The sequence below is a fragment of the Diospyros lotus genome, chromosome 10 (assembly GCF_014633365.1).
Source record: "Diospyros lotus cultivar Yz01 chromosome 10, ASM1463336v1, whole genome shotgun sequence".
NCBI classification, from domain to species: Eukaryota; Viridiplantae; Streptophyta; class Magnoliopsida; order Ericales; family Ebenaceae; genus Diospyros; species Diospyros lotus.
Genome location: NC_068347.1, coordinates 15,678,161 through 15,822,339, shown reverse-complemented (window position 1 = coordinate 15,822,339; position 144,179 = coordinate 15,678,161). Strand labels below are relative to the sequence as shown.

Here is a 144,179-nt window from a genome sequence, read left to right as displayed (position 1 = left end):
ATTGCCTTCAATACAAAAAGTTGAAAAAGAACAAAAAGAAGAAGTCATTAGCTAGATTGAATGAAAAAGACTCCATCTCCCCCGATTCAAGTTAACAAGAAGAAGCTGCAAACTTTTGCCTTATGGCACGAGAAGAAAATGAGGTAACCTCATGTTCATCTAATAGTAATTCTCTTTCATTTAACTCTTTGCAAGATGAATACAATTTACTATTAGACACATATAACAAGGTCCTAACCAAAAACAAAGTTCTGAAAAATGTCTCAATAATCAAAGAAAAAGAATGTAGTGATCTTAAGATTGCTTATGATGACCTAGAGCAAATTATTGAACAAAATGATAAAGAAAGTACAAATTTAAAGATCAAACTTTCAGAATTAGAAAAGAAAAACAATGACTTATTAGATTCATTTGAAAAATTATTAAAAGGAAGGAAGAAGCTAGAAATGATTTTGGGAAATTAAAAACCATTTGGAGATAAAAGAGGTATTGGATATATAAATGATGTACCATTTACCTCAATAACTAAGTTTGTTAAAGAAAAAGCTTTGAACAAACCCCATTCATTTAGAAAACATGTTATTCAACATAATCAGTGTCTTTATAGAAAAACAAGTTTAACTTGTTATTATTTAAACAAGAAAGGACACCATATCAAATAATTTTTTTATAAAAAAAATGCTTATAGATTAAATTTGAATTAGGCCAAGAAATGACCGGAAATCATCTCAATGGCCCTTAAACCCTAGGGTTCAGGGACCTTCAAGGCGCCCGAACCCCAGGGTTCAGGGGGCCATGAAAAGGTATGGTCGTCATGCCCGATTCCCAAAATATGTGTGTGTGTGTATATATATATATGTTTATGTATATATGTCTATGTATGCGGGCATTGCATGTGTGTGTATTTATGTATATAGGCTAAAGTCATATATAACCCCCTCACCTTTTTCTCATTTAACCACTTAGCCCCCTCAACTTAAGGAATGACCTATTAGGTACCTCAACTTTTAATTAAGGACCTCTTAAACACTCAAAATCACCGATCTACCTGTGTGCAATACACGCACTCATTTCTATCACAAAAGAAAAACCCCTTTTCCTAAACACCCAAACAGAACACTTGCCTTGGTGTTTCTCTTGCTCGCGCTCGCTGTTTCTCTCTCTCGCGCTCGCTGTGGCTCTCACGCTCGCCGTCGATCTTGCCCACGCCGTTGATCTCGCCCACGCCATCGAGCACGCTGTCTCCGTCCAGATCTCGGTATCTATCCTAGTTTGTGCGTCGAGATCTTCTTGTCTCCGTGTGTCTCGATCTCGGTCTCTCCGTCGCTGTGGGTCTCGATCTCAGTCTCTCCGTCGCTGTGGGTCGCGATCTCGATCTCTCCGTCGATACCCTTGTGTTATCGTTGATGTCGGTCTCTTCATCGGTATCTCGCGTTGGATCTCGCTCTCGGTCTCGCTCTTGATGTCGCCTTCGATATCTCGCCGTCGTCGATCTCGCTGTCGCTCTGTAGGTGGTGGTTGCTGGGTCTCTCCGGTGAGGTGCCTTGCGACATTTCACTATCACCATCGCCGATCTCGCTGTCGCTCTCGCTTTCGCCGTCGCTGGCTATCTCCGATGAGGTGCCTTTGTGTTTCAATTTGCTGCAAAATGGGCTAACATTTACTACTTGTCTATATGAATGTTAGGGTTCATTTTGTTGATGTTCACTGTGGTGTATGTAAATTTGCTTGGAAATGAATTTTAGGGGTTCATTTTGGAAATGAAAATATGAATTTTGTTGATGTTCACTGTAGGTTCAATCTGTTGATGAATTTTAGGGGTTTATTTTGGAAATTAAAATGTTTTTGGAATTGAATAGATTCTATTGAATTTGATGTTGGTTCGAAATTGAATTTATTTTTGTTTATTATATTGTTTAGGAAATTTGATTTGCACATGGCTGAAAAAGTTGTGATGTTAAGGTGGAATCATGGGGGAAATTTTGTAATTGATAATGGGGTAAGGAGTATGTTGGGGGCATTCAAACTGAAGACATTGTTGATCCAGATTTGTTGTCATTTATTGAATTAAATACACGTGTCAAGGAGTTGGGTTACACCAATCACGTGGCCATTTACTATAGATGGGTAAAAGATGTTGATGTCCCGCATTACACTTTAATTGAAGGAGATCAAGATGTGCTTAGTTTTTGTGAATTGGGAACGGTGATATAGTGGATGTGTTTGTTCAGCATATAGATAGTGAGGTTAACCCTTTAAGAAATGAGGGAAGTGGGGTGGGAGATTTTGAATTGCAGGATTTGGGGGAAAGCACTGATGATAGTAGTACTGACACTAGTGGGAGCAATAGTGAGGAAAGTATTGACCCACCAGAAGAAGATGTTGGTGGACAATTTATATTTACTAATGTTGATGATGAGGTTAGAATAGCAAGAGAAAGGTTGAGGAATGACAGAAAGAGTGTTCGTTCTACACAAGAAGGGGAACTATCATTAGGGGAAGTGGGTAATGATGTGGGGTTTCATGGGGAACTTGTTATGTCTGGTACATCTCAAGGTGTTGTTGGGGGTGATGAGCCTTTTGAGAATAGCTCTGATCCTGATAGCAAGGGGGGCACTGACGAAGAATATGAGGATGAGGTTGAGGTTACTCAAGGAAGAGGACACAAACATAGAAATTTTCGCTATGATCCAAACTCAGAATTTCCATACTGGGAGTTGGGTATGATATTTAAGAGTGTAGATGAGTTCAGAGAGGCTATGTCCAAGTATGCTGTGGCAAGGGGAGTAAAGCTAACCATTAGACCTAATGAGAGGAAAAGGGTCAGGGTGAAGTGTAAGGAAGGATGCCCATGGTTGTTATTTGGTAGTTTAGATAGAAAATCAAACAACTTCATTATCAAGACTTATTACCCTATACACAAGTGCTATAAAAGCAATAGGAATAGGTTATGCAATTCAAAGTTTATTGCTAGGCATTTCAGGGAGAGGATTTTGTCTCAACCTGAGATAAAGATTAGAGAAATACAACAACTCTGTAGAGAGTCTTTGAATATGTTTGTGGGAAAAATAGTGTGTAGAAGAGCAAAGAATAAGGTGATTGCAAGTATGACAAGTGACTACAGAGTTGAATATGGTAGGCTACATGACTATGCAGATGAAATTAGGAGATCCAATCCTGGTACGACATGTTTTGTTAAAGTAAAAAGGGATGAAGATGGCGTGCAACAGTTCAAGACATTTTATGTTTGTTTTGATGCTATTAAGAAAGGATATAAGGCTGGGTGTAGACCGATTTTGGGTTTCGATGGATGCTTTCTCAAGGGTCCATGTAAGGGTCAACTTTTATGTTGTGTATCAAAGGATGGTAATAATCAAATGTATCCAGTAGCGTGGGGGGTTGTGGATATAGAAAATAAGAAAAACTGGAAGTGGTTTATCTCTACGGTTAAGATGGACCTTGGTATGGAAACAGGTGCTGGTTGGACAGTGGTCACGGATATGCAAAAGGGTTTGGATTCTGCTATTGTTGACGAGTTGCCTAATGTAGAGCATAGAATGTGTGCTAGACACATATGGTCGAACTGGGCTAAGAAGTGGAGAGGTGAGGACAAGAGGAAGAAATTTTGGGAGGTTGCACGAGCACCGTTTGAGCAGTTGACAAATGAAAAATTAAATGAAATGAATAAGCTCGGACAAGGGATAGTTGATGACCTATTGTATTATAATCATAATACATGGTGCAGGGCATTCTTTAGAACAGATTGTCAGTGTGATACATTGGAGAATAACATGACTGAGGCTTTCAATGGTTGGATTCTTAATGCTAGAATGAAGTCAATTCATACAATGTTAGAAGAAATCAGGGTACAGGTGATGGAAAGGATTGCAACCATGAGACAATTCACAGAAACATGGATATCAGATATTTCACCTCATGCAATGCAGAAGTTGGAGGCGAACAAGATCTTAGCAATGAAGTGTCACATTCGGTGGAATGGAGACAATGGGTTTGAGGTGTTGGAAGGGGAGTATGGACAGAATGTAGATCTTAAGAACATGACATGTACTTGCAGGAGCTGGATGCTGAAAGGGATACCTTGCCAACATGCTGTATGTGCTTTGTTTCATAGACAACTAAATCCTGAAGACTACATTGCAAAGTGGTATCGAAAGGAGACTTACCTGAAGGCATATAGCTTTTTTTTAGAACCAGTGAGAGGAATTAAATTGTGGCCAGATTCACAAAATCCAACTATTCAACCACCTCAAGTTAGAAAACAACCAGGTAGACCAAGGCTTAAGAGAAAGAAAGATAAAGAAGAATCCCAACGTAAAATTGGTAAATATCTCAAAACGGGTTTGACAATGAGGTGCTCCAACTGCAAGCAATTTGGCCATAATAAGAAGGGGTGCAAGGCAAGTTCAAGTAATCATGAGGTAAAGTTTTGATTAACAAATTTAATTGAAATCTAATTACATTTATCTATCATTTATTGTCTTTATTTATCTATCATTTATTGTCTTTATTTTACATATCTATGTACATCAGTCAAGAAACATGAGTACTGTCAATCAATGCAATACAAGTTCAACTGGGGTGGGACATGGAATTGATGGTGCTAAAAGGTCGTATGCAGCACCAACAGTATCTTCGCAAGCCAAGCGACAAAATGTGATGAGCGGAATGGGAGTCTTGTACAACAAAGTTACTGGGGTCATGACATATCAGGTATATTATTTACGTATGTCAAATACATTATTATTTGCAAATTTTTGTAATTCTTCTATTTTATTGAATTTTGTACTTGTTTGTTACAGTCATTAAATACCACCCCCAGACTCATACATGACCCAAGGAAGATAAAGAGTTCAGCAATCGTCACAGGGGATCTTGGCTTTAAACCACCTGGGCTGAAATGAAAAGGAAAGAATGCAATAACAACCAATCAACTTCAACAGCAAAAAGGTTAACAAATTGTGAAGATGACGGCAACAAACTGGAGTTCAATAGCAAAATTAATTTTGTTTTAATGTAAATATTTGTTTAATTTGCTTCAATTTTACTTCCAATCTTGGTACTGAAGCAACAAAATTAATTTTGTTTTAATGCAAATATTTGTTTAATGCAACAGGGGATTGATTTTTGATTATGAATGGATTAATTTGCTTTAATTTTACTTTCAATTCTGGTACTTCCAATCTTGGCTTTATCACAGGATGAATGAATATTTGATTATGAATTAATGTAATAGGGTATTAATTTTTTTTTATTATATAATCTAATATGAATAAGTTGATCTTCACGTTTATAATATAACAGGGGATTGATTTTGCACTTGACTTTAAAGGATATAACACTTATATTTTTTAAATATTGGCATTAAAAAAATTAAAATTATAGTAAATTGTAAGAAAATAATAAGTAAAAAATAAGAAATATAAAATTATAATGAGTAGCAAGAAAATTACAGCAAACCAAGCAAATAGTCAGAATTTAAACTAAATTTGAACTATAAGAAAATCACAACAAAGAGAGCAATTAGTAATAGTTTAAATTAAATTTAAACTATCAGTTTTTACTTCACGCGCAAACAATAGGAGTTTACTTCACGCGTGAGTTGACTGGACTGTGAGGGGGCTGATGGGTCTTAAATTAGAAGTTAGAGTGTTTAAGAGGCCCTTAATTAAAAGTTTAGGGATCTAATAGGTCCCTCCTCAAGTTGAAGGGGCTAAGTGGTTAAATGAGAAAAGGTGAGGGACTTATATATGACTTTAGCCATGTATATATGTTTGTGTATAAGGAGATGTGTGTATATGTGTCTCTGTGATTGTGTGTGTGTATATATGTGTTTGTGTATGCGTTCTTTTATTTTTTTATTTTCATTCGTTTTTTTGAATTTGATGTTATTTTTCGCATCGTCTTTGATGTAAATGGACAGTCGCATATGTTTGGCGGACAGTTCATTGAAGAAGAAAATGGCTAAGGATAAAAATTGAGTTTTCAAAAGATGGTATTTTAGGTATATTAAAATGTAGCTATGAAAAGCAAAAGAGGGGATGCAAATAGAATATTTTTAAAATTTTCCTTCATTTTGATCGTAAAAGACTATTCTACCCTTGGCATAAATAAAAAAATTCCATCTGTCCAAAACCCTAACCCAAAACCCTTGTTGTCCAAAACCCTGACCCAAAATCACATTGGAACAATCGGTTTCTCAGCTCCTTTATCCTCCCTCGCAGCATCTCCTGTCCGTCACTCCGGCGTCCCTCGTCCGTCACTCATCTCCGTTGTCCGTCGTCTGTCGTTGCTGACCCAGATCGAGAAGGTGCTGTTGCTGCTGTTTCCTGCCTCCCTCGTCCGTCGCCGCCGTTTCATTTTCCTCTCTCCATTTGTTCTGTCATCTCCGGCGTCACAGTGTCCCCACTCCGGCTTCACGTCTCCAGCGTCACAACATCACATCATCTCTGTCTTCTTTGGAGTTGCTGCTGCTCGCCGACGTCGCAGCATTGCCGCTCCGGCGTCGCTGCTGCGGCCATTCATCAGCTATTCAGATATGAGTGGTATGTGATTTTTGCTGTATTTTGTTCCTATTAACATATTTTTTTGGTGATATTTTGTTGTTAGATTTGTTGTTTTGTTAAAGAGCTTACAAAACCTCTTCATCTGTGCTGTCTGCACCGCCGTAGCAATACTATGCTTAAAAACATTAATCTTTACGTCCATTTATGTGGAATTCACATTCTGGGGGCTCTTAAAACTCTTCATCTGTCATCTGGGTTTTGTTTCTGGAGATCCCAGGAGATATTTTGTTAATTTCTGATTCATTCTTTGTTTATGCGTATACTGGGATTGTTTTTCTGTATTCTTTTAGTGCCGTAACTTCATTTAGACGTTAGTTCTTTTGCTTCTTTGTTTGGAAATGTGGATTTTGCATCCCTGTGAATATTGGTTGTTGATAGGGAAGATAAAATTTGGGTTTTCAAATTAGACTGTTGGGGTTAAATGAATTTAGTAGTTTAGGTCTAGAACCTAAACTGAGCTACAGTTTGTGGTGTTTCAGTTGGTTTATTAAGAAGTTGTGAACTGCTATTTGTGTAATGATAGATGTTACAATTTTGTATGTACGTATATAAAAAAAAATCAGACTGTGATTCACTATCATTAAGTTACTAACCCCAACCTGGGTTACTTCTACATGTATTTTTGCGCCCAGTCCTTGAAATTTAACATTGTCTTTATTTACCCTCCTTTTACATGGATTTTCATTGTTAAATTCATGCTTTATGTTTTTCTGTTTTTCCTGAAACCTTGTATTGTCTTAAGCTATTTTTGCTTCAGTTTCTTGTTTAGGGGTAATGTTGTTGGAAGGGGGATTAGTAGATGTCAAAAGTAGCCAGAAAAATTGATCTCATTCCTCCTTGTAGGGTTACAAGATTATATACAGTTGATAAAGGAGACCTTTCTAATCTAGCTTCTACTGAAATTAAGAAAGATTTATGATCTCTCAGGTAAAGGAGTAGAAAGGAAATACAAATTATTGCATTGTTTAAATATTCTTAATGTATGTTGTGTTTGAGTGATTAGGTATGTCAAGCATTCCCGGAGGTGAGTAGGCCTAGTCTATCGGGTGGAGAAAACTCAAGGCAAATGGTGGAGTCTTGTTGATATGTTTGCCTCGAGTTATACTAGAAGATCAGTGAAGACAGTGGCTTATGTCGGCTAGGGTGTAGATAGGCAGTTAGAAATAATACCTAAATGTTATTAGTATATGTTTGGGGTTAAAACTGTAATTATCTAATCTCAGTCGAGTTATATTGGGATGTCTGCCCACTGTTATAAATAGAGGTCAAGGGGTAGCTGAGTAGAAGAGAGTTTTCATTTTCTGTTGTAACGAGTACTGTTCGTTCTGAGAGAAAGGCTAGTGTTTGAGAGATAGCTTTGTAATCTTGGGGAGCGAAGGCTTGATGTACTCGGGAATAGAAGGAAGGGAACTAAGCTATGTACTGATTGTTCATACTAAATAAAGAAAGTTGCTCGAGGGGGTGTTTGACTGCTGGATGTAGGGTTGCAATACTTGCTATCCGAACCAGGATAAAATCGGTTTCTTGTGGTTTGATTTTCTGATTTATCTCTTGAATTGTGAATTCTTTACTTTCTATTTCCATTATATATATATTTTTGTTAATCCAAGAGTGTGGGAAGAGTATATGTGAGAGATTAAATCATCTAAATTAACCTAAACCAGTAAGTCTAAATCAACACGTCCATGGCTTACTTTTGTAACTGCTTCCACTGCACAACTCTTCTTCCTAAACTTGATCAACTCAATTGCAGCTTCCTGAGAGGCGCCTACCATCCGTTTCAATAACCTAGATCCAGTTGCTTGGAAATCACTTTAGTATCAATCTGATCTGAAATCGTCTCCTGAATTGATTGACACTAAGATCTGAGATGACTGAGTTTGTCATTGAATTGTCTTCGAATGTAGCTAGGATTAGGATTGATTGCTCTGGATCAATCAACAATCACCGATGGCCTGCATGAAGATCAACAATCCTCTAGTTTTGCTTCCAATTCGCTATAGATTCAATATCGCTCAAACTCTAATTGCGATTGCTGTGATTCAACAATCACCCTTAGACCTGCTTCCATCTCGAGCCTTCCTTCTCGTCGGAATCTCAATTGCGATCGCTATGATTCAACAATCGCCCCCTATGACTATCAGTTTGGTTTCAGTCGAGAATTGCTTGCTCTGCTTTGCCTTCAAAGGATTAGCTATTTTGCTTGAAATCGTGCCAAGAAGCGTTAGCCAATGGATTATAGTGACCAAACCTAACTCCTTTTGCGGAAATCACAATCGATGATGGATTGGCTCTGATACCAAATGTCACGGCCTAGGGTTTGGATGGGAAATTGGAAGAATCCGAGGGATAATTAGACATAAATGGAGGGAAAAATCAGAAGAAATGAAGGAGAAATCAGCAGAAAGCGGAGTGTTCAGATGAAACAGAGAGGGTGAGAGAATTTGAGAGGGAAACAAAGTCAATTATCATTCATCAATGCCTTGTTTTCTCCTACTTTAGCCTATTCATAGGCTATCTAACTGAAAGGTACAAGTAAAGTAGCAATGTACAACACCTAACAAATACATGTATTCTAGTATTACTAATATGCCCTTGGGGTTGTGACCCTTAGTTCTATGGGATGTAATGTGCATAAAGTTAAGGTACATTTAGGGTTTGAACCTTTATGTCAAGACCCTAGGGCTATAATAGATAGTAATTTCAGCTTGATGCAATTATTGCATTGTATTTTTTCTATTACAACTTGTAATCTTTTCAATTTACAATTACAACTGAAAGCAACTTGTAACTGAAAGCTAGAAGGCCTATAAATAGGCCACTACAAGGAGGATGAGAGGTTATGATGTGAAATAACATTCTCTCTAATTCTCTCTATCTTTCTCTCTGTTTTCTCCCTCATCTTTCCCTCTCTCTCTATTCTTCCTGATTTCTCTCTCTCTCTCTCTCTCTTTCTCTCTCACAATTTCTTCCTAATTACTCATAAACCCTAAGTCAGGTCTAGGAACTTGACATTTGGTATCAGAGTAATCGATTCTCAGTTACTGAATTTAGATCTAGGCAATTTTTGGAGGCAGTTTCAGAGGCGAGCAGTAGAGATGGCCGAAGGAACTCGCTCGAAGCAGTTGGAGGTGAGCTTGGAGACAATGGAACTAGGCTCAAGGCAGACTCAAGAGTAGGTGAGTCGCTACCGAGAGGATAATTTTGCAACAAGAGAAATTGTGCAGACCGTAGAAAGAAGTGTGTAGACATTAGAAAGAGGAGTTGAGGAAGAATTTGCCAACTTTGGCCAAAGGTTGGATGGACTTTTGAGAATGTTTTCTAAAATACCTTAGGCTAGCCTTCCAGTGGATTTTTCTCTAAGATCCACTTCAGAATCGATCCTTATAAGAGTAGGCATCCTTTCTCATACTTCTACCTCACAAGAAGATGAGGAACGACTTGAATTGGATTAGGTAGTCTAGGTAAGAGGATCTTATCAAACTCACCAACACACACCGATGCCAAGGCTGGAAATTCCTATTTTTGAAGGTGTTAAACCATGATGGTGGATTAGGAGGTTGTCACGGCACACCCGTGAAGGCAACTATTCCTAGCTCGGATTGAATTAGGAGTGGGTTTCGACCAACATAAAAACAGAATAGAGCAAGAGAGGGAGAGAACTAGAATGAAGAATGAGAGAGAGAGTTAGGAGCAATGGAGGAGAATCAATTATGATATTATCATTCGATACCTCTTTCTCCAGCAAGCTAGAAATATATATAACACTCAGGGGGGGGGGGGCTGCTACAGCAGATCCCTCCCCCATGTAGTTATAACCGCTTCTTTGTCCTATTCTGATTCCCCTCCACGTGGGGAATCTTCTAGCTAATATCACTAGGGAAATTACAATAGGAAAATAACAAAATTACAGAAAAATGGAAATGACAATAGTAAGCAAAAAATAAACCAAGATTTTAACTATAAGATGTATCAGTCCTAGGTCCCCTTTCGTGACAATTCCCCCGTCCTTAGACCTTTCTTGTCCTCAAGAAATGTTGAGGAGACTGGCAGCTTTGGGGAATCGTGTGAGCAGGCTAGGCAGGTACGCCCAAGTATCACTTCCTGCTGCACCACCCTGCCATTTCACCAATACTTGAATGAGTGGAACCCCTTGATTGTGAATTACCCGCCTATCCAAAATAGCTTCTGATTCTTCCAGGCTGTCCTCTCCCTCAGAGATAGTGGGCATCGCGGGGTTCACTTTCTCAGTCCCTACTGTTGCCTTTAACAGGGAGACATGGAAAGCTGGGTGGATTCGAGTCCCCTCTGGAAGCTGTAGTCAGTAGGCCACCTTTCCTATCCTTTCCAATATGGCAAAAGGCCCAAAATATCTAAGGGCAAGCTTTGAGACCCGCTTTTTAGTAATAGCCTTTAAGTGGTGCTTCCTCAACCTTAGGTAGACCTTTTCCCCAACCTCAAATTCCCTGTCACTTTTCTTCTTATCTGCAACTTGCTTCATCCTATTCTGAGCCGTAGCAAATTCTTGTTTGAGCTGCTGCAATACCTCCCTTCTCTGTTGCAAATACTCTTCTACTGAGGCTGCAGTGGAATGTTCTCCTAAAGTTGGTAGTAAGGGAGGCTTATAACCGAAGAGAGCCTCAAAGGAGACACCTTTAAGGAAGAGTGTTGGCTGGAATTGTACCACCATTGGGCTAAAGATAGCCATCTATGCCAACTCTTGAGTTGCAAGATGCAGATGCATCTCAAATAATTCTCCAAACCTTGGTTTACCCTCTCGGTGTTGCCATCCGTCTGAGGATGATAGGCTGAAGACATGTTTAGCTTAACACCCAATGCCTTCATAAGTTCCTTCCATAGGGCGCTTGTAAAAACCTTGTCTCGGTCGGAGATAATAGCAGTAGGAACCCCATGCAAGGCTGCCACCTGATTCATGAAAATTCTAGCCACCTCTTGGGCTGTATAAAGATGGGTCAACCCTATAAAATGAGCAAATTTCGTGAATCGATCAACCACCAGCATGATACTATTTTTTCCCTTAGACCTGGGCAGCCCTTCGACGAAATCCATAGAGATACTAGACCAAGCTTGCTCGGGCACCAACAGTGGCTGTAGAAGCCCCAGGTAGGCCACATTCTCAACCTTGCACCTCCTGCAAATGTCACAGGCCAACATAAACCTTCTTACCTCAGCTCTTAACCTGGGCCAATGGAAGAGTTGTTTCACCCGTAGGTAAGTATTTTGGATGCCGGAGTGCCCTCCCAAGGGAGATTCATGTAGTGACTGCAGAATTTTCTTCTTGAGGTCTTCTTTATTCCCAATGACAATCCTACCTTGGTGCTTCAACATTCCATCCACCAATGTATATCCTTCAACTCCTTTAGATCCTATGGCCAGCTTTTCCAGCAACTCCCTCATTGCTGTATCCCCTTCATAGCTTTCGATCACCTGTTGACACCATTCAGGGATAACAGTAGTTATGGCTGCCACACTTCCCTCCTCATGACACCTTGACAATGCATCAGCAACCACATTTTCTTTCCCCTTCCGGTATTGTATCAAGTAGTCTAATCCCATCAATTTGGCCATGCCCTTCCTTTGCAATTGTGTTTGTAGTTTCTGTTGTAGTAAAAACTTCAAACTCTCGTGGTCCGTTTTGATTATAAACCTCCCCGCTTCCAAGTAATGTCTCCATTTGTCAAAAGCCATCAGTACCTCAATGAACTCCTTCTCATATATGCTCAGCCCCACATGTTTTGGGCCCAACGCTTGGCTCAAAAACGCTAAGGGCCTCACTTTCTTGCACTAGGACTGCCCCCACCACCCATTCCACACGCGTCAGTCTCCAAGATAAAGGGCTTACTAAAATCAGGTAGCCCCAATACTGGCACTCTGCTCATGGCCTTCTTAAGCTCCTCAAAAGCCCTCTCTGCTTCTGGTCCCCAGCTAAAATTCCCCCTTTTCAGCAGTTCCGTTAGTGGTTTGCTGAGGATCCCATAATTTTTAACAAACCGTCAGTAATACCCAATTAGGCCTAGGAACCCCCTCAAGGATCTCACAGACTGAGGCCTTGGCCAGGACACCATTGCCTCCACCTTCTTTGGGTCTGTATTGACCCCTCCCTTAGATATAATGTGCCCTAAATATTCCACTTGCCCTTGACCAAATGCACATTTAGATTTTTTAATGAAAAGTTGGTTAGACTTGAGGACATCCAAGGTGATTTTGAGGTGAATTAGGTGCTGGCTAAGGGAAGGGCTATAGACTAATATGTCATCAAAGAACACAAGGATAAATTTCCGAAGATAGGGCTCAAATATCCGATTCATTAGGGACTGAAAGGTGGCCAGGGCGTTGGTAAGCCCAAATGGCATTACTAAGAACTCAAAGTGTCCGTGGTGGGTCCTAAAGGCTATCTTAAATACATCTTCCGGTCTCATCCTAATTTGATGATACCCTGAACGCAAATCAAGCTTTGAAAAGATTTGGTTGTGGTGAAGTTCATCTAGGAGGTCTTCCACCAAGGGTATATGAAATTTGTCTTTAATGGTTATGGCATTAAGTTGGCGATAGTTCACACAAAATCACAATGACCCATTCTTCTTTTTGACTAATAGGACGGGCGAAGCACAGGGGCTTTGGCTGGGCCTGATAAGGAACTGTTGAAGCATTTCCCTAACCATTTTCTCTATTTCAATCTTTTGGAGAGGTGGGTACCGATAGGATCTTAAATTAATGGGTTCGGTATTGGGCTTTAGGTGAATGGTATGGTCATACGGTCTGGTGGGGGGTAGGGAATTAGGTTCCATGCACAGGTCCTCATAATCTGCCAACAATTCATTAATGCAATTTAAGTGATTTACCTGGTCAGAGAGCTCCCCAGTTGAGTTGATCGTCAGGTAGGCCTTCTCGTGCCCCCCTGGAAATTCCTCCGAAGTTATGATGGAAAATAGTTTGGCCAGTTGACTCCATTTCCCCTCGAGCACCTTCTGCAACCTTCTTCCTATTATCATTTTGCATGTTCCAGCTTCCTTGCCTCCTGTCAGTATCATTCTCCTTCCTTCCTTTTCAAATGACACCTCCATTCGGTTAAAATCAAAACTGATTGGGTTTACTCCCTTCATCCAATCCACCCCGATCACTACATCACATCCCCCAGTTGTAACAATCTGAGGTCTGCCTCGAACCGTTCGCCTTGCATCTCCCAGCAAAACCCATTGCAAGCTGATGTACTCATCACTTGTTGGCCATTGGCCACGATCACACTCAAATGGGGTGTTCTCGTGAACTGACACCCCAACTTCTTGGCCATGCCTTCGTCTAAAAAGCTGTGGGTACTCCAACTGTCAATTAAGACCATCAGGCCTTTCCCTCTAACTCGTCCTTTTACCTTCATTATTTTACTGTTGGGTACCCCCTTCAAGGCATGGATGGATATCTCCCCATTATCCTCCTTGGCCTCTTCCTCCTCTTCTTCCTCCGTTACTGCTTGTTCAGGCTCCTCATTACCTTCCAGCAACAGTATCTGTCTCTTACACTGATGGCCTACATGGTATTTTTCTCCACACCGAAAGCACAATCCCACCAGCCTTCTCTGCTCCCTTAGTTGTTCTCCAAAAGAAGTCGGGTTGGGGCCTGCCACCCCTCTTACCCCACTACTTCCTCTCATCTGATCCCGGTTGGAGTGTCTTCCAGCAGCATTAGATGGCCCTCCCACAACGCTCCTCGTTTGCTGCCTCTGCTTCCTTATTAAGGCTTCCACCACTAACTCCTGCAGCCTAGCATTTTCGGAGGCTTGCTCAACCGATTGGGGCCTCAATACCTTCACCATTGGTCTGAGCTCATCATTAAGGCCACTTAAATAACTTGACACAAAATAGGCCTCTGAGAGGTGAGGATTATGTTGGATCATGAAAGATCTCAATTCCTCAAAGCGCTTATGGTAGCTCTCCACACTTTCAGTTTGCCTCAGTTTGTTAAACTCCTCCACAATGTCCTCCATACTTCTTTCCCCGAACCTCTCGCACACCCTCTCAGAGAATTCCCCCCAAGTGTAGGTCCTTCCCTGCCTAAGGCTTCCTTGATACCAGGCATCCACTGTCTCATTGAAATGGATTGTAGCTAGGGGTACTCTCTGCCCTTCAGGGATGCCATACCACTCAAACATCCTTTCGCACTTCCTCAGCCACCACTGAGGATTAATTCCCTCAAAGGTGGGAATATCCATCCGAGGCATCGGAAATCCTGAGTGATGATTTACAGGCCTGTCCTGAGCCCTGTCCATCAACCCAGCCAGCTCCTCTTCTGGGTCCGCTTCAATCTCCGAGGTTTTGCGTTTCCCGTTAGTTTCATTCCTCTGTAGGATTGGTTCTGTGTGCTCTCGAAGTGGAAAATCAGGAGACAGCCTTACTCGGTTCTGGCAAGCGAACATAACCATGAACTGTTGCATTTGAGCACTTAGTTCGTCTCGCACTCGTGCGATGGTCCCTTCTAGCCTTCACTCCAATCCATCCATGGAGCTCTCCACTGGTCTGTCCAATGCCATGATAGCCTCGTGGCTACGGGTAGCTCCTAACCCCAGCTGGTCGATCCGATTTTGACAATCGGTCATGGCTGAGCTGGTCTGCTGCAGTTGTGATTCCAAATTCTTCATACGAGTCTCTTCTTCCATTACCGACTTCCTTCTCAATCGGCCAAGGAAAGGTAGCTCTGATACCAAATTGTCACGGCACACTCGTGAAGGTAACTACTCCTAGCTTGGATTGAATTAGGAGTGGGTTTCGACCAACATAAAAATAGAACAGAGCAAGGGAGGGAGAAAACTAGAATGAAGAATGAGAGAGAGAGTTAGGAGCAATGGAGGAGAATCAATTCTGATATTATCATTCGATGCCTCTTTTCTCCAGGAAGCTGGAAATATATATAACACTCGCCGGGGGGGGGGGCACCAACAGATCCCTCCTCCATGCGGTTATAACCGCTTCTTTGTCCTATTTTGATTCCCCTCCACGTGGGGAATCTTCCAGCTAATATCACTAGGGAAATTACAACAGGAAAATAACAAAATTACAGAAAAATGGAATTGACAATAGTAAACAAAAAATAAACCAAGATTTTAACTATAAGATGTATCAGTCCTAGGTCCCCTTCCATGACATAGGTGTAAAAGATTCTTCCAATATTATAATGTAATGGAGTGCTAGAAAGTTAACCTAGCAGCAGCATATCTCAATGATATGGCTGATGCCTGGTATCAAGGATGGAGTAGGATGAGATTTGAACTGAATTGGAATGAATTGGTAGAGGATTTTTGTAATAGGATCAATGGCTGATGTGATAGAGGAGTTCAATAAGCTGAAGCTGGAAGGCTTAGTGATAGGTTATTGTCATGACCCAATGACATAGTAGTAATTAGATAATAGATCAATTTCTTTAGTTGTATTGTAACAGCCTCCAGCTGTATTGATTTGAATAATCGGCAGCCCTATTGGTGCCAAACCTAGTGACCAGATTAATATATAAGATTGATCCAATCTGATTCAAAAACAACCATATTATTGAATGAAATCTGATTTTCACTCTCAATTTCTCTCTCTTTCTCTCAGTTCTCCCTAATCTCCCCCTCTCTGTTTCTGTTCTTCCTTAATTCCCTCCTATTTCTTCTGATCTATCTTCCTCAATTCCTTCCTATTATCTCTTAAATCCTACGTTAAACCCTAGGAACATGACAATTATGAACTCAAATTTGAAGAGTTTCAATCATTGTTGCTTATTTCTCTTCCATCATTAAATGAGCCTTATTTTGTGTCAAGTTCTATTAGTGGTTTAAATGAAGAATTGAGACCTACGGTGAAAATGATGCAGCCTGCAACTGTTAAGCAGGCTGTTGAGAAAGCCAGATTACAAGAATTGGCATTGGAAGCAATCTTTTGGAAACATACAGTTCAATCTGAAAGCTATCCTTTGATCAGCCAGCAGCCTGGAGGAAATCTTAGGACTGCCAATCCAGGGAAAATAATTTTCATTGTTTGTGCCTAAAAAAGTATAAACCTGCTATGAATCTTTTATTGTATTTGGTTGCTGCATGTTTCGTAGGCATGAGGTGGATGAAAAATCTGAAGAAATGCTGCATGTTTTCTTTGTTCTTTGTTTTCTCAGAGGAGGCATTTGCCTTGATGTTGGTCCTGCTCACTCCAACTCTCTTGCATTGTGCTTAGCAAGCTTTACAGTGAGTTACTCTTCCCAAATTATATGGAATGCCTTTTTTTCACTTTATCTTTTTCCATTCTTCTAGAGGACAGGACTGTGTTATTATGCTCGTGTTTTCCTCCTAATGTACTTTTGCATCTGGGCTGCTCATGTTCATGAGAAATGGTTATCAATGCATATGCTAACTGACATAACAGGATACATATTTATGAATGCTGCCAATGAAGATAATTTCCTTATTAGAGTTATTTATATGCATGCATGCAGACAACAAGCAGAAGAAATCACACTTACGCACTTGTGAGATAGTTCGTGCCCGCAGATGATAGGAAATAAAGTTCTTTTATTCATTTATGGTCATGTATCTGGCTCAAATGCTTCAGATTCCTGGATTTATTTGTATTTACCAATGTAAGCTCGCTAGTAGTTGAAGTTCTTCTTTAGTTTGTTGTGCCCCTTTTCTGCCGATCCTATTTTCAAATCTGGAAAGCATCTCTTTTATCTTACCATGGACTACATTTTAACGTATGTTTTTTTCTTGGGCAGTGAAAATTTTGCATTCTACTGCCACCTTGTCCAGCTGTTTGTCACATCTCAAGGGCTCAAAATACCATAAAGTAGATTGTCCTGCTTTTAATTATAGAAACAGAAGAAGATACAGCGGCCAGATATTTTCACAATCAATAAGTAAATCTCTTGCTGCTAATAGTCAAATTTACAGTTCTTCTGGCTGTGTGCCCGAAAGTGTATGTCCTGAAACTTATTCTGTTCTTCAATCAAGTGGTCTTCAGCACTGGTTCAAAAACTGGCAAGAACTTAGGAAACATAAGCTGACAGCAAGCATTTTTGGTGGTGCTATTGGATTTTGGCCTCAACGAAGAGTCCAGCTCTGGTTGGAGAAGCTTGGGGTAATTGACCCATTTACTGGTAACCTGGCTACTTGTTGGAGCAACATCAAAGAAGAGGAAGCACTTGAAAGGTACAAGCTAATAACAGGAAATAGTGTATTATTTCCTGAATTTCAGGTCTCTGGAAAGAAGAACCCACATGATGACTGGCTTGCAGCTTCGCCAGATGGGGTTGTTGAGAAGCTTGTTTATGGTTTGCCTTCACGAGGAGTTCTGGAAATAAAGTGCCCATTTTTTGGTGGTGATATGAGCAAGGCTTTCCCTTGGTCACGAGTCCCCCTTTATTGTATTCCACAAGCTCAAGGTTTGATGGAAATTATGGATCGAGATTGGATGGATTTCTATGTTTGGACTCCTAAAGGAAGCAGTTTATTTAGGTTATATCGAGATGTAGAATATTGGGATGTCCTGAAAATAGCACTATCTGACTTTTGGTGGAAGCATGTGCAGCCGGCGAGGGAGTTGTGTAGTAAATCTGTGATCACAGATCCTTTGACTCAATTAAGATCACTAAGACCAGCACCCAGGCACGAACTGTGTAGTTTTCTTTTAGATGAAAGTAAACGTCTCGCTGATCGCTCGAAGTTGTTGATGCGTGAAATTCATGGCAAGTTGCTGAACTGATGCACATTAGCCATTTCACCAATCTGGTTCAGATGGTATGTACAGAGTGATTGCTATGGAGAAATGAAGACCTCAAGTTTTTGGATTCTATACTTTCTGATCCAAGGCAAATTAAACCATTCCCTTGGTAACTTGGATAAGTACCGATGGATCTGTAAATAGTTTGTTTAGCCGGATCAAGTTGGTTTCTACTATTTGAAATATAAAATATTCTTTTAGCTGAGATGAGTTCCTTCCCCTTAAGCATTGGTTTGTCAGGTAATGAGGCTTCTCTCAAAGGCAGATGGGGAAGGACAATACTAGACTTCCTTAAGGAGAATGGCCAGTCTCCAGAATGTTAGCTTGTTACTGGAAATCTGAAAGTATGGTAAGAGTTGAAAGAAAGCACACAAAAGTCCTTGTGAGCTTCTGTTTTCCAGTTTTTCTATACTTCCATATGAAGAAGTTATCATGTATGCTTGTGTCAATTGTCAAATGTAGATTGCACACAGAGATGGAAAATGGGATAGGGATGAGGTCTGCTGCCAAAAATACTCTTCGGCCCTCTCACCAATGGCCAGTCTCAGATCTCCCAAGTTTTTCATAGCTTCCACCTCCACTCTGGCTCCAAGTGAGTTTTCTCAGATTCTAATTTGGATTTTTGGATATTTTCACTCTTGGTGCTTTTCTCCTGCTATTCCTTGATCTGGGTTTGTGATTTTTTTGCCTCTGAATTGGCTTTGTGATGGTTCAATAAGTAACCTCTTGTTGCTATTTTGATGTACTCTTCATAGTGGAAATGGGTTTTCTTGCCAAGCTTTTTGGTACTTTCAGGGTGGATTGGTATATCTTGGGAGTCTGATTCATTGTTTTAGGAACTATAGGAAACATGTAAAACTTATTGCTACAAATGATAATAATTGTCAATGCACAAATCTGAAAAAGCATCATATGTATTCGGCATTTGGAATTGTGTGTTTAGTTTTCTTTATTCAAATGGGAGTTTCATGAACGGTTTTTTTAATTGGATGGTTCAATCCGTGAATGCAATCTTTTGCTGCTGATATTTTCTCATTATTACTTTTTTCTTTCTATTTTTTTCTCGACTTTGGGTTCTTGTTTTTTTTTTTTTTTTTTTGTGTGGGGCATTTTAGTGAGTTGAATAGGGAGGGCTTTGCTTTTGTTTCTTTCTGAGTTGTTAAGGTTTGTTGTATGTAGTCTTCGGGGTTGTGTGCTTGTCTTTTTCAGGTAGATGGAGTGTGGACTAAGAGAATTTTACAGCTATTCATTAGATTAATTGGGACAGTCATGGTTTCCTTTTTAATTAGAACTCTGTTCTCATTTGTTGAGAGGTTTGAAACTATGGGCTGTTTGCTTTGGCTCGACTGAACTGTTGAATCATTTATTATTAGTCACTTCCCATTTGAGCATGCCATTTGGATGCTCGATTCATCCACTTCTTCATGCATTCAAGAGCATTAAAGCCCTGTTTGGATAATTCTTATAATGTAAATTATTTTTTCTTTTATAAATTCTTTGGCCCCACCTCATAGGATTAATGCTTGATATGTTGTTTTCATGAATTCATGTCGAATTTCATTTACTCTTTCAAAATTCATTATTTTGGATTTTACACTGTGATCTATTATGGAGTATATAATATACACAATACCTGATTGCACCACTGCTTCTAGTTGTAGTGTTTCATTGTTATTATTTTGGAGTTTTTTCTTTTGTGTGTGTGTGTGATATATGATACCAGCAAAGTGATAAAACGAAACAGCTAAAATACATTTCATTTCCTTGAATGTATCACCTTGATCTGTCAAATTTTGGCAACTTCAAAAAAAGGATTTTTTTTTTAATTTTATTTTTCCCTTTCTTCAAACTTGTCCAAATCCTTTCGTTTTTTTTATATAATTCTGATTGGTTAATTGATTCTTGTAACATAATATCTGAGTTGGTGAACCTGACCATAGGTTTTGAACATCCATCTTTCCTCACCCAGAAGTAAAAAATAAATAAATAAATAACAGAAGTAAAGAAGATATCCAGAACTATATTAGTTATTTTTCCTAGTTATATGTGGTCTTTAACCCTTTCACGAAATTCGCAGCTTTACTTTATGTTCGTAAGGACTAATTATGCTTTCTTAATCTTGGTTTTGCAGTTAAAAAAGTAGCAAGCTAATGTTGAGTATACCCTTCAACGCTGACTTGTCTGTCTCCATAGCATATTCTGTGGTGACCATGCATTTCAATCTTCTTTCTCTAAGTTGTTTGTCCAATTGATTTTATGATGTGAACGGTAAAGATATAAAGGTAAGGGTTAATTTCAAGTCTTAAGTCAATTACTCGTTTAAGGACTAAACAATTTTAAAAAGAACTTGAGTTATTTATTGGGAATACTTCAACCTATTTAGAAGAGCTAGAATTCAAAGTGAATGAATTAAAGTCCAAATTAATCACATTGCTCGTTTTCTTGAAAGCCCAAGATTAGAATGCAACCTAGGCATTTCATGTGTTGTAGCCAGAAAATTACGACAATAGAATTTGTAGGGAGGGAAAGTTGAAGTCGAGACAGAGCAAGGTTGACAGCTGGCAAGAGTTTACTGGTGGAGATAGGCGTTGGGTAGCTTCGGTTCTTGATGCATTGATCGGGGTCGTAGGTGGATCTCTTGGGGGCATCTTCGGTATCGCTTGGAATTGGCCTTCCTATGTGTTCGGGACATATCTGCACTCATAGGCACAAGTTAGAAGGCACGCGGGGATTCCTCACCCGCATATGCCCTTCGATGCTTAAGTCAGTACCAATAAGGGAGAAGAGTAATAGACAACACTATTATTGAACATAAGATGGTCGTACCTTACCCGATTAGAGAGGGTTGATCACGGTACTATCACAGGGTGTTGGGACATACCTGCATGTTAGTAGCATTCAGACAGGCTTAAGAGGAATCCCTCCCGGACAGTCTAGGGGGTTCTCTGGGAGAAGGTGGGTCTCATGGCGGGCTGTCGAAGTAGGGTCTCGGCCCCTAAGGGACCTGCATGAGCGCAGCTCCGGGCTTAATGAGAGATGCGTCAAGGTGAACCTCACTTGACCATTGTTCCCTTAGAGAACACGTCGTATTTCCCAAACACCAACATGCTATATCACATCCTATAGGGATATCACATGCGAAACCATATACACATTATATATATCCTCTAACATTATATACATTGTCTCGTGACTATGTCCCTGGCCAAAGCCGCATGCCCACATATACATATATACACGTGTACTTTACACATTACATATCAACCTTAACTTATTATATAATCCCATCCCACTCTATAAAACCACATCTTTGGCCATCACGTGAGCATATACATACTATACATACATATATATATACACATTATAGTTCCATGGGAGAAACAGAGAGGGAGAGAGAGAGAGAGAGAAGCCTCTCGGGAAGTCTTCTTCCGGAAAGAAGCTGGCTGCCGCTGAGAGCTCTCAGGAAGAAGCCTTCCTGAGAGAAGCCATTGCCACCGGGGGAGGGGGGGCTCTTGCCTCGCCGAGAGAAGCTTTCGCCACAGACCGCCTTGTCGAGAGCCACCGAGAAGGCTGCGGCCATGATCGAGGGCTTGTTGCATAGAGAGGAGCTTTCGAGAGGGAAAGAGCTGTAGCGGTGAGGGTCTTATCGAAAGAGAACCTCGCCATGGTTACCGAGAGCCAGACTGCTCTCCGAGGGGAGCCGCCGAGGGGTGCTGCTCTCTCTGAGAGAGAAAGCACAATCGCCGAAAGAGAACAACTCCTCTCTGAGAGGGAGAAAGTTGATTATGTCAAGAGAAAGAGAGAGACAAAGAGCTTTTGGGAATGCTGCTGGGGTCCTGCTGGCTACCAAGGGACGATGCCCTCTCCAAGAGAAAACATGGCCGCCTCTTGAAGAGAAAGAAAAAATCTCTCCGAGAGGGAAGAAGCCTCTCCGAGAGAGGAAGATTTCTCTCGGAGAAGGAAAAATGAGAGAAATAGAGAGGGAGAGAGAGAGAGCGCACGCATAGGAGGGAGACGATGAACAATCCTCCCTCCCCACCTTTTTGACCCTTTGACCTTGCTATTTATAAGGGGAGACTTTCCTTTTTTGCCTTATAACACTTTTACCTCCCAAGCCTTGCCTAATCACACTTTTAACTATTATTAATGATTCTTTGGTTGTTTTCTTACGGTTTCTTCTTGGGAAATGCATCATGGCTCGGGACCACTTTTGAAGTTCGCTCGCCTAGGCCAAATGACCAAAATACCCCTAGGCGACTAATGATCGAAATATCCCTAGGTGGACGCTAGGGAATTCTATGGCACAACAATACCACGATTAAGCCCAAGTAGTCAATCTATATGCTAGGCCCAAGTCTTTCTAACAAGCCCAAGTCTCTTAATTGATGTGATATATGATGTCACCCTTCATTTGTCCTTTATATTTGAGGGTGTTTTGTCTTTTATATATCATTGTGTTTCATCATCATGATTTGCTTTGTCAAAAGTGATATGATGATGTTTTTCTACTTTATGTTTTTGGTGTGTTTCATCATCATTAGTCCTATTTTGTTGAAAGAGGCAATGGTGTTGTCTATTTTTTTTTTTTTTTTCATTATTATCCTAAACCATCCGAGTTTCGCCCGACTAATTTCTAAAGCGGGTGACCTTCCCCCCGGATGCACCCCCAAATAAATCCGAATGCAGACACAGCCTATACACACTCGGAGTGAACTTTCAGGAAGCGACTGCCCTTCCCATGGATCTCCCTTTACGACATGTTGTCTATCTTTAATTGTTGTAATTTGTTAACGAGACTAGTATTTATATTTGTAATTTTGTAATATTTTAGTATAAATATTTTTATAAAAAAAGTGTAAAGAATATTTTTACCCTAATTCTTATTTAAGCAATTCATTTGTTTTAGACGAATTTATTTAATTCTCATCACTTTTCTTTTTTCTATCTTAGAGTGTAGTGAAACAAAATTTGTATTTTTTTGTTTGTGATAAAAAAAATTATTAAACAAGGAATGCAAGTATTTTTTTTTGTATTTTGAGCGCATCATTTTATTTGCAATTCCTTACCCTTACCATGTTGGTTATGTTTTGACTAAGATTCTTGCCATGGTTTTTTCTTTTCCGTAGGAGCTCAGTCTCTAGTCCCTGTTAAAATTTGGAATGTTCACCTTATTTTTGTGCCATCAGTAGTACTCTGAAGTGTCAAATGTAATCTGTTTGGTTATTTGAGTAGAGATTTCTGTGAGATCATCCTCAGTTTTGGCTAATCTCTAATCTCTTGGTGGATTTTATGCTAAGAATTGTGAAAAAGAGCACTCCAGCGCATCCAACTTCTTGTTTCATCCAATTAATCTGTCAAGCTTCAATTTTATGGGTCACACTCTCACATTTTTTTTTGCTTAATTGATGCAAACTCTACGAAAGAAAGCGAGACTCGAAGCTCAAAATGGTTCTTTTGCCAAGAATCTTTTTAAAACAGATTGTAATAAGAAAAATAAAAGAATCTTGACCCGTTATCTATAAAGAGATAAAAATGTTGAAGGTATAAAAATGTTAGGGTAGACGCCACACTCAAGATAGAAGAGAAGAATTGTAAGTGATAAGTTAAGAATGAGCACCATTAGATGAAATCTTGATAAGTTTGGAATAGTTCAATGAAAAATTCAAAAGAAAACTCTCATTGTTAGTATTGTTCATAGTGAATTCCCCATTAGGTTATATTGGCTTATATAGCCACAAACAAAGTAGGAAAAAAAATAAGATAAAAGGAAGTGGTTTAACATTTTATCAATCAATCAATCATCAATTTGTGCAATCAATCAATTAGCCACCCACCAATCGTGACAATCAATCAGTCATCAATTGTGATAAATTTGATAATGTCTTGTTTATTTTTTTTTTTTTTGGTAAGATCTCTTCAAATTACATTAAAAAGCTTGGATAACATTAACAAAACATGGCTCTTGAATACTCAATTCAGGTAAATTATAGTCTCATGAACAAGGGTCTAAATTTAAGGTGTGTTCAATTAGTCCATTTAATGCTTCTTTCAATTTCTTGGTTCTTGAACTTGTCATTGGATCTTTATGGATAGATCTTGTGAGGCAACTTGATTCCCATCATTAATGTTACAAAGTAAAAAGAAATAAGGGGCAGGTGGTATTTTTCTGTTTGTTGTTGCTTTTGCTTAGTCTTATCTCATGTATCAATTAAATTAATGAATTGCTGGTGAGGAAGGAAATTAGAGGAAAAGAAAAGATGTAGTGGCTTCCTTTCCTAGCGGATCACATGCCCTTTAGGAATTGCGATGAGGGAGGAAGAAAGATGCCTTCTTATTTGGCCATTTTAATCTTGAAAAATTTCTTTCTTCAATGTGCATCGCTATAAAATAAAGAAGATGCTGATGCTTTATTTACACCAATTAAAAATAAATGCTATATCGTAGTGGTAGAAAATTCTGTCATTGAATTAAGGTATTCAGCTTGTTCCTCAGGCTTGGTTAAGGGAATTCCTTGGAGCCATAGCAAAAATTGAGTTTTACTTAAGGTGTTGTCATTGCTTATGGATATCCAAACAAGGGTTTCCAATATTTGGCGCCTAGAATGCTTCCACGCAGACGCAGACCAGTCAGGCAGGCTTAAGCCCAAGCACTTGGGTTTGGGTGTGTCTAGTTTTTTTAACTATTCTTAGGGTTTATATTTTATTATTTATTATTATTATTTTTTTTTACTATTTAGTATTTATATTTATTGATTCAACTTCAAATTTGACAATAATTAAAAAGGCTACTACTTCAATGCTCCAATTGAATTCGAACTTGATGAAGAGGGAGTGGGAGATGACGTGAAAGAAATGGATATTGGAGATAATGTTTGTAATGATGAAAATATGAAAATGTTTGATCTTTATGATGAGGATTTTTAGATTATTTAAAATGTATAATTAATTAATCTTAATTAAGATTTAAAACCTATAAATTATTTAAAATTTAATTTAAGTTGACTAAAGACTTTTAAATTGCATCTTTTTGTATTTTTTATTGTTCTTTTCATTATATATATATATATATATATGCCAACAATAGGTTTTATAATTTCTTACAATATTTTTAACTTTTATGGTGCTTATATGCAAGCTATTGAAATATGATGGATTGTGTTTTACTAAAATTTACTGGTATTTAATTTATTTTAATATTTAATTTGTTGTAATATTTTTTTTAGTTAGTATATATTGAATTTTTTAATTTTCTCTATAACTTACTTGGGAATATGTTATTAAGAGTTATGATATATTTTATACTTTATTCTTTAACTAGAATATATATATATATATAGTTAGTTAGTATGCTCTTAGTTCTACCAGGTGTGCACTTTACCTTGCGCCTTAGGTTCCAACACCCTTTTGCACTTTAGTACGCCTTAGGCCTTTAACAACACTGGTCGATCCTACATAATGGGATAAAGACTTGATATATTGTTGTTATCCATCTCCAAAGTTTGATCATCAAGTAGATGAGCTTCAAGCTATGATTCCTTTGCTATATATTGTTGCAAACCACATATGCTTTATTATCATTGTTCTTAAATGGTTATTGTTTTGAACAGGAGATAAAATGTAATACCCCGTAGTACATCGTGTTGAAAAAAAATAGGATTTTTAATAATTTTGAAGGCCCTTGAGTGGGTCGAAGAGCCCAAAAGTTGGTTTCGAGAAAATAATTAATAAAATTGTCGAAGTGACGATAGGGAATGTCCTGAGACTTGGATGTTTAGAGAATAGGGTATGAGATTGGCGATCGTCTCGAGGCGAGACTAATGACGCTAAAAGTAATAGAATTAGGAATAGTTTTTGAAATAGTTTCTGTATAAGTTCGAATTGTTGACTGAACCGAATGGTCGTAAGGGATCTCGGGGAAGTTGAGGGAACTCTAAGGGTGGTCCGATTTTGTGTATTAGTCAACCCTGAAGTGTTTTCGGGCAGAGAAAAGGTCTTTTGTGGGCATAGGGATGAAATCGAATCGATTATTAATTTTTGAGAAATCAAGATTTTGTGGGACTTGATGATAATTAATTAAAGCATTAGAGGGTCCAAGTGCAATTAATAGATCCTCAAGTGAAATTATCAAAAAATTTATTTGGAATTAATGAGAAATTGTGGGGTTAATGTGATATATATATATATATGTAAATGGATTGGGGCAAGTCTTAATAGTGGCCTTTTCTTTGAAATCAAAATGAAAGAGAAAGAAGAGGTCTTAGGAGAGAGTAGGGCAGAGGCGTGAGAGAGAGAGGAGGAGCTTGGGTTGTTAGTGGCCGGCACTAGTCAGATACGCTAATGAGCAGCGGCCAACGGTGGAGGCGGAAGGTCGATCGGCCATGGTAGCTGTGGCGGTGACTCTGGAGACTACTGTGGCCAACGATGAAGTAGAGCAGAGAAGCTACGACGGGAGGCGGCCGACGGGGTCATAATGAGTAGCGACTGAGGCAATGGCAGGCGATGGTTGTAGCAACGTTAGCAGCGGCGGGTGGTGGAGGCCGTCGCCAGCGGATGCGATGCGATCGGCGGCAATCGGTGCTGGCAGCAACGATGGCCGGCGGAGCCAGGCAGAGGTGGGTGGTCAGCGATTGGTGCGCACTGTGTGCGTGCGCGGAAGGTTGAAGAAGAAGGTGGAAGAAGAAAAAAGAAAAGGAAAAAAAAAGAAAAGAAAAAGAAGAAAATAAAAGAAATAAGGAAAAATATGGGAAAAGGAGAAAAATAAAGGGAAAATGCCGAAAAATTTTAGAAAAATTGGGGAAAACAAATTTGAAAATTATTTTGAGACTTAAGGAGCGTACCAGAGGCTCGAACATGGAATCTGGGCACAAGGTGGCAACCAATGAGGCAACGCTGGTGTGGGCGTTTTGCCAGATTTTTCCTCCAAATTGGTTAAGTTAAATTAAATAATTCTTTTCAAGTTATTTTCATTATGTGGGATAATGTAGAATAAGTATTGGTTGGTTTAAACCATTGGTTGAGGTTATTTGGAAATTATTGTCGGGTGGGCTTTTGCAAGGTATGGCAAAAGCATAGGCCCTTGTTTAATTTCTGATGGAATTGGATTTTTCTGTGATATCATCTAGGTTCTACCAAGGAGGCGGTGATCCTAGAAGAGTTCGGAGTTCAACCTAGTGTTCTTACTCTTGGGAGAAAAGGTTTCGAGCTAGGTAAAGGATGGCCCCAATGGTGGGCAGCCTTGCGAATGTCTTGTAAAATCAATAAATATATGTTGTGTGCAGTTGCATGTTGTGCATATTTTATAGGTGGTCTAGTGGAGTCATATGGCCATGAGAGAGACTAGATGCATGCTAGGGGTAAAATAGGAGGTTATTGCCTCGAACATGTGGGTTCGAAGGGCAATGATACCTTGTCAGTCATGCATTCTTATTTGTCATTGCATCTTATATATTATCTTGTTTACATTTGTTACAGGTATTCCCCGCTCTATTCCTTATGGGCTGGACTTAATTTAGTCGGTCGGCGCAATCGCACAAGGTCCAGTAGGCCTCGAGCTGAGCTCGTTGAAGCTAGCTCACACATTGTTGGAGCCTAAGCTCATATGGCGGGGCCAAGCAAGCTCTCGGTAATGCCTCTAACTCACCAACTACGTTTCAAGCGAGCTCCCAACTACACTTCGAGCGAGCTCCTAGCGACTCTTTTAGCTCGTCGACCTAGCTAATCAACTTGTATAACGAAAAGGTCATACATCAGAGAATAGTAGTAGGCTAGGGGCAGGCCCAACCTGGCCCCAGTCTCTCGGCCCATCTGTTTGGCTCATGTCAGTCCCATCCTGGCCCTTTGCAACAACATCATTACAGCCGAGTCTGGATTTTCGCACGTTCACCTTAGATCTCATCCTCATTAATGACGGATCCCATCCACATTAATGAAGGTTCCGTTGACACCTTGTTGTTGCATGGACGTTCCCCCTGGTGCCAAGTATTCTATCCCATCTCCTGCAGACGTACTACATATGCAGGGGGATATCTCTTCCTATATATCAACCAGCTCTTTTGAGAGCCATGGGATGTTTTTTCGTCAGCCCACTTACGAATATCTTGCACTTACTTACTCGCTCACTAACTTGGGCGTCGAAGTATCTTGCAGGGACGGGCCGGCGGGTCAACAAATCGAACCAGATATCCCATTTTCTCTCTCTCGAATCCACCACACCAGTGTGGGCCAACGAATCACCGTCGACCAATTCCGAGCGTCGATATTTTGGCGCTAGAAGGAGGGCCCGCTCTAGTCAATATCAATGTCGAAAATGAGAAATACAACAGGTTCGAAGTAATGGTCAACCGACCTGTGAACCATGCTAACTGTCTGTCGAAAATTTCACAAATTGGGGGAGTTGTGGCGTTCGTTTCCATGCTTCATTCGGCTGGATCTATCCCTGGAGTCCCCACATGGTGTTCTTATCTGCCTGTGGCTCCTACCCCTGGTGTAGAAGTGACGCAGACCTGGCAACAACGTCAAGAAACATTGGAGAACACTGTCATGCAGCTCGTTAACGCGGTTAAGGCGTTGGCCCAAACACAAGTCCAGACAGCATAGGCGTAAGCGGGGGCTTCTCGACCTCCAGGTGGAAGGCCTCTACCAAAGGAAAGAGGAGCCGGAGGGGATACGCGACGAGCTGGATCGGTTCGCTCCTCTAACCTATGCTCTCAAAGGACGGAAGAACGGCAACGCCACGATGAGGAGCCAGAGGTGCACCTCGCCAAACAAAGGGCCGATGCGAGCCCTTGTAGAGATCGCTATGAAGGCGTTCATGAAGGAAGTCGACAACATGGGAATTCCTCGGTCGGGGTCAGCATTAGTCACGCCGCCCACCGCTACCCCCTTGATTGTGAGAATAAGGGGCGACCTCCTCCGTGAGATCACCACTCCTTGGAGCAAGACACCGCATGGGAAAAACAACCCCCTATCGGGCGGTCTGTGAACCAGGACCCTATAGTGGGGGAACTACTGCTAAGGATCCAACAGCTAGAGGCGAGACATGGGGCACATAACTGGAGGGAAGTCCATGAAGAGAGGATCCCATTTTCCAAAGAAATCAAGCTAAAACCTCTTCCCCGCAGATTTAAGGTCCCCAGTATCCCTCAGTACAATGGGGATAGCGACCCATACGACCACCTGGACGCCTTCAATATCCAGATGGACCTGCAAACTTTTAGCTCATTAGTAAAATGCCGAGCTTTCCCTGCAACCTTGGGAGACATACCTAGGGCATGGCTAAGAAGGCTCCACCCCCGCAGTATTTGCAGTTGGAAGGAGTGCCAGAAGAAATTCATAGACCAGTATAGGTCGCTCCGAAGGCAGCTCACCCCAATATGCCACCTTGCTACGGTGTTCCAACGGTCTAGCAAATCTTTGAAAGATTATATAGAAAGGTTCAGGCGCGAAGTAAATAATGTGGAAAACCCTTCTGACGAGAGTTTCTTGACTGCGATCTCCGCCAGGTTTCGAAAGGATGGGAAGCTCCATGAGAGCATTTACAAGTCCTTAGTAAGGGACCTCAACGAATTTTATGAGCGAGTTGCAAAGGAACTCCGATGGGAGGAAATTTTCGACTTGAAAAAATCAAGCGACCAGAAAAAAAGGGGGAGAGCACACCGGCTAAAATAAGAAGAGAGGTGATGAAGACACCCGCAAAGAAGGTCGCGGACGGAGCCCCAACAATCAGATTGCCAAGAAAGCAAGATATGGGCAGGGAGTGGAACGACCTGCACGCCAAGGTTGATATGAAAGTTATAATATCTTGTCTGAGTCCCAGGACATGATCGTTGTCACAGAACGCAACAAGGAAGACTTTGGAAAGCCTAACCCTCTAAGGACTCCCGATAAATACAGAAGCAAGAGTAGGTTCTATGCCTATCACAATGAGGCAGGGCACACCACCTCTGAGTGTTGGGCGCTAAAGGACGCGATCGAAGAACTAATCAAGAGGGGTCGCCTGCGTGACTATATGGTGTGTCCAAGAGATCAACAGTCTATACAACCAGCCCAACCAAGTCCTCACTGCGCTCTCGAGCCAAACCAAACACCTATGGTGAGAACCATCTTTACCATTCACGGAGGGCCTTATATTGCAGGGACTGCTAATAGATCACACGAACGGTACGTTCAAGAAGCCGGTCACCTTCTGCTCGTTGGGGATGGCAGCCAAGAATGACCCTCCAAGAAAGCCAAAATGGCTTCAGATGAAATTTCTTTCACCAAGAATGATTCTAGAGACATGTACTGGCCGCACAATGATGCCCTCGTGGTCCGAGCTCGGATTGGTAAAATGGAGGTGCGAAGGGTCATGATGGACACGGGTAGCTCAATAAATGTCATGTATAGGGGATGTTTTGACCAGATGGGACTAGGGTCAGACTAGCTGGTAGCCTCTCCAGAGTCGCTATATGGGTTCACTGGCGACGCAATAATCCCAAGATGACGTATAAGACTCCCGCTAACAGTTGGGGACTCAGACCTCCAGGTTACAACAACGACGGATTTCCTTATCATTGATGGTCCCTCCGTGTACAACGTCGTCATGGGGAGACCTGCCATGAACGACCTGGACCTAGTTGTCTCAACCAAGGCCCTGGCCATTAAGTTTCCAACCCCAAAAGGGATTGGATGTGTTTGGGGCGAGCAGTATTCGGCAAGACGCTGCTATGAGGAGGCACTGAAAATAGGGCTCAAAGGAAAAAAAAAATGAATATGGTCTCTAGAGAGGAAGCCCGAGTCATTAGTAGCCGGGGAGTCAGCCACGATTTGGACCCGCGCGACATCGATTGCGGTTGAGCTGTCAGCGCGGCAGACGAACTGGAAGATGTTGTAGTCAGTAACCACGATATTGAAAGGCGCCTCCAGGTGGGCAAAAGTCTCTCCCTCGAGGTAAAGTCCCAATTGTCTGATTCCTTAAAGCAAATTTGGTTGTGTTCGTATGGAACGACGAGGATATGGTGGGGATAAACCCAAATATAATGCAGCATCGACTCAATATCAATCCCAACCATAAACCGATTCGTCAGAAGAGGAGACCCATGACGGCTGAACGTTATACGGCCTTGAAAAAAAAGGTAGACAAGTTTTTGGCCAGCGGATTTATCAGGGAAGCCCATTACCCGACTTGGGTGGCGAACCCGATCCTCGTAAAGAAGAAGAATGGAAAGTGGAGGACCTGCGTCGACTTCATAGACCTGAATAAAGCTTACCCGAAAGACAGTTTCCCTCTGCCCAAAATTAACCAGGTCGTGGATGCAACGACTGGTCACCAGCTTCTAAACTTCATGGATGCCTATTCGGGGTACAATCAGATCCCTATGAACCCCGACGAGGAAGAGAATACATCATTTATGACGGATCGGGGGCTATACTGCTACAAGGTGATGCCCTTTGGACTAAGGAATGCAGGAGCGATGTACTAGCGGCTAGTCAACATGATGTTCAGAGATCTGATCAGAAAAACCATAGAGGTATATGTTGATGATATGCTGGTAAAATTTAAACAAATCGCCAACCACATCAGCGACCTAGAAGAAGCATTACAGGTTCTGAGAAAGTACCAGATGAAATTGAATCTGCTCAAATGCTCATTCGGCGTGGCTTCTGGAATGTTTTTGGAGTTCATGGTGAACGAAAGGGGGATCGAGGCCAATCCCGAGAAAATTTGAGCTTTACTAAACATGCGGTCGCCCACCAAGACTAAGGAAGTGCAAAGCCTTAATGGCCAGATCGCTGCCTTCAGCAGAGGAGTGTGAGAACGCTTTCCAGCAGCTGAAGGAATATATAGAACGGGCTCCCCTCATGTCAAAGCCAAAGGAAATGAAGGAATTAACTGTCTACCTGGGAGTGTCTAAATATGCTATTAGTGTCGCACTAGTGCGAGAAGAAGATCGGGTACAGTATCCAGTATACTATGTGAGCTACAGACTACTCGATGCCGAAACAAAGTACTCCCCCATAGAGAAGCTCGTCTTTTCCTTGGTGGTCGTGTCTAGAAAGCTGCGCCTCTATTTCCAAGCTTATCAGATTGACGTGCTGACTAAACATTCACTAAAGCAAATGTTACAGAAGCCTGACTCATCCGGCCGTCTACTCTAGTGGGTTATTGAGCTCGCCCAATTCAACATAGAGTACAAGCCAATGACGGCCATAAAATGACAAGTACTGGCGGACTTCATCGCAGAATTCACATGACCGGTGGAGGAGCCCGCCCCCTCAGTCTCTCCAATCTGGGAGTTATTCGTTGATGGTTCTTCCAGCGAGCATGGGTCCGGAGCTAGCGTACTCTTAATAAGCCCGGAAAGACATAAGATTCCTTATGCACTGACGTTCGGGTTCAAAGCGACCAACAATGAAGCCGAGTACGAAGCACTGCTGGCTGGTCTACGCTTGGCAAGAGAAGTCAAGTCAGAGCGATTAACAATTTTTAGTGACTCCCAGCTCGTAGTCTGTCAGATACAAGAGGAGTATCAAGCAAAAGGCCCAAAGATGGTAGCGTACCTCCAAAAAGTCCAGGAATTATTTCGCCTCTTCGAGGAGTGCAAAGTGAATCAAGTCCTGCGGAGCCAGAACTCTCACGCTGATGTCCTAGTTCACTTGGCGTCAGTAGGTGATGCAGACTCATTAGGGGCCATCCCCATAGAGTTTATAGCAACACCAAGCACGGAGGGGAAAACTAAGACGTTGACAATTGAGCTAAGGCCAGATTCATGGATGAGGCCCATCGTTGACTACTTGTAAGAAGGAAAGTTGCCAAGTGACAAGCTAGAAGCATGGCGTACTCGAGCTCGGGCGGCCAGATATTGTATTTACGATGATATGTTGTACAAGCAAGGGTTCTCAGTCCAATTACTTAGATGTATCGATGAGCCTGATTGTCAAGTGGTTCTCACTGAAATCCATGCCGGCCACTGCGGCAATCATGCTAGGGGAGTATCCTTGGCTCGGAAGGCATTTTGCTAGGGTTTCTATTGGCCTACCATGAAGCGAGACGCCATAGACCTGGTGAGGAAGTGCGACGCATGTCAAAGGTTTATAAAAGTGCCATGAGCTCCCCCCGCCTACCTTCAACAAAGGAGCAGCCCTTGGCCTTTCGTCATATAGGGCATCGACCTGATCAAGCCACTTCTAATAGGTCGCGGCGGGTGTAAGCATGCTATTGTGGCTGTAGATTACTTCACCAAGTGGGCAGAGGCGAAAGAGCTCGCATAGATATCTACCGCAAAGGGAGAAAAGTTCGTATGGAACAACATCATTTGCAGGTTCGGAGTCCTTCAACAGATAGTCATGGACAACGAAACCCAGTTTACCAGCGAGTAGTTTGTCCAATTTTGCGAGTCACTAGGGATCAAGAAGAGTTTCACAGCCGTGGACCACCCACAAGCCAACAATCAAGTCGAAGCTGTCAACAAAATAATCGAGCAAATATTAAAAACTAGGTTGGAAGCCAAAAATTGAGCTTAGGTGGATGAACTACAAACTATGCTCTGGGCCTACCGAACTATAGCTCGTACAACCACAGGAGAGACCCCATTCTCTATGGTATATGGGTCTGAGGCGATGATCTTGGCAGAAAACGAAGTAACCAGTCAGCGAAGAGTCACCTTCGACCCAGAGAACAACGACTGGCTACTGGCCGTGAATCTCGATCTACTTGAAGAAGAAAGAAAGGTAGCTCGCTTGAGAATGGCGACCTACCAACAGCGCGTGGCGCGATACTATAATCGAAGGGTTCGTGTCCGATACTATAAGGTCGATGACCTCGTGCTGCGCCTTGTTCTCCCCGAAGCTCGTAAGAGCAGCAAGAGGACATTAGGCTCAAGCTAGAAAGGCCCCTATACTGTAAAGGAAAGCCTCGGCAATGGAGCATATCACTTAGCCGATGTGGATGGAGCACCTCTCCCACGAGCTTGGAATGCGGAATATCTGAGACCGTATTTTCAATAAGCAAACATTTTCTCTTTCTCATATTTTTAGCTATCAATTGACGTCTCGCCTTTGTTAATTTTGCTTTATTAAATCGAGTAGCAAATTCTGTTTGAACAATATTAATGTGTCTTTCATCTTTGCTAAATCTTTTTACACCCACACTTTGGTTGTTAAGAATAAGAGGTAGAAAATAATCTGGGGGTTGGAAGGCTATGGTTTGCGAGCCAGGGCCCATTCAACTTGGCCAGCGTGCCATGGTTTGTGACTTATCTGAGCATTCATCTTAGTTTTTGTCCTAGGTCGTGGTTGGCAAACTAGAGCCCATTCATCCTGATCGTAGTGTCACGGTTTGGCACTGAATAAGTCACCACCCCTAAAAAAAAAAAAAAAAAACTTCTTCTGAGTCATGGTTCACCAGCTGAGATCCTATTTTCTTAACAAAAGTCATGGACCGTGACCTACATGACTGTTCATCTTGACCTTGCTAAAGCCTTTAAAAATCATGGTACGTTAGCTGGGATCAAGTTATGATCTACCTGGGCGTATACCTTGACGGCGAAAGGTTAATTAAGTTCAGATCATCAAGCTACCGTATGTTAGCTTAGATTTGATCGCATGATCATGACCTATTGGGCATACGATTTGAATTAATGAAATCTTACTTGAATCTTACCCAAAGTTAATTAGTTTTGAGACTTATCAGTTGTGAGCTAAGGGTGTTCTTGAATTAACTGAATTTAAGTTCATCTTTGTGTTTGACGTTCAGCTTGCAGCAAAGAATGAAGAAGCAAACAAACTCAATTGTGTAAGAAAAGATGTGTTGCCTTCCAAATCCTAGTACAAGGATAAAAAAAAAAAAAATCCTAATGGCCTGGAGACGTCGAGCTTGAAGCAGCCACATCTTGAGGAGCTGGATTGCCGGCGTCTTCAGCAGAGAGGTCGACTACAACCTGACCGGGTTCAGGCTCGGCAGCGACAACTCTGGAGCTTGTGGCATCGGAGGCATATTTCTTCATCGCCTCCTCGCCGAAGTACGAGAAGTCGAGATCTGGATGTGCTTTCCACAAAGTGAAGAGAAACGCATCGCAGATGTCGAACTCGACCTCCTCGCGCTCTTTCGAGACCCGAACCTCGACGTCAACCTTCAGCTGCTCTATCTCTTTTTCTGCCGCTTCGGCCCACTACCTAGCCTGCTCCAAGTCTCTCCTCGTATTGCTGCCAGCTCAGCCTCAGCCTTATTTAGCTTCGAAGTAGCTTGGGAACAGGCCGAGTCGAGCATCTGCTTCTGGCGATACAGCTCGTCTTCAATCTCCTTCTTGGCTTGCTCGGCCTCCCTTACTCGATCCTCCAAGCCTTCGACCTGGTTCCGGTACTTTTTGGACTCGTTAGTCACAAAGGCCAAACTCTCCTCTAGTTTTTTCTTGTCTCGCCTTAGCACTTCAACGGTAGCCTCGATTTTCTCTTTTTCCTTAACGACTCGAGCTCTTTCTTCTTTCTTCTTGAAGATGCCTAGGGAAGCCTGCAAGGCCTGAGGGGTTAATACATTTAAAAGAAATAGAGTAAGAAGTACGAGAGCGGGTAAAGGACCTTACCAGAAGACTGTGACGAGCGACATAGTCATTGAGTGTCTCCCCCGATACTTCCCTCCTATCAAGGTTCTTGGCATAATTACCAAGAACCCTATCCATATTATCAAGGAAAGACACGAAGTACATCCCATCGGCCACAACCTCAGATGCACTCAGAGCGGTTTTCCTTTTACTCCCAGTAGCCTTCTCGTGAGCTACTGACTTCCCATGACCAGTAGTAGCTATGGCCACCCCCCGCTGCAATGAGGTACCCGCCTGAACCGGGTTTGATGAAGCTGTAGCAGTTGGCGTGAGATCAGGACCAAGCAAAGTGATGAGGTCACGACTCGAACCGGTCGCCTCAGTATGAGCTCCCACCTTTTGAACTTTTGCAGGAAAGGACGCACGAACAACCTTTGGCACGACTGGGATCGCAGAAGAGCTGGATCGTTCGACCTGGAGCTTCATCGCTTCCGGTAATGTTGGTAAGGCCGCAACGATAACTTCTCCATGAACACTGCTCTCCCTAACTAGGCTCCCGTTAAAGTTGACCTCGTTGAACACTGACCTTATCTCCCTCTGGCCACGAACTCCAATGTCGCTCTTCCTGATTTCCTTGATATCGAATGGAGGAGCAAGCTGGTAATCGCAGAGCAGAGAATCGCAGAACTCGCAATCGTCCTCGTCAGTGTTCGCTTCGGAAGCTGTTTGAAGATCTTGCGCCTCAGAAATGGTCAGCTCGGGTTGCCCACCAGCGACGTCTGCAAAAATGGGAAAGGCCCATAAGTAAAAGTTATAACGAATAGATTGTTACTGCGAGTGCGGACCGGAAAACTACTTACTCGGCACGAGAACGAAGATGAAGTTTTTAAGGTTTTGAAGGGAAGAGCAGGAAAGATAGAAGCACTAGGACTTATAGTCCCCTACATTGGACTTGCCCTTGGCTTTCCCTCGCTGCAACACTTTCTTGCAATCTGAGAAGCGAGCTGTCATATAGTACAACCCGTCTTTGGTGCCTTTGAAAGAGTAAAGGTACCTCAGTATCCTAGGGGTTGGAAGAGGAAGTCTAATTCTTTTCGAAAAGGAGGGCAAGGGAGGTTATCTAGGCGGTATGAGTTTGGGGTTAGTTGGAAAGGAGCGAGTTTAAGGTCGTTCAAAATATCTATGAGGTAGGGTTGGAGTGGAAACCTAAAACCAAATTCTATGTGTTTAGGGCTAATGGCAATGAACCCCGCAAGCAGGAAGGCTACGTGGTCACCAGAAGAATGGACCATCAGATGAGTGCCATAGGGGAGGCGGTACGTGGAAGCGCATGACATCAGCCCGCCAACGGTCAGCCTAGAAGGGTAACGCTCGAAGATCTCGTGAGTTGCATGCTCCTCGGCAGCTCACTGGGTAAGTACGGGGGTGGTATGCTGAGGAACTCTCTCAGCAACCTCCGAATCAGATAAGGCCACGTTTTGAGCATTCCGCTGCGACACTGTTCCCCTGTGTTCCGAAGAGCTAGAATTGTTGTCGTCCTCTACCCTGTGGTTGCGGCGCTTTTGATCTAAAGTAGACATCTACGAAAAAAAAGAAAGAGAAAAGACGAATCAGAACGCTGAACCAAAGCCCCTAGTAACGCCTCCTACCTATCAGATTGCGCGCTTTGCAACATGGTACAACTCGAAATAAAAGGGGTTTAGGCTTTTTAAGCTTATTAAACCTCCTGAAATAAATAAAAGCTAGTCCTATGAGACACACAGCCATCGCCAAGTGACGGGGCGTGGAGACAAAATAGATGGGAAGAATTGGAACATAGACGAAATAGATTAAAGAAACGCGAGGAACTTACAGTTCTTGAATCGGTAGTTGCAAAAGTCAAGGAAGGGAACCAGTTGAGAAGCGAGGGCGAAGAAACTTCGGAATCGACGACAATGGAGTCTTAGAGTCAAGAGGAAAGAGGTTGCAGGAGCAAGGAGTATTTTTGAAATAATGCAGTAAAGAGGGAGGAAGGTAAACCCCTCTCCCTTTTATAGTTCAGGGCACTCCACCATTGGATGGAGAGATTAACAAGTTGCCCTAATTCCAATGGCGGTGCACGAAAGCGTGGGGCCCACGGACATGATGATTGAGCGGTTATGGAAAATGTGTACATTAAATGCGCCGCAAACAAGACGTGCTACATGAAACGGCGTGATATGAAACGATTGAGCGGGAAGCTAAAAGGTGTACTAACAGCTAGAATGATTGACACGTGTCAGCTCCCAGTCCGAAGATCGCACTGCGAGCTGGGCGGCTTAATGTTACAGGTATTCCCCGAACTACTCCTTATGGGCTGGACTTAATTTAGTGGGTCGGCCCAATCGCACAAGGTCCAGTAGGCCTGGAGCTGAGCTCGTTGAAGCGAGCGCACACATTGTTGGAGCCCAAGCTCATATGGCGGGGCCAAGCAAGCTCCCGGTAATGTCTCTAACTCATCAACTACGTTTCGAGCGAGCTCCCAACTACGCTTCGAGCGACTCTTACAACTCATCGGCCTAGCTAATCAACTTGTATAACGAAAAGGTCATACATCAGAGAATAGTAGTAGGTTAAGGGCAGGCCCAACCTGGCCCCAATCTCTCGGCCTATCTGTTTAGCCCATGTCAGTCATATCCTGGCCCTTTGCAACAACATCATTACAGTCGCGTCTGGGTTTCCGCGCGTTCACCTTAGATCTCATCCACATTAATGACGGATCCCATCCACATTAATGAATGTTCCGTCAGCACCTTGCTGCTGCATGGACGTTCCCGCTGGCACCAGGTATTATGTCCCATCTCCTGCAGACGTACTACACATGCAGGGGGACATCTCTTCCTATATATCAGCCAGCTCTTTTGAGAGCCATGGGATGCTTTTTCGTCAACCCACTTACGAATATCTTGCACTTGCTTACTCGCTCACTAACTTGGGCATCGGAGTACCTTGCAGGGATGGGCCAGTGGGTCGACAACATTCATTTGCACCCTTACTGAGTTTTTATAACTCGTGAGGTTTTATTTCGTGTTGTAGATGTTGTGAGTCTAAATGCAAGCAAAGATGATGTCGAGAGGATGATGTGGTGACTAGCGTTGTTGTCAGACTTTTGTATGATGTATTTATTCCTGTATGTATTCATGTGTATTGAATGTATATGTTGTTGGGCTCTAGATGGTATCTTGTTGGTTGTAATCAGCATAGTATATTGGTGATTGTGCAGATTTCTTGTTGTATGTGGTTTGGTTTGGTTTGGTGGAGCCTAGTTTTCAGATTATGTAAGGATCGAGAATGAATTTTCCATAAATCCACAGTACTCAGCAGATTGAATATGTTATTTTTGTGCCTGGGTCATCTTTAGCTTGTTGTGAGGTGAGCTAAAGAAAGGTAAAATTCACTTGGGTTTCGGATTTCATTTCGCTATAATTTCTTTAATTATTTTGGGACCAAAACCTCGAGTGGAGCAAAGAGAAAGATGAAACTTAGTCCCTACTTAGGGCGTTTCTTGTTGAAACATAGTCTATCTCTTCAGTTGTTGGCTTGGTGTGTGAGTAATTCGGTTGATTATTCATAAGTGACACCCGTAGGTGGGAGTGGGGCGTCATGCAAAAAGTGTTGAATATTTTATTCATATATTAGGTATATATATATATATATATAGCTCTATAAGCACAACTCCGGAGAACAAATAACTATGTACAAGGTTAAGCATGTACAATAATATAAAGCTAACACCCCCCTCAAGCAGGCGCATATACATCATATGTGCCTAGCTTGATATAAATGTAGTTAAGTTGTTGACTTTGTTTGTAAGAGGATCAACTAGCTAGTCATTAGAGCCAACAAATGAGTTAGTAATTTCTCTAGAAATCAAGTTCTATCTCACAAAGTGATACTCTTATCTCTATGTGTAGAGATTTTGAGCAACTTCAATCATTAGTCAACTAATTATTCTATTTCATAGTTTATGAGTTCCCTTCTTTTGTAGTTAATTTATTTCCTAATTTGAGTAGAGAGAATAAATCACTCTCATAGCTTAGAAAAAATGTTTCAAGGTTAAATAGTCAATTGCTTTTCAAGCTTGGAAAAACTGTCAACTACTTTCTCAAATTTCAAAACAAACTGTTGACAATTTCTATTTGGGAAATCACTAACGGCTAGTTTTTTTGCAGATTGATCCTTTGCCATTTCGATCTCCAAGAGCTAAAAATCTACAAGGGCATTCAAGGCAAAAAATACTAGTCATTTTGAAGATCAAAAAGCTATTGAAAGAATAGACTTGCACATTTTAAAGATCATATCTTCAAATTACTTTTAAGCTTCATTGTTTCAATCTTTTCTCATTCAAGACTTACTCTTATTCTATAAAATTATTATAGTCTTGTTGTAACAAGATTTTGTGGTGAGATTTTTATGTTAAGATTTGTATTTCTTATTCTTCTTTGTGAGAGTTTCCTAGCGTGAAGTGTTAGCAGGCTAGTGGGATAGCTAGTCGTCGTATTGAACAGTTTACCATCCGTTTTTTGTTTAGTAAATTTGAAAATCTCTAGTTAGACGCTAGAGTAGTGAATATAGGTTAGGAATGATCGAACCACTATAAATCTTTATGTCTTATTTACTTTTTTCAAGCATTATACGACACTTCTATTGAAAAATTTGTTTGCATAAAATCATATGTTTATTATCTCAAAAATATTTTGAAGATCATTCAAAATTTTATTCACCTCTCTTTGGTGGTGTGTGGTGCATACATATCAAAGTTAAAACCTAATATATTAAACACTAATTAAGCTCATTGGGCTTTGGCTTTGGCATCAAAATTGCAACATGCTTGGGATAGGGGGGAGGTGTTGTCTCGCACTTGTAATGTTGGAGACTAGAAGTGGTCCGCATATGCGATTTTGAAAGCTTAACGTGGATGGTGCTTGTTTGGAAAATTCATGACCAGAAGCAGTAGCAAGGGGCTTAGTTCATGATTAGATAGGATGTTGGTGATGGGTTCTTCTATAAATAGTAGTGGATGGTCTGTACTTTGTGGAAAGGGTTGCTGCTTTGTTGGAACAAGGGCATGTCTTCGCTGGGGATCAATTCTAATTCAATTGCCACGATGTGTTTTATCTTCTTTAGAGGCATCCTTGCATTATCATCTATATGCTAAGTTACTTGGTGATATTTAGGCTTTGTTTCGACGACCTTGGCCCATGTTCAATCTCTCATGTAGTTCAAGAAACTGATTCTGTCGATGATTATTTGGCACACTTATTTTTGTTCCTTGGGTTTTATTTCCTAGAGAGTGCCCTCCTAGTTGAGATTTTAGTTTTGCTTGTAGCTAGGCTTCGTTTGGCTGTGCAATTTGACTGCTTATAAATTGGTATGGTAGTTTTAAGCTACCTAGTTTATTTATTATAAGTGTTTGACTTTAACAAAGAGCATTCAAGCTATATAACTTAAATGTTCATACATCAGCTTTTTACAAAAGCTTTCACTCATCAGCTTTTGAAAAAAATTATTACTAAATAAACTGAGTTGACCGAGTAAATGACCATTTTATCCTCAATTTTTTCAACAATTTCTAGCCATTGCCATTCTTCTCCAACACTTTGTCTCTCGCCTATTGTTGTCGCCCCAGTTTTTCCAGTCATTGTTGTCGCCCTCGCTGTCCACCATCGTTCCTAGCTTTTTCGGCAGTCGCTGTCGACCTCACCATTCGCCATCGCCCCAACTTTTCTAGTCATCGCCCGTTGCCCCCATCATCCGCCATCACCCTCATTTCCTCTGTCGCCCCTACTGTTAGTTGTCGTCCCCATTATCTGCCCTCACCATCCGTCCATCTCTTCTTGTCACTGTCTCTGTATATATATATAATAGTAATTTTAACATATATATACATTTATATAAAGTAATTTATAATTAATTTTATTAAAAATAAATATTTATGTATTTTTGTATTATTTAATAGCATATTTATTTTCGTTTTTTTTTATTATATTTTGATAGTTTATCAGTTATTTCAAACTAAACACATAACTATTAACTAATAGTTTAAAAGTACATTTAGTCAAATATGTTATGAAAAGGTCTAAAAAAAAGGCTTAGTCAAACTAATTCCTAATCATATCTCGATCGCATTTCTAATTGTTTGTTTGTCTTTTTTTATTTCTTAAGTACCTAAAAAAAGAAAATAGTAGAAATAAACGCGTAACCTATTAGTTGTGTTGTTCTTTTAAGAATTACGAAAAAGTTTACAAGTTTTTATATGTTTTTACGAAAAAGAATTAGAAATAAGCCCCCTCCCCATTTCAATTCTTAATTTGGGAGCTGATACAACTTATTTCTTTCGTAATCAATGAGAGTTACTTAAAAGAAAAAAAAAAATCAATAGAAGTCAATGCACTAACCACACATGCAAATACAACATTAATATTAGTACAGTCACTGTTGAACTTATAAGCGGCCTTATAGTGTATAAATGGAAATTCTATTTGCAGCCACTTTTTGACTCTTTGCAATCATTAAAAAATTATTTTTATTCTTTTATTTTTTACGATAGTTTAATAACTCTTTGCAGCGAATGTTTTCCAAAAATATCCTCTTTCACACAGTCATAGCCATTAACACACATTCATCTCTATAACACATCTTCAAATCTCAACAATTTTAGTTTACAAATACAAGCTCACAAGATAAATTTACAAAATCAAAAACACATATATACACATATACAATGTAGACATACAAATATATATATATACACACACGCACACATACTCGCCGACAGCGACCATACCCGCCAGCGGGGGCCATGAAGGCCGCCCCCAAACCCTAGGGTTCGAGGGCTTCAAGGCGCCCCAAACCCTATGGTTCGAGGGCCATGAAAAGGGTCACCGTCAACGGATATGGCCGTCATGGCCACTCCACTGTGTGTATATATATAAATATATGTATATGTGCATATATATATATATGTATCTACGTGTGTATTTATATATTTATTTATTTGTATATCTATGTGTGTACGCAGGAATGTGTATATGTGTATATATGTGGCTGTGGCTATGTGATTATGTATGTATATATGTGTTTATTTGTGTATGTATTTTTTTTTTTAATTATTTTTTATTTTTTGTCGCATCGTTTCTGATGTGAATGGCTAACTATGACTGGCAAGTAGTTAATTGATAATTGAAGGAGAAAATGGCTGCAATAGTAGGGGTAAATACGATTTTTTAAAAGATGATATTTTAGATATATTAAAAAAGTGACTGTGAAGAGAAAAATGAGAGGCTGCGAATAAAATTTTCTAGTGTATAAATCACTCAAGCAGTTGATGAACAGTTAAATACAACTCAAATTTGAGATCTTGAGTTCTGACTCTAGAGTTTATGCTACCTGAGCAAGCAACCACTTGAGTCATCATTTTATACTTAAGTTTTACATTAAAAAAAATAATAAATTAAACATCAATTAATAGTTTATTATCTAATTCGTCGTTTAGTATTTCTAGAAATTTTTGGCTCTTGGTAATTTGTGAGATAGAAACAAAAAGTGACTTTAATAAGAATTTTCAAAAAATTATAACCTTTTTACTTATATGTAGAAAAAAAAGAAAATAAATTATTAATTTTAAAATGAGGGTACCAAACAAAAAACAAAGATAATTATTTTTTTGAGTTTATTCATATTACATTAACTCTTTAAATTTTTTAATAAACATATAAAATTTTCAACTTAACTAATTGAATTTTTAATTTACCAATATGTATTAAATTATGAGGTTAAGCAGTTGTTGGGATGAATCGATCCGACCTAGAAATCCTTTTTTTTTTTTTAGGAGATAAAGTCTCCGACATGTCTTAGCACTATCTATCATCGTCCCTAAATCGAAATCTTGAAATTCACATAGTTTGTTTGAGAACTTGGCAATACAATTGTGATTATCAATAAGTTTACACATTGATAACAGTTTATAGTCAAAGTTAGGAACCATTGATGTTTTGCTTTTGATATTGTTTTGATGATAAAAAATAATTATATTTTTATAATAAAAATATTTTCTCTCTTGATGCTCTTAAATTATTTTATAAGTTCTTTGTTATTTTGTAATTGTATGTAAGAAAAGCATTTAGGCTGTAAAGCATTTCAAATCGTACTTTCCCTTTCTATTTATACCTTTCTCGGGGATTCATCCTATATTTTTCTAATAAAATTATTTCAGTAAATAGTAGAATCGTGGATAGGGAACTTGTAATACCCCATATTTGTATGAGGTTGTCACATAATTTTAATAAGTTTAGAATACCGAAAAATTGAATTGATAGTAATTATAAGTATCGAATCAACTGCAGGGAATGTCTCGGAGTAAAATTGTTTAAGGAAAATGATATGGTCTCGATGAGCGTTCCGAAATAAGATTTATGGTATCGAAAGAAATTGCATCGGGAACGATTTTCAGTACAACTAAAATACAGCTGTCATTTAGGTTGTAAAATCGAATTGTTGTAGGAGACTCCCGAAAAATCAACGAAACCCTAAGGGGGCTTCGATTTTTCGTAATAAGCAACCCTTCAGTGGTTTCGAGATAAAACAATAGCTCAGTGAGATACTAGGACGAAATCGTCCAAATCGAGTAACTTTAAAGTTATTAATTTTACGTTTTCGGTATTATAATGTCAATTAATTCAATATTTGAGGATATTATTTCAATTAGAGAATTATTCTAATGAATTTATAATAAAATTTGAGGTTTAAATGTATAAATTTGTTGTTAATATAATATAATATATATAGCATTATATATATATTTATATGTAAGTACGTAGCAAGTGCCTCTGCAAATCTTCATACCTTGATAACTTTAAACCCATGCCCTGCAACCTTTACCCATGTTCTACAAATCAGCCACGTAGCTGCAAGATTTGGAGAAACTTGCACGCAATAAGGAATGGGTCGAGTGATGGCCAAAGTAGTGGAGTGGGTGGTGTGTTTGCTTATAAATAGATAGGGAAGAAGCAGAGGGAGCTTGCGATAGAGAGAGAAATGGCCAAGAGAGAGAGAGCTGGGGCAGAGAGCTTGGGGGAGGCCGAGAGATGCGAGAGAGAGAGAGTTCGAGCTTGGGCTGGGCAAGAAAGAGAGATCAAGAGAAAGGGAGGGAGGCGCGGCCATGGTAGCTCGAGCGCAAGCTTCCAGCAAGCTCGAGCTGGGTGGGGCGGTCGGCAACAGCCAAGTCGATGACCCAACAAGGTGCAACGGCGACCTTCGTGCTCGGTGGAGGCTCGAAAAGTGGCCAAAAGAAGCGAAGCCGTGGCCATGGCAACGATGGCCGCGAGCTCCAGCAGGTCGTTGTGATGCAGGGTTGGTCGCGGTGGTTCGTGAGACGGTGGCTGCTGGTGCAGCGCGGTCGTGAGCGACGGGGGTCGTGCAGCGGCGAGGTGCAGCTGGCGGAGGCAGCGGGAGCCGGCGGTGGCGGGCGGCCATGTGCAAGTTGCAGGCAGCGTGTAGGTGGGAGGAAGGAAGGAAGAGGAAGAGGAAGAAGAAGATGATAAAGAAGAAAAAGAAAAGAAATAAGAAAGAAAAAAAAAGAAAAGGGAAGAAGAAGCTGCTGATCGTGAGTTGCAGGGGGGAAGAAGAAGAGAGGAAGAAGGAGGAGGGAAGAAAAATAAAAGAAAAAGAAAGAAAAGAAATGAAGGACAAATAGAAAAAAATAGAGAAAATCTCGAAAAATGCTAGAAAAAATAGGAAATGGATATTTAGTAATTTCTGGAGATTTTGGCAAGAAAAATTGTCTGGGCACGCGTTTTGAGGATATGACACGCATACAGAGAAAGCCAGAGATGCTAAGTTAAGGTAAGTAAAATTTCTTAGAAAATTCCAAAAATTCAAGAATATTGTTTTATGAATTGTCGTAGTGAAATATTTGAGAAAATATTTCAGAAATATTTAGCTTGGATTTATTGAGGAAAAATAGGGAAAATAGAGAGAAAAATAAAGAAAATGCAAGAAATTATGGAAAATAGGTTTTGGATGCTTATTTAAATAACTATGGTGATTATGATGCTTTGAGGCTTAAGTTGAAGTGACTTGTGCAAATTTTGAGATTGGCACGCAAATCGAGGCGATGCACAATTTTTTAGACAAGCACGAATATCGAGGTAGCTTGATCAGGTTGCGAAGGCAAGTGGTACTTTCCAATTAAATTTAGTTTTATGGAAAAATGCTTGGTTTGTAAGTGATTTATGTTTTAAAAAAAAAAACCCGATCCTCGGGAATGCTTTCATCATATTGACATGTTCCGATATGTATCCATCACGTAGATTGCATACATGACATGCTATGAAACGCATATGTACACGTTGATATCATTGATCACACGCATTGTGGCCGTATGGAGTACGAACTAGCACCGCTACTTTACCAAGGGTGCCCTCATACACCTCGACTTCGAAAGAGGTGGCCGTAAAAATGGTAGGTAGCATGAGGGGTGCAGTTAACACCTACGATGAGTAAGACATTGCATTCATGCACGAAATATGTTTTATGTACCCTTACTTAGATGATTCATTATCTAACTTGGGGTTTGCCCTTGGAATATTCAAACGTTCCAGATGGAGATTGTAGCAGATACGATGATGAATGAGGCATGAAATGACACTTAACATAGTGTATGATAAATGAAATGTATGTAATGTAGCCCCTATATTTAAGTTCTGCTACTTTGAATTCTGGATGTTTTGAAAGCATGAGGATGTATAACCTTATTTAGGGTTAATATTAGTTGAGAACTTATGTTTTGTACTAAGTTATGTTAAGGAATGAAGATGTAAGAATTGATTTATGATCAATATTAAGATATTAGGTTCGATCCTTGCTTCCGCACTTAATGTATATAATAATTCTCTTTCGAGATAAATGTATGGGAATTTTGGGACGGATATGAGAAATGATGTGATTTAGGAATAATTTGAAAGGAAAAAAAAATATTGTCCCAAGTTATAATGCGCCCGAAAAGCAGGGCGTTACAGTTGGTATCAAAGCTTAAGTTTAATGGAAGACTTAAGTGACTCTGATGTAGTTGATATCAGAGTTAAACCGTAGGGAAGAGCAAATTGGAGACTTAAGAGGATCTGATATTGATAGAACCAGTTAGTAGGAGCCCCAATGGGAGGTTTAGGGGAAAGAGAGTAATAGTTCATAAAATGAAATCCCTATTTAGGAGATTTAGGGATTGTCGGTTGAAGGCTTAGAGGTTATTGGATTTAAGTGTTGTGTAGTAGAAGTGCATGTCTAGGAAAGTTTTGGCTAAGGAAAGACTTGGTATTTAAGTATGTCCATTTATGACCCACCTCTCTTTCCTAGGAACTTACCTGGTGTACTATTCACGTACAGACACTATTCCAATATATGATTACTATTCTCGGTGAATAGTAAAAGCCTGATAAAAGCTAGTACAATGATCTAGCTATTGAAGTTAGGAACCAATGATATGATTCGGGTGTAAGGTTGACTCGGTAACCATGATTATGGATCCAAGAGATTTAGAGACTGTTGATTTTAGGTCATTAGTCGAAATTATTATGAGAAATGGTAGGATAACTGTGGTTATCAAGGATGATCGAATCATGTGACATAGCCTAGTTAAAGAGTTAGGATCAAATGATAAGTATTTTTGAGGATCATTTAGTGTCTCGGTTATGAGATCTAAAGATCAGGGATCCAACGGATTGGGTCAAGCAAGAGGCTGAAGATGGCCAAATGATGGCGTATGAGTTGCACCAATTGATGAGGTGACGGTGGTGCAATCGCTGTGACTCGTAGAGACGGGATAAGGAACTCTAGCAGCGTGACGGCACTACTGGTTCGGTGTTCGCAGTGACAGATCTGGATCTAGGGATCCACGTGCAGATGGCTAATAGATGGCTTGTGGTAAGGTACGGGAGACCCGTCAACCAAAGCATCATAGTAGACTGCATGGGAGATGATCAGATGCTGAAGATCTGAGACAACCCAGTAGGGTCTGTACCTTGTATGGGTCCAAGTCCTAATGGTCTAGGATGCAAGGTGTGCCACTAGCTGTGATTGATCGAGGCCGGAAGCCTAGGGAATTAACCCGAAATGAAATAAGAAATTGCATTGGAGTTCACAATCATCTTGGGAGAGGGTGACACGACGAACAATGCGAGGCTCGTGGAGTAGAATATCTCGGTGTCTAGTATGGCAGTAAGATCATGAGATGGTCGTGTGCCAATAGTCAACTGGATTTGAAGAACGAAATGCGAGAGTCAGTAGATTCTTGGTAGAGGAGATTTCAAGTAATGGAGCATGGCTAGCCTAAAACCTTGACGGTGAGTTGTGAGATGGCAACCTCGGTTCAAAGTAGGGTTTGGGTACCGAAAAATGAAAGAGTTGCTTAATAGGTCGTATCAACCCTAAAGAAATGATAAAGAGACCTAGTCAACAGAGGTTGTGACTACGGTTTAGTATGTCAAATAAACCTGCGGAATCAGATAAAGTTGTCGGTGGTCAACCCGACGAGGAGAACTCAGAAGCACCATGATGAATGGTGGATTGAGAGTACTAATTGCAAGGAAATAAAGTTCACAGAAGATGATTATTAGTTTGAGATTCTTGAGGAATTTCTTGAAAGAATTGATTGAGGATCTAAGGATTCATGAGGGAACTTTATAGTTTTCAGAAAGAAATCCAACGAGGATTGGAGTACCGTAGGTGACGAAAGTACCTACCTACTTTAGCTGGCAGTGTAATTATGGATTTCCATATTGAAGATTGTGCAAATCTTTGGGCGTGATTGAGAAAATCAAGTGATGACAGATGTGCCAGGATGACGGATCGCAGTAGGAAAAACTGCAAACATAGATCGATTAGAAATTCGAGACTTTCGATTTTGGAGAATGGAACTCGTATATAGCCTGGTGGGCAAATTAAGAGATGTATCGCCGAGTGATGTCAGTAAGTTTTGGAAATAAGGAGCCTGTTAAGATATGATACATGCACTTAGGGTCAGTGAAAAGCCATAAGAAAAATAGAAAATACCAGGAGGTATTCTCGAAAAATTTAACGGGATTATTTCTTAATGATGAAATTGCCAATAATAGCTTCAGGTTAGTAGATGCTTAGTTATAAGAGGTTAAGTTGAGGACGTAAATGATCAGGCTTTGAAAGAGGTGATAATTAAGAGTTGATATCTTTACCTCGAATTTGATGAATTATAAAATAGCTGCAAGAGGCTATGATATTTTCTAAGCTTGATGCGCAATCGAGGAGTAAAGTAGACCCTTGTAATATTAAGGTTACGTGTGACGCTCTTCATTGTGATGCTTGAGGGTAAATGGTCCCAAGATTTTGATTGGACGATAATGATGTCATAGATTGTGTGGACTAAGAGGCTAAAATAGTACGAATAAAGTTAATAGCACTGTTTTCAAGACAAGTAGACAATAGAGTCAATGAGCAAGTCTAGAGATTGCAAGTTGGTAAGTAAACCTGTGCTACGATTGACTGGAAGTCAAAAGAGCCGATGGTTAAATGCGAGGAAAGAAATTAGATCATTTCCGTATGATCAAATATGATTGGCATGAGATGGTGCCTTAAGGATCGAGCAAGACTAGAGTTAGTTGATATAAGATGTTATTACTCGAGGATTGGTTCAAGCAAATTTGAGGATTAAATGGTTAATCTAACGATATAAAATGTTATTTGAGGATCACTTTGAAAAGTACGAGGACTTATTTGAGTTATGGGTATGGATGAATAGATACTAGTGTTCCTAGATTGGAAGATAACATTAGGTTTCAATTGATATTAAAAGTTAGATTACGAAGGGAAGATTTGGAGACAGATAGAATCTATTAATTGTAAAAATTTCTTGATAAGATAGTTATACGACATTATTAGAAGATGATTGTGGTCAATTGTCAGAAACTTGAGGTTATAATAGGTGATGAATACCTACGAGAATGAGGAAGCAACAATTTATGAGAAACCTCGAATATGTTGGCTCAAGTAAAGATCAAGCAATAATTAAGTTTGTGATGACTTAAGGTGAGGTATAGCTAGTTTCGGGGACAAAAATCATTTGAGGACATGTGATAAACGAGATGATATGGTAGGACCATTGACTTGTTATGGCAGTCTGGAAATCTGTGAAACAACCTAGTGATGACAAGATATGTGATGTTTGAGGATCCAAGTATATGTGAAATAGTTTGATGACATAAGAATACTTCTTCGAGGATTCATTTGATAAGAGTCAAGATATATTAAGATTAAGGACTTTTGTGTTAAGGTTAGAAGATTATCAAAGCATGATTGATTAGTACAAGATGAATGACGTCGTGGGAAATCGACAATAAGAAAGTGATATGTATATAGATTGGATGATTTAAAAAAAAAAAAAGATTGAAAATTGATGATATGGATATGAGAGCTAATTATGATGATGTGAGTACCAACTTAGATAGGAGCTCGAGTGGAGACTCATGGCCCAAAGACCGAGTTATGTGGTTAGTGGCTTTAAAAGAGAAATTCGAAAGGAATGTGTGGTTGACAAGTGGGTTATCTAGGAATTGACAAGTGTGGTCAGCCCAAGAGTTCTAATTTTGAGGTTTAGAATATGTGTCAAATTTCGAGTACGAAATTTTTATAAGGAGGGCAAAATGTAATACCCCATATTTGTATGAGGTTGTCACGTAATTTTAATAAGTTTAGAATATCGAAAAATTGAATTGATAGCAGTTATAAGTACCGAATCAACTGCAGGGAATGTCTCGGAGTAAATTTTTTTAAGGAAAATGATATGATCTCGATGAGCGTTTCGAGATAAGATTTATGATATTAAAATAAATTGCATTGGGAACAATTTTCGATACAGCTAAAATACAGCTGCCAATTAGGCTGTAAAACCGAATTGTTGTAGGAGACTCCCGAAAAATCAACGAAACCCTAGGGGCGCTTTAGTTTTTCATAATAAGCAACCCTTCAGTGGTTTCGGGATGAAACAATTGCTCGATGAGAACACTGGGGCGAAATCGTCCAAATCGAGTAACTTTAAAGTTATTAATTTTGCGTTTTCGGTATTATAATGTCAATTAATTCAGTATTTGAGGATATTATTGCAATTAGAGAATTATTCTAATGAATTTATGATAAAATTTGAGGTTTAAATGTATAAATTTGTTGTTAATATAGTATAATATATATATCATTATATATATATTTATATGTATGTACGTAACATGCGCCTCTGCAAATCTCCATACCTTGATAACTTTAAACCCATGCCCTACAAATCAGCCACGTAGCTGCAAGATTTGGAGAAACTTGCACGCAATAAGGAATGGGTCGAGTGATGGCCAAAGTAGTGGAGTGGGTGGTATGTTTGCCTATAAATAGATAGGGAAGTAGCAAATGGGGAAGAAGCAAAGGGAGCTTGCAGCAGAGAGAGAAATGGCCAAAAGAGAGAGCTGGGGTAGAGAGCTTGGGGGAGGCCGAGAGATGCGAGAGAGCGTTTGAGCTTGGGCTGGGCAGGAGAGAGAGATCGAGAGAAAATGAGGGAGGCGCGGCCAAGTCGATGGCCCAGCAAGGTGCAGCAGCGACCTTGGTGCTCGGTGGAGGCTCGAAAAGTGGTCAAAAGAAGCGAAGCCGCGGCCATGGCAGCCATGGCCTCGAGCTCCAGCAGGTCGTCATGACGCAGGGTCGGCAGCAGTGGTTCGTGAGGCGGTGGCTGCTGGTGCAGTATGGTCGTGAGCGGCGGGGGTCGTGCGACGGTGAGGTGCAGCCGGTGAAGGCAGCGGGAACCGGTGATGGTGGGCGGCCATGCGCGAGTTGCAGGTAGCACACAGATGGGAGGAAGGAAGAAGAAGAAAAGAAGAAAGAAAAAGAAAAGAAAGAAGAAAGAAAAAAAAGAAAAGGGAAGAAGAAGCTGTTTGTCGTGAGTTGCAGGGGAGGAAAAAGAAGAGAGGAAGAAGGAGGAGGGAAGAAAAAAGAAAAAGGAAGAAAAGAAAATAACTGAAGGTAAAATAGAGAAAAATCTCAGAAAAATAGGAAATGGATATTTAGTAATTTTTGGAGATTTTGACAAGAAAAATTGTTCGGGCACGTGTTTCGAGGATATGACACGCATATCAAGGAAGCCAGAGATGCTAAGTTAAGGTAAGTAAAATTTCTTAAAAAATTTTAGAAATTCAAGAATATTATTTTATGAATTGTCATAATGAAATATTTGAGAAAATATTTTAGAAATATTTAGTTTGGATTTATTGAGAAAAAATAGGGAAAATAGAGATAAAAATAAAGAAAATGCAAGAAATTATGGAAAATAGGTTTTGGATGCTTATTTAAATAATTATGGTGATTAAGATGCTTTGAGGCTTAAGTTGAAATGACTTGTGCAAATTTTGAGGTTGGCACGCAAATCGAGTTAGGGTGAACGTGTGGATTTGTTGGGTCCCTAATCATTGTCTATTAGTGATGCGGATTAGAGATAACACGTACCTCGTCTGAGGGAAGTGATTAAAGGAACTTTTAAAGCTATAATTAGGGTGAACGTTATTCATGATAAGGGCGTGTATGGCTGGATTCTTTCCCTGGTTGTGAATGGGCGTGGAATACTCTTAACTTTGTTGATGATTTACCAAGGATGTTGCCTTAGTAAGGGATTGAGCCTGCAATAAAATCGGGCAGCCTTGAAGCATAAATGTCCTTCCTCCCGAGCAGATGACTTGTTGGGCTAACTCCGAGGTGTTTTCTACCGATTATTTGTCGTGCTAGTAGGACCACTATAAGTTCGTGGCCATGCCATTTGGGCTGACCGATACCTTCACAATATTTATGGATTGATCGGGATCGGCGACAGAGATAGAGGTCTGGAGCTTCCTTGGCCTCGCCAAGCGTTGCTGACACCCTACAAAAGGCTTGCTTCAATTTCATGAGAGATAAGGTTGTGGCAGAATATGAGCTGGAGGTCTATGATTAGATTTTGCCAATAGTGGTACAAGAATGTTTCACGTGGTGGGAATGTGCTATAGGAGTCCGACGGTAAAAGGCAGATACATAGGTACCGAAATATGTGCACGACGTATTGAGACGGGAAACTAAAGGTAGGATAATGCGATAGCTTGTGTGTAGTTGACAATTAAACTGTCTATATATATTCAGACGAGATATACGTGATGTGATGGGATGTGAAGGCAAATTGAGGTTCTAAGGGGGTTTGCATTCTTTAGAGGTTTAGGGAAGTGACCCTAAATTTAATCGAATCTGGATGGATATCGGAACACCAATACGAAGTCCCAAGTTCTAGATGGAGCTTAACAGATAGAGTACTAAACCAAATGTATTTCTGGTAAGCTTATCCCCAGAAAGATCTGTGATAGGAATTAACTGAATGACTAGTACGGAATTGTGGACTTAGAGCTTACATCGATTATTCTACTTGGAGATTTAGCATCACTACCTAGATAGGGTATAAGTGTTTAATTCTCACAGGAGGAGCGGAATACAAGTGACGCCGCGGTTGGCGTGATGAAGGACTAAGGCTGTGAGACTCTGTAATAAATAGGGTAAAGCAAAGGTGGTAGCAGATGTTTTGGGCCGCCGTGGAGCACTCGTGATAAAATGAATTCGAAATAAGAAAACCCCCCTAAGATTGTTGTAGATATTCGGGTGTATGGTCAGGACGGAAGTTAGTTGTATGTCTAATTAATTGTTGGGTTCTGTTGTAAGGGTATTGGTTGCTATGAGTATGCTCGGTACTAAATGTGGACCATTTGCCCTAGGGTCAGTTGTGACCAATTGAGGGGATGAGACTCTTCTGAGTGCTAGTCAAGTGGTACATTGACAGAAACATGAGATGGCTTGTTATACCGGCTAAAAGAATGCTTAACCCACATCTTTAAGTTACTTCTCCCCAAAAGCGAGACCTATGAGATGCCTTGGGGATTTGAACAGTTACTAATATGGTGAGGTGCTTTCAGTCGAGCAGACTACAGGGCAAATAACACCGATTCTACAGACCGTGTTCTAGCTAATTTATAGAGTCGTTGAGGATGTCAGAATTAGCATTTAGCGATCGAGAGGAGGTATGGCCAATTAGCTATTTGGAGTTAAGATTAGCAACAGGACAAGACTAAGGGTTGGTGGTCATCGAATAAGTCATAATAGAAACCAATAATTGGGTATGTCGATTCCCCCCTAAAGGAATCACACCCAGGTACGCTAGGGGCAGATGATAGTTTTGGTGCTGCACTAGTTAAGGATTTCATAGCACTATGTCTGCCAGAGTTTGGAGGAGGTGCAGACACGACAGAGGCAGGGGGGAGATCTGGTGACATTCTAGATCTCAAGATGTGTTGAGTGGGGAATGTTTATTCCTCAATAGTCTTGATTAAATGACTACCCATACTTATTGACGGGAGCCCGAGCATTCGGGGCAATTTGTGGGAGAAAGTACTACCTAGAAAATGTTGTGTACCTGGTTAAGAATCAATTGGAAAAAGTCAGACTAAAGGATATTAATGTTGAATCCTTGATTGAGTATGTCGTATGGCTTCCATGTTCCTATGCTTCGTAAGTACGTAGCAAGTTTCGATCACGTTACTGGGTATTAGCCTCTTGTCATGAGAGATGATGGTTCTACTCCTGTCACTATCAGTGGTATTTGCGATTAGCTGCATTTGTACTTAGTTTTGTGCTGCGAATCAATTTATCATTGGGATTTAATACCTCTGAATTTTGAGCTTGCCTTTAAGTTGATATGTGGTCGAGATAGTACCCAATGGAAGTGCGATGAGAACCCGAGATATCTTTAGGGTGACGATCGGAGTATGATATTATAACAAGGAAATCTTATTGGTGTCTTGGGTATAATTGTCGATGTTCCTTAAGCTGGTTAGGGTATTAGTGGTCATAACGTGGTTCAATTGAGGTGATAAATTGGGGAGATGTGCTAGTGTGTTAAGTCGAGTAGGATATGTAGTAGACTCGGACTTGTGGGAATACTGAAAAATGATGATATGGAATGTCCTGACAGAGATGTTGGGTAATATCATGAGAATGGTAAGCGTATTTTTTTAGGATATGGACTGAGCACGAATTTCGAGGACGAAATTATATTAAAGAGGGGAGAACTGTAATATCCCAAAATTTTGGAGACGATAATAATTATTAAATTTTGATATTTGATATCCATATTGAGTATTTGATGATTTAATGTGGAAAAATGATAGTAAAAATATTGCCAATAATACTAGAGATAATAACAATAATCATAATAATAATAATAAAAGTGTAAATTAAATTAACTTAAATTAAATGAAATTAATTAATATGTTTATATTTATGTGTGGCTGTGCGTGAGTGCTTAGAGGCTAAGTAAAATGGCCTTTTCTCTGAAGTTAAAATAGAGAGAGAGAGAGAGAGATGGAGAAAAAGAGAGTTCGTGAAAGAGCATAGAGAGATCGAGAGATGAAGATGGTGGCTGGTCGGACGGTGGTTGGCCGGGGAATGCTGAGGCGTGTAGGTGGCCGACGGCTGCAGCAGCGACTGACGGAGGCAGGTGCGCGCGAGTGGTCGATGGCTGGTTACAGACTATGCGTAAGGCGGGGCCACGGAGGCTGCTCGCGGCGTTGGCGGCAGACGGCGATGGCGCGACCATTGGTGGTGGAGCCGGCAGCGAGGGTGGCTGGCAGGGGTTGGGCTAGTTAGTGGGCGGAGACGGCTGTGAGCAGGCAGTGGCTGGGTGCCGGAGAAGAAGAAGTAGAAGAAGAATGAGGGGAAGGAAAAGAAAAATAAAAAAGGAAAAATAATTGGGTTTTGGGATTATTTCGACGTGAAAGGTAACCAGGTATTTGGGTAAAAATTATTAGAAGCATTATATGTTTAAGGATTTTATATGGTTAAATTATTTATATTACACGGTTAAATTTGCTTAATGTAAGCTATTATTTTTATTAATGGCTAGGAAACGTTTTACTTCGCAGCGGGACTGTAAGAAAGGTAAGAAGTGGCTGTGTAAAGGCAAGCTCCTAAACCTCTCCTTATGTTCTTTAATTCCCGTGAGAGACTCTGTGGTTTCTCGTATTTTATCCCCTCCCTTGCTCTAATTTGGTGTCTAGCATTATTTATTGAACTATTATTTATTTGTTATAATTTAAATTAAATCCGAAATTTCTAGAACTTTGTTTGTTGTAAGCCTACGGGGGTTTGTACTGCCCCCATTCCTTTCGGAATGATGTTGAACCTAGTTTGGAAACTAGGTTCCTAAGTGTGCGGGTTTATTTATGGTTCGGCTAGGACTATCGAGCAATGGGGCAGTGGTCGGTTGTTTGGTTACATTGGGGTAGACTATTGTACGGCCCTGAAGTGGACCGTCAAGTGGACACTCCTAGTCACTGACCGTTGATTAGCGTCGGGCACTACTGACTAGTTCTGTCATTATGTGATTTAGTGCATGATTCGTTATGTTGTATTATCATTCATAGTTTGATATGCACATGGGTATGGGATGCATATTGGGGTATCCATTTCTTGGGTATGCTTGGACACAAACATTCTAGCGTGGTAAGTTTGCGTCTGGCACGGGCATATGCATCGCGTGTGGTTTACTATGTGGGCAAAGCATGGCCTGATGCCTGGATGTATGGGCTCCAATGTATCACGTTGATGCTTATTATGTCATTGCATTTTTATGTGCATTACATGGTTACCGACAGTTCACAGATCTCAAACGGGAGGACCATTCCGAATAAGCTTACGACTCAGTTATTCAGAGGCTTGAGTATCGGGAGGACCGACGCAAGCATTCGGGTGACGGGAGCACCGACCCGAGACGACGCGCACAGGTTTGTTGGCAGGATTTTTTTCCTTTCAGGGCAACGGTAGGTTGGTATGGGACTTGGGTGCCATGTGTCTTGTGTGGGCCCTAATGACTGATACGTGCTTTTATTTACGCTTTGATACTATGTTGGGCGTCTCATAGCTTGTGTGTGCTTGGGGGTTGGTGTTTTGGGGAGAGTTTATTGGATGTGTTCAACCTACTGCCTTCTTTCTTTACGCTTGCTGAGTCTCTCGACTCACTTTGCTTTCCATCATTCTAGGTAGTGGCAGTGTGGGCCAAGGGTAAGGGAGATAGCATCTAGCGGTAGCGTTGGTATAGTGTACAGGCAGTCCCGTCAATCCCCGTCAACTCTGATGTCTGAGTAGGATTTACTCTATTATTTCTGACTGTGCCAGGTCATTTCTTGTGTCTCGTGTATGTCGGCACAAGAGTCTGTATTCATTTATTTATCTTGTGACCGCTGTGCTAGTGGTGTTCCCGTAGTGCATGCATGTATATAGCTTCGCTTCTGTTGTTTTAATTCTTTTGTATGCATGCCAGGGTAGTTCTTGTCTTATGTTCCATTCATTCTCCTTCCGTAGGCGCTCCCGTTCGGGTAGTCCGGGTGGGGGTGCTTACATTTTCATAGAGAGAGTTCTATAATTCTATTTTCTAAATCTCTCTTTCTTTCAAGAGAAATTTTTGTTCTTTATTATAACATCTTTTTTTACTCTTGAGAAATCTTTTTCACATTATTTGTGAAAAATTTGTAAAGGCTAAACTTGAACTTGTAAAAGGCATTCATTGTGGTTGAGCCAAGTATTGAAAAGCCATCTTATAAAGGTTAAGTAGCTGACCTTGCTTAAAAGTTACAAAGGTAAAAAAATATGTTTGCTAAAATCCTTGGTGAGGAACCATTGACTTTAAAGCTAAACTATTCTAAATTCTTTGTGCTGCATTCTTATTTTATTTCACTTCTTTAAAGTTTTTTTAAAGGGGTGAAAAAGCTTAATTTACCCCCTCTTAATCTAATTGTTTCATCAATAATAACCAAAGATCAAGATAAGCTAATGCACAAACAATGAGTGTTCATTGCGAGTCACCCTCAGGCCTCACGATCCCTCATTGCGTTGCGACCTGAGACATCTTCGCTAACAACATAAAAGGTTTGCTCACCTCTACCTGAAGGTAACTTATAATCATTTACCTATCATAGTGTAGGTATGGTACAAAAACTCTTCCCATACACCTACACATATACATATATTGGCATATGCATGTATACATTTCATGCTTCCATACTCCAAAAAAGTCAACTGCCTCATACTCGCAAATTGGGGAGCATAGATCTTGTTTATGATAATGATAGGACAACTCATGTGTACCCCTGAAGACAGTTGTCCGATGCGGATACGTTAGCACACGAGATCACGATTCACAAAGAATCTCATCATGCCCTTAAGGTAATTCAGTCCCCAAGCCAAATGCTTACCAGCCCAAACTTTGTCTGGTGCTTAGACTAAAGTTGATCAACTCGGATTCTATAAGGTAATCAAGGCCAAAACCAAAAGTCAACAAGGAGCCAACGCATGGACTACAACCCCGACTATATCAAAGCATTAGGATAAGCTCGACAGAAAACTATTTAATATCACTTATCCTTTCAAGTATCTTCTCATGCAGGAATTTCTTGCACGTACTTGTGTGCATCGCACTCTCACACGTGAGAACAATCGACTCCCCCACATCCTTGTAACTAGGGAGCTGACATCCTTTTCAATCATAGAAAAAGAAGACATGCCATCGCAACTCATGCCGCTCAAGGTAAACACGTACTACCTACAATCACTCGCACACTGGTCTGAGGTAAAACATCGTACTAATCTGCCTTCCTGTACTTTATTCAACCCACGTGGTTGGTAGATGTTATGGAAATCCATGGAAAGTGCAAACATGTCCTTCAAAGCACCCATGCCATACACCCGATCACTTACATGGAAAATTATGGTAAAATATCATCCAAACGTTCATTTCCTATATTCTTAACTATTATGGTTAACAGGTTTCGAGAAATCATGTCCCAATCACAAGCGATTAGGTACCTTTACGTTGCTTTTTATTTGCATCACCCGATTTCCTATCTTGACACATTAGTCATGCCCCTATACGGGCACTAAAATGTAAAACATACAAACATGCGAATACATTCCCCATCACTCATGCTTTTGTTTATCATTATTATCATGTCTGCCTTAATCTATACTAACTTGTTTATGCTAAGGATTTTGGCACTCCCCCATGGGGATTTCAAGTGCTTACTAACATGATAGAGAGACACCCTGATTGTGAAACAAAGAACATTTGTACACAAGCTGGGATATAGTACCAAATGCCAAGTGTGGTGACATGTTGCGTCCAGATTACACTAGGGAGCCCATGTGTAAAGTATTTTTCCGCCTGGTTTAAAGTTTGATTGAGGACTATCCCAGAGCGATCACGTGGACACCTTCTTGTTAAAGGATGTCTGGTGACAAAAAGTTGAGTAATGATCTGCCTCTGCACTTTTCATGGTCATGGCCTATGTACAAGCTCTTCACTACACATCCGTAGGATAACCTAGGTCTATGAGGGTTGCCGCGGATCCCTTGGTGTGGTCGGGCTTGAGACTAACAATTGACAAAGGAATGAAAACATAGGCCTAATCCTTAGTTGTAATCGGAGGCTTAGATCTCTAGGAACCCTCTCCAAACAATGGCTCAAGGTGCAACACAAAAGTCATCATCGAATCATGGTTAGAAGCACAACTCAAAGTTCTAAAAGCCCTTACTGACTCACAGCTTGGGGTGTTCTTGCATGTAGTGTACAAGGTTTGATAGCTTTTGTCGTAAAGGTACATTTTATAAGAAAAGTCATTTACAAATACACATTTCTATAAACATTTATACAATGTAAAGTTTAATATATACATACACGTGAATCTCACACTCTTATGTCTAACTAAGGGAAAACAACCTTCCCATACTCCTGGACTAGGGAGCTGGGATTTCCATGAATTGTGATTGTAGGATAACGTATGCGTGTCGCACAAAGTAATTGCCCCACACGCATTGTAATATCCGGGAAATTATTAAGAGTATATATGGTATTTAATGAAGGGTATAACTGGAATTATCGAAAGAATAAGGCTATAGGACACACTAACGCAGCTTTGGATGACTGAATTAGTCGGAGGGAGTACCCCGGACCCTAGATGATTAAGGAAAATGGTATAGTATCGACGAGTAATTTAAAATATGATTTTTAGAGATGAAAGAAATTAGATCGGGAATAGTTTTCGGTACAGCTATCGACCGGGCTGAGAAAATCGAATCGACGTAGGAGACGTTCAGAAGGTCAACGGAGCGGGTCAAGGACTAGTATTTAATGTGTAGAACAACCTTTAAGCGATTTCAGGTTGAATCAAATGGATTTAAGGTCAATTTGACCAATCGGGCCTAAGTGTAATTTTCTAAATTTGCCCGAAGGAGGTCAAAACGGCAATTTTTTAAAAGTTTCAGGGATCAAATGAAGAGTACGAGACTTATGGGGCTTAGTGGTGTATTTGGATAGTTTGGGGGCTCAAGGAAAAGGGTAGAAATGTGAATTGAAGAATCTGGGGGCTGAAGTGCAAATTATGAAAGTTGCATAGTGGGAACGCAGCAGCCAAAAATGGCCGCTGCAAATCCACCGCACGTGGAGGCCGATCTCGGCCATGGGACGGCCGGGGAGGAGCTGGGGAAGGTGCTATACGGCGGGAGGAAGGCTTGGGGGCCAAGCTTGGTCATTGATTGGCCGGATTTTGGCCTATTTTTCGGGTATAAAAGGGGCCGAGAGTTTCGATTTTTGAAGCATGAAATCGACCTCGTTTTTGGATGATTTTGAGGGAATGGTTAAGGGGCTTTAGATCCTTGCATTCAGGAGAGTCATTCTGGAGTTTTTGGTGGGTTTTCGAGTGAGTTGAATGGTTGATTGAGGCTTGGCCGAAGTCGGGTGGCGGACCGCCGCGAGCCGTCTGCAACTGCCATTTTCGGGCCTTTTTTGGCGAGGTTTCGACTTGAAACTAGTACCAATGTGATCGACTTTCAAAGGGCTTCAAGGGGGTGCCCTTATTTTGGTCATCGGAGGAGTCGGCGTCGGCCGGATCTGAGGAAGAAGACGGTGGCGCGTGGCTGCACGTGCCAGTCTTCCCTCGCACCCACGCGCTAGGCGCGTGAGGGCGCGTGAATGGGGGCATTCCGGTAATTTCTCTTCCAGTATTTTCATTTATTTATTTTAGGATTTATCATGTTGAAATATTTTGGAAAATATTTGAGGAGATAATTATTTTGGAATTATCAAGGTAAAAAATGGGAGAAAATAGAGGAAATTATGGAAAAATTGAGGAAAATAGATTTTAATGCTTCTTTAATTAAATATGATGTTTAGGAAGTGTCTCAGCTTGAGGTTGAGTACAAGTTCAATTAGTTGGTGATTTGGCACGCAAACTGAGGTTGTGCACGAGGATCGAGGCAATCCGAATATGTTCGAGGTGAGTGGTCTGACTCTAGTTTTACCCTTATTTTGGAAATGTCTTGGTGTGAGTGTAGTGAGTTCAGGTGAACGAGTGACACGGTAGGGCACTTGAAACCAGAACTCGGGATGCTATACTTATGCGTTTTATTCATGTATATATGGCATCATTTGCATATTGATCATGTAATATATTGCATCAACTATTTTTACTTGCAAAAGAGTCGGTGCATGGAGTGTGATTTTCATATCATTGGGGTATTGATTTTCGTGTCGTTATTGGGTCCGTATGGGACGGGATGTGGTCTTCTTGAGAATAGGACAAGGTTAATCCTGGTAAACGAGTGACACGGTAGGGCACTCGAGAGATTAAGTATGTCGTGGTAAGGTCAACCCCAACGATGTATGGAAGGTGTTTCCACGGGAGGTTGAGTATGTCAGGGAGATTTCTCAAGATAGACGTGTTTGCATGTGTCATTTTGTCTGTGTATGCCATGCTCGTATATTTGTTCATGCATTATGTAAATTGTTTCATGCCGTCACTTAGATGTTTTGTCATCTAACCTGGGTTATGCCCCTGGAACGTTCAATGTTTCAGTCAGGGACTACTGCGAGGGCAAGAACATGGCCAGTTGAAGGTCAACGGTACTTAGATTAATAGTCGTTGTAACTTTGGTGTTTTAGTATGTATTTCAGCTTGTGTATGAACAGTTGTACGATAACGTTGTTATTATTTGGTCATTTGTAATACATATTTTGTTATGGAAATACTATGTAAGAACCTCGGTGTTTGATGTTAATGTATTTGCTGCGTTATGATATGTCTCATTTAGTTGCTAAGATTATTGATCTTGTTAAGTTAAACGGGCAAGACTGGGGCTTTCGGGATCTTGTGTGTGCATGTGAAAGTTGTTCATGAAGCACCGCGCGTGATGATGTTAGTAAAAAAAATAAATTCCCGGAAATACCCTTATAGTGACACGCCCGGCGAGGCGGGGTGTTACACGCATGATCATCCATGCCATAACCTGAGGTAGGACACCATTCGATATTGCTTTTACATTTTTTACTCTAACCTCTATAGTTGGAAGGCTTCAAGAAAGTATACTTAATCTGCGAGTGACCAGGTATCTCTACTTTGTTTCATACCTTACACTATTTATTGTCATGCTACTCGCATTCTTATACATGCCAACTGCATAGACATAAATGCATATAGGTAGGCATAAGCCCTAAATAATAGGCATGGCTTTCCAATACTAATTATTTCATTATTTAACCTATTTATTTCATTATTTATATTTAAGCTAATTTTCCTAGACTTTAAGTATACACTTAAAATATTCACTTAGGTAGCGTTTGTTAAAATAAACAAGATAATGGAGTATAAAGATAAGGTTGAAATGATTTCCGAACTTAGATATAGAATGGTTAAGATAAGACTGAAAAACATTCCAAAATTTTTATCAGATTATTTGTTAAATTTTTTAAAATCTATTGAAAATTATAATTTTTTTCATATGTTTGTTAAATACATATGATAAGTACCAAGATAATTTTTTTTTATCAAAATATTTCTATTACTAAATTCATTCAAAGCCGTAACATCAACAACAAATTTATTATTAAAATAATATTTTATGATTAATGTGAATTGTCAAAAAATAAAAATACAAATTAAAAATAGTGTTTTATTTTCTAAATCCATGTTAAAAAATAGATTCTAAAAAAACTCAGAAAACATAAATAATTATTGGTGTGATTACAATAATTCCACTTAGATAATTAAAAATTACCAAAATATATTTTCATACTAGATAATAAAATATAAAATTGTATAAAATAATTTAAAAAATCGGTGAAAAGAATTTGTATTAGATAATAAAATATATAGAAAGAGAGAAATTTAAATTTTAAAAATATATAATAAATGAAATTAATTATCTTATAAATGGCATATGGGTAATTTATACTTATCTGTAAAATATTAGATCCAAATAAATTTATCTATAAAAAATCATATAAGAAGTCATGTGGAGATTTTTTTGGAAAAAGTCAAATAAGTTTAGCAAATAGTTGGAAATGATAAACATCTAAAATGCTTTCTATATCTAACATTTTTCATCCCATATATTGTTTAACAAACACTATCTTAGTGTATATGATTTCCCATAAACCAATGGTACAAAAATTATATTTCCTTAATTCTTCGAATAAAACATGATTTTAAAGAAAAATAATAATGTCTAAAATTTCGAGACAATACAAGAAGTACAAAAAAGGTTGTTGTGACATGCTTATCCATAATTTTTTCTCTCTCTACCCATTCATCTTCTTCTTCTTAAGTTAAATTATCATTGTTTATATAAAAAATAATGATTAGAGTGTTAGAGAGTGTAAAATTATAAATTTCATATATTTTCAATAAAACTTTAAATTAGATGAAATTTACATTAATGAGATTATTTATGTAAGTTGAATAAATCAATCTATAAAACCAAATAAATATCAATTAGGTCCAAAACTAAATAGAGAATGAATCAATGTAGAAAAAAGAAATTAGAGTCAAACTATTTTGATGGCATAGTTTATACTCCTCAAAGTATAAATTTATTGGAAATAAATGTAAAGAACTCTAATAATGTTTGAAATTTTAGGTTAGAATGATGGGTGGAACACCTAAAAAATGGGACACATTAGACCTGACCCATTATTTTGGAAACGGTTCAAAGATGTTGTTTCGACGTTTTTGAACCATTTCGCGTTTCAAAAATGGTAAAGATGACCTGAAATGTTTTTTAAGTCATTTTTGTAATTTGCAAAATATTTCAGGGGTATTTTGCAAATTACATAAAATGAAAAAAAATGCGTTTTCAGTAACTAATAAATTCTAGTGTTCATTCATTTTTTTTTTTTTTCAATTCTTTGTGTTTCCAAATTCTAAAGTTCCTCACCATGCATCAAAGCTCGCTACTCTCTCGTTGTTCCTTCGTTTTTGATTGTTGTTGTTTCTTACTACTCATAGAGGGGGTGGAAGTAGACCGAGAGAGAGAGAAGATTGCTGCATTACTAAACAATTAGAGAAAAATGAAAGAAGACGTAAAATCAGAGAACCCAATAAAGTAGATTAAATGTGCTGAGTTTACTTTCTTTTTTCTTAATATAAAATAAATTAATAATATATTATAACATATATATAATATATATTTATATGCAAATTTTATCCAAGATGGACCAATTCCCCTTTATCCAATTTCTTCATTACAGGAAATGGTGAGCAGAAGTTCGGTTAAATCGAATTAACCGAATCGAACCGACCAATTTGGTTGGTTCGGTTCAATTTTTTTAATGAAATAATTTAATTCAGTTATTTCGGTTCGGTTTTTTTTATGAAACGGTTCGGTTCGGTTAGTAATATTTCTAATTTTCGATTATTCGGTTAACCGAATTAACCGGTTCAGTCGCCTCTCCCCCTAACCGACCTAACCGGTTCAGCGCCCCCCCCCAAACACAGAACCCACCCAACCCACCACACTCACTCCCCCCCAGTTCTCTTTCTTTCTCCCCCCACCCTCGTCTGTGACTGCCGTTGGAACTGCGGCCCCCTTTCTCTCTCTCTCTCTCCCTCCCACTCGATTCCAGGCCCAAAACACGGAACCCACACCCGACCGAATCGAACCCTAACCCTCACCCCACCATCCATCGCCTTCGTTTCTTCTTTTCTTTGTGCTTGGGCGATCGACGAGGGCTATTCCAAGATCTGGGCCATGGCGACGGCTGCCGAAGTGGCGGAGGGGCAATCGGCGACGACGACGTGCGCGTCGAAGCTCGTCGACCAAACTGACGTCTTTCCCTTCGCCAATCGCAGTCCCCTTCGTCTCCTTGTTTCTTCCTTCCCTTGTGCTTGGACGATCGACCCCATACGACCATACCAACGATGATCGGCCATTAGACACAGGTTAGTATTGATGTTAGGTTAGGGTTTTAATTTTTCAATTTTTTTGACTTTCGGTGATGATCAGCCGTCCCCTTCGTTTCCTTGTTATGGATTAGTTTCTTGATATTTCTTCCTTTCATTTGTATTTCTTTTTTTTGCACAAATTAATTTGTATTCTCTCAATTTCTAAATGGTTTTGTTGTTTTTGCATTTGCTGTTCTTGTATTTCATTTCTGCAAATTGGTAGACTGGTTTGTTTCTATACTGATTTTGCATAATCGGTTATCGGTTCAGTTAATTCAATTTAATTTTCGGTTAGTTCGGTTTTCGATTTGTTCAGTTAATAGGGTTGGTCGGTTCGGTTCGGTTAATATTTTTTGGTCAGTTCGGTTCGATTATAACCGATTGCACACCTCTAATTACATGCGCAATAATGCATTTGCAGCAACCCATCTCCTCCATTACTTTTATTCCTTTCAATTAGATTGACAATTTTCAAAACTCATTTTGCAATTAATTAATTAATTCTTATAATATAATACATATATAACAATTATATATAAAATATTATATAAAAATTAATTAGATACTAAAAATATTTCTCATAATATTAGTTATACATATATTATCAAAATAAAATTATACATTAACTTTAACATATTGTATTTTTACTTAAAATTTTCTAAATAACTATTTTTTTATACTAAAGATTATATTTACAATTTTTTTATATTTTTTAATTTACATTTTATCTCATTTTCATTTTCTGCACAAGTTTTGAAATTTGTTACTCCCAACATATATGTTGAGCGATCGGATGAGCAATATGTTGGTGTCAATTCGATAAGTTGTAAGTTTGATTCTTGCCTTACGATTAAATATTGAACTTGCAATTTATCTTTTCAAACATAATTGATTACACAAACATTGTAAAATCATCCCAAGTTTTTGAATTTGCTAGTGGAGGGCGAATGATTGAAAAAATACAAAATATGTTTGGCTGGAAAAATATAAAAAAAAATCAAACGTCATACAGTGCTGGCTAGAGGTCTGCACCGCAATCAGGAGGAAAGGTCGAACCCGCCGCCGCCGAAGGCAACAGAACAACAAAGCGGTAGAAACGAATTCAAACCCATAGAAAGAGTTGAAGAAGAAGAGGAAGAGGAGAAGATAATGGGCAGTGAGCCGAAGAACCCTAAAAAGAGGAAGCAGCAGCAGCAGCAGCAGCAGCTGCTGAATCCCAACTGGGCTCAGCTCCGCCAAGTACCCCTTCTTGCCCCCATTGGTTTCTATCCCTAAGCACTCGCTCTCTCTCTCTGATCGCTCAATTGCTTTGCTATGCAGAAACTGAAAATCCACGGTGCCAAACCCTCTTTCAAATCTACGGAGCAATCAGAAAGCGAAACCCCCAAAAGCGTACTGGGTAAAGAAATTGGTTTTCTCACCTTTGTTTTCTTGATTTTTGTTTGCTAATAATGTCTTACCATTATAGGAAAACGCAAGGAGAGGCCTAGAGTGGAGTCGGATGATTCTCTGCCTAATCCTCTCCATCCAAGTTCCTCCGATTGCAGGTACATTTTTTATTCCTTTTCTGAGCAGGTTCGTTCTTTCTCGTCTACCGATTAATTGTAGGAAAAAGGAGCGTTAATGTCCTGTCAAAAACAAAAGATTCTGGCTAAGTTGATCCATTTTGATGATCTAGGTTTTAACCAGGACAAAATAGAGCGTACTTTATCTTCTTATTAAAAAAGTTGAAAAACCCAAAAAAACAAGTACGCAAAAAATAAATCTTGCAAGCCAGGTACTTGGTTAAATGGTTGGTATGTTGCATAATCTGTAAATGCAGGCTAAGAAGTATTCAATATCTTCCATGGCAAGTTCAGTTGTTCTTCTTTGCCCTGGACATTTTTATGGTATAGTTTCTGGGGCTTGTTACTTACTATATTACTTCTTTTAGTTGTTTTGTTGGCAATGAGTTGCAAGTGAAGGTGTATAATTTTGTCTTTGAATTCATTCAAGAAACAGGTATTATAAAGTGGTGATATGGTACCTGCAGTTTATGATAGCAAACTACTCATATCTCATAATCTTTTGATTGGTTGGGAATGAGACATATGACAGGAAGATAACAATCAGTTTGTACAATGTTGTTAAACATTCACATAAGTGCCAATAAAGTGCAAAGCACACTTGTAGTGCTTTTTCTTATCAAAGTGAGGCACAAATGAGAAAGTGCAACTTAAGTGCTAAAAGCGCTTGCTTTTTTGTTAAGTGCAAGGCAAGCTAAGAGCACTTTTTTTTTTTTTACCATTATTGCAGTAAAAAAAGTTGTTGCCTTATACCCTAATACACAAAAAACACCCATCTCCCATCTATTATATAACTATATTGGAGTGTTGTAGCAAAGAATGATTCAGTGTTGACAAGGGGTGTTGTTACTAATATAGCTAGAGTTCAAGAGTCTAGGTTTAATATTAGAAGCAAAGAAGGCAATGCAACAACTAGAACACTGGCTTCAACTTCTAGTTCACAGCTAATTTTGGTTGACGAAGTCAATTAGATGATATCGATGAGGAAGGTGATGAGAACTATAACTCAAATGATGAAGATGACTTTCTTAATCTAGAATAAATCATTGAAAAGGTATTAGTAGACCCTCTTTCATTATCTTTTAGAATGAGTTTTTGTCTTCAGAGTATAATCTAGTAATTTCGTTGCAATTATTATATTATCTCTTTAATTTTTTCTAGTTTTTGCATTTTGTTTTTATTAAGTGCAAGTTTGCATGTTATGCTTTGTGCTTAAGCTCTGGAAGGCTGTTGCACTTGAGTGTGCTTAGAGCCTTTAAAAACACTGGTTGCATACTTATGATAGCCAATCCAAGAGAATACTTTTTTGTTTCATTTTTTTTTTCTTTAATTTCTTTGAATCGTTAATATAATAACCATTTTGATTTGCTGTTTGTCACATTATTTAACTAAACCTTTTGGCAGTGTAACGGATACAATAGCCATGGATTGTGAAATGGTTGGTGTGAGCTCTTTGGGAAATAAAAGCGCTCTTGGACGAGTTACACTGGTATTTGTCAGTTCTAGCATTTTTGTTTGTCTTTCATGATATTGGTTGCACTAGATAGATGTCACTGATTATTGTCTTTATCTTTAACTATTTTTCATGTGATGAGGGGCTTCATTCTTTTTTACATAAAAATACGTACTTGTACAAGGGAAAAAATAGCCCGTATAGTTGACCTGTGGAAAGTACAAATGCATGTTGACATAGATATAAATGAAATGTGATTGGATGAGCTTAGGCACTGGTGTGTTCAACCAATAGTCTACTGTCACTCATCCTCAATTAATTCCTCAATTAATAATCCAAAACTTTTTGTCACTTAGACCTTCCTCAGTTAACTTGCCCTATGCCTAGATGTCGCGACCCCAAGGATATAGTAGTCATAGTATATAACATGTATTGTAGTCGGTTATACCTTGTTGTATTGTAGTAGTTGTACCTTTTAGTTATTATAACTGAAAGGCAGACAAGCCTATAAATAGGCTACATCTTAGAGGATATGGCATTGTGAAGTAATACAAGAATCATTTCTTTTTCAAATTCTCTGTTCTCTCTCTCAATCTCTTTGCTCTCTCTCCCAATTCTCTTCGTTACCTCTTTCTCCCAACTCTTTTTGTTCTAATTCTCCCTCCAATTATCTCTGTTATGGGATTCTACCTAAAACGCCCTAGCTCTGACCTAAGGAGCTGACATTTGGTATCAGAGCAAGGCGGTCCTTGGAAGTTGATCGAAGGTGATTGCTGGAAGTTGTTCAGTGACAGTTTCAGGTGATCCTTGGATGTTGATGAGAGTTGACTTTTTGAAGCAAGCTAATTGAGGAAATAGTAGAAGGTACAAGGATGAATTATTTAGAAGGCATATTTGACACCTTGGAACTCGGATTGCACTAGACTTAGGAGGAGTTGAGTCATGGCAGAGACGAAAATGCTGCTACTAGAGAGGCAGTGCAGTCACTGGAGAATGAAGTTAACTAGGAATTCTCTAGAATCAATAAGGAATTATCTAGTCTTGGCCAAAGGTTAGATAGTTTCCTAAACATGTTTTCGAGGATGCCTTAAGCTAGCTTGCCATTGGATTTTCCTCCAATATCCACTACACCTCCAGTCCTAACAGGAGTTGGAATTCTACCTCTTGCTTTTGATCTTTAGGAAGCTAAGCAATGGACTGAAATTGAGTAGGAAATTCTAGTTATTGACTATTATCCAAATTACCATTACACTCTTATGCCAAGGTTAGAGATTTTGTTCTTTGTAGGAGATAAACCTAGGTGGTGGATCAGGCGGTGTAAGAGGTTTTTGCCACGACCCTAGGTTTTCCTAGGGTTTAGAATGGAATTTTAGAGTAATTTGAAGAAGAAAGAACAGAATTGGGGGGGGGGGGGACATAATTAAAAGAGGGGGAATTTGAGAAGAGAAGGGAAAGGTTGGACGAAGAGAGAGAGAGAGAGAGGGAAACATAATATTTGATTCAATTGATCAATGATCCTTATTCTCTAACCTACAACCTATTTATAAGCTGTTTACAACCATTCAGTTATTAACCAACTAATCAACTAACACACTAACCAACTCAAGTAACTACAAACTAACAACTCCAGTACAATTACAACTACTACCCTTGGGTCATGACAATTCCCCCCTTCTTGAGAGAGTTCTTGTCCCCAAGAACTTGCAGTTGCTGACCCTGTTCTTCATCCAATTCTAGCCTTTACAATTTGATTTCTTCTTCGCCTTTTCTCATTCTTGCTTTGGCCTCTTTTTCTTTCTCCTTCATGGCTTTATCTGATGAATAAAAGAGGAAACTACATCTCTTTGTTTAGCAGGTACTTCAAGCTGTCTTGAAGTACCTCCTTTATTTTCCTCTACGAAAATCAACACCAACTCCTCTGCATCTTCAGCGGTTAAAAAATATCCAACAATATCATCTACTGTGATTTCCTTGGTAGTGCCTAAAAGACCAACAAAATCTTTTGCCATAAGTTGACATTTTTTTGACTGCTTTTTCCTCCTCCTCTGTGGCTCTACTCTGTAGATCTTCAAAAATTAGCTTTGTCATCAGGTATTGGAGGAGTATCTATTTCTTCAAGAGAAACAGACTTGAAGTCTTTAAAATCTATAGTTGCTGTGATCATATCCCTTCTCAATTTCACAACATCTCGGACTTCCTCTTCTTCCCTCGCGATCTCCTCAATCAAATTATCTTTTACTTCTTGAATTTCCCGATCCATTGCAGGAAATTAATCAAATTCTTGCTGCAAATTGGGGGTAGTTGTAGAAATACCTTTGATCTGCTGGTTGCTCTTAAGATAGCTTTTAGATGGTAGCCCATGCTTTCTGCAAATGGCTTCCAGTGCTAATTCTTGCAGCCTCACCTTCTCTGTTGCTTGTTCCACCGTAGTAGGACATAACATTTTCATCATAGGCCTTAGCATATCATTAAGACCATTAATGAATCTTGATACAAAATAAGACTCATTCAAGGTCGGACGGGAATTGAGCATCAATGCTTTCAATTCCTCAAATTTGGCCTTATGATCCATTATAGAGTCTTCTTGCTTTAGATTATTGAATTCTTCACTATACCTCTCGTCTTTGACCTGATGTAATGCTAATTCATCATGTATCTGCAAATTGGAAGCATTAGGTATGCTGAAAGCTGACTCCATGGATCTAGAGCTTTCAATGCTTGCTCGAAATGGTCCTATAGTGGATCTAGAGCTTTCCTTTATTTCTAAAAGAAGAAATTTATGTGAAACTAGAATCAACAAATCATCCAGCTTCTATTTGAGGATAGCGAATTGATTTCTTGTTTCAGCCCATTCCTCCTCCTCGAGTGATTTCTCCCTTAATAGTGCTCTTCCAAGAAGTGGGCCATCTCCACAGTTCAATTCTTGAGAATTCACCCCTGTAACAGCTTCTTGATTAACTTCTAAGGATGCCCTCGGAAACTGGAATTGGTTTTGATAAACCTAATCCTCCTTCTTATCGGCTTTGAGTTTTGCCTCAATCGGAATCCACTATATCTAGGTCTACTCCGCCTTCAGTTCTGGATTGCCATTAACTGAAGCAAAAGGAGTCGAAGGAATCCGCCACGTCTTTTGATAGTCGATTGCCTCCAAGTCGGCCAAATGTCTGCCTCTGATCGTGCTGTTTGCAGAAATTGCTCTTGGACAGTTTGCGACTTCAACTACTCAAGGCTCTACTTCCCATCACGCCTTCCTTTCTCGTCGGAATTGGTGCCTTCATTTCACCCATTCACCGTCCAAGGATGGATAACCACTAGCTCTGCTGCAATCTTCTCAAAGTCACTGTCGGAACTTCCCTGGCCCACTTCGCCTTCAAGATTCAAACAAGAATTGCTAGAGTTCTGGTCGAAAGTCGCCTGACCTGCTTCGTGCCTTTGTCTTTCAGTTTTGACTTTGGATCGCCTGACACCACCACGTTCCGGACTTAATCGGCTTTTTACACCTTCAATTTTAGGCTGAGAATTGATTTGCTTTCTCTTTGTTACGATCGGTCTTTGATTCCTTTATAATTGGATCGGAAACGATCGCCTATCAAGCTGAGAATCATTGTTTGAATTTGTTTCCAATGATCGAATTGCTCTACTCGAAATCTGTCCTTGATTTCTTCAAAATTGGACCAGAACAACTATTGAAACTTCTTGCACTCATAGCTGAGAATTGTCAGCTTTGATACCATTTGTCACGACTCTAGGTTTTCCTAGGGTTTAGAATGGAATTTTAGAGTATGAAGAAGAAAGAATAGAATTGGAGGGAGAAAACAAAACAGAAAGAGGGGGAATTTGAGAAGAGAAGGGAAGGGTTGGACGAAGAGAGAGAGAGAGAGATAAGAGTGTGAGGGAAAAAGAATGTTTGATTCAATTGATAAATGATCCTTATTCTCCAACCTATAGCCTATTTATAGACTGTTTACAACTATTCAGTTATTAACCAACTAATCAACTAACACACTAACCAACTCAAGTAACTACAAACTAACTACTCCAGTACAATTACAACTACTGCCCTTGGGTCATGACAATTTTTCCATTACTATCGTGTGGTTGAAAATCAGAAGATGAATTTGGCAACAACATATCTCAACGATATGGCTGATGCCTGGTTCCAGGGATGGAGTAGGATAAGGACTGATTTTACTTGGCAAAAGTTTGTGGATGACTTTTGTGATCGACTGTGATGCACATAAACGACTTGGAGACACCGTTTTGGTGTTTTCGAGATGTTTCCCATTTCAGAAACGTTGAAAACGATCAGAAACGTTTTCCAGGCCGTTTCTATAATTTTAGAAACGGTTCGAGGGGTGTTTCACAATTAACCTAAACCATTGGAAACACGTTTTCGGTGACCGAAGTTGGTTAGAGACATAAGCAATTTCGTTTAACCAGCAATATATATGTCACGAGACCATTATGTAAATAAAGAGCATTCTAAGGTAGAAGGGCAAGGGGTATAGCTGTAATAAGGAGTAGATGGGCAGTTATAGCACATGGCTGTTTTTAATTCAAATGTAACTCAAATAGTGGCGCCAAGGATGGAAGTATATAATCAACCTTCGCCACTAGGAGAATCATCTTTTGGCAATACAATTGAATCATTCTGAAGAAATCTTCTTTTGAAAGAATAATACTCCATCAATTATTCCCTTGAGAATGCCACAAATATATACACAGTAGATCCTAAGAATTCTCTTAAATTTCAGATATTAGATTCATACTTTTTAGGACTAGATTACAACAACCTTAAATACAAACAAATCTAATAAAAAAGAAAGATAAGATATAATAACAATATAAATCAAGATAAATCACAAAGAATAAATTAGATGATAACGAGCTTAGTAGCTCGGCAACTCGGCCATTAGCTCGACAGCTCGGCCTCATCAGCTTGGCAGCTTGGTCTCATCAGCTTGGCAGCTCGGCCTTCCATCAATTTCCACACTCCCCCTCAAGCTTGGCTGAATATGTTATTCAAGCCAAGCTTGCAACTCAATTCATTGAATATTCTTCTAGATAGAGTTTTAGTGAGAATGTCAGCCACTTGGTTACTAGTATGAGTGTAGATCAGCTTGAATGCTCCCTCTTTCAGTTTTTCTTTAATAAAGTGTCTGTCAATCTCCACATGTTTAGTCCGGTCATGATGAACCGGATTTTTAGCAATGCTGATGGCAGACTGGTTGTCACACAACACCTGTACTGGTTCTGTTGTATCTATTTTCAGCTTCTGGAGTAGTCTTTTCAGCCATATTCCTTCACAAAATTCATGAGCTATTGCTCTAAATTCTGCCTCTGCACTACTTCTAGATACAACCAACTGCTTCTTGCTGCGCCTGGTCACTAGATTTCCCCATACAAATGAATAATACCCTGAAGTTGACTTTCTATCAAGAATTGAACCAACCCAATCAACATCTGTATAGATTGTGATTCCTTAATTTGCTGTTTTTTTGAACATTAACCCCTTACCTGGAGTTGATTTTAAGTACCTAAGGATGCGGTAAACTGCTTCCAAGTGCTCCTCTTTGGGATCATTCATGAATTGACTTACAACACTAACAAAAAATCCAATATCGGGCCTGGTATGTGATAGATATATAAGCTTGCCTACTAACCTTTGATACCTTCCTTTGTCAATTGGATTACTTTCTTTGCCAATGTCCAATTTTGTTTTAGATTCCATAGGAGTTTCAGCTGGTTTACAAGCCAGCCAACATTCTTTGCCAAGCCAACATTCCTGTTTCCTTAAGGAGATCCAGGATACACTTCCTTTGTGTGACTGAAATTCCCTTTTTGGACCTTGCAACCTCCATGCCTAAGAAGTATCTTAAATTCCCTAGGTCTTTGATCACAAATTCTCTTGCAAATACTTCTTTAAGGCTTTTGATTTCAATAATGTCATCCCCTGTAACAATGATATCATCCACATATACAATGAGAATAGTCAATTTACCTTTCAAGGACCGTTTGATGAATAAAGTGTGGTCAGCTTGGCACTGATTAAATCCATGCTTCTTGATTGCCCTTGTAAACCTCTCAAACCAGGCTCTTGGGGATTGTTTAAGTCCATAGAGTGATCTTCTTAGCTTGCAAACTTTGTTCTTTGTAAGTTTAGTCTCAAATCCATGAGGAACCTCCATGTAAACTTCCTTTTCTAGATCTCCATTTAAGAAAGCATTCTTCACATTTAACTGATGTAGAGGCCAATCCAAATTTGTTGCTAGGGACACCATAACTTTGATGGTATTCAACTTTGCCACAGGAGCAAATGTTTCTTGGCAGTCAATACCATAAGCTTGGGTGAAGCCCTTTGCCACTAACCAAGCCTTGAATCTGTCAATTTCTCCATCGTCCCTATATTTTATCGTGAAAACCCACTTGCAACCCACAGGGTTTTTTCCGGGAGGCAAATCAGTGATATCCCACGTTTCATTCTTTTCTAAGGCCTTGATTTCCTCAAGAACAACCTCCTTCCATCTAGGGTGCTGAAGAGCCTCTTGGATATTGTTAGGAACCTGCACTTTGTCTACATTTGAAACAAACACTCTGAATTTTGGTGAGAGACCCTTGTATGAGATATAATTTTGTAGAGGATGTTTTGTGCATGCTCTCACACCCTTCCTCAAGGCAATAGGCCAATGTAAATCATCATCAATAGAAATAGTAACAGTATCCTCACCAGCTGTATTTCTACCTCTTTCTATCGGTGATTTCGGCTCAGCCTCTTGAACAGTCCCGGGGCATGTTGGAGCCTCATTCTCGTTAGGTTTGGACTGTCTTCTAGAGTAAACCTGCAGTTTAGTGACAGTAGAGGTAGGAAATTCCTTGGTAGGAGAAGGATAATGGCTGGTAGAGGTGTTAGATTCAAGTTCCTTAGTCTTCTTAGGTTCTTGGTAGTCAATAGAATCCCAAAACTAATATTCTAAGGAAGTATCTTGAGTATTCTCCCCCTGAATATCAGTTTTGTGATAATAGGGCTGATTTTCAATAAATGTGACATCCATGGAGGTAAAGAATTTTTGAAGTTCAGGAGAGTAGCATTTATACCCTTTTTGATGAGGAGAGTAGCCTAGAAATATGCATTTGAGAGACTGAGGCTCAAGCTTGCTTCTCATATGATTATGCACATGAACAAATGCACAACAATCGAAAATTTTGAGGGGAAGATGTGAAAGGATCTGAGTGTGAGGAAAGGAAGTAAGAAGAAGTTGACTAGGGGTTTGATGCTTTAGGATGCTTGAGTGCATTCTATTGATTAGATAGGTGGCCGTTAGAATAGCCTCACCTCAAAAATGAGAAGGAACATTAGTAGAGAACAATAGGGATCTTGCAACTTCGAATAAGTGTCGGTTCTTTCGTTCTGCAACCCCATTTTGTTGGGGGGTATCAACACAAGTGCTTTGGTGTACTATGCCTTGTTGGGAAAGATAATGACCAAGGATAGAATTGAAGTATTCTTTGTCATTATCTGTTCTCAAGATCTGAATTTTGGCAATGAATTGTCTTTGTACCATTGAATGAAAAGTTTGAAAGATAGAACCAGCTTTAGATTTTTCTTTCATAAGAAATTCCCACGTTAAGCAAGTATGATCATCAATAAATGATATGAACCAATGAGCCCCAGTAATATTTCTAACCCTAGAAGGCCCCCACACATCGTTATGAATCAAGGAGAAAGCGAAGATGGAGTATAAACTTGGCTGGGATAAGTGTTTCGTATATGTTTAGAGAATTGACAGATTTCACATTGTAACAAATGGGAATCTTTATTCTTGAACAATGAGGGAAACAATTTCTGAAGATAAACAAAATTAAGATGACCTAATCTATAGTGCCATAACATGACAACACCATTATTGGAATGAAAATTAGATAAATAAATAGCTGGTTTAAGAGAAGAACAATTGCTGGATTGAACGATTTTACTGCTAGAAGAAGTCTTTTTAAGGATGTAGAGGCCTGAACATGCTTCAGCACTGCAATCGTCCTCCCCAAACTTCGGTCCTGAAATTCACACAAATTTTGTGAGAATCTAACCACACAATTACAATCAGTAGATAACTTGATTACTGATATTAAGTTGCAGTCTAAATTTGGCACCAAGAGAACTGATTTTAGGGTTAAATCATTTGAAACTGCCACCATTCCAATTCCAGCTACCTTTGATAGTGAACCATCAGCAATCCTTACCACCCAATCTTGCTTGAAGGGTTGAAAATTAGTTAGTATATTAGATTCTCCAGTCATGTGATCAGAAGCCCCTGAATCAACAATCCATATAGCAGAAAACTCCCTTATGGCAGTTAAAACATGAGATGATTTACCTTTAAGGGCTATGGAACCGGACGCCAAGTTAGAGGGTTGGGAAAATTGGGTCTTTTCGAACATAGTTTGAAGCCATTCCATCTGTTCCTTGCTGAACAGATTAGGTGATGAAGCTGATGAGGCTGTTGTGGTTTCCTCTGTGGAAGCTAAAGCACCTCTACTCTTCCTTTCATGGGTTGGCTTCCAATCAGGTGGCTTACCATGAATTTCCCAACAAGTATCCTTAGTGTGTCTTGTCTTGTGACAATGATCACACCAAGGTTGACGCTTCTTTTGTTTGAAGGCAGTTTGATGGCTTCCTCGAGTGATTAGAGCCGATTGCTCCAAGGTTGGATTTGTAGACTTGAGCATAATCTTTATCCGACTCTCTTCCCTTTGGACTTCAGCAAAGTCCTCTCTAAGACTTGGCAAGGGCTTTGTTCCAAGAATTCTCCCACGTACAGCATCTAGGTTTTTATTCAAACCGATGAGAAATTTGTATAGCCTCTTCTTTCCACAATACTCTTGTATTTTGTTGAATCCTCTGTGCACTTCCATTGGATAGTATCATATTTATCCAATTGAAGCCAATACTTGTTTAAGTAATTAAAGTATTGTGTGACATGGGAATCACCTTGCCTTGGGTCATCAAGCACACTTTCTATGTCGAATAACTCCAAAGTATTTTCGATATGGGAATAGGCTTCCTTAGCAGCCTCCCAAATTTCTTGTGCGGTATCATAAAGAAGGAAATTCTCACCTATTTCATTCGTCATAGAATTGATGAGCCAAGACATCACCATGTTATTTTTTGTCTTCCAACCTCTGTATCTTGGTTCCTCTTCTCCTGGTTTGGCTATGACTCCGGTCAAGTAGTCGTCTTTGCCCTTGCCACATATGAACATCAACACTGATTGTGACTATTGGAGATAATTCTGACCGCTGAGCTTGTGTCCTGTAATAGCGATCATGCTGTTATTATCCATGGTTACAACATTGTTGTTTGGTGTGGGAATAATCTTGGTAGACTTACTGCTGCTGCTGACCATTGTAGAAGAATTCTGGTACTATCGGGTAGAAGGAAGAAAGGAGATTAAGAGGTGGCTGGTCGCTGCAGCAACTGGTTGCTTAGGGTTTGATAACAGGAGGAAATAATTCCTACTCTGATACCATGAAGAAATCTTCTTTTGAAAGAATAATACTCCATCAATTATTCCCATGAGAATGCCACAAATATATACACAGTAGATCCTAAGAATTCCCCTAAATTTTAGAGATTAGATTCCAACTTTTTAGGACTAGATTACAACAACCTTAAATACAAACAAATCTAATAAAAATGAAAGATAAGATATAACAGCAATATAAATTAAGATAAATCACAGAGAATAAATCAGATAATAACGAGCTTAGTAGCTCGATAACTTAGCCATTAGCTCGACAGCTCGGCCTTCCCTCAGCTCGGCAGCTCAGCCTCATCAGCTCGGCAGCTCGGCCTTCCATCAGCTCGGCAGCTCGGCCTCATCAGCTCGACAGCTCGGCCTTCCATCAATTTCCACGCATTCTTTCCCTCCATTTTTCTCAAATTGTCTCTCTTTCTCTCTCGTTCTCTCCCTCATATTCTTTTTGTTCTTCTATCCTACCAGTTCCCACGCAATTCTAATAGAATTGCGAGAGAACTGTTCCTGTCAGAATTGTATTCTGACAATTTGGTATCAGAGCATCATCTTGGGTGATCGAAGTAAGGGATGGCTGATGGAACTAGAATGAAGCAAATGGAGTCGCAGCTCCATCATGTTTCAACAATGATTAGCAAGATCCAGTGTAGGATGGAATCGTTGGAGAAATCAGTGGACCGACTAATTGAAGGTGCGGTGAATGTGTGGCTCGAAGAGAGCAGATCGCAGGCGGCAAGATTGGAAGAACAAATGAGGGAGCAAGGGCAGGCCCTCAGAGATTAGATGCAACAGTTTGTTTTGATGTTCACTCGTCAGACTCAGGTCCGTATTTCCCATGAGTTTCCAACGAGAGACTGATCAGAGCCATTCCTGCATGGACTAGGTCGTAATGGCCGATCAGAGGGATCGGCGGAATTGGACGTGGAACCACAGGCGATGGAGGAGAATATAGAAGTTAGGAGGCAAGACCATGGAACTGGATCACACCAGGCTGGTTCTCATTTTCCTGCTGAAGACACTAAGGCAGTCGATCAGTTGTAGTTGTCTTGATATTGTTTGTCACTCTATATGCTATGTTTGTAATTGGTTGAGTGTATTATTAGGATGTGGTTTCGGTTGTAGAGGATTGTGTCACAAGCCTAATGGCTTATGTGTAATAAACTAGAGATGCATAGCTATAAGTAGTAATAACAGAATGGCTATAACAGATTGCATGTGCGGGCGGTTTTGCCTAAGCCACTTGCAAGAATCAGTTGTGATAACAACTAGTTGGGCGAGCCTATAAATGGGCATTGTATGTGAGGATGGGATCTATCAATGAATACATTCGGATCTTTCCCTCTCTAATTCCTCTCTCTATTCCTCTCCCTCTTCTTAATTCAAATTCTCCCTCTCTTTCTCTTCCTCAAATTCCCGATTCTTCCAGAATTGCCCAAGCCTCATACTCGAGGCTTGACAATTGGTATCAGAGCTAGCAGCCTCGACAGTGTTTTTTGAAGAAAGTGTGAAGCAGACGATGGCGGAAGGAACGAGACTCAAACAATTGGAAACAAGAATGAAAGCACTGGAGTTCGGAATGGCGCAGACACACGAGGCTATCACCCAAAGCAGGGAAGATGTGGCTGCAATGCGAGAAGGAATGCGAGAGGAACTGGCGACTTCTCGCGAGGATATGCATCGCAAGTTGGAAAGGCATCGAGAAACGATGGATCAGTTTGGTCAAATGATCAATAGCATGTTTAATATGCTATCATCCTTACCACAATTCCGTTTGCCAACGGAATTTCCCCCGTGATCTGGAATACTCCCGAGACCTACAGGAGAAGCGGAGTCGGAAGGGGTGCAAGGAGTTGACACGGATCCTCAGGTGAGGGAATTTCAATTACAACCTGGTACTCACACACCAATGCCAAGGCTGGAGATACCATTATTTGATGGGACAAGGCCAAGATGGCGGGTGCGCCGTTGTGAACGTTTCTTCCAGTATTATAATGTGGCTGAGACTCAGCGAATTACATTGGCCACAGCCTATCTTAATGATACGGCTGATTCCTGGTTTCAAGGGTGGTATAGGTACCAAGGAATTGGGGTGAGATGGATCGATTTTGCCGAAGAACTGTGTAGGTGTTTTGGAGAAAAGAATTTGGCGGATGTGATAGAAGAATTCAACAAACTTCGGCAAGAAGGGACGGTAACGGAGTATTTAGAGAAATTTGAGGAGTTAGGAGCTCTAATGTGGAACGCCGAACCATCACTTACTGAGCATTATTTTGTATCTAGCTTTATCAGTGGGCTCAAGGATGAGTTGAGATCCATGGTAAAGATGATGATGCCAGTCACGGTTAGACAAGCCGCAGAAAATGCCAGATTACAAGAATTGACGTTAGAAGCTATCTACAAAAGGAATAGGGCCTCCTCTCGAACATGACCGTTAATCAGTCTACCTCCTAGTGGTCATGCGCGGGAGATAGGGGCGGTAGGAGGTATGGGTCCACCCAGAGGAAGTCAGCAAGCCGTGGCGGTCAGAAATCCCACTATGGAACAGAGGAGACAGTTGCGGCTCTGTTTCAGATGTGGAGATCCTTATAGTCTTGGCCACCAATGTAGAAGGCAGCTAATAAACATGGAGGGTGGAGAGGAGCAAATATTAGAGAAGGGGCAAGAAGACCTTGAAGAAACAGAGGCGGAAGTTCCTCAAGGTGATCCCGTCAGTGAAGGAGGGGAAATTTCATTTCATGCACTAAAAGGGGAGCATGCAGGACAAATCATTAAGGTTGAAGGGAGAGTGGGCAGGAGAAGAATGATGGTGTTGATTGATAGTGGCAGCACCCACAGCTTTCTCAATGAAGCAACTGCCGTGGAACTAGGGTGTGCCTTGGTAAATACTTCTCCTTTATCAGTAACGGTAGCTAACGGTAACAAAATGTACAGCAATCATAAGAGTGTAGGGTTTAAATGGCTGATGCAAGGGGAAGAGTTCTCTACGGATCTAAGAATTCTGGAACCAAGAGGCTGTGACATCGTCCTTGGGGTGGATTGGATGAGGACAGTAAGTCCTCTGACTTTCGACTTCAATAAATTAGAAGTCACACTGGATTTGAAAGGCCGGAAGCTGACGTTAAAAGGGTGCCTCGAGGCAGGGGAATGCAAGATGATCACAGGAAAAAAATTACAGAAGTTGCTAATGAAAGGAGAAGGGCAGATATCCCAGCTATTTTCCATTCAAACGATAGGAAAAGATGAGCAGGAAAGCCCTCCCACTTTCGACCTCTTTGCAAAGGTAACCGTCCATTACTTATAAAATTTCAGGAACTATTTGTGGAACCATGCACCCTACCTCCAAACCGTTTGTTTAATCATACTATACATTTGAAACCCAATTCTGAGCCAGTAAACGTTCGAGCCTACCGTTATCCCCCTTATCAGAAGGCTGAGATTGAAAAACAGGTAAAAAATATGCTCCAAACGGCCATTATCCAACCGAGTCAAAGCCCTTTCGCCTCACCCGTTCTTCTCGTCAAAAAGAAGGATGGTACTTGACACTTTTGCATAGACTATAGGCAGTTAAACAACCTTACCGTGAAAAATAAATTTCCCATTCCCTTGATTGAAGACCTATTAGACGAGCTAAATGGTGTTGCCATCTTCACAAAACTCGACCTGAGGGCAGGGTATCATCAAATTAGAATGAACCCTGCTGACATCCATAAAACAACCTTCCGCACACACCAAGGCCTCTATGAATTTCGGGTGATGCCATTTGGGCTCATCAATGCCCCAGCCACTTTTTAGGCCCTTATGAACCACCTCTTTGCCCCATACTTACGGAAATTTATTTTAGTCTTCTTCAATGACATTTTAGTTTACAGCCCCAACCTCAAACAACACCTAGCCCACCTGCAAACCACATTTGAAATCCTGAAATTTAATCAATTGTTTGTTAAACTCTCTTAAGTGTTCCTTTGCTAAGAATGAAGTGGATTATTTAGGGCATATCATTTCTGGCCGAGGAGTCAGCTTCGACCCCAGTAAAATTACAGCAATGTTGGAGTGGCCCAAGCCTTTGACAATAAGGGAGCTGAGGGGATTTCTTGGCTTAACAGGATATTATAGAAGATTCATACAGAATTATGGAGTGATTAGTAAGCCATTGATTGAATTACTCAAGAAGGACAACTTCGGATGGAATTCCCAGGCTGAGCAAGCTTTCAACACCCTAAAAAAGGCGATGACACAAGCCCCAGTTCTGGCGCTGCCGGATTTCTCTAAGGCTTTTGTGGTGGAAACTGATGCATGCGACATCGGGGTAGGCACAGTGCTGACACAAGAAGGGAAACCCCCCGCTTACATCAATCAAGCACTAGCTGCTTGACACCGAGGGCTAAGTGTGTATGAGAAAGAACTGTTAGCCATGATTATAGCTATCGACGAGTGGAGACATTATTTGGAAGGAGCCCCCTTCATAATATGTACTGACCATTATAGCCTAAAACACCTCCTCCAACAGAAGCTGCATACGCATTTGCAAAGGAAGGAAATATCCAAATTGTTGGGCCTGAATTATGTGATATAGTATAAGCGGGGAAAGGAAAACATTGTGGCAGATGCTCTGTCACGAAGATCAGAAGCAGGGGCATGTGAGGCAATCACCGCCGTGGTGCCTGATTGGGTCAAAGACATTACTGGAAGTTATGAGAAGTCTGAGTGGACCAAATCCCTCCAAACCCAATTAGCCGTGCGGCACACCAATGAGCAGGGATATTCTATGGCTGACGGGTTGATCAGGTTTAAAGGCAGATTGGTCGTCGGCAATGACAGGGAACTACGAACTAAGATGTTACAAGCATTACATAGCTCTCCACTAGGGGGACACTCGGGGGTTCGAGCTACTTATTGCCGGGTTCGACAGATGTTCTTTTGGCCTGGCCTCAAGAAAGAAGTTATGGAATATGTGGCAGCTTGCATGACGTGCCAACGATGCAAGCATGAACAAGTGGCTTATCCAGGATTGTTACAGCCACTGGCTATACCAGACAGAGCATGGGAGGAGATATCCATGGATTTCATCGAGAGCTTGCCCAAATCAGAAGGCCGAAACGCAATTTTAGTTGTGGTCGATTGGCTGACCAAATTTGCTCACTTCATTGGCCTCACTCACCCATTCACAGTCCAGGAGATTGCTTGAGTGTTCATTGATACAGTGGCCAAACTGCATGGCCTACCTAAATCCATCGTCTCAAATCGAGACAAAATATTTACCAGCCACTTCTGGCAGGAGTTGTTCAAGAACTTAGGGGTGAGTTTACACATGTCATCAACATACCATCCGGAGTCTGATGGGCAGACTGAAAGGGTCAACCAGTGCTTGGAATCCTACTTGCGATGTATGTGTTTTGCTCGGCCTAAGAGTTGGGGTAAGTGGCTTTCTTTAGCTCAGTGGTGGTAGAATACAACTTACCACAGCACTATCAAGACAACTCCCTTTGAGGCTCTATTTGGATACCAGACACCTATAATGCCTACCATGACGGGTACCAATAGGGTGCGAACTAACGCAGCTGAGTATTTGCAAGACCGGCAGGAGATGATCTCACTCCTCAAGCAAGAGTTGGCCACCGCTAACAACAGGATGAAACAAGTCACAGACCGCAAACGAAGTGACCGAAACTTCGAAGTGGGCGATCGAGTCTTCTTAAAGGTTTGACGGTTCCTACAGTCCTCTTTTTCTAAGGTCACCCCCACTAAGCTCAGTCCTAAGTACTTTGGACCATTTCTCATCTTGGAGCGGGTCGGTCAAATCGCCTACAGATTGCAGTTACCTCCCCACGTGGAATGTCACCCAGTATTTCATGTCTCCCTATTGAAGAAGTTCATCGAGCTTAACGCTACTGTAAGCTCCAAACCACCTCCTGCAATCGAAGAGGCCGACGGCGACGGGGAACCATTAGCCATCATCGACCTGCTAGTAGTCCATCAGGGCCCCGTACCCCTCATCCAAGTTTTGGTTCAGTGGTCCAACCGTCACCCAGAGTATACCACTTGGGAATACCTTCCCCAGCTGCTAAGTCAATTTCCACGCACTGCTCAGCTACTCACCTTCCTTGGGGAGAAGGAAGCTTTTAAGGGGCCGGGACTGTCACAAGCCTAATGGCTTATGTGTAATAAACTAGAGATGCATAGCTATAAGTAGTAATAACAGAATGGCTATAACAGATTGCATGTGCTGGCGGTTTTGCGTAAGCCACTTGCAGGAATCAGTTGTGATAACAACTAGTTGGGCGAGCCTATAAATGGGCATTTTATGTGAGGATGGGATCCATCAATGAATACATTCGGATCTTTCCCTCTCTAATTCCTCTCCCTCTTCTTAATTCAAATTCTCCCTCTCTTTCTCTTCCTCAAATTCCCGATTCTTCCAGAATTGCCCAAGCCTCATACTCGAGGCTTGACAGATTGCTAGCTTGATATGTTTATAGTTGCGGTAATCAAGGCTATAAGGTCGCCTTTCTATTGTAATTGTATTGAGATTTATTCTGATTTTCTCAATCAAAGATTGGACGAGGTTCTAGTTTTCTCTCTTGAGTTTTTCTCTCCCTTAATCTTCCATTTACGTTCTGTTACATGATATCAGAGCCATCGCGACTTGCGTCCATGGCTTCTCGTGATTCAACCTCATCTACTTCCTCCTTGTCATCGATCGCTTTATCGGATTTTGCTTCTGTTGCTAAGGTTTTTAGTTTCATTCCTACGAAACTAGATTCGAATAATTACCTATATTCGAAGGCGCAAATCCTAGCCACAATTAGGGCTTTTGATTTGCAACCATTCCTAAACAAGACAGATCTGCCTTTGAAATATGTTCAATCGGAAGGAAATGAGCCGATTGTCAATCCCGAGTTTCTGAATTGGATGCGATCAGATCAGCTTCTACTAGGGTGGCTATTTTCGACTATAGACAATGATGCGGTCACCAATCAAGACTCGGCCCAAGGCTGACCCAACCAAATCAGAACAGTATCACCAAAATAGTAGTGCCATAATGTTATTTTAATACTTCTTAAGTTTTAGAATTCTACTTAATTTAGGATTCTACTTTATATTTCTACTTGATTTAGGATTCTATTTCATGTTTCTACTTGATTTAGGATTCTACTTCATGTTTGATTAGAGTTTTATTTTTATTAGGATTCTAGTTAACTTTTATTTAGGATTTATTTCTATTAGAATTCTAGTTGGATTTTGTTTTCCAAATATTAGATGGATTTGGATTAGCCAAACACTATAAATATACCTAGGATCTAGAGTTTGTAATTAAGTTTTAATCAATCAAATTTCAGCAACCTATTTGGGTTTTCTTAGCAAAACAATCTTGTTTTTGCGTCTTCTTGAAAGCCAAGCTTCGGCCATTGAAGTTTGCTCTTTCAAGAGTTTATTTTGGTGTGTTTTTTTCACACATGCGCTACACGCTGCGTTAGGTGAACTGCTTGAACGTGTTCGGCTAAGTCACTAGCTGCAACACTGAAACCTGGTACCTTTGGTAATTCTACCAAATCCAATGCATGATTAGAAACTTTCATGCATACGATAGAGAATGGTGATCTTCCTGTTGAGCTATGCATGGCGTTGTTGTAGGCAAATTCCACTTGAGCTATGACTAGGTCCCATTGTCTTGGCTTGTCTTTGCAAACACTGCGAATCAGATTTCCTAAGGTACAATTCACCACCTCTGTCTGTCCATCAGTCTGGGGATGTGCTGTGCTACTGAAATTCAAAGATGAATCGAATATTCTCCACAAGGCAATCCAGAAGTGACTCAAAAACCTTGTATCACGATCCGAAGTAATAGTTTTAGGGACTCCATGTAGTCTAACAATCTCCTTGAAAAACAGTTTGGCTGTAGTTACTGCATCTGCCGTCTTCTTGCATGGGAGAAAGTACGCCATCTTGGAAAACCTGTCAACCACTACAAAAACAGAATTCATACCTCGTTGGGTTCGCATTAGACCCAACAAGAAGTCCATAGACAAATCTTCCCAAATAACATTGGGAACAGGCAATGACATGTAGAGACCGGCGTTAGAAGAGTGCCCCTTAGCTGTTTGACATATATAACACCTCGCCACAATAATAGAAACATCTCTCCTTGCTCTTGACCAATAATACCTTCCCATAACAGCTTCAATAGTCTTGTCTCTGCCAAGATGCCCTGCTAAGCCACCACCATGCAAATCCCGAATAATTTTCTCACGAAGAGATGTGCAAGGTATGCACAACTGATTTCCCTTCATGAGAAACCCATCATGCACATAGAAATCTCTTGATGGTTGTTGAGACATGCATTGTTCTCACACATGTTTAAAATCCTCGTCTGTCACATATAATTCTTTCAAGCACTCAAACCCAACAATCTCAACACTAAGGGTCTTGATCAAATCCACACGCCTACTCAAAGCGTCTGCCATTCGATTATGCTGTCCCGACTTATGTACAATTTTATATGGAAATTTATCAATAAAAGCAGACCATCTAGCATGCATATCACTCCTCAATTGCCTTTGGCTACTCAAGTACTTAAGAGCTTGGTGATCCGTGTAAAGAACAAATTGTTTGGCAATCAAGTAATGTTCCCATATCTTAAGAGCCCTCACTACTGCATAAAACTCCTTATCATAAGTAGACCACTTTCTTCTGGCTTCACACAACTTCTCACTGAAAAATGCAATTGGTCTCTTCTCTTGGGACAACACAACACCTATACCTACTCCACTCGCATCACATTCAACCTCAAACAATTTGTCAAAGCTTGGCAAAGTTAAGACAGGAGCGGTACATAATTTATCTTTTATCAAGGTGAAACTTTGCTCTTGTTCTTCACCCCAATGGAACTTTCCTTTCTTTAAACACTCAGTAATTGGAGCCACAATACTACTAAAGTGTTTGATAAACTGCCTATAGAAAGTTGCTAACCCATGGAAACTTCGCACATCACTGACATTTTTAGGAGTTGGCCACTCTCTAATAGTTCGCACTTTTTCCTCATCTACCTTTACGCCCTCTTTACTTATAACAAAGCCCAAGAACAACAAGCCCTCACTCATAAAAGTACACTTCTTCAAATTAGCGTAAAGTTTGTTTTCCCTCAACACACTCAACACCTCTCGAATATGCCCCTCATGCTCATTAATAGACTTACTGTATATCAAAATATCATCAAAATACACCACAACGAATTTACCAATGAAAGGGCGTAATACTTGGTTCATTAGTCTCATGAAAGTGCTTGGTGCATTGGTTACTGGATCACTGAGGTTGACCATTTTTTCGAATACATGGAGATCCCAGATGAACGACAAGTAAAGTTAGTGGCTTACAGGTTGAAGGGCGGTGCATCTGTTTGGTGGGAGCGATTAAGAGAAACGAGATCGAGGAAAGGCCGACAGCCAGTTCAGACATGGAGACGAATGAAGCAACTGTTAAGAGGTAGGTTTTTGCCCCCTGACTATGAACAATATATGTTTGAAGCTTATCAAAGATGTGCACAGGGAATGAAGAGTGTGAATGAATATACCTCTGAGTTTTTACGATTAGCGGAGAGAAACCAATTGTCAGAAAGTGACAATCAACAAGCAGCTCGTTACTTGAATGGATTGAAGCCTGCTATTCGTGATAAAATTGGGGTTCAGATGGTTCTGAGTGTGCAAGAAGCAAGGAACTTAGCTTTAAAGGCTGAGTTAATGTTGAGTGAGAGATCTCGTAATGACAACTATCGTTGGTATAGTGGGAATGAAAATAAACAACCAGCTTTTGATAAAGGCAAGTCAGTTCAAGGAGCGCAACCCTCTAATCCACCCCATACAGTCAACCCTAATAAGGCTACAACGGGGGGAAACATTCGAGGTACTACTTCTAATCTTCCAAAATCCCCTAATCCTTATGCAAAGCCTATTCTTTTAAAATGTTTCAAGTGCAATGAGGTTGGGCATCGATCTAGTGATTGTCCAAGGAGGAAAACAGTTAACATTGTAGAAAAGGAAGAGGAAGATGTTTTTGAAGAGGAAGTATATTGCGGGCTTGATGGGGAGGATGACGAAGAAGATTATGGACATGGGCAATATACCTGTGTAGTGCGGAAGTTAATGCTATCTCAAAAGAATGAAGATACTACTCAACGGCATAAGCTTTTTCGCACGAGGTGTACGGTGAAAGAAAAAATCTTTGAGTTGATTATTGATAGTGGAAGTCAGGAGAACATCATAGGAAGAGACATGGTGGCAAAGATGCAGTTAACTCCTGAAAAACATTCAAGCCCTTACATGATCAAAGAAGTTGGTGGCATACATGTGGATGAACGTTACAGGGTGCCTTTCTCTATTGGTAAGTACTCCCGACGAAGTCTATTGTGATATTGTTGATAGGGATGCTTGCCATATTTTGTTTGGGAGGCCTTGGCAATTTGATGTGGATGCTACGCACTCGGGTAGGAAGAACACATATCAGCTTGAGAAAGAAGGTGTGCGTTATACTTTGTTACCCATAGTGGAAAAGAATCAAACCAAAGCTTCTAAAGTGGAGCTTGATTTCGAAGATTATGTTGTCCCAGCAACCTCAACGTTTGCAAACTCAGGTCTGATTTATGCTGCTAACATGACAGAAACTCCAAGGTTATTGACTCATACTGGGGTATTTTCCAATCCCGATGGCTCAAGCATTGCTTCGCAACCCAAGGATAGTGGTGTTTCCTCTGATCAACTTGCGATTATAAAGGAGATGGAGGTCATGGTAGCAAATCCTTCTACAGTTTATTCAAGCTCTGGCATGGTTGAATCGAAGGCAATAAGATCTACTAGATTAGAGAAGCGCTCAAGATGAAAGGTTCAACGTCTTCAATCTAACAGTAATAATACAATGGAGGCGGAGGGCAACAAACATGGTGATGGTTGGATCCATGCCAACGAAGATAGGGCTAAGAGGGGAAGGAATGTCTTTGCTTATGTTCCCTTAGTAGAAAAGTTCAAGCAGTTCAAGAAGATGTCAAACAAAAGTTGCACAAATAAGAAGTACAAGGCGACAACTGACAAGCATATGAAGCACAAGGTATTTGAGGTTGGAGATGAAGTCATAATATTCTTGAAGAAAGAACGAATTCTAGCAGGAAAGCAGAACAAGTTCAAGCCAAAAAAGTATGGTCCTTACAAGATTCCAAAGAAGACCAATGACAATGCTTATGTTGTGGATTTGCCTAATCATATGGGTATTTCTAAACATTCAAAGTGGCTAATCTCTCTTCGTACTTATCGGATGTGGATTTGTCCAAATAGGATCAAAATTCGAGGTCGAATTTTTTCTCAAGTGAAGGTGAATGATGCGGTCACCAATCAAGACTCGGCCCAAGGCTGACCCAACCAAATCAGAACAGTATCACCAAAATAGTAGTGCCATAATGTTATTTTAATGCTTCTTAAGTTTTAGAATTCTACTTGATTTAGGATTCTACTTTATATTTCTACTTGATTTAGGATTCTATTTCATGTTTCTACTTGATTTAGGATTCTACTTCATGTTTGATTAGAGTTTTATTTTTATTAGGATTCTAGTTAACTTTTATTTAGGATTTATTTCTATTAGAATTCTAGTTGGATTTTGTTTTCCAAATATTAGATGGATTTGGATTAGCCAAACACTATAAATATATCTAGGATCTAGAGTTTGTAATTAAGTTTTAATCAATCAAATTTCAGCAACCTATTTGGGTTTTCTTAGCAAAACAGTCTTGTTTTTGCGTCTTCTTGAAAGCCAAGATTCGGCCATTGAAGTTTGCTCTTTCAAGGGTTTATTTTGGTGTGTTTTTTTCACACACGTGCTACACGTTGCGTCAGACAAGGAGATAATTGGTCAAGTTATACATTGTGAGTCTGCAGCAAAGGTATGGTCTACGCTTGATAGCTTGTTTTCTCGTCAAACAGTTGCTCGTTCATTTCAATTAAAACAGCAACTTAGATCTATTAAGAAAGGTGATATGATTGTGAATGACTATGTTTTACAAGTCAAAACCATTAATCACGCATTGACAGCTATAGGAGAGCCATTAAATGATCAAGATCTATTAATGACGATTCTACATGGCTTAGATGAGGACTATGACACAGTTGTTGGTTTAATTACATATCAAATGGACGAAATTGATCTTGAAAAAGTCCAGTATCTTTTAATGATGCATGAGCAGAGGTTAGCTACAAAGAATATGAATTTGTCTAATACAGTGCATAAGTTTGATTCTCATGCTATGAGTGTTAGCTATGCTCCACAACAAGGTCGAAATACCACTATGAATAATGGTAGAGGTAGTTCTCAAAATAGAGGTGGTCGAGGAAATGGTTTTAGAGGAGGAAGAGGTAGAGGTCTTCTTATGGCAAGAGGTTTTATTGTCAATTATGTGGAAAACCAGGACATCTAGTTGATAGATGTTATCATCGGTTTGACAGCAATTTTCAGCGACCTTCTTTTGGGAGAGGTGGTAATGAATCTAATTCTCAGGCATTTGTGGCGTCTAATGAGACTAATGGAGCTTTCTTGACAAATCTAGGGTTTGCACCTGAGGCTCATCATGGTGTGTCCTCCCAATTTGTGACTGACCAATATCAACCTTCTTCATCCTCCTCTTATCAATTTGGAGATACCTCTTGTGGTGTAGACTCTGGTGCTACAAACCATATCACTTCTAGCCTTAATAACCTTTCTCTTCATACTCCTTATAGTGGCAGTGACAAAGTAGCACTAGGAAATGGTAAGACTCTCCCTATTACTAATGTTGGATCTAGACACTTGCTTACTCAAACTATTCCTCCATCAGTTCTTTCTTTGTCTCAAGTTCTTTATGTTCCATGTATGAAAAAGAATTTAATGAGTGTTTCTCAGCTTACAAATGATCATAATGTCATTGCTGAATTTCATTCTCATTTTTGTTTAATGAAGGACAAAGTTTCGGGCAAAGTGCTACTTCGAGGAACTCTTAAAAATAGCCTCTATCAGCTGGATCCAGCAGTTGTTCCTGTTGAATCACCAGCTGTTTCATCCTCTTCTACTGCAGTTTCTTCAGCAAAGTTGTCAAGGCCTTCTATTTCACCTGTTTTCTATTTAAAAGGTTGTAATTCTCATCATGAAAATTGTAATAAATCTTGCATGCAAGTCTCTTGTACTGATAAAATTTGTCAGCAGTGGCATGCTCGTTTGGGTCATTCCTCTTTTTCTGTATTGAAACAAATTCTAAATAAAATCAGTATTCCTTGTTCTTCTACTAGTTTGTCATTTTTTGATTCTTGCAAATTAGGTAAATTGCATCAATTACCTTTTGCACAATGTCCAATTACAGCAACTCATCCCTTGGAGTTAATCTATTCAGATCTTTGGGAGCCTGCTCCTATGTTGTCTGTTGAGGGTTATAGGTATTATATTGTCTTTGTTGATGCCTATACTCGTTATACATGGTTGTATCCAATGAAACTCAAGTCTGAAGCGTTATCCATTTTCAAAACTTTTCATAAGTTTGATGAATTACAATATCAGTTTAAACTCAAAGCTCTTCAAACTAATAATGGTGGAGAGTTTTAAGCCTTTTTACCCTATCTTCATACCTATGGTATTCAATCTCGTTTTTCTTGTCCGTACACACATCAACAAAATGGTGTAGCTGAAAGAAAACATAGGCACATTGCTGAAATGGGTCTTACTTTGTTAGCCCATGCTAATATGCCTTTGAAATATTGGGTAGAAGCTTTTCAAACTGCTGTCTACATTATCAATTTACTTCCAGCCTCATCCCTTCAATTCCTTACTCCATTTGAGAAATTATATCACAAGCAGCCTAAGTACATGCATTTACAGTCATTTGGTTATGCTTGTTTTCCTTATCTTCGGCCTTATAACAAGCACAAGTTTAATTTTCATTCCTCTAAGTGTGTTTTTCTTGGTTGCAGTCATGTTCAAGTTGGATATAAGTGTCTACACTCTCCTGGTCGAGTTTATATTTCCAGACATGTAATCTTTAATCCTGAGGAGTTTCCATTTCAAAATTTGTTTCCTTCATCCCTTACTCCTCAGTCGGTATCCAGTCCAGGCTTGTCTACTGCCATTTTGCATTCCTGTTCTTCTTTCCCTTCTGGTCATTCTCCTTTGGTAGCATCGCAACCTGATTCCTCTGGTTCTTTAATTTCTAGTCCTGTCACTACTGCTGATTCTGTTGCTCCTGATCAGTCTTCTTCTTCTCTTGTTTCACCTGCTGTTCCATTATCTAAAAAGGCTTCAAATCTTCCTACTCATCCTATGATTACCCGTGCAAAAGCCAAACAACTTTCTCTCACTTCTCCTTATGCCTTGGTGAGTTCTCTAGAGACCCATTCTGCTCAAGAAGCTCTCTTAGACCCCAATTGGACTAAGGCCACGGAGGAAGAATATTCAACTTTGCTAAGAAATCAGACTTGGGATCTTGTTCCGTTCTCCTCTGATATGAACATCATAGGTTGTAAATGGGTTTTTCGTATTAAATACAATCCTGATGGCTCTCTTCTCAAGTACAAAGCTAGACTTGTTGCTAAAGGGTTTCTCCAAACACCTAGTATTGATTTTGCTGAAACCTTTAGTCCAGTTGTCAAGGCATCGACTATTAGGGTTTTATTTTCATTATCTGTTACATATGGTTGGGATATTCAGCAAGTTGATGTGAATAATGCATTTTTAAATGGAGATCTTACTGAGGCAGTGTTCATGGAACAACCTGAGGGTTTTCTTGATCAGTCTCGTCCTTCCTATGTTTGTCACTTGAAGAAATCACTCTATGGTCTTAAGCAAACTCCAGAGCTTGGTATACTAAGCTTCGAACTGCTCTTCAAAGCTGGGGTTTTGTGCGATCAGTCTCAGATGCATCTCTCTTTATTAAGCAGACATTCAAGTTTGTTTTGTTTGTGCTTGTTTATGTTGATGATATCTTGATAACTGGGTCAAACTCTACTGCCTTGCATGCTTTTATTGGTGATTTAGATAAACATTTTGCCCTAAAGACACTTGGTTTAGTAAACTATTTTCTTGGATTTGAGGCTTACCGAGATTCCACTGGTCTTTATCTCACAGAGTCCAAATATACTCTCGATTTACTCAAAAAGGCTGCTGTGGTTGATTGTAAACCGTGTGCTATTCCTTTAAGTTCTGCCATCTCGTTGACTGATGAAGGGGATTTGTTTTCTAGTCCTACTCTTTATGGAACCCTTGTAGGCTCTCTTCAATATCTTACATACATCAGGCCAGATGTTGCCTTTGTGGTAAACAAGCTGAGTTAGTTCTTAAGCTGTCCTAAGGATCAACATTGGCAGGTTTGTAAGAGATTACTTCGATATCTTAAAGGGACAGTAGGCCTTGGTTTGGTGTTTACTCCATCCTCTCTTGATTTGCCTCTTAGTGTTTATACGGATGCTGATCATGTTGGTTGCAAGATCACCAGGCGATCTACTAGTGGTTGGTGTGTTTTTCTTGGGAATAATCTTCTGGTTTGGGGTTCTAAGAAGCAAACCGTGGTTGCAAGATCGGTTGGAGAAGCTGAATATCGGGCTATTGCCCAAGGGGTTACTGAAATACTATGGTTAAAATCTCTTTTTCCTGAACTTGGTTTTTCATGTTCTGTTCCTCCTATACTGTGGTGTGAGAATTTGGCAGCCAAGTCTATCTCTGAAAATCCAATTTTTCATTCCAGAACTAAACACATAGAGATTGATGTTTATTTTGTTTGGGAAAAGGTTGAATGTGGTGCTGTTGAAATCCGTTATGTTCCTACAATGTATCAAGTTGCTGATATTTTTACTAAAGCTCTACCAAAAGATAGGTTTCTGTTCTTGTGTGGTAAGCTTGGTCTTCAAATGACTCCTGTGTATCAGCATTTACCTACTGCAGATACAACATTGCGGGATACTTTCAGGAGGTCTAAATTGAAGGGGCATGTTGAAGACACTAAAAGCAGCACTGATGCTGTTACAGAAGCAGCATTGCAGGATACTTTCAGGAGGTCTAAATTGAAGGGGAATGTTGAAGACACTAAGGCAGTCGATCAGTTGTAGCTGTCTTGATATTGTTTGTCACTCTATATGTTGTGTTTGTAATTGGTTGAGTGTATTATTAGGATGTGGTTTCGGTTGTAGAGGATTGCTAGCTTGATATGTTTATAGTTGCGGTAATCAAGGCTATATATAAGGTAACCTTTCTATTGTAATTGTATTGAGATTTATTCTGATTTTCTCAATCAAAGATTGGACGAGGTTCTAGTTTTCTCTCTTGAGTTTTTCTCTCCCTCAATCTTCCATTTACGTTCTGTTACATTTCCTAAGATGGAGATACCACTGTTTGATGGCCATAACTTGAGGTGGTGGGCGAGGCGCTGTGCGAGGGTGTTCAGCTTGCACAATGTGACTGAAGCTCAGAGAGTTATGCTTGCGGCAACCTACTTGAATGATGAGGGAGACTCATGGTTCCAAGGTTGGAGTGGAGTAAGGGAGAACTGCTTGTGGGAAGAATTTGTGGAAGGATTGTGCGAACAGTTTGGAGAGAAGGGAATGTTGGATGTGGTAGAAAAATTCAACAAATTAAGGCAAGGGGGATCGATGCAGGCCTATTAACAGAGATTTGAAGAGTTGAAGGCTCTGGTATTGCTGTCGAACCCTACCCTAATCGAGGGGTACTTCGTATCAAGCTTCATAAAGTGGCTTTATTAGAATTATTAGTATAATTAGATATATTGCATATTATTGTTAGTGTTTTTATTTATTTATTTGTTATAACTATGTGTAATTAGGCTAAGCCCGTAGGTTATTAGGCCCGTTGTGCCTATTATAAATAGCACACTAAGAGACTAATCTCTTAGGTTTTTCTCTCATAATTATTTTTTCACATGGTATTAGAGCCACCGGTGAGAAAAATCCTAGCCACTGCTGTGTATATTTTTCCAGCGGCCAAAAAACCCTAGTTTTCTTTCTTCACCGTCACTGTTCACGCTAAAAAAAAAAAAAAAACCCCTAGTTTTCCTTTACCGTCACTGTTCACGCTGGAACATCATTGTCCGGCCGTCGTTTGCTGGAACCGACCCCACCCTAGGGTTCGCCGCCTTCTGGTCGAGTTGCCGCCGAAAAATCGCAGCCGCCGGAGCTCCCACGCGCTGCCGCCACGCACAGCCGTCCACCCCCACGCGCAGACGCATGAAGGCGTGTCCGCCGGCCGTTTTCTCCCGGCTTCTCCACATCAGCTTGCCTCCCTTTCCTAGGCTTATTCTCGGTGTTAAATCTTTGCTATGTCTTAACCTCAGTGACGCAATTTCTGTTGGTGCTACTCCCGCAAGTACACCTGTTGCCCCTGCTGCCTCTCAATCCTTTACTATCTCCAATCTCGGAATAGCGAATATCACCACTGTTAAGTTGATAGGGTCTGCCAATTATCAATCATGGGCAGTCTTTGTTAAAATGTGATTCAAAGGGCAAGGCCAAGTCGATCATCTTACCGCAAAGGCTGAAAGTGTGCTGGAAGCCAATCGGGCGGAACAAATTGATGCCCAATTATGCAATCTCCTATCGTAGTCCATTGATCCATCCATCATGCAGCTCTTCCGGCCATTTGAAACTTGTGTTGACGTGTGGGCCATTTGAAACTTGTGTTGACGTGTGGAAGGAAGCTGAAGAATGTTATACGAATGACATCCAACCTTTGTACACTGTGGTCTCTAATATTAAGAATCTGAAGCAAGAGTCGTCCATTGAATCTTATTTGGGACAGGTTCGGGCTCTTATGCAAGAATTTGATGCTCTTCTTCCCATTACTATGACTAAGACTGAACAGGTTGCTCAAAGAGAGAAGTTTTTTATGGTTATTGCTCTTTCCGGTCTAAACCCAGAATTTGACGCCATCAGGCATCAAATCTTGACCAGCTCCACTAATCCTACCATGAAAGACTCTTTTAAAAGGTTGCTGAACATGATCGGTGCACATGGCATGTCCTCTTCTTTTCATGTTGTTCCTCCAGCCGAATCTTTAGCCCTTGTGTCTCAGGCTTCTCATTTAGGAGGAAATAGAGGCCGTAATAATAATTGGACACGTCCACAGTGTACATTTTGTAAGAAATTGGGTCATCTTGAGGACAGGTGTTGGAAGAAACACGATCGGCTCGCTGCTCCGCCTACATCATCTCCTAGTGCAACTCATGCATTTCAGAGCGATCCTAGTTCTGCCCAATCTGCATCGGGTTCACAGTTGATACCTATGTCTGCAGCTGAGTATGATGTTTTTTCGAAGTTTCAAGCCACCCAGCAGTCTCATCCTGGTAATTCCGTTGCTTGCGTTGCTAAAAGCCCATCTCTTGGTCCTTGGATTATAGATTCTGGCGCCACTGATCAAATGTGTGGTAATGAACTTTTTTTTCTCCACTTACTTATTCTGATACCTTGCCTACCGTTACCCTGGCTGATGGCACCAAAACTGCAGTTAAAGGGATAGGCCAAACCATACCCACTTCGTCTTTATCTTTAAATTTGGTTTTATATGTCCCTGCCAGTCCTTTCAATTTGATTTCAGTTTAGCCAGTTTACTAAAACCCTTAACTGCTCAATCACTTTCACTCCTACCTCTGTTTGTGTACAGGACCAGGGTACGGGGCGGATGATTGGCGTCGGGCGTGAGTCACAGGGTCACTATCATCTTGCTGTGCCGATGGCTTGCACTAGTGCTGCTTCCCCAGATCTTCTCCACTCTTGTTTTGGTCATCCCAGCCTCTCCAAATTGAAGAAATTAGATCCTAGTTTGTCATCGTTGTCTATTTTTGATTGTGAGTCATGTCAGCGTGGTTAACATGCACATAGTTTTTTTTCCAGTTGTGTCAATAATAGGGCTGAGACTCCCTTTTCTCTTGTGCACTCTGATGTATGGGCCCTAGTCGTGTCACTTCTTCTCTTGGTTTCTCATATTTTGTTACTTTCACTGATGACTTTTCTCGCTGCACTTGATTGTTTCTCATGAAGAGTTTGTCTGAGTTGTTTTCTGTCTTTCAGACATTCATTGCTGAAATAAAAACACAATTTGGAGTTTCTATACGTGCTTTACGTAGTGATAATGCCCCTGAGTACTTTTCTTCTCAATTTACTACTTTTATGACTACTCGTGGCATTCTGCATCAATCTTCTTGTCCTTATACACCTCAACAAAATGGTGTTACCTAGCGTAAAAATCGCCATTTCATTGAAACTGCACGAACACTACTTTTACATGCCAATCTTCCCACCAAATTCTTGGGAGATGCTGTTCTTACTGCGTGTTATCTGATCAATCACATGCCATCTTTAGTGTTAAAGGACAACATTTCTCACTTTCTTTTGTTCCCCTCCCAACCCCTTTATTCTGTTCCCCTTCGTGTATTTGGATGTATCTGTTTTGTGCATTCTTTTTCACTGGGACAGGATAAACTTGCTGCCAAATCCCTCAAGTATATTTTCCTCGGTTACTCTTGGTTGCAGAAAGGCTATAAGTGTTACTCTCTTGAGTTGAACCGCTATCTTATGTCTGCTGATGTCACATTCTTTGAACATCAGTCCTTCTTCTCGGCTAACCAGGTATTGCCTATTCTTTCTCTTCCGTTGCCTTTATCAGATTCGTCTATCTCCTCCTCGGTGGACCCTTCACTTCCATCTTCTGGTCCACACTCCTCGACTCCTCCACTTCTTACTTATCACCGTTGTCCTCATCCTGCTCCTAGCACTGGCATTCCTCTTGACTGCGACTCTCCTGACTCACTCTCTCCGTCAGTGGTCACTCCTGCCATGGATCCTTAGCCCGACAGCCTTCCTATTGCACTCCACAAACTTACACAGTCTACTCGCAATCCATATCCTCTTTATAATTTTTTGTGTTATGACCGTTTGTCACCTGCTTATAGTGCTTTTGTTTCGAGCCTTTCTTTTGTTTCTATTCCTAAAACCACAAGTGAAGTCATGTCCCATCCTGATTGGTGCCAGGCTATGTTAGATGAGATGGGTGCTTTGCATTCTATTAGCACTTGGGATTTGGTGCCTTTGCCACTAGGAAAGACTCCTGTTGGTTGTCGGTGGGTGTTCACCCCTAAAGTGGGCCTTGACGGACAGGTGGAACGTCTTGAAGCCTGCTTGGTTGCCAAAGGCTTTACACAGATCTATGGGCTGGATCACAGTGATACCTTCTCTCTAGTTGCTAAAATGGCCTATGTTCGCCTATTTCTCTCTATGGCTGCCACGCGTCATTGGTCGCTTTATCAATTGGACATTAAGAATGCCTTTCTTCATGGTGATTTGCAAGAGGAGGTTTATATGGAGCAACCACCTGGTTTTGTTGCTCAGGGGAAGTTCAATGTAGTCTGCAAACTGAAGAAGTCTCTCTATGGCCTGAAACAATCTCCACGAGCGTGGTTCGACAGGTTCAGCACTGTGGTTCAAGCCTTTGGTCTCACTCGAAGTGAAGCTGATCATTCAGTTTTCTATCGATATTCTTCTTCTTTATGTGTCTACCTCGTTGTTTATGTAGATGACATTGTTATCACATGGAACGATCAGGTTGGTATACAAAATCTGAAGGAACATCTCCATCAGCACTTTCAGACTAAAGACCTAGGCAAACTCTGGTATTTCTCGGGTATTGAAGTTGCTCAATCAAGAGATGGGATCTCAATCTCTCAGAATCTTAGAAGAAACTGGTATGGTGAACTGGAAACCGATTGACACCCCAATGGACCCAAATGTCAAACTCTTGACAGGACAGGGGGAGTCTTACTCAGATCCTGGAAGATATAGAAGATTGGTAGGTAAACTGAACTATCTCACAGTCACTCATCCCGACATTGTTTTTGCTATGAGTGTGGTGAATTAGTTTCTCAATTCTCCATGTGATTCTCACTGGGATGCTGTTATCCGAATTTTGAGATATATCAAACAATCACCGGGTAAAGGGCTACTCTATGAAAATAAGGGGCACACAGATATTTGTTGTTATGCAGATGTAGATTGGACCGACTCTCCATCTGATCGTTGGTCGACCTTTGGATATTGTGTTCTTGTGGGAGGAAATCTGATTTCTTGGAAAAGTAAGAAACAAAATGTAGTAGCTAGATCCTATGCAGAGGCAGAGTATCGGGCTATGGCTAATGCAACTTGTGAGTTCATCTGGCTTAAGCAACTCCTGGAGAAACTCAAGTTTTGTGAAGTGTCCCCTATGAAGCTTGTTTGTGATAATCAGGTTGTCTTGCACATTGTTTCCAATCCAGTCTTCCATGAGCGGACTAAGCATATTGAAATCGACTGTCATTTTATTAGAGAAAAGCTGGTTGAAGATGTTATTGTTACAGAGTTTGTTAATTCCAGTGATCAACTTACCGATATCTTCACCAAGTTTCTAAACGGTCCTCGTATAGAATATATCTGTAACAAACTTGGTGCATATGATATCTATGCTCCAGCTTGAGGGGGAGTATTAGAATTATTAGTATAATTAGATATATTGCATATTATTATTAGTGTTTTTATTTATTTATTTATTTGTTATAACTATGTATAATTAGGCTAAGTCCATAGACTAAGTCCGTAGGTTATTAGGCCCGTTGTGCCTATTATAAATAACACACTAAGAGACTAATCTTTTAGATTTTCTCTCATAATTGTTTTCTCACAGGTTTGAACGAAGAGGTCCGCCCTACAGTCAAAATGTTTCGACCCAAGACTGTTCAGCAAGCCGCAGAGTGTGCTAAACTTCAAGAATTGACGGTGGAGGCATTGGTCAAGAAGCGGAGGGGTGTCAATAGAGGGTGGTAGGTGACATCCATGCAAGTAGGTAACAAAGGATGGGGAAGGAATGGAGGCATCATGGGTTCAGGAAGCAAGGGATTGGCAGCCTTACTTGAACCTCCTCAACCAATACAAGGAAATTTGACGGAATGGAGGCAATTGGCAGGCCTCTGTTTTAGGTGTGGAGACAAATACACACTTGGACACCAATGTAAAGGGAAACTGTTGCTTCTAGAAAGGGCGGAAGAAGTGGGAGAAGAAGAGGATGATGTTTTGGAAGAAGAAGGGGAAGATGGGAAGGTGGAGATATGCCTGCACGCCAGAGTGGTGACTAACAAAATTATTAAGGTGGAAGGAAAGGCTAGAGATAACTTTCTGATGATTCTCATTGACAGTGAAAGCACTCATAGCTTCTTGGACGAAGGGATAGTGAGGAGATTGAAATGCATCTCATGGGGACACAGCCCTTGGCAGTGACTGTAGCTAATGGCCAGAAAGTTCTGTGCAAGTTCGCTTGCGTGGGGTTTTGTTGGCAGATGTAGGGGGAAGACTTTGAGGCTGATCTACGCCTACTCAAGTTGGGGGGTTGTGACATGGTCTTAGGGGTTGATTGGATGAGGGAAGTCAACCCCATTTGTTTTGACTTTAACAAGATGGATGTGACATTCGAGAAAGGGGGTAGGAGGATGACCCTAATTGGCAGTGCAGAAGCAGGGACATGCAAAATGATCTCGGGCAAAAAGTTAAACAAATTACTCAAGAGCAAGTGGATGCAAGTAGCCCAGCTCTTCTCTGTACATGCTATAAAAGGGAAGGAAGACACAGAAGACGAAGGAATTAAGTTGAACTCAGTGGAAACCACAACGGGTCCTTGGGAGGTAACTCAACTAGACTTTCTTAATCTACTCTTAGATGAATTTGAGGACTTGTTTGAGGAGCCTAAGTCTCTACCACCCCCAAGACCCATAAACCACACTATCAACCTCAAAACTAACGTAGAACCAATCAATATCCGCTCATACAGATACCCCCCAAAACAGAAGGCTGAAATTGAATGCATGATCAAAGACATGCTCAGTACTTCTGTTATATAGCCAAGCACCAGGCCTTATGCCTCTCCTTTGTTATTGGTAAAAAAGAAAGATGGCAGTTGGCAGTTTTGTATTGATTATCGCCAACTCAATGCCCTCACCATCAAGAATAAATTCCCAATACCCATCATCGAAGACCTATTAGATGAATTGCACAGAGCCAAGGTTTCTCTAAACTTGACCTCCGATTTGGGTATCACCAAATTAGAATGCATCCCAATGATATCTACAAAATCGCCTTTAGAACCCATCAAGGGCATTATGAATTCTTGGTAATGCCCTTTGGATTGACTAACGCTCTAGCAACCTTCCAAGCCCTCATGAATCAAGTATTTGAGCCTTACCTATGCCAATTTATTCTAGTTTTCTTTGATGACATCCTAGTATACAACCCCACTTTTGCCACACACCTAGAGCACTTAAAGAGCTACTCTACAAGTCCTCCGACTCAATAAGTTGTATATTAAGAGGTCTAAATGTGCATTTGCACAATCACAAGTGGAGTATCTCGGCCATATCATTTCTGGGGTAGGTGTTAGTACAGATCCACAGAAGGTAGCAGCAATGACTGCTTGGCCTAGGCCCCTTAATGTGAAAGCTCTACGGGGATTCTTGGGTCTCACAGGCTACTACCGCTTATTTGTCAAAGACTATGGCACCCTCAGTAGACCACTAACAGAGCTGCTAAAAAAAAGAAAGCTTCCATTGGAATGAGAGGGCGGAAGAGGCATTTGAACATTTGAAAGTTGCTATGAGTAAGGTACCGACTCTGAGCCTACCTGATTTTATCAGCCCTTTGTATTAGAAATTGATGCTAGTGACAACGGAGTGGGGGCAATCCCGACGTAAGGCGGCAGACCCTTGGTTTTCATTAGCCAGGCCTTGGCCCCTAAGCATTTAGGCCTTAGTGTGTATGATAAGGAGCTCTTGGCCCTGCTAATAGCTGTGAAGAAGTGGCGACACTACCTTGAAGGAGGGAGGTTCATCATAAAGACCAACCATGAAAGCCTTAAGTTTCTATTACAACAGAAGCTTCACACCCACCTCTAGAGAAAGGGAATGTCAAGGCTGATGGGGCTCGACTATGTTATTCAATACCGGAGAGGCCAGGAGAACAAAGCAGCTAATGCTTTATCTTTGTGTGTGGAAGAAGGAGCCTTAGCAGCTATCACTGCAATTACTCCGGATTGGCTCTGGGAAGTAACGGCCAGCTACACATAGGGTGACTGGATTAAGGAACTGATGGAACAAATAGTCCTAGACCCTAACAACAAACCAGGTTATTCCTTGCGAAATGGAGTGCTGAGATACAAGGACATAATCATAATTGGTGAGGATGAAACGCTTAAGCAAAAGATCTTAGAAGCATTACATGACTCTCCTGTGGGAGGCCATTCAGGAATACAAAACACTTACAGCAAGGTCAGACAACTATTCTTCTAGCTAGGATTAAGGAGAAAAGTAATGGAGTATGTGAAGGGTTGTGACACGTGTAATAAATGTAAGCATGAAAACATTCACCCCCCAGGCTTGCTGCAACCCTTGCCAGTGCCTGACCAAGCTTGGACTCATATCAGTATGGATTTTATCGAAGGGTTGCCGAAATTCGAGGGAAAGGACTGTGTGTTAGTAGTGGTGGATCGCATGACCAAATATGCCCCCACTTCTTGGGTTTATCACACCCATTTACGGCACAAGAGGTGGCCAGGGTCTTTTTGGATCATGTGGGCAAGTTACATGGGCTGCCTCAGGTGATTGTTTCAGATAGAGATAAAGTATTTACCAGCATTCTTTAGAAAGAATTGATGAAATCCCTCGGAACACAGCTCCACATGTCCTCTTCCTATCATCCGGAGACGGATGGACAGACTGAAAGGACAAATTAGTGCCTCGAGACATACTTAAGATGTGTGTGCCTAACGAATTCTACCGGGTGGCACAAATGGCTCTCATTAGCTCAATGGTGATACAATACCACCCCACACTCCTCTCATTAGCTCGTGCTGCCATCAATTCAGTTGTTTGATCTTCTTATAGTTCTCACGTCTTTGGTCGTCATTCCCTCTCACCACCGATTGCTCGTTGCTTAGTGCTCGCGCCATTGTCAATTCCGTTCTCACACCCTTTGTTGTCGTTCCCTCTTGCCGTTGATTGCTCGGTTGCTCTTTCTTGCCGTCGATTACTCGGTGCTCCATTTCCGTGCTCGATTGCTCTGTCACGCCATGGATTACTGGATTGCTCACTCTGAATCTGATTGAGTGATTTTTGTCTGTAAGTTTATGTTTAATAACTATTTTTTATAATTTTTTATATTAAAAATTATATTACAAAAAAGCTCCTATATTTTTTTTATTTACGCTTTTACCTCGCGTTTCCGTTTCCTACTTTTTTAGAAAAATGTTGTTTCCCGGTTTTTGTTTTATATTGGAAACGTTTCTCGTTTCCGTGCAACTTAGGTGATCGATTTGGTGAGAGGTCAATGATAGATGTGATTGAAGAGTTAAATAATCTGAAACAAGAAAATTCTGTCATGGACTATTGGGTCAAATTTGAAGAATTGCAGTCATTGATGCTCAACTCTCATCTGACCTTGAATGAGTCCTACTTTTTATCTAGCTTCATCAGCGGCCTAAATGACGAGTTGAGGCCAACTGTGAAGATGATGCATCCTCCTATGCTCAACCAAGCAATTGAAAAGGCTAGGCTATAGGAATTGATGTTAGAAGCTATTTTTAGATAGCACAAGATCCTAATGGAGATTCGGACTTCGATTAGTCAGCAATTGGAAGAAAATTCTTGGATTGCAACATCAAGACAAAATCAAGTAAATCTGAATCCTAGGATTTATACGAACCCTAATTCAGTTAAATCTCTTTCTATGGAGCAAAGGAGACAGTTAGGATTGTGCTATAGATGTGGAGAAAAACTTAGTCCAAGACACCAATGCAGAAGACAATTATTATATATGGAAGGACTTGATGAAGAGAAAGAGGAAGAGCAAGCAAGGATTGGATGAAGGAACAGTGGCCAGTTGCTGTAATTTCTTGGGGACAAGAAATCTCTCAAGGAGGGGAGAATTGTCACTACCCCAAGGATATAGTGGTCATAATATATTACATGTATTGTAGTCGGTTGTACCTTTCAGCTGTTATTATAACTAAAAGGCAGACAAGCCTATAATAGGCTACTTCTTAAAGGATATGGCATTGTGAAGTAATACAACAATCATTTCCCTCTCAAATTCTCTGTTCTCTCTCTTGCTCTCTTTTGCTCTCTCCTCTAAGTCTCTATGTTACCTCTTTCTCCCAACTCTTTCTGTTCTAATTCTCTCTCCAGTTCTTTTTGTTCTTGGTTTCTACCTAAAAAGCCCTAGCTCAAATCTAAGGAACTGACACTGGACCACTGCTAGTTGACCAGATGAGCCCTTAAATACCTTGTGCATGAATTGGTTTTCTCCAGATATTTGGCAACTTTATGTTTCTATTGCATGTGATTGGTTTTACCATTCTCTTTTTATTTTGTTATGTTTACTATAATATTATTAAATATAATTCAGTTTGTGACAGGTTAACAAGTGGGGAAGTGTCATATATGATGAGTATGTTCGGCCAATAGACCGTGTTGTCGATTTCCGAACAAAAATTAGTGGCATTAGACCTCGGGACTTAAAGAAAGGTGAGACATATCTTTATTTATGCATGTTCTCCAATCTATATCCTTTCGAATGAAAAAATTTTAGAAACAAAAAATTGTTGTCGCTAGTTGGAAGTTTTTGATATTTCAAGTTCTCTTCTACAGTGAGCTGTTGTCGAACTGATAGTATGATGAAATAAAGAGCTGTTCTCTTTTGAGAACTTACAAAATGATTGACCCTTTATTTATTTCCTTTCCAATTACACATTTAATGATCCTGCATTTTTTGTCATGTTAAATGTAAATACTTCTCTGCAATGTGATTGTGCAAAATGATTGTGTATGCATGTTTTGTAGGAACTCTACGATATCAAAAACTAGAAATTGGGTCTTAAACTGAGGGATAACAAGTCGTTGAAAATCTATTTGGACTAATGATTCTTAGCTCGCATATCTTCTTTTATTCATGCGCTCTTTGATGTAACAGATGAAGAGGGATGAGGGGATATAAATCAGAAAAAACTAGAAGAGATCAAAGAAAGTAAAAAGAGGACAAGGATATAATACATAATCAGGAAAAGGTAGAGGAAGAAAAGAATCCAGCATTCATGAATTCAATATGAATATAATTATCTGTTACCACTGTTGTTATATATATGTATTAAAGAATCTGTCCAACTAGGTGCGAAAATTGAAAGTAGGAGACTTTATCAATCCAGAATAATTCAAGACCTGTCTAGAATTCTCAATATTCTAAGTGAAGTTCTCTAGAGTACGTCATCCTGGATTAATATGCACATTTTGTAAAATTTATTTTAATACATACTTATTATCAATATTGAGAATTATAGAACAATTTAGGTACTGCAGTTAAATTGTAATGGTGTGATGATAACTAGTGCTCACTCAAACCAGTGATGTGTGGTTTTGAGTGACATGAGTTGGACTCACCGAATAAAGCGGGGCTAAGATTATGAACCTACTACCTCCTTTTCCTATTTATAAGAACAAAGGAGATATTCGAAGTGGTGGATATTACAGAGTAATCAAGCTAGCAAGTTATAATATGAAACTTTGGCAGAGATCAATTGTACAAAGGTTAAAGAAAAGAAACAAAGGTGTCTACAAACGAATTTGCTTTCATGCATGGTTGGTCAACAATGGAAGCTATATTCTTGCTAAGGTGCTTGATGGAAAGATCTAGAGATGAACAAAGATTTACATATGGTGTTTAGACTTAGAAAAAGGTCATAATAAAGTCCCTAGAGAAGTCTTATGGAGGGTCCTAGCAAATACAGGAACCCAAATTTCTTATGGAAAAAAAATGTCTAAATATGTGGAGGAAATATTGAGGCTTTTTTAATTACAATTGGGTTACATCAAGGATCTACATTAAACCCTTACCTCCTTTCCTTAGTAATGAATTAACTCACTAAACACATGTTGGTAGAGAGGTACCTTGGTGTATGCTATTTGTAGATAAAAAAGGGTGTAAATATTAAGCTCAAGATGTAGAGGAGTACTTTAGAATCTAAAAGGTTTTAAGTTGAGAAGATTGACAACTGAATATATGGATTATAAGTTTAGTGAAAATACAAGGGTGGATGATGTTATTGTAAGACTTGAAGATCAGGCCATCCCAAGAAAAAATCAGTTTAGAGATCTTAGATCAATCATTCAAAGAGATGGAGAGATTTAATGAGAATGTTACCAATAGAATTAAGGCTAGAAAACTGCATTTGGCGTTTTACGTGATATTACAATTGTATTAAAGTCAAAAAGAAAAATTTTGTAGGACAGCTATAAGATCAACTTTGTTACATGGTGTCAGGAACTTAATACTTGTATGCTTGGTAGTTATAGAAGTTGTACATTTGAATTGGCAGAATTGGCAGCCTCATTGGCACCAATTTAACTGCCTATGTTGGATTAGTATAAAAACTAATCCAACGGAATGGAGACATTGAAGTATATTTTCAAGGAACATTCTGTCTTTCTCTCACGATTCTCTCTCTCTCTCTCGCCAGATTCTGCTCTTTCTCCTTCTCTGGTTCTGTCTTCAATTTCCTCCTAATTTCTGCCCTAGTAGAGAATTTACCTGTCAGATCTGAGGACTTGACATTTTGGTATCAGAGCAAGTCCTAGGTCACCAATTCAGCTTCTTTTGGAAATTTTCCACGGCTGATGGAACTCGGATGAAGCAATTCGAGGCTCAATTGCAACAAGTGAATGCAATTGTTTCTGATCCCCGAGCTCGAGTAGACTCACTGGAAGCTGGATCCAGCTGAAATCATGATGCAATTCTGGCGTTGGACAGAAAATTTGAGGCTTCCATGGACGGATTAAAGGATTCATGCTAATGTTTTCCAAATTGCCTCAGGTTAGTCTTCCAACTGATTTTCCTCCTTAAGGAACGATCTGATCCAATCCTACAAGGAAATGGAACAACGCATAGGACGACTGGTTTTTTGGAGCTAGAAATTGAACCTGCTGTAATTGGAAAAAATGTAGTCGAAAGAGTGGTAGAAAGGAGGCAGGAGATATACGCTGCATCTAATCAGCCTTACTTTCCATTGCCAAAGCTGGAAATACCAATGTTTGACCGCTGAAATCCTAGGTGGTGGATTAGGCAATGGTAAAAGTTTTTTTACCTTGTATAATATTCTGGATCAGTAGAGATTTACTTTAGTCTTTGCTTATTTGAATTATGTTACAGATGCTTGGTTTCAAGGATGGATCCAGTTACGAGATATGACAGATTTTGTGGAGGATTTTTGTGAAAGATTTGGTGATAGAAACATGACAGATGTTGTGGAGGAATTCAATAAATTGAGGCAGGAGGATTTTATCCAGAATTATTAGGTGAAGTTTGAGGAGCTTAAGTCTTTAATGCTGAACCTAATCCTTTCCTCTTTGAGGCATATTTCGTCTCAAGTTTTATTAGTGGCTTGAGTGAGGAATTGAGGCCTACGGTTAAGATGTTACAGCTGAAGACTGTAAAACAGGCAGCTGAAAGTGCTAGGTTACAGGAGCTTACTGTCGAAGCTCTAATGAAGAAGCAGAGAATTCATATGAGGGGGACAAATTCATATTCTAGTCAACATGGAAATCATCGAGTGGCAGTGAATCATGGATCTAGCTGAGAAGCCGCCAAAAACAACCAGAATTAAAGGAATTTAATGGTTTATCCAACTGTTACTTCAAATCAACCTGTCAGGAGGAAAATTTGGTAATGTGGAACAATGTAGGCAAGCCGGTTTGTGTTATAAGTGTGGAGAGAAATACATAGTGGGACATCAATGTAAAAGACAATTGTTATTGTTGGAAGGAGAAGAAGAATAGAGGAAATGGAGAAAATTCCAGTGGCTGCAACTGAAATTGAAGAAGATAATGGAGAAATATCACTGCACGCTTTAAGAGGATTAGCAAACAGCAAGATCATTAAGGTAGAAGGAAAGGCTCACAACATAAACTAATGGTGCTGATTGACAGTGGAAGCACCCATATGATATGACCCTAGGGTTTGGCTAGGGTTTATGAAGGGAATTTGGAAGATATGGAGGGAGATTAGACTGAAAGAGAGGAAAAAATAGTAGGAGTTGGAGAAGATTTAGAGAGAGAATGGAGGGAGATTGAGAGAGGGAAAATGAAATTCAATTCTTTCATTAGCTGACTTCCTCTAACTACTTAAGCCTATTTATAGGCTTACCATTGAAGATGCTAACAGCAACAATAGAAAATGCAACTAATAAGGAAAATACATGACATGTATTACTAATATATTCTTAGGGTTCCTTGGGGTCGTGACAATCCCTACCCCTTCAAACAATTCTTGTCCCCAAGAATTGGCAGCTGTTGACCCCATTCCTCAGTCGATTCCAGCCTTAACAATGTGGTTTCTTCTTCGCCTTTTCTTGTACTTATCTCGTATTCTCATTTTCTTTTGCCTTTCCATGTCTTTTTCTCCAAAAACAGCAGTATTAGGATTTGTTGCAACACCTATTTCATCCATCCACCCATTCCTTGTTGCTCTCAAAATTAATTCTAGTTGATCAGTCACACCTTCCACCCTATCCTCTCCAACAGTAGAGAGTAATTTGAACTGCTTTGCAAGCCAAAACCTGATTCGATGCTGCCACTCTCCCACGGAAATATAAACAAGCAAAGCAGCAAGAGCCTCGTTTCTCTCCACAAAAAATTCCTCCACCATCTCCCCAGCATCTGCTCCTTCCTCATCTTTAGTAGAGGTCTCCTTCATTGGGGTATCTCTTACTTCCTGCACATATAAACTGTGATTCCCACCTACCACCTTGCTGGATTTTTTTGTTACAATTGGCTGGTCCGACTCCAAGTTTTCCTCAGATTCATGTTCGACCTGATTTGTAGCCATAGAGGCTCCTTCAATCTGTTGGCTGCTCTCAATAGATCTGTTAGGCTGTAGTTCATTCTTTCTAAATATGGCTTCCAAGGCGCATTCTTGATCCCTTGCTTTCTCAACCGCTTGTTTCACAGTTGCAGGCATCATCATCTTAACCAATGATCTCAATTCACCCTTCAGACCTCTAATAAAATTGGAGACAAAGTATCTCTCCGTTAAGGCAAGTTGCAAGGTCAACATCAAAGACTTTAATTTTTCAAACCTGTCCTGATACTCCATCACCGATCCAACCTGTTTAAGTTTGTGAAATTCATCAATCGCTTCAGTCATTAACTTCTCTCCAAACTGGTCATCTCGACCCTCCATAAACTCAGTCCAATTAACCTCCATTTCAGTTGAAATACTGACCCGATACATCCTAGCAAGCCGAACCAGCATTTCATCCATTCGATCCAGTGTTTGCTTGAAGTTAGCGCAACTTTTCTCCCATGATTGTACATCATTTTCCCCAGTTTCCTCAGTTCCTCTTTTATCATGAAGCTGTTCTTTTTGGTACAAGTTCATGGCATAACCAGCATTGTCACCTTTGAATCCCGGTAAAGCCAGAAAATCTTCATTCTGGATGCTGAACTCTTGGTTTTGTTGAACAATGGTACTAACTCCAAGGCCTTGTTTACAAAATGAACCCAATTGTCCTTGAGACCCTCCAGCAGAACTGGGATGGCTGGTTAGCTGGACATGGTTCTGAGATAATGGCCCACCAGCAGTTGGATAGGAGTTTCCTAACATAGCAATCACCTGCGGAGAAGCTTGTTGAAGTCCACCATTGATTAGTCTGTTAGGGCTTTGAACACTTAAATTTCCAGAGCCACTGTTGGCAACTAAATTTAGGCGAGAAGCAAGACCAGGCATAGATAATCCTCCACCAGAACTCATGCTTCTCCCGATGCTTCCCCCACCTACCATATTTCCCATTGAACTGGTTATTTGAGGACCAGCATTTCCCAGAATTGGTGACACTCCAAGTCCTGGAACCGCACTACGGTTACTCATTGCTACAACAGTTTGCAGAATGCTAGGAATAAAACCACCAACTCCATTATTGTTGCTACTAAATCCCGGGCTTCTGACAACACCAATTCCACCTCTATTTGTCATGCTTGAGTGACCATGTGAGCTTCCAAGTACACCAGAAACCTCCGCCTTAGCTTCTTTTAAGGCTGATAGTTCCTCTTTTTAGAATGATCAACAGCCTCGAAAATCCATCTTCCATCAATCGTTCTATATAATCTTCTTGAATCTTTGATTCTGGAACAATCTCCAATAATCACCACCGAGACCAATCTTCGAGTCTGATTCTTCTTTGTTGAATTGCTTGAATTTGCCAGAATTGCAAGAATAACTACCCTATCAATATCGTCTCCTGTTACGATGCAGTAGCCGAGAATCGGCTACTCCTAATACGCCTACTTCAGCAGTCCGCTTGCACCTCCACAATACGAGCCTGACCTTTATGAACTCGTTGGAATCACAGTTTGATCTGTCTGACCAAATCGTTTTCCAATTTAGAATCGACCGGTCTGCTCGTTTGCAACGTTCCTCAATTCACACGACCAAGTCGTCCTCCAACTCTCGGAGTCGGAATTGCTCGGCCACCCAATCACCGTCCACTATCTCGCTTCTGAAGCAACTTCGCTGCGTAACTCCTCTTCCTATCAAGTCTGAGTTTGTCACTAAAATCAATTGCATATGGCCGCGCATGCAGATCCGATCCTCCTGTTCTGTATCAAATTCGTTGCGGATTCCAACTCGCTTGGATTCTTATGGTAATCACTTGTAATCTCCCCAAGCTTGCGTCCACTTGCCCAATCATCGACCACTAGCTTTGAAATCACTGGCTCCGCTGCAATCTTCTTAGAGTCTCTGTCGGAACTCCCCTGTCCCGCTTCACCTTCAAGAGCGGAACAAGAATTGCTTGAGCTTGGCCGTTACCACCTGATGCTGCTCCGTTTGCTGCGCCTTCAAAATTCAAGTTGGATCGAAATACGGAATCGGCTTCGCCTACAATTCACCGGAATTTCTCCAGGCTTAGTTGCACTAAATCGCCTTGGTTACTGCTAAAAACTTTCAGATCACCGCCGAGAATTATCGGCTCTGATACCAAATGATATGACCCTAGGGTTTGGCTAGGGTTTATGAAGGGAATTTGGAAGATGTGGAGGGAGATTAGACTGAAAGAGAGGAAAAAATAGTAGGAGTTGGAGAAGATTTAGAGAGAGAGAGAGAGAGAGAGAGAGAGAGAGAATATGGAGGGAGATTGAGAGAGGGAAAATGAAATTCAATTCTTTCATTAGCTGACTTCCTCTAACTACTCAAGCCTATTTATAGGCTTACCATTGAAGATGCTAACAACAACAACAATAGAAAATGCAACTAATAAGGAAAATACATGACATGTATTACTAATATATTCTTAGGGTTCCTTGGGGTCGTGACACCATAGTTTCTTGGATGAAATACAGCCCAGAATTTAGGTTGTTGGCTTACAAGCACTCAACTCTTGTCAGTGACTGGCTAATGGCAGTAAGGTGCTTAGCAAGTTTACCTGTATTGACTTTTAGTGGGAAATGCAAGGGAAGAGATTTGCAGCCGATTTGAGGTTGTTAAAACTTGGTGGCTATGATATAGTATTGGGAGTGGATTGGATGAAAACAATTAGTCCAATCAGCTTTGACTTCTACAAATTGGAAGTCATCTTTGAGAAAGATGGGAGGAAGATGACTCTTGCAGGCAGCCTAGACAAGGGCTAATGCAAGATGATCACAAGGAAAAGGCTGCAGAAGATGTTGAAGAACAACAAGTAACACAGTTATTCTCTATAGAAGCCATTGAAGAAATGGAGGGATTGCAGGAGAAATCCTGCAAATTACATGAACTTGACTCTTTACACATGCTTTTAGTTGAGTATGAGGACCTCTTTGTAGAACCTACATCCTTACCACCTTAAAGGTTTCTTGATCATGCTATTCCACTTAAACCTAATTTTGAACCCATCAATATTCAGTCTTACCGTTATCCACCAATTCAAAAAATCAAAATTGAGAAATTAGTTAAAGACATGTTACAAAAATCCATCATCATCCAACCCAGCCATAGCCCTTTTGCCTCACCAGTGTTACTTGTCAAAAAGAAAGATGGCTCTTGGCGATTTTGCATAGGTTATCGTTAATTAAATGCCATAACAGTCAAAGACAAGTTTACCATTCCTATTATTGAAGGCCTTTTGGATGAACTCAAACATGCCTTGATTTACGATCCAATTATCATCAAATTAGGATGAGACCGGAAGACATTCCTAAAATAGCCTTTTGTACCCATCAAGGTCTTTATGAGTTTAAAGTTATGCCTTTTGGGCTAACTAATCCTCCACCCACTTTTCAAGCCCTCATGGCCCAAATTTTTGAGTCCTATCTACGAGATTTCATTTTTGAGTCTAAGTGTGCTTAAGGCAGGTGGAATATTTGGGGGCATATTATCTCTGATCAAGGGGCGAGTATTGACCCTAAGAAGGTGGCTGCAATGCTTTCTTGGCCAAGACCTACCAATGTAAAGGTTGTAAGGGAATTTTTGGGGTTAACTGAATATTACAAGAGATTTGTTAAATATTATGGTATTATCAGTAAGCCTTTGACATAATTGCTAGAGGACAATTTTAATTGGAATCTTGGGGAAAAAGAAGCTTTTGTGAAATTGAAAACAGTTATGAGTAAAGCTTCAATGCTGGCTCTACTAGATTTTAATAAACCTTTTGTGTTGGAGACTGATGCAAGTAATCTAGGAGTGGGGGCTATACTTATGCAGGAAGGAGGACCAATAGCTTTTATAAGCCAAGCTTTAGCTCCTAAACATATGAGGTTAAGCATTTATTGTAAGGAATTGTTGGCTATTTTAATAGCTGTGGCCAAGTGGAGACACTATTTGGAGGGCAGTCAGTTTATTATACAAACTGATCATAAAAGTTTAAAATACTTATTACAGCAAAAACTACATAGTTACAAAAGAAGGGGATGACTAAGTTGTTGGGCCTCCATTATACTAGTCCAATATAGAAGGGGAAAGGAGAGCTTGGCTGTTGATGCTTTGTCCTGACGTTTTGAAGAAGGGACCAATGCTGCCATTACTACCATTGTTCCTGACTGGTTGCAGGAGGTGACAGCTAGTTATGAGCTAGCTGACTGGTCTAGGGACCTACTGGAGCAATTGATTATTGATTCTTATAGTAGACCAGGTTATACATTGGTTAATGGTTTAATTCTGTTCCATGGTCGTTTGGTGATAGGGGATTGTGATCAACTCAATGATAAAATTCTGCAATCATTGCATGGATCACCTTTGGGAGGACATTGAAGAATTAGAAATACATATCATAAGGTGAAACAGTTGTTTTATTGGCCACATTTAAAGAAAAATGTGATGGATTTTGTGTTGGCTTGTGATGTTTGTCAACACTGTAAGCATAGTGGCAATCACTGGATTATTACAGCCATTGGCGACGCCTGTACAGGCTTGGACAAATATATCTATGAATTATGTGGAAGGACTGCTTAAACCAGAGGGCAAAGATTGTATTCTGGTGGTGGTGGACCAATTCACTAAATTTTCCCATTTTCCCAATTGCATATGTTTAGTGCTTATCACCTAGAATCTGACGGACAAACAGAAAGGGTCAACCAATGTTTGGAAATCTACCTCTGTTGTTTTTGTTTTCTACAACTATGGGTTTGGCATGAATGGCTTTCTTTGGCTCAATGGTGGTACAATTCTTGCTACCATAACTCCATTAAAATGTCCCTTTTTGAAGCTTTATATGGTTATAAGCCTCCTTGTCAAGTCTCGAATCAGAGACTTGGACAATTCTGAGAGTTGGAGATTTAGAGAAGAAAGGGAGGGAGAATTTGAAAGAAGAAAGGGAGAAAGAAAGAGAGGGAAAGAATTTTTAGAGGGAAAGAATTGAATGCTTTCATTGATAGTTCCCATCCTCTTTTACAATGCCTTTTATAGGCTATGACCCTCGGTTTATTAGTGTAACTGACTAGGTACAATTCTCCTAAGCGGTAAGTAATTGAGCAGCTCGTGGAAATTGCTTTAGCAACTGTGGTAGGTATTCCCAAGTGGTGTTCTACTTTTGCGTCTTCATTCACTGGCAGTAGGTTAGGGCTAACAATAACACATTAGGCTCCACATACTTCTTCAAAAGAGAGACATGAAATACCGAGTGGCATTCCAAGCCCGTAGGCAACTGTAGTTTGTACGCCACTTTACCCACCCGTTTAGTTATGGGAAAAGGTCCAAAATACTTTGGGCTGAGTTTGGATGGGGTTGTGGCAGAAAAAGAGTGCTGCAAGAATCTTCTTACCTTTAAAAAGACCCGATCTCCCACGTTGAAATTTCTATCACTCCTGCGATTAGCATTTTGTTTCATTCTGTTATTAGCTATAGCCAACTCTTTCTTGAGTATAGAAAGCATCTCCTTTTTGCTTTTCAAGTATTCTGCCGCATTCGTTTGTGTCTCTGGGAAGTCAATCATAGCGGGCAATATTGATGTCTTATATCCGAATAGAGCCTCGAAAGGGGTCTTCTTGATTGAACTATGGTAGCTCGTGTTATACCACCATTGTGCTAGGGATAGCCACCTTCCCCAACTCTTAGGCCTTGCAAAACACATACATCTCAAATAGGACTCCAAGCACTAGTTGACTCTCTCGGTCTGCCCATCTGACTCAAGTTGGTATGCAGACGACATATGCAGCCCCACCCCTAGGCTATTGAATAGCTCCTGCCAGAAATGCCTTGTAAATACTTTGTCTCGATTTGAAACAATGGATTTAGGGATCCCATGCACCTTAGCCACCATATCAAGGAACACTCGAGCAATTTCCTAGGCTGTGAAGGGATGTGTGAGGCTGATGAAGTGAGCAAACTTCGTCAGCCTGTCAACCACTACCAAGATCACATTCTTGCCTTCAGACTTGGGTAGGCCCTCAATAAAGTCCATGGAGATCTCCTCCCATGCCTGCTTTGGTATAGCCAGTGGTTGTAACAACCTCGGGTAAGCCACTTGTTCATGCTTGCATCTTTAGCATGTCATGCAGGCTGCCACAAAATCCATCACCACTTTTTTAAGCCTTGGCCAAAAGAACATCTGTCTGACTCTATAGTAGGTAGCTTTGACCCTTGAGTGCCCTCTTAGAGGAGAGCTATGTAGTGCCTACAATATCTTGGATTTCAATTCTCTGTCATCCCCCACAACCAATTTGCCTTTAAATCTGATTAGACCATTGGAGATACGGTACCCCTATTCATTGGTATGCCTGACTGCTAGTTGAGCTTGTAGGGATTTAATCCATTCGGATTTATCATAGCTCTCAGTTACATCTTTGACCCAATCGGGTACCACAGCTATAATGGCTTCACACGCCCCTTCTTCTTCTCTTTTCGATAAGGCATATGCCACTATATTTTCTTTGCTCTTTCTATACTATATCACATAATCCAAACCCAATAATTTTGAAACCCCTTTTCTTTGTAGCTGTGTGTGCAATCTCTACTGGAGAAGGTGTCTTAGACTTTCATGGTTTGTCCTTATGATGAATGGAGTTTCCTCTAGGTAGTGTCTCCACTTGTTGATGGCTATGATCATGGCTAGTAGTTCCTTTTCATACACACTCAGTCCCCGATGCTTAGCAGCTAGTGCCTGACTAGTGTAGGCTAAGGGTCTCCCTTCCTGTACCAACACTGGTCCCACCCCAATGTCACATGCATCTGCCTCAATCACGAAGGGCTTAGAGAAATCAGGTAGGGCCAGAACCGGGGCTTGTGTCATTGCCCTTTTGAGTATAATGAAAGCAGCCTCCGCTTGGGGATTCCATTTGAAGTTGTCTTTCTTGAGTAACTTGGTCAAGGGCTTACTGATTACCCCATAATATTGTATAAACCTTCTATAATACCCAATTAGCCCTAGGAATCCCCTTAACTCCCTTATAGATGAAGGCCTAGACCATTCCAGCATAGTTGTGATTTTCTTGGGGTTTGTACTGACTCCCTGACTCGAGATAATATGCCCTAGGTATTCCACCTCACTCTTTGCAAAGGAGCACTTTGAGGGTTTCACACATAATTGGTTGGCTTTCAGGATTTCAAAAGTGGTTTTAAGGTGGATTAGGTGTTGTTTGAGGTTGGGGTTGTAGACCAAAATGTCATCAAATAATACCAATATAAATTTCCTCAAGTAGGGGGCAAATAGATGGTTCATTAGGGGCTGGAAAGTGACTAGGGCATTGGTGAGCCCAAATGGCATCACCCGGAACTCATAGAGGCCTTAGTGGGTTCTAGAGGCCATTTTTTGTATATCTGTAGGGTTCATCCTAATTTGATGATGCCTTACACGTAGGTCAAGTTTAGTGAAGGTGACAACCCCATTTAATTAATTGAGCAAGTCTTCAATCAAGGGAATAGGAAATTTATTTTTCACAGTGAGGTCATTTAGTTGTCTGTAATCTATGCAAAAACGCCAGGTGCTGTCCTTCTTTTTGACAAGAAGTACGGGAGATGCAAAGGGACTCTGGCTAGGCTGAATGATTGAAGCACTGGGCATGCTTTTTACTTGATTTTCAATTTCAGCCTTTTGGTAACAAGGGTAATGGTAGGCTCGGATATTGACTGGCTCTGAGTCGGGCTTCAAGGGTATGGAATGGTTGAAAAGTCGGTTTGGGGGCAGTGTGTGTGATTCAACAAATAGGTCTTTGAATTCTAAGAGTTACGGATGTAATTCAGTAGGGTAAGTTACCTTTGCAAAGATGTCAGTGATTGGAGGGCCTTTTTGTTCTCCCTCATCCATCTCCATGGCTCGGATAGAAAACATCTGAGAGATCTGCCCCTTCCCCTTAGATAACAACCTTTGTAGCCTTTTGCCCGTGATCACCTTACACTCTCCTGCATCTAGGCTACCACTTAATATCAACTTTTTCCCTTTCAGATAAAGAGTGATTGAAGTCGAAGGTCAGAGGACTTACTGTCCTCATCCAATCCACTCCTAGGACTATATCACAGCCTCCTAGCTCCAGAATTCTCAAGTCTGTAGAGAACTCCTCCCCTTGCTTCAGCCATTTGAACCCCACACTTTTATAATGGTTGTACATCTTGCTTTCGTTGGCTATTGTTACTGATAAGGGAGTAATATCCTGTCATGACCCTATGAACAATAAAAGGGTATTATTGTAATAGGATAAAATAGTTTGTTAGGGATATTTTAGCAAGTGGTTAGAAGCACATGGGAGCATGTGCTAGGCTGTTAGAAGGCAAATATGCCTATAAAAGATTGCTGTAATGGTTTGCTTTGTTAACCAAGAAATTAATGAATTGAATATGTTTTTCTCCTCTTCCAAATTCTCTCCCCTTTCTTGATTTTCATCTCCCTCTTTTCTGTTCTTCTAATCCCCCTAATACTTCTTCTAATCTCTCCCTCATTCTTCCAATTTCCTCCTTACTTTCCTTCTGTTCTTGGCTTTAGCTGAATCGGATTCTTCCGATTCCCATACTGATCCTAGGTTAAGCCCTAGGATCATGACAAATTGGTATTAGAGCCACCGTTTCTCGGCGGTTCTTCCTGTTAAGTGATTCCAGCTGAATACAAGGACTCCAACGAGTTTCCTTGGTTACGATGTGATAGGCGAGTGCAAGCATTCGAAAGGAATCAAGACCGATTCAAGAATTCAGGTGAATTCCAACCAGTGGTCGGTGATTGGGTGGGAACTCCACTGGTAATATTGAAGTCTCTTTGATTGTGAGTTGATAGCGAGAAGGAAGGTGTGATCGAAGCAAAGCCTCGAGTGATTTTCAGCAAGCCAGATTAGCATCGATCAAACGAGGAGACCATTTCAGTCATTCCGATCTGACTTGTCCGAACGATGAAGCAAAGCTAAGCGAATTCAGCTTCCTGTGAGTCCGACAGAGGAGTGACTCTCGGCTTGAGAATTCCGAAAGTGTGTTCGAGTCTTGAAGACGAAGCCGACCATTGACGCTTGGCCACGAATTTCAGTGAGTCTTGCTCGAAGTGGAAGGGAACGCAGCTTCAACGGACTTGGAAGCCAAGTCGTAAGCTACTGCAACCACCGAATTCTCAATTCTGCATAATTTCGTTGGTTGCATCGCATTCGCTCAAGGAAGGCGAGCAGCCCAGACGATTCTAGAGGCAACAGTCTGTCGAAGGTTGACGCGGACGGCCAGGAGGTCGTGACTGGAGTGGGTGACCAGAGGGGCGATTGTCCAAGGCGAGAGTGAGTCCGTTGGAGGTGAAGCGGACGGCCCAGCGAGTTGCGACCAGGTTGGAAGACCATTCCAACCCAGACCGATAAGCTTCCTACAAGTGCGGCTATGGTGTTGCAGTTTTGATCGGCCATCTCGTTCGGAATTCTGTGGGTTCAATTCGATTGGGCGAGGATTGGAGGCATAAGTGGAGTTGATCTAAGTTAGGTCACTGTAGTTCAGTGACCCACGCTTCTTGGTTGTGAATACAACAACTCCCAACAGCTAATTCCAACGAATTCTGGAGTTCCAACAATTTCTAGGGCCTCGGTGTTTATTGGCGAGCGCCACCAGCGACTCCAACCTGATTTGGGAGGGTGATAGTGGTGATTGTGACTGGAGTGGACAGACAGTGAGGCTTCCGACTGGTGCTTGCAGGTGCTGCGACTGACTTGCCATAAGCTGAAGCGAATTCGAGGCCAAGTGATTGTGAACGGGTAGGCGCAGCAGAGCCAGGTTATCTTCATGGTTGTAAGGGTCCAGTGATCAGAATTTTCGTCTAATTTTTGGAGGAGAGTAGGCCGGTGCTTCCGACGGTAATTCCGTGTAGTTTGAGGCAATTCAAATTCAGAACCGATTAGCTTGCAAAGGGGTTGGATCCAGAATGTATAGAACTCCTATTCCTTCACCATCGAAGTATGTTGTTGGTGAAAATTCAGCCATGGGTAGCAGTGCATATCTGAGACCATTGGAGTCTCAGTTGCAGCAGAAGAATTCTTCATTTTCAGTTGGAATGGAGCATCAATGGCAGCCAAAGAAGGCTGCATTTTTAGTGGGAATGGAGCCTCAATGGCAGCCAAAGAAGGCTGCATTTTCAGTTGGCAACAACAAGGAACATAAGAAGGGGATCAGCCAATTGGACAAAGGAACTAGCAGTGGGTTTGATGAAGAGTGCAAGGAATTCGGTCGAATGTTCCGCGAGAAGCTACAAGAGTTTGCAATGATACTTATTAAGAAGTATCATTACAACTTTCCAGTGGAATATTTTGATGATTATCATGGAAGCTTTAACAAGGAGGAATTCCTTGGAATGGAGCAGCAGGAGGAGAAGCTGAAAGAAAGAGCAAACAAGGAAGCAAGGAGCATTGATCATTTTATGGAAGAGTTGGAGCATGAATCAGAAGTGAAGGAAAGGCGGAACCAGAAGCAGAATTGCTATGAAGATGGCCTACTTGAAGCTGAAATATCTTCCAATGTTGTGAAGGTGTGTAGAACTGATCCTAAAATGTGCCACAATGTTGCTGTAAATTTTGAGGTTAAGGAGCAACAACAATTGAAGGCTGAAGGATTAGATAACGTGGAGGGATTTTTATCAAACGATAAGAGGGAGACAACCCCAGTAGAAGGAAGACTTGCTGATCCTAAACAATGCCACCATATTGTTGCTAATTTTGGAGATGATAAGAAGAGGGGAACATATGTGGTAGCTGGTCGGTTAGAGTTTCAGAATGATCGGCATTTGAAGGCTGTAGGGTTGCAGATTTCAGCTGCTACCTGCGACAAGGAGCGGCTAAATTCATTGAAGGCATTTGATGTGGACACTTTGACAGGTTTTGGCATTATATTGGATCCCCAGACTATGAGTACTAGCAACCTTAATTTGGTAGCTATTACAAACCTAAGGGAAATAGTATGTTACTTTTTGGAGGAAGATGCAGCCTTGTCTGCAATGATTATCATTTTTGTTTCAATTGAGAACCTAAAAATGAAGAAGAAGAGACCTAGAAGGAGGAAGAAGGAAAGAAGGATGAACCAAATGGAAAAGGCAGGAATTGGATGAAGAGACATGACTACTTGTTGCAAGTTCTTGGGAACAAGAACTCTCTTAAGGAGGGGGGAATTGTCATGACCCTATGAACAATAAAAGGGTATTATTGTAATAGGATAAAATAGTTTGTTAGGGATATTTTAGCAAGTGGTTAGAAGCACATGGGAGCATGTGCTAGGCTGTTAGAAGGCAAATATGCCTATAAAAGATTGCTGTAATGGTTTGTTTTGTTATCCAAGAAATTAATGAATTGAATATGTTTTTCTCCTCTTCCAAATTCTCTCCCCTTTCTTGATTTTCATCTCCCTCTTTTCTGTTCTTCTAATCCCCCTAATACTTCTTCTAATCTCTCCCTCATTCTTCCAATTTCCTCCTTAATTTCCTTTTGTTCTTGGCTTTAGCTGAATCGGATTCTTTCGATTCCCAAACTGATCCTAGGTTAAGCCCTAGGATCATAACATATCCATGAGGGTGCACCCTAATTCAGTGGTAGTTGCTTCGTTGAGGAAGCTATGAGTGCTACCACTGTCAATCAGTACCATGATCTTTCTCTTCCCTACTCAACCTTCCACTTTAATGATTTTGCCCCAAGTCCTTTGCATGAAATGAAATTCACCCCCCCTCCCCCCCCGCTCCCCTTTTCATAAACAGGGTCATGTTGAGGGGTCTCTTCCACCATCTCTTCACTATCCTCTTGCTCTTCCCCGACTATCTTCTCCTCACCTCCTTCCATGTTCAATAGTTGCCTTCGGCACTAATGGTTGGGGTTGTAAGGGTCTCCACATTTGTAACACAACCTCATCTGCCTCTTCTGCTCCATAGTGGGGTTTCTGATGGTCAGGGCCTATTGATTTCCTCTTGGCAGGCCTGAAGTCGTTGCTGCTCCCACCTCCCTAGTGTTTCCACTAGGAGGTAAACTAATCAGGGGAACCATTCGAGAGGGAGCCCTGTTTCTTTTGTAAATCACTTCCAACGTCAATTCCTGTAGTCGGGCCTTCTCTGCTGCCTATCTAACAATGGTTGGCATCATTATCTTAACCATTGATCTCAACTCGTCTTTAAGTCCACTAATAAAGCTGGACACAAAGTATTGCTCAATATTCCACATTAAGGCTCCTAACTCCTCAAACCTTTCCAGATACTCTGTTATAGCCCCCTCTTGTTTGAGTTTATTGAACTCTTCTATTACACCCGCCATATTCTTTTCTCTAGATCTCCTACACAATTCTTTTGCAAAGTCGATCCATCTCACCCCAGGCCCTTTGGACCTGAACCACCCTTGGAACCAAGAACCAGCCGTATCATTGATATAAGTTGTTGCCAAGGTAATTCGTTGTGGTTCAGCCACATTGTAGTATTGAAAAAAACGTTCACATTGATGGATCCACCACCTTGGCCTGGCATTGGTGTGTGATTACTAGATTGGGAATTAAAATCCCTTACTTGAAGGTCTGGCTCCATTCCTTGTACCCCCTCTGACTCTGTTTCCCCTGGAGGCCTCATAAGTATGCCAAATTCGTTTGAATTTGGTCTAGCTCCTAATCAAGGGGGAAATTCCGGAGGCAAGTGAAATTGTGGTAGGGACGATAGCATGTTGAACATGTTGTTGATCCTTTGGCCAAACTGATCCATCTTGTCCCTATGTCTCTCCAATTCCCGTTGCATCTCCTCATGAGAGGTCGCCAATTCCTCCCGCATCCCTTCTCTGATTGCAGCTACATCTTCCCTGCTTTGAGTGATAGCTTCGTGTGTCTGCGTCATTCCAAACTCCAGCGCTTCCATTCTCGACTCCAATTGTTTGAGTCTCGTTCCTTCCACCACCAATTGCTCACAATTCACCATGCCTCCACTTGCAGAACGCCGCTGAGGATCGCTAGCTCTGATACCAATTGTCAAGTCTCGAATCAGAGACTTGGTCAATTCTAAGAGAGTCGGAGATTTAGAGAAGAAAGGGAGGGAGAATTTGAAAGAAGAGACGGAGAAAGAAAGAGAGGGAAAGAACCGAATGCTTTCATTGATAGTTCCCATCCTCTTTTACAGTGCATTTTATAGGCTATCACCCTCAGTTTATTAGCGTAACCGACTAGGTACAATTCTCCTAAGCAGTGACCGCTAGTACTCATGCTATTGTATGTTTATTACAATTACAGCTATGCTCTTCTAGGCTTATTACAGTTATGCCCTTAGGCTTGTGACACTCCCCTTCTACCTGCCATTTTGGGACCAACATCAGTAGTTGCTATTGACACTTATTTGCAGCAGCGACAAGATATGTTATAGTTGGCATGAAGGGAATTAGCAACTGTTCAAAATAAGATGAAATAGTTTGCGGACCGGAAACGGAGTGAAAGGGAGTTTGTGAAGGAGATATGGTTTATCTTAAGTTGAAACACTCCCATCAATGGGGCTCCTTCTCACTGGCAGGTTTCCAAGTTCAAGTCCTAAATTTCGTGGCCCTTTTCGCATTTTGGCTAAGTTTGGGACTGTGGCTTACAAACTCCAGCTGCCTCTTGAGACTCAAATTCATCCGGTATTCCATTTTTCATTGCTTAAAAAATCAATGGGAACACAGCCGGTTAGTCCTACTTTGCCCTCATTTGCATCTGGTGCTCCTCCTACAGTGGAACCTGCCTTAATTGTGGACAAAAGGGTGATATACAGACATGGATCTCCTTTAACACATGTTTTGGTTCAATGGACACATCGCCATCCTAATAACAATACTTGGGAATATCTTCCAGATTTGCTCACTTAGTTCCCTCTAGCTGCCCGTCTTCTCTCCATTTCTTTGAGGACAAGAAATTTTAAGGGGGGAAAAATTGTCAGGAACTTAATACTTGTACGCTTTGTAGTTATAGAAGTTGTACTATAGCAAGCTATTAGAAGCTGTACATTTGAATTGGCAGAATTGACAACCTCATTTGCGCCAATTTAACCGCCTATGTTCGATTAGTATAAAAACTAATCCAACGGAATGAAGGAGGCATCGAAGTATATTTTTGAGGAACATTCTGTTTGTCTGTCTGTCTGTCTCTCTCTCTCTCACGCGCGCGCGCGCCCACCCGCCTGCTTGCCAGATTCTGCTCTTTCTCCTTCTCCAATTCTCTCTTCAATTTCCTCCTAATTTCTGCCCTAAATTCTCTCAATTAGCAGAGAATTTACCTGTCAGATCTGATGACCTAACACATGGGAGGACATGTTTGTCAATAAGGAACCAAGATGCTCAAAATATGAGTAATGGAGGTGGGGATGTTACACTGGATGTGCAGCCATATGAGAAAAGATATAATTAATAATGATATTATTCATAATAAGGTCTAAGTGACACCTATTGAATATAAAATAGACACAATTAAGATAATAGAATCTCTTGCTAGGAGAGTGGATGGAATAAAAGAAGTATTTAGAAAAAAGAAGATATGGCTACAGATAGAAATGGTTGGTGAGTTAGAATTTATGTAGTGGGATTAAGACTTGATATGTTGTTGTAATAATTAGAATGCAAACCTGGAGCCTTGTGCAATGAGCCTTTTATGTAAAACGACCAGACCATAAATTGCATGTGGAGAATTAGTAATTTCGAGAAAGCTTCACTCTGTTGCATCTTTGGTTTGGGTTATGCATGGTTGACAATGTGAAAGTGACATATAAAGCTAGAAAATATTTATCTTTGCAGGCCTCCCCTGGGCCTCTAATCAGAAAAGAACTGGTTGTTCTGGTCTTCACAAACTTGGGATGCCACCACCACAACTTTGGTTGAAGATAAATGAACAATTTATCTTTGGATTTCTCAAGTTGGATTTTGCTAACTGGTTATTGTACTTTATATTTGAGGGTGGCTTGCTAGCAATAGTAATGTAGATCCTTTGTGACTTAGAAGGATCTGAGTTGTGGAAACAGCTTCGTTGCAAAACAGTTGTAAGGCTGTGTACAAAAATAACCCTCCCTTGACTCTCGCAAAGCGAGGAACCTCATGCATTAGGGACATCCTTTATTATTGTACTTCTATTTGAGGTTAGCTTTGTAACATATACAGTGTGACCAATTTACTTTATTCAAATCAAGTTGATATGTTGTTAGTCTGGACTCTAGAAGATATATAACTTAGTTAAGTAGCACCTGGTATAAGAAATGTTTGAATTCCTTAATGTTGTAGTTTTTATTTGTGGTCTGCTGGTTTAACTCTATATTGATGATCTGTTTGATATTAGCTTTGTAACATATACAGTGTGACCAATTTACTTTATTCAAATCAGGTTGATATGTTGTTAGTCTGGACTTTAGAAGATATAACTTAAGAGCTAAGTAGCACCTGGTTTAAGAAATGTTTGCCTGAAATAGCGACAGTTTTTACAACATTGTATGCATTGATTCTTAAGGAATGCCATCTATAAGAAATGTTTTATCTAAAAGTGTAGCATCTTATTCACCCTTCCATCATCTGCAGCAAAGGAATTCCATGTTGTTCAGAAGAAAGTGGCAGAGTTTATCAAGGGAAGAATTCTTGTTGGCCATGCCTTGCGCAATGACCTTAAGGTTACATATCTGTTTCCCCAGTTTTGTATGTGAAATACATGACATATCAAAAGAGTGATCAGAGTGAATTTCCTTTACAGGCATTGCTATTAAGCCATCCAAAGAAGGATATGCGGGATACCTCTGAATATCAACCATTTCTGAAGTGTGTTTTCATCCCTGGGCTTAATTATAATCTCCACTATCTCTTTGTTGATTCATCATTAGCATTGATCTTTCTTGTTAACTTGTGGTTGATGAAGTAGAGAAGGGCACAGCAGGGCACTTCGGCATCTTGCAACAGAATTTCTTTGTGTAAAGATACAAAGTGGAGAGCATTGCCCTGTTAGTTCCTTGTCATTCTGTGGTCCCTGTTTTCCTTATTTTTCAGCATGTTCATTGCAGCAATTTTCTCCATTTGTTATAATGTCAAAGCAGCATGCATGTCTGATGACCTAGCATTTGGCATAGGTGAAGCCAAATTCCGATGGCATGACCAATCTTGAGCCTGGACTTGTCCAAGGTTTAGTGGGTTTTTACTGGATAAATCTTGTATTTTTTATTACAAGTTGACCTTATGTTGGCTTTGGACATAAAGGAGTACAAAATTCTTTACCATTGGAGCCTTTTGTTAAGGTTACTTAGCTTCTGTACAACTCACCAAGCCCTTTCACCAAAAATCCAATCAAGATGGGTTGTCTCAAAACCCTCAGTCGTCATTCTCCTCTTATGGGCTGCACAGTCTGTTATACGAGAAACTTGCTTGTGTTTCTGCTACCTCAGTATATGTAAATTGAGGCCTCACACCCATCTTGGTTGCTCTCTCTCTCTCTCTTGGGTAGGCTTGATGGGACCCTTAACTTGAGTCTCTTATTAGGAGAGTGCAATCTAAGCCCCTGGGTACCCCCAGGGGGCATCGTGCAAACTTCCTTTTGTTATGCATTTCACTTTTAGTATCACTATACTGTGATGAAGTTCTCTCTTCCTCAGAATTGGTGCTACCTTATTACCTAGTTATAGTTTGTTGATTTAATCCTCTGTTGTCTTACATATTATTTATCCTATCATTCACACAAATTGGACTTGCTCTCATATTTAGCAAGCTTGTTTACTTTTCTTATTGTTTTGTGTCATAATAAGTTGTGCAATTTAACTGAAATAAGGAATGTTCAGGCTTTGGGTCCTGATTCATTATTATTTCACTTTTAACTACTTTGCAGAGGATTTATTGATCCCTACTCTGTAATGTTTTACTGATTTGTGTTTCAGGTAGAAGATGCTCGTGCCGCAATGCTGCTTTATCAGAAAAACAGGAAAGAGTGGGAGAAAAGTGTCAAAGATTTCGTTAGACTCAAGCAAAAGCAGAAGAAGCGTAAGCAGAGAAAGAAACCCAGAGAAGCTTTAGGTTTGGATCATAGTGCAACTGGATCTTAAGACTTCAATTGCCTGCTGGAAGGCACAGTAATGCTTTAGAAGCAGCAACCCAACTATGCTTAGGGCTTCAATGGCACATTCGAATGGTTAATAGTGATCAAAGTAAGGATCTCTTCACCAGAATCATGGGATAAAAACATGGCAAGCAACCTCTACTTTTGAGGGTGCTTTGTTTGATTTATTTACAGAAAAAAGAAAGAATATTTGTTTGATTTAGTTATATTTCACTAGGAGTAGGAATAGGATTTGAATTGATGTGGTCTTGTTGGGTGGTTCCAACATCAACTGTACTGGCTTTTATACATGGAAGTGAGTGTTTTTCATTGTATTAGCATTTTACCCTAATCTTGTCAAATAGCATTACCACTTTGTTTCAGAAACTTATGTCCAGCATATGATTATCATTTCACTCCTGTGTCGTATTTTCATTTGGAACAATAGTACAAACTAACAGTTGAATTAGGGTGGCTAGATAGTTGATGTAATTAAATTGTCCTTAAATTTATTTATGTGCTTTATGGGGGTATTTGGCTTAGTGTTTTTTCTCGGTCACAGGGAGCTTAGGCTTAAGCTCCTTAACAGCTTTAAATCTCTTTCCTCTCTCCAGACTGTAGAGATCTGAAGTACTTGGCCCTGCAAGGCTTTGGAAGTTGACGAGATACGGTCTGGAAAGATCTTCTAGGCTATGTTATTGCCACTCTAATAGTGACTTCATTGCCCTGTGAACATGAGACACACACACGTCAAATAAGTTTATGTAGATATTTAGGGTGTATATTGATATTGATAGAGCTTAATTATATATATTTATGTATTTATATAATTTCAGTTTTAAGTTGGTACTATTTTTTTTATTTAAAGTGTGAGTTTGTGTGGAATTTGTACAATTTAAATTTCTTTTGTAAGAAAAGGAGCAAAGGACACAAATGTAATTAATTGGGTTTTAAAGAAGATATTATAAAGTAATTAATAATATTAATTTTTAAATTAATATTATTATGTGAAGATTAATATTATAAAATTAATTTTAATCAACAAAGGGAAGAAATCGAAAGATAATGAGAAGAAGAGATAAAGTAAGAAGAAAAAAAGATTATAAAAATGAGGTGGTGGTCTTGGCAAAGGCAGGAGAGGAGAAGAGTGGAAGTAGCCCGTTGAAGCCGTCGTGTGTAGGGGTGCAAATGAGCCAAGTCGAGCTGAGTTTTGCTTAGATCGGCTGTGCTCAACGAATTTTATCACAAGCTCAAGTTCAAGCTCGAGTTTGAGTCGAGCCTGAAAGATTGGCTTGAGCTTGAGCTTGAGCTTGATTGGAATAGCCCGAACTCGAGCTCGACTTAGGCTTGAGCGAGCCCCAACTCGAGCTCGGGCTCGGGCTGGAATTTATCAAAATTTTACTTAAGAAAATCTAATAAATTAATGTACAATAAAAATAAATATCAATATGATAATCAACAAATATATTTAAATGAACTCAACTTGATAATCAACAAATATAACATTGACATGATAATTAAGTAATAATAATTTCACAAATTACAATAAGTATAATATCATTTATCGTACAAAAAGATAATCAAATTACTTATCTAGTTATTTTCAAAATATAAACATAATTAAAATTACAGCAGCTGTTGTAAATATTAACCTGTAATTTGAAATTATAATATTAATTAGTAATCATAGTTATATATCAAATCACATATATCAACCTACAAAATACCAACACATCAAAAGCTTCCAAGAATCACATACTTTGTTTTGTTTCATGTGGTAGAAGAATTAACTATTTGGTTATTCAATTAATGTTATTTCATCATATATTCAAGTAACACAAGTATATAATCGATTAATTACTTAAATGTTTAGGTTTTACTTGATTAAAAAAAATCAGTAGAGTACAATATTTATCGATTGTTACTCAACTGAACATTTCCTTACTCGATTAAAATAATAATTATTTTATTAAACTCATACATTAATTGATTAATTTTTAAGTCAACAAATCTTTTTATTAACACATTCTTATTATGATATTATTATTATAATAAAGTAAAGTTTTATAATTTTATGTTAAATATATTTTTGTAAAATTATAAATAATTTTATTAATGTATTTTTAAACAAGCCTATTTACAAGCCAACTCGCGAACCTCTACTTGAGCAAGCTCACGAGCCTATAAGTGAGTTAGCTCACGAGCCTCTATTCGAGACAGCTCACGAGCCTATAATCGAGGTAGCTCGTGAGTCTTTATTCAAACCAACTTGCGAGCTAATGAGCTGAACTTTACTAAGCTCAAGTTCAACTTGTTTACAATTGAGCTTCAAAGTTAGGCTCAAGTTTGTCTCATTTAAGGTTGTTTCGTTTACCTTAACGAATAAATTCGAACAAACTTTTATCGAGTAGAACACCTAGCCGAGCCCGAATGGCTCGGCTCATTTCTACCCTTAGTCGTGTGGCGCAACAGTAACAAAGAAGCGAAAGAAAAGACCAAGTGCGGTGGCACGCAAGCTTGTGTGGCACAGGGCCAAGCACAGCAACAACAGGCTTGGCAAAACGCAAGCGCAACCAGGCAGAAGTTGGTTGAAGCAAGCAGATCTAAAGCTATAGGAAACAGTCTATAGATCTGGGTCTAAGATCTAAAGCAGATCTAGGCAGGAGAGAATTTTATTTATTTTAATTTATCTTCTTGTATGTTTTGAATTTAATTATGACTAGTTAAACTATTAAGCTAGGGTTTAGATGTAATTTAATTTTTGGATTATGCGATTGATTTTTTTTAGTTCAATTTAAGACTTAACATTGTGAGTTTATATTGTTGAACTTAATGTTTAAAAAGTTTGATAATCTTTTTAATGATTTGTGATTTATGTATGAACTTGAGAAACAATTGCATGAATTAGACTAAGGACAACATAAATCATAGGTTAGCCTATAAGATTGATAGATAATTAGCATCACATGTGGTACTTGAGGAAGATAAGAGAGTTAGGAGCTCTCCCTTCTTAAATTAGAGGTTTCTTTCTATAAAACTTATTTCTCTTTTCCATGTTTAAAATTACATAGATATATGATTAATTTAAAAAGGGTAGAATTAACTTGATTTGAGAGAGCTAGTTAATTAGTTAAAGGAAATTCGCCATCTCATGTAATAATAACAAATAATAAGCCCTAACTTTTATTGGTCTTGGATTGAGTTATTTTATCAATTGCATAACCTAGATTAAATGCAATCTAAACCCTAGTATCGTGACGCTTATGGTTTCTCTCATTTGGGAATTCATTTAAATTAAGTAGTTTACTTCACTTAATTAATAGATTAATTCAATTTTCATATTATTATTATTATTATTATTATTATTATTATTTCAAAATTCTAAATTAATTCTTCGAAATAAATTTAGTGTTAATATTTGTTTTGGTATTAATTTGTTTGCAATCCTTGAGGAAACAATAATCTAAATCTTACTCATTTTTAATACTATTAATACTCTTGTCAAAGTTGTTTTTACAATTATCAAGTTTTTGGCATCGTTGTCGTCGGGATTGTAAATTCAGATTTCTTGAATCCCAATTTTAATTTGGAATTTAAATTGGTTTGTTTATTCTAAAATTTATTCGTTCTCTGTTTTATTATAATTATTATTATTTTTTACATCCGTTAGTGTTTTCTCGTGGATGGCCGTGAGAAGTCTAATATTTTGTTTTTCTAGTCAACTACATTGAATTTGTTTTGTTTTTCAAGTTTTTACATAGTACATGACCCTCCTATACTAGTGGTGAAAATCTTGCACCATTAGATCTTGAAATTGAGAGAACCTTTCACAAGGTAAATATATAAATAGAGAAAAGAAATTAGATGGCAAACGCTAAAGGAGATGGCGTTAACCGTTTCTTTGCTAGAATATGCTCAACCTTCGGTTAGTACGTAGTACAATTTCAAGCATATACAAGCAAACAATTTTGAAATTAAACTAGCTATCATACATATGATTTAAACCTCAATCCAGTTTAGTGGTTTATCTAATGATGATACGAATGCCCATATTGCTAATTTCTAGAGATTTGTGATACTTTTAAGCATAATGGTGTTTCAGATGATGCTATAAGATTGAAACCGGGGAGGGGGCACGGTCATTTTCAAGTTTTTTTTTTTTTTTTACTTCGACAGATCCTCTCTAGGCTTCCTTGGATTTCCTAGATTTTACAACCTCCTAAAGGCTTGTTTGTGTACCTCCCAGAGATTTCCAAGTTTTTCGCAGTCTTTTCTATTTGTTTCCTTGCATTTTCCTGAAACCTCTTAGTTGTCATCTTCTTAATCTCCCATTTATTTTTTTGTTTTCATTCTATAAGTCTCCTGTAGACTCTTTGTTCTTCTATTTCCTATGTCTTCCAGTGACTCTCGTAAGTCTATTGGAGACTTTTTGTGCAGTCATTGTCTTTGTTAGGCTGTAGGTATGGCAAGATCTAAGTAGACCACCAGGGAAATCTATCCTCAAGTCCCAATGAGGGTTGTTGGAAAAATGTCTAAGTTGGATGAGGATGACCTTAAGAGAATGAGGGTGTCTTATTTGATACCCAATATCACTATGAGGCAAGATTGCTTGTACATAGGAGAGACTTGTGTTGCTTACGTAGAAGAAAACTGTTTAGGCATTCATGAAGCCTCTCTAGTGGTAGGCCTCTATTTTCCCCTTCCCGAGTTTAGCCTCCATTTTCTAAAGACTTTCTCTTTGGTCCCAACCCAACTCCATCGCAACAAATGGGCTCAAATAGTGGCCTTTTCTATCTTATGCCATTAGAGCCGGGTGATGACATCTCCTGAGTTATTCAATTGCTTTTATAGGCTTAGGGGAGGAGGGTGGAGCAACGAGTTAATTTCTACGCTCTTTAATGTGTACTAGGAGTAAGCAACCCTTTTGCCAACCTTCCAAACACTGCGAAGGGCTTCGAGAGTGTCCAGTTTGTGATGAAGCTACCTGTTGGTTGGGATGCAAACCTGTCAATGGTGTTGGGATCAAGAACATGAGGCTTAAGTAGCCAAGCTTTCTCTTCGCAAGGTCGTTTGTGATTTTTATTATGCTACCCTAGAACATCTAGTGTCTTCGGGTCTCGTTTGCCTCCATGAGACCTTATTTGTCATGGGTATAGCTGCTGCCAGCTAGGCCCTCTAGGGTTTTTAGCAATAGTGAATCTTCTTCCCTTGGTTCTCTTTACGAGGGAAGTGACTATTTTCTAGGATCCTTTGCAGAATCACTCTCGATCATCTTTTTCTTCCTCAGACGAAGAATGGAGATAGCAACAGACCAAGGGGAGGGAGGAGTCTCATGCACACTTCTACACCCCCATATGAGCAAGTCTCTCCTTAGGGTATTTTCTGATGTCTTCTTTCATCATGTTGTAATGTAGTTTCTTTTTCTCATTGTTTTCTTCTACTTATGTTCTTTCTATGTGTTTTGTTGAGATATGGCACTTTACTAATGCTTTTCACTAAAAGGAGGTGGTTGAATCTAAATTAAAATGTGGTGATTCAAGTCAAGGGTTTGTCCAAGACACTTCCACCACATCTTCGTACCCCGAGCCTATTGGAGCACGTTTTCCTTCGCATTCTCCTTCTTAGGAGGTATGAACCCCTCCATTGGTCTTATCCGTTGTTGTCACAAGCTCCCTAAAGCCTCTTGTAGTCTTTGCTCGGGGTAATCCTGTTCCTCATCCCTCTCGTCATTTAAGTGTAGATGTGGGGAGGATGGGAGGTTAAATCTTCAAGTCCCTTCCGTAATCCAGTGTGTTGATCCCTTAGAGTATGGTCACTCAAAAGGGGGGGGGGGGGGTTGAATTGAATGATTAAAATTCTTTGCAATTTTAATAAATATTATTGATTAATGATTTTATTTAAAAATATATATTTGATAAATATAATAAATGATGTTTGAGATTAATAATAAATGCAAGCCACAAGATATAGTAAAAATAAATAAAATGAGATAATAAACAATTTTAAGTGGTTCAGTGTGTTTACACACACCTAATCTATTCTCCCAAGGTCTGACCACCCTTAGGCTTCCACTAAAGCAATTTCACCAATGTTTTTGCACTATCTCATATTAGAAACTAGATACACGCATAGATTATAACATGTTCTAGGCAACCATTGCACTAAGATTTCCATCCTAGCTTACCTTGGAAATTATATTCACTTAGATTTTAACGGTTCTAGGAAACCTATACAATCCACAATGATATTTTAAGTGTTTACAAATAATTGTCCACACTTGGACAAAAATAAATAAGCAATTAAGAACAAATTATACAAAGAAATAATTTTTAAATAAACAAATAAATTGGTAACCTTAGATTTGATTAAGAAATTTAGAGTAGACTCGAAAATCTTTTTCTCTTCTTGCTTTGTGGCTCTTCAGTTGTTGCCTTTTCGAATTGTTTGGATTTTAATTGGAGAGTGTTTGAGATCTTTTGGATGCTTTGGATATGCAATATGTATAAACAAGTGATAAAAAAAAGAGTTCGGGGGTATTTATAGGCGTTTGGGGTATTATTTCAAACTGTCATTTTTCTGATCGTTAGGCCGAGGGTCGACCTTTGCTTGAATTTGCAACAATAAAAAATTTGACCGTTGGGCTGAGGGTAGACCTTTGCTTGAAAAGGCAATTTCGAAAGCTTGATGGTCGACTTTCCTGTAGTGCACTGTAGCAAATAGTAAATCATTATAGCGAAGGGTCGACCTTTGAAAATCAAAGGGTCGGCTTTTGCATTGTAGCTAAGGGTTGATCTTTTAAAATCTAAGAGTCGGGTTTCGCATTGTAGTGAAAAATTGACATTTTGAAATCAAAGGGTTGGCTTTCACACTGTAGCAAATAGTAAATCACTGTATCAATGGTTAAAAAATTATTTTATGTATTATAAAATTATATTTCAATGGAAGATAAAATTTTTGGTAATACATATACTATGTAAAATATTTTAAAAATTAATCAAAAATAATTTGATACTACAATTAGTATATTCATTCAAAATAACATTTTTGTTAATCATCAAAACTTAATTAGAAATTTAAGTAGAGCAATTTGGCTCAACATTCTCCCCCTTTTTGAGGATATGACAAAAACATGATTTTAGAGATGATTAATATGATAAAATATATTTAAACTCTTCCTTAATTTTATACTATAAGCTCCCCCTTTCAAAAATACTAACAAGTATTTTGGATATACCTTAATAGATAAAATATTTTTTAAAAGTTTTAAGTATCAAACCTGATTGCACATGTTTTCCTTGTTGTCTAACTCTCATACACATAATCTCCTCACATACAGAATCACTCATACATTACAATCAAAAACTTACAACTAAAAAATACAATCTCACTTTCATACATATAATCTCTCATCTTATAAAATCTCATTATTCTCACATTTTTTGTCATAATCAAAGACACTGTCAATAGAAAGAATAAAATGTAAACAGTATAATCTATGAGAGAAACTGACCAAGCCTAATCCATACAAAAAGTATTGAAAATATAGATGTAACATTAAGTACTAAAAATAGTACGTCATACCCATCAATAAAAATATTACTACATGTAATTAAATAGGAAAATATTTGAAATTATGATGCAATAAAATTCTTTGAAAATAGTATTTTTTGTTTTTTGTTTTTTTTTGCATTTAGCACATATTTATCATTCATATATAAGAGAACATATTTAGACATTTTGGAGTAGACAGATGACGCATCAATGGTCAAAAATGTTCTCGACTATTCAAAAAAGGTTTATTATCCCTAATTTCCTCCAAATAAAATCAAATTTGTCTTGTGATAAGGGTTTTGTAAAAATATCTACTAATTGTAATTCCATTGGGACAAACTCAACAGAAATTTTCTAATTTTGGACATGGTCTCTAAGGAAATGATGTATAGCCTCTATATGCTTTGTTCTTGAATGCAACACTGGATTCTTAGAAAGGTTAATTACACTTGTATTATCATATCTAATGGGGGTTTTCTTAAAATTTATTTCAAAGAAGTTTAGTTCTTGGCGAATTCAAAGAACTTGAGCACAACTATCGACAACTATATATTTGGCTTCAATAGTGGATAATGCTATCGACTTTTGTTTCTTAGAAAACCATGAAACCAACTTGTTTCCCGATACACTACAAGAAGGAGGGGTATTGCCGATGAACTTTTCCTGGCAATTTAAACAACTGTCAGGAATACACCACATTCCATGGCGGTTTTGTAAACCGTTGGCTATGGCATACACATCCCCGGCAGTTTTTGAAACCGCCGGGGATATGATTTATATAACATCGCCAAAATTTCTGCCCTCCCTCGCGCCCCCGCCCAAATCTTCCCCTCACCCCTTGTCTTCCAAAATCCCCCCTACAAACCCTAAAACCCTCTTTTGCTCGCGCCTCGCTGTGTCTTTCTCGCCCTCGCTCTCGCAGCTGAGTCGCTACCTCCCTCGCCCTCGCTTGCTCAGTCTCAGTCGCTCTCGCCCTCGCTGCTCACTCAGTCGCGCTCGCCCTCGCTGCTTGACTGCCTCTCTTAGTCTCTGTCTCTCTCGCCCTCGCTCTCGCCCTTGCTCGCTCAGCTGCGCTAGCTCTCGCCCTCGCCCTCAAAAAAGGTTAGCCTATAATGTTATAAAATTCCAGAGTTATTCTTTCAGCTAGTTCATCCATGACCTAAGATGTGATTATCTTTCTGATGTGGAAATTAAGACAGGATAAAAGAAAGATGAATTTTTCTCACCAATTCAATTACTAGGGAGCACTAAATCAAGTCAGAAAATTATTGTGCATATTTGGAAGTATTTCTTTAACTTACTGTCACTTTTTGTAACGCGGTTGTGCAAAAGTGGTTGCTCTTGCTTTTTAAGTTCAACTGTCGCAAGTGTTGCCATTTTTGTATCTTTTTGCCAGCGGTGATTGCTCAAAAGTACTGAGAATCCTAGTAGGATTGGAAAGTAAATGGGGTAGTGAGTACAATAAACTAGTCTCAGAAATAGCCTTGAAGCTTCTGCTTTGATTTTGTTGAGTTGATAGTGCAACTAGGTGTTTGTCTGGACTTCATATTATTTGATGCAACAAGTTTTATGCTAATTGTTGGCTCCCAGTGGAGATAGGAATCCAATGTCTTCGTGGGAATGGGCTCCTCTACTTTCTCTAGGCATGCAAATATATTCATTGCTACTAAAATCCCTTTGAGGATTTCCTTTTCTTTTTGGCCTGCGCTTTAAAGATTCATATCCATATGCTCCACTTTGCTGTAATGCTATATTACTTTACTTGATGGAATTTGAAGTCAATTTTGAGTAGATAGCAAATTATTTACATGTATTTTAAGCATGTAACAGAGCTTCCCCCCCCCTCCCCTAATATTATGGAAATCAAGTCAAGGTATCAAACCGACGAAGGGAAAAGGCAATGGTTAGATAGGTGTTGAATAAAGTTTTAAAATAATTAATCAGTTAAAGATAAAAATATAACTTAAATAAAATAAATTAAAATACATCGAGTAATAAACTTCAAGTATATATTATGTACTAAAAGGCAAAAAACTGTCAGCACCTTTAGATTATAAATGAGATTAATCTAAAGGCAATCTAAAGGTGATAGATTTTCTCTTCTCATTGGAAATTAGGTAGTGGAGTTCAAAGTTGGAGAAACACTAATTATTTAAAAATAAAATGATACAAGAAAGAATGTGAAACTTGGAAGATGAGGCAATCACAAATGTAACTTGGAAATAGATGAGTGAGTTTGTAAGAAGGTCAGATAAGATGTATTTCAAATAAATAATAATAAAAAATTATATATAAATTATTCAAATTGTTTTAATTGAATCCTTATTCTTAATTCAAGTTGTTTCTCTTATTTAATTGAATCCTTATTCTTATTAAGTTTGATATATAAATTATTCTAATGGAGCTGAATAAGAGTTGGATTAACATATCGAACATGCTAGATCCTCGATATGAACAAGGAATTCAGGAGTTTTTTTAGTTTGCCTATAGACATAAGGCTCTTGGGGAAAGCATATATTGTTCGTGTATTAAATATGTTAACAGATATTTTTATAAACGAGATGTTGTGGAGGAACACCTCATTCTGAATGGGTTTGACACTAATTACATAATATGGATGGTTCATGGAGAGCTATATGTGCCTCGTCATAGTTGAGAAGAATTTCAAGATCAGGAATGTAATATTGGAGATGATATGGTGGGAATGATACACATGGAGTTTCCAGACACAATGTTGGAAGTAGTGAAGAAGCTACGGGATTCTATGAATTGTTGGAGAAGGCAGAAACAAAGTTATTGTAACACCCCAAATTTCTTAAGTGTGTTATAACTTAGGATTTTGGGAATATAAAAATTTTTCATATCACAATAGCTGTCATACATCACACGATATCCCCAAAACCCTAATTGTTCCAAGGACATAGTCCAATAATCGAATAGCTAAGATAGGAGTTAAAATTTCAAATGCAGAAGCTAGATCGAACCTGATATGGTTCACAACTATAATACTTTATTTATCATAAAATTGTTCAAGACATCTACAAAATGTATTACATGAACATCATCTCTAGCAAGTGATAACTGAACGTCTTAAACATTTCCAAAATTACATAGGTTCGTACATAAACATAGATATGCTAAACATGCTACAGGTATCAAATTAAACTTATTCTTCAGCTACCTCATTTCCCTTAGAGCTGCTTGTCGAACCTGGAACGTTTGAATATTCCAAGGACATAGTCCAATTAGAAGATGAATCTTCTAGTGAGAAACTCCAAAACAGTTTATATCAATGCATGATTAGGTATAAAATGTATGAGGAAAATAATGAGAACTACTCCGAAGTGCCTCGTGAACATGTCAGCCTCCTCTAACGAGAGCTTTCTCAATGGCACACGCATAACGCCTCTCGGGAGGTCCCTAACCATGTCACCTTGGCCCAACCTCATAGAACTCATGCAAGCACCACATCTGTTGTCCCTTAGGCTCACGGTCTTCTCCACGAGAGCTTTCTCGATGGCGCACGCATAGCGCCTCTCGAGGGATATTCGACTTTTGCCCTCGGCCAACAATAAATAGGTGCAACAGTATGGCCACACGAATTTTATAAATGCAACAGTTAAAAAACCAATAGCATATAATTTTCAAAAAAATACATTTCATATATGCAACATGATTTCACGTAAGAGAATAACAAGAGTTTACGTATAAGAACTTCACGAAACACGTCTTATGTAATAGAAGTCTCTCATAAAAGAATAAAAAATAGGATTTGGAGTATAAGAGTCTCACCTTATTGATTTATCTCTTGGACGATATAATTTCACAGTAAACGGCCTAGGTTTCTGCAGAAAATACGTGTTTCGGTAAACCTAATTTCATATATTTTTATATACGATTGAGGGGCACTAAAGTAGGGAAAAAACTGGAAAATTTGAAGAAAAATAGGGCCCTCACGCTCCCTGGAAAGTCGGTCCACGTGCCTTTACGCTCAGCCACTTTCCGGCGCGTGTAACTCACGCGTGGCCACCAGATTTTGGACAGCTTCGCCTCGTTTTCGTATTTCGGCCATAACTTCTTCATTTTAACTCCGATTCGACCCCCGTTTGAACCTACGTGACCCTATCTTCCCTCTCTACAGTGTTATCAAGAAAACTTGGACTTATCTCACTTTTTTCTTACTGATTTTGGCGAATTCTGACGAAAACCCACAACTTCGACGAGGCTCGTTGTCCGCCGCTTCTCCACTGCATTCTTCCCTCCTTCTTGGAGAACTTCCTCCTCTTTCTCTAGAGAAATCTCCCCCACTTAGAATGCCTCAACTCTCAAAGCTTCCTTGAATGATTTGAGAACAACCCATGGTGCGTATTTATAAATTACTTAAACCAATCATATTATGCCACTTGTCACAATCTTAGCCATAGACTCCAAAGACTCAAACCTATAATTGAATGGCTTTTCAAATCCAAATCTAGAATGAATTTAACTTTTGAAATCCAAGCTAAAACCCCAAACTTCTTGCAAATGACATTTTGGCTCTTATTTCAAGTTCTCAACTTTAATATTTTACAACATGAGCTTATAATTTCATCCTTATTTCATTTGGATAATTCTCTAATTACAATTACACCCTCAAACATCAAATTTATCGAGATACCTAAAATCTCAAAATTAATAACTCAAAATTACTTGATTTATATGTACGATTTTCGGGAAACCCTTACCATCATTCGGTCCTTTTAGGCTATAACTTAGCTTAACCGAAAAACTATCTCTAATTTGATTTTTTTCAGCGTCATAAATCTCGTCTCGAGACGCTCGTCAAAGATATACTTTTGTCCTTAGGTATCTAAGCTCCAGGGCACTCCCTGCGACCGATTCGGTCACTTGTTGCCATTTCAAACATATTTTTCGGTATTTTAAACTCATTTAAAATACGTGGCATTTTCACGAAATATGGTGTATTATAGTTATGGCCTGGTTGTAAGAACTTCATGACATTATCGTTTATTGTTCGTTTACAACACTTGAAGGTATTGGGTGGGTTGTCAAATAAAATATTTGATATGTTGCTTGAGTTGTTGAATGAGGCATTCCCAGAAGGAGTGTCATTGCCACGATCATATCGGGAGGCTAAGAAATTGTGTGAGGATTTAGGTTTTAAGTACTATAAGTATGATGCATGCCCTAACAATTGTATGCTCTTCTGGAAAGATGCATCAAAGTTAGACATTTGTACTTTTTGTGGGGAGTCAAGGTACAAAGAATATGAGGTGCACATGGACGACGACATAACGAAGGTGAAAAAAGTCATTTTTAAACAAGTACGACACTTTCCTTTGATTTCGAGACTGCAAAGATTATTTTTGTCTAACAAAACAACATCGTTAATGAGGTGGCATGAAGAAGGTAGAAAAAAGGATGGTATAATGAGGCACCCTGTTGATTCATTGGTTTGGCAATCTTTTGATGAACAACATCCGAAATTCGCTGAAGATAGTCGCAATGTTAGACTTGGTTTGGCTTCTCATGTGTTTAATCTGTTTCAAACAATGACCATTAGCTATAGCATTTGGTCAGTTCTGTTAATACCATATAATCTACCGCCTTGGTTGTGTATGAAACAACCTTACTTCATATTGTCTTTATTGATTGATGGACCTCGTGCACCAGGAGACAATATTGATATGTTTCTGCAACCGTTAATTCAAGAGTTATGGGAATTATGGAGCGAGGGGATAGAAACTTACGATGCTTTAAGAAAAGAAATGTTTCACATGCATGCAGCATTGTTGTGGATCATTAATAATTTCCCTGCGTATGCTAATTTATCTGGATGGAGTACTCGAGGAAGAGTTGCTTATCCTTGTTGCATGAAAGAGATGGAGTCCAAATGGTTAAAACATGGTGGTAAGTTTTGTTATATGGGTCATCGTAGATTCTTAGAGGACATAAGCCATCATTTTCGGTTAGATAAGAAGAATTTTGATGGAACCATTGAGAATCGTGTTGCTCCTCCTCAATTATCTGGCTACGATGTATTCAAAGATATTGAATTTGTTAAGAAGATGTATGGAAACCGTGAGAATTCTGACGCTAGTGCTGGGAGAGGAATGGGCGGTTGGAGAAAACATAGTATATTCTTTGAGCTTCCATATTGGCAAGACAATTTGATCTGATATAATCTTGACGTCATGCACATTGAGAAAAATATTTGTGACAAGATAAATTGGACGTTATTAAATGTTTCAGGTAAAACAAAGGATAACTTGAAAGCACGTCTTGATTTGAAAGAACTAGGGATAAGAAAAAAGTTGCATCCTGAAGATCGTTTAGGTGGGAGAAAGTATTTACCTTCTGCACTTTTCATGTTGAATCGAGAACATAAACATATATTTTTAAAAGTATTAAAAAGTACAAAATCACCCGATGGATTCTCATCAAACATATTAGGTCGTGTCTAACTCAAAGAACACACAATGAGTGGACTTTAGAGCCATGACAATCATGTTTTGATGCAACATTTGCTTCCATTGGCAATTAGGAGGGTGTTTAAGAGGAAGTATGTCAGTAAAACTTTGATTGAAACTATGCAATTACTTTCACCAGTTGTGTTCTAAAAACATTATAGTATACGAGTGTAACCAATTGAGGTCACGCATTATATTGGTGCTCTGTCACCTTGAGAAAATATTTCTACCGAGCTTCTTCAATATAATGGAGCATTTAGTTGTTCACCTACCTGACGAAGTCCAAATTGCAGGACCGGTAATGTTTCAATGGATGTATCCAGTCGAGAGGTATATTAAGCCATGATTTTTTTTATTTGTGAATTTGTTTGTTCATTTTTTAAGTAAATATTATGGATGACAATGTAACTTATCATGTAGGTTCTTATTGACATTGAAAAAGTATGTAAAGACTAGAAGTCATCCAGAAGGATCTATTGCTGAAGGTTACTTGGCAAAAGAGTGTTTGACATTTTGTGCAAGGTACTTGGATGATGTGAAAAGAAAGTTTAATAGGCCTGTTTGAAATTATGAGGGTGCACATGGTCAACATATCCCAAAAAAAGGGAAATTAGTCACATTGGATGAGATTTCATTGCTGCAAGCCCATCGTTATGTGCTAGCAAATTGTAGTACAATTTTATCTTATCGAGAGTAAGATTATTATAACCTAATCTGGTTGATCAATTTTGTTTCATAATAAAAAAAATCAAAATTGTACTTTAATTTCATAATTCCTATCATTTGCATACATTGCAGGACACACTTACAATCCATTAGATTGGAAAGAAGAGGTGTTAGCAATCTTGAAATTATAGAAAAGCACCATGAAAACTTCCCATCACGGTTTGAAAAACATGTAAGTGACGTCTTAACATGTTGCCACAACACCCTAAACATCCATGTCTAACCATCTTAGAATTTGCATTTATTTATTTGCATAACGAATTATAAACATGTTACAAAACAGGTTTATGAATTGCAAGTAAGTGGTTACAATGTACCCAATGAAGTGAAAACATTAGCTGCTGGGCCTCACTCATGGGCATGGAAGTATTCTGGGTACATCATAAATGGATTCAAATTCCACACGAGGTGTTGAGAAAGGAGAAGAATGACTCAAAACAGTGGAGTATTACTAATTTCAAATACTGAAAGTTATGCTAGTTCAAAAGATAAACATCTTATAAGTGGTGATGTTACCTTTTATGGAGTCCTAACAGATGTTGTTGAGATACAGTACTCTAATGAATTCAAATTTGTTTTGTTTAAGTGTGACTGGGTTGACAGTAATAGAGGGATGAAGGTTGACAATTTGAAGTTCATAACTGTAAATTTTAATTGTTTAATGTATCAAGAGAATAAACCAACAAACAAACCTTTTATACTTGCAACTCAGGCATCACAAGTGTGGTATGTGGTTGATCCTCTTGATGAAGAATGGCACGTTGTCATGAGGATGACACCTAGAGTTTTGTATAACATGGGTCAAAGAAATGTGGCAGGGAGCTATGACGAGGAAGATGCTTTAATTAGTAATCATGTTGAAATCAACAGTGATCAGTCCTTACATACAGAGTTAGGAGAATCTGATGAAGACTACTCTTTTGGAGAATCTGATGAGGATGGTATGCTAGTTGATATACAAGTATCAGATGACGACGACAATTCCATTCCTTATACTGCACATAGTGATGATAATGATTTCTAATATTGAAGTGGCATGTATATGTTTTAATTGCATAATATTTAATGATATGGTATGTATATATGTTTATGTTTTTAGCTTTTTATGTTTTGATATGTTATTTTTTTTAACCTAAATTGATATGCTAACAGATTATTTTTTACATTCAAATCAATAATAGATAATTACACTGATGGTACCTAAGAGGCAAACTCGTTGGCTAATTGGATCCATGTCACGTAGTACAGATTCACACCACAATGATTCACAGTCATTTCCATCCCATCATCCAACCCCAAACCCAGTCTCGCCACATCCCCAGCATCCTGAAGAGGACTTGATCCACTCACAATCTAACCCTTAAGACTCACATAGTCAGCAAGGTAAGTACCAAAAATTTATATGAACAATAATAAATTACTATTCTTTCCTAATTCAATGTGACTTTATTGTGTTATTATGTTTTAGCAGGTATAAGCTCCATGTCATCTACGGCCAAGAAAGGAAGAGGAATATCAAGACAAATTTCAAAGTGGGGAAAGAAAAAGATTCATATTGAATTTGATGCTGAAGGACAACTAGTTTGAGAGATGGCAACTAAGTTGGAAACCCAACTAGGTGTGATGGTAAGAAGTATTGCTCCTCTTACATTTACTGATTGGAGATCATCGGGGATGGAACCATATAAGGAGCGCATCTGGAAAGAGGTCTTGGTAGTAAATAACGTCTCTGATTCTTAGCTATCTGACCCTAAACTTTTATACTCTAATAAGGGTATCATTTTAGGATAACACTGATGTACCCACAACATGAAGATCGATTTTCTTGCAACATGCTTCCAAAAAGTAGAGAGAGTACAAAGCCACCTTGAAGAGGCATCATGATTGCCATGAGACAGATACGGCTCGTCTGTCAAAAATATCACCTGGGGTACACCCAGAATAGTGGAAGGTTCTTGTGGAGTATTGGGGATGTGAGCAAGCACATGTATGTATGATTTATGTATGGTAGATATAGCAGATGGATTCTCTATACCTAGTTCTAATATCATATTACAAGTAGGAACGCAGTGCGACAAATCATGCCAATTGAGATAAGCAAAAGATGGGTCACACCAGCGGTAGGCGATCACATCCTCAGGTTAGGCACCAAGTAAGAATATAATGGATATTAGTTATATATATTTATTGATAATTTAATTAGTAATGCCTAAACTTTAAACATTTAATATATTTCATCTCTTATATATGTTTTTAGATGACTATTGAAAGTGGAGATGAGCCAGATAGAATCAAGCTTTTTAAAAAGACACACACCAAAAAGAGCGGAGAGATAGTAGACTTTACATCTTCATATATAATCGTATGTCTTTCTAAACTTTGAAAGTTGTAGATATATATATATTTTTTTACTTGTCAACTTATGTGACTAACTTGTGAAATGTTTCTTGAGGAACAAATGGATGAAAGGTTGTCACAAATACCTGATGATGAACAAACTCCAAATCCGTTAGAGGATGTCTTTACTCAAATACTAGGCAAAGATGGGCATGTCAGGGTAAGGATGGGAGGACTTGGAACATGCCCATCTAAGGTTAAACAAAGACAATAATATCAGGTGCCCCAAGAACAGTATGACCAAATGCGTGCGCAAATTACTGCCGAGTTAGAAGAAAAATTTCAAGCTCAAATCCAAAATCAAGTTCAAATGCAAGTTCGTGCAATACTTGAGGCAATGGGTCATACACCATCGGCTCCCGACAATACACCACAACCAAGACATGTATGTCATTTCATTAGTGTATTTCGTGATTTAAAATTGCATGTTTACTAAATATATTAACTAAACTATTTTGAAATATAATCATCCTCACATGCTAGTGTTTCTACCACACATGCAAGCACACCATCACCCGAAGTTGAATGCGTTGGATTATCGATACCAGAATGTGTTCATCATTTAGAGGTAATTCGCTACCAAATAGTTAATATACTGAAATATAAAATATACTTCAAAATCATTTATGCTTGTTTAAACACAGATTAGTGAATTTGTTCACTTGATGAATGGATGAATACCTCGCCACATTGTTACTGAGACAATCATTGTGTCTATTGATCCGACCAAGTCTATAAGGGGAGTAGAGTTAGGTAATGAGTTTGTTGAAATTAGTATTCAAAAAGTGCTGAAGCCTTTATATCCATTGCCTAGACAATTTTCTAGGATGCGTGTCTCAAGGGATGCTAATAACAGTGAAACTACGATACTGTGGAGGGTCTCTGATGTAAGTGTTTTTGTCTTATATGCATTTATTATGATATGCAATTTCATAGTTAAACATACATACAAATTTGAAAAAATATGAATGATCAAATGTGTTGTACTTAAATAGATCTATTGTATACAGTTGTTATGCAATTTTGGACATGTTTTATGCAATTTCATAGTTAACGTACATACTTAAATAAATCTATTATTTTCCAATGCAGATCGAAAAAATATGATATGCAATTTTGGTTGGAGAATGGCATGGTGGCGTAATCAAGGGTTATCTGAGGTCACTTGGACATGTTTTAGTTAAGGATTGATTTGTATGTGCTTTTGTATGGTATTGTGTAATGAGACGAGATAAGATTGATCTTTCTAAATGATCAAATGTGTTGTACTTAAATT

At 39.7% G+C, this 144,179-nt stretch overlaps 2 protein-coding genes across 2 annotated transcripts; both read left to right on the top strand.

The window, feature by feature from the left end:
• Positions 1 to 6,040: 6,040 nt before the first annotated feature.
• Positions 6,041 to 23,258, top strand: LOC127811136 (uncharacterized). The gene is made up of 4 exons (XM_052350847.1): positions 6,041 to 6,563; positions 17,340 to 18,692; positions 18,806 to 18,935; positions 20,475 to 23,258. Exons 1-2 carry the CDS (start codon positions 6,041 to 6,043, stop codon positions 18,323 to 18,325), a joined length of 1,509 nt encoding a protein of 502 aa, XP_052206807.1. The 3' UTR covers positions 18,326 to 18,692; positions 18,806 to 18,935; positions 20,475 to 23,258.
• A 42,957-nt stretch (positions 23,259 to 66,215) lies between these two features.
• LOC127811692 (uncharacterized) lies at positions 66,216 to 126,105 on the top strand. The gene is made up of 9 exons (XM_052351795.1): positions 66,216 to 66,451; positions 66,533 to 66,611; positions 66,681 to 66,759; positions 68,182 to 68,266; positions 104,242 to 104,350; positions 124,265 to 124,353; positions 124,434 to 124,498; positions 124,599 to 124,677; positions 125,602 to 126,105. The coding sequence occupies exons 1-9, from the start codon at positions 66,362 to 66,364 to the stop codon at positions 125,764 to 125,766; spliced, it is 840 nt and encodes a 279-aa protein (XP_052207755.1). The 5' UTR covers positions 66,216 to 66,361; the 3' UTR covers positions 125,767 to 126,105.
• The last annotated feature ends 18,074 nt before the right edge of the window (positions 126,106 to 144,179 follow it).

Bases quoted from the DNA above. Each gene is read 5' to 3' on its own strand.
- LOC127811692 (XM_052351795.1), top strand. From the start codon at position 66,362: ATGGGCAGTGAGCCGAAGAACCCTAAAAAGAGGAAGCAGCAGCAGCAG. The intron at 66,760-68,181 runs GTACATTTTTTA...ACCTTTTGGCAG, and splicing joins CCAAGTTCCTCCGATTGCAG to TGTAACGGATACAATAGCCA. The intron at 124,499-124,598 runs GTGTGTTTTCAT...TTGATGAAGTAG, and splicing joins GAATATCAACCATTTCTGAA to AGAAGGGCACAGCAGGGCAC.
- LOC127811136 (XM_052350847.1), top strand. From the start codon at position 6,041: ATGAAAAGCAAAAGAGGGGATGCAAATAGAATATTTTTAAAATTTTCC. The intron at 6,564-17,339 runs GTATGTGATTTT...TTTCTTGGGCAG, and splicing joins CAGCTATTCAGATATGAGTG to TGAAAATTTTGCATTCTACT.